General features: G+C 43.4%; 3 protein-coding genes across 3 annotated transcripts; all 3 read left to right on the top strand.

Moving 5' to 3' along the window:
* Positions 1 to 25,652: 25,652 nt before the first annotated feature.
* Positions 25,653 to 54,581, top strand: VPS26A (VPS26 retromer complex component A). Its single transcript, XM_075258037.1, has 9 exons — positions 25,653 to 25,751; positions 32,346 to 32,495; positions 33,449 to 33,524; positions 47,676 to 47,832; positions 48,784 to 48,948; positions 49,102 to 49,208; positions 50,854 to 50,922; positions 51,377 to 51,519; positions 53,993 to 54,581. Exons 1-9 carry the CDS (start codon positions 25,749 to 25,751, stop codon positions 54,101 to 54,103), a joined length of 981 nt encoding a protein of 326 aa, XP_075114138.1. The 5' UTR covers positions 25,653 to 25,748; the 3' UTR covers positions 54,104 to 54,581.
* Positions 54,582 to 61,833: 7,252 nt separating this feature from the next.
* SUPV3L1 (Suv3 like RNA helicase) lies at positions 61,834 to 89,863 on the top strand. Its single transcript, XM_075258330.1, has 15 exons — positions 61,834 to 62,257; positions 63,931 to 64,008; positions 64,753 to 64,860; positions 65,072 to 65,186; positions 65,718 to 65,886; positions 74,234 to 74,345; positions 74,430 to 74,507; positions 74,645 to 74,736; positions 75,397 to 75,577; positions 81,250 to 81,343; positions 82,617 to 82,836; positions 83,164 to 83,244; positions 88,025 to 88,201; positions 88,405 to 88,553; positions 89,452 to 89,863. The coding sequence occupies exons 1-15, from the start codon at positions 61,999 to 62,001 to the stop codon at positions 89,855 to 89,857; spliced, it is 2,319 nt and encodes a 772-aa protein (XP_075114431.1). The 5' UTR covers positions 61,834 to 61,998; the 3' UTR covers positions 89,858 to 89,863.
* A 13,059-nt stretch (positions 89,864 to 102,922) lies between these two features.
* LOC142183306 (hexokinase HKDC1-like) lies at positions 102,923 to 142,305 on the top strand. Its single transcript, XM_075258338.1, has 18 exons — positions 102,923 to 102,985; positions 107,969 to 108,131; positions 108,680 to 108,828; positions 108,958 to 109,074; positions 112,476 to 112,571; positions 113,040 to 113,139; positions 114,453 to 114,636; positions 115,776 to 115,931; positions 116,019 to 116,252; positions 118,049 to 118,353; positions 119,500 to 119,648; positions 120,710 to 120,829; positions 124,139 to 124,234; positions 128,523 to 128,622; positions 128,861 to 129,044; positions 129,547 to 129,702; positions 131,147 to 131,380; positions 141,591 to 142,305. The coding sequence occupies exons 1-18, from the start codon at positions 102,923 to 102,925 to the stop codon at positions 141,742 to 141,744; spliced, it is 2,760 nt and encodes a 919-aa protein (XP_075114439.1). The 3' UTR covers positions 141,745 to 142,305.
* The last annotated feature ends 1,874 nt before the right edge of the window (positions 142,306 to 144,179 follow it).

The following is a 144,179-nucleotide window of genomic DNA, read 5'->3' as shown; positions in this document are numbered from 1 at the left end:
AATGGCACTGTATACCAGTAGTAAAAATTGTGGGTGCACATAACCCCCATATATTCTTTGAATTCCCAGTCAGACAATGGCACTGTATACCAGTATTAAAAATTGTGGGTGCACATAACCCCCATATATTCTTTGAATTCCCAGTCAGACAATGGCACTGTATACCAGTAGTAAAAATTGTGGGTGCACATAACCCCCATATATTCTTTGAATTCCCAGTCAGACAATGGCACTGTATACCAGTATTAAAAATTGTGGGTGCACATAACCCCCATATATTCTTTGAATTCCCAGTCAGACAATGGCACTGTATACCAGTATTAAAAATTGTGGGTGCACATAACCCCCATATATTCTTTGAATTCCCAGTGAGACAAAGGAACTGTATAGCAGTATTAAAAATTGTGGGTGCACGTAACCCCCATATATTCTTTGAATTCCCAGTCAGACAATGGCACTGTATACCAGTATTAAAAATTGTGGGTGCACGTAACCCCCATATATTCTTTGAATTCCCAGTCAGACAATGGCACTATATACCAGTATTAAAAATTGTGGGTGCACATAACCCCCATATATTCTTTGAATTCCCAGTCAGACAATGGCACTGTATAGCAGTATTAAAAATTGTGGGTGCACATAACCCCCATATATTCTTTGAATTCCCAGTGAGACAATGGCACTGTATACCAGTAGCAAAAATTGTGGGTGTATATAGCCCCAATTCTATTGCTAGGGGACTTGCAGGGTATTTCTGAGGTGAAGGTGGGGGGGCACACCGTTGGAACGGGGATTTGGGGTGTATATATGGGGTATACGGGAATACACTGTCAGTGTGTTCCATTCAGGATCCTGGGAAAGCTGGGTTGCGGCGATTGAGCCCGTCAGTGCCACGTTACACTGACAAGCTTCTCCCTGGAATTGAAGTTATATGTAAGCCCAATATATTCTTTGAATTCCCAGTCAGACAATGGCACTGTATACCAGTAGTAAAAATTGTGGGTGCACATAACCCCCATATATTCTTTGAATTCCCAGTCAGACAATGGCACTGTATACCAGTATTAAAAATTGTGGGTGCACATAACCCCCATATATTCTTTGAATTCCCAGTCAGACAATGGCACTGTATACCAGTAGTAAAAATTGTGGGTGCACATAACCCCCATATATTCTTTGAATTCCCAGTCAGACAATGGCACTGTATACCAGTATTAAAAATTGTGGGTGCACATAACCCCCATATATTCTTTGAATTCCCAGTCAGACAATGGCACTGTATACCAGTATTAAAAATTGTGGGTGCACATAACCCCCATATATTCTTTGAATTCCCAGTGAGACAAAGGAACTGTATAGCAGTATTAAAAATTGTGGGTGCACGTAACCCCCATATATTCTTTGAATTCCCAGTCAGACAATGGCACTGTATACCAGTATTAAAAATTGTGGGTGCACGTAACCCCCATATATTCTTTGAATTCCCAGTCAGACAATGGCACTGTATACCAGTAGTAAAAATTGTGGGTGCACATAACCCCCATATATTCTTTGAATTCCCAGTCAGACAATGGCACTGTATACCAGTATTAAAAATTGTGGGTGCACATAACCCCCATATATTCTTTGAATTCCCAGTCAGACAATGGCACTGTATACCAGTAGTAAAAATTGTGGGTGCACATAACCCCCATATATTCTTTGAATTCCCAGTCAGACAATGGCACTGTATACCAGTATTAAAAATTGTGGGTGCACATAACCCCCATATATTCTTTGAATTCCCAGTCAGACAATGGCACTGTATACCAGTATTAAAAATTGTGGGTGCACATAACCCCCATATATTCTTTGAATTCCCAGTGAGACAAAGGAACTGTATAGCAGTATTAAAAATTGTGGGTGCACGTAACCCCCATATATTCTTTGAATTCCCAGTCAGACAATGGCACTGTATACCAGTATTAAAAATTGTGGGTGCACATAACCCCCATATATTCTTTGAATTCCCAGTCAGACAATGGCACTATATACCAGTATTAAAAATTGTGGGTGCACATAACCCCCATATATTCTTTGAATTCCCAGTCAGACAATGGCACTGTATACCAGTATTAAAAATTGTGGGTGCACATAACCCCCATATATTCTTTGAATTCCCAGTCAGACAATGGCACTGTATACCAGTATTAAAAATTGTGGGTGCACATAACCCCCATATATTCTTTGAATTCCCAGTGAGACAAAGGAACTGTATAGCAGTATTAAAAATTGTGGGTGCACGTAACCCCCATATATTCTTTGAATTCCCAGTCAGACAATGGCACTGTATACCAGTATTAAAAATTGTGGGTGCACGTAACCCCCATATATTCTTTGAATTCCCAGTCAGACAATGGCACTATATACCAGTATTAAAAATTGTGGGTGCACATAACCCCCATATATTCTTTGAATTCCCAGTCAGACAATGGCACTGTATAGCAGTATTAAAAATTGTGGGTGCACATAACCCCCATATATTCTTTGAATTCCCAGTGAGACAATGGCACTGTATACCAGTAGCAAAAATTGTGGGTGTATATAGCCCCAATTCTATTGCTAGGGGACTTGCAGGGTATTTCTGAGGTGAAGGTGGGGGGGCACACCGTTGGAACGGGGATTTGGGGTGTATATATGGGGTATACGGGAATACACTGTCAGTGTGTTCCATTCAGGATCCTGGGAAAGCTGGGTTGCGGCGATTGAGCCCGTCAGTGCCACGTTACACTGACAAGCTTCTCCCTGGAATTGAAGTTATATGTAAGCCCAATATATTCTTTGAATTCCCAGTGAGACAATGGCACTATATGGCAGTAGCAAAAATAGTGGGTGTATATAGCCCCAATTCTATTGCTAGGGGACTTGCAGGGTATTTCTGGGGTGAAGGTGGGGGGGCACACCGTTGGAACGGGTATCGGGGGTATATATCGGGTATACGGGAATACACTGACAGTGTATTCCATTCAGGATCCTGGGAAAGCTGGGTTGCGGCGATTGAGCCCGTCAGTGCCACGTTACACTGACAAGCTTCTCCCTGGAATTTAGCTCTTATAAGAGCTGTTGGTTGTCTTCTCCTTCCTATCCTAGCCTGTCCCTGCCTACCCAGAATCTAAGCCCTAGCTAGCTGGACGGAAACCTCCGTCCTCGGTGAATTGCAAGCTCAGAATGACGCGAAGCTGGGCGGCGCTGTTCTTTTAAATTAGAGGTCACATGTTTTCGGCAGCCAATGGGTTTTGCCTACTTTTTTCAACGTCACCGGTGTCGTAGTTCCTGTCCCACCTACCCTGCGCTGTTATTGGAGCAAAAAAGGCGCCAGGGAAGGTGGGAGGGGAATCGAGTAATGGCGCACTTTACCACGCGGTGTTCGATTCGATTCGAACATGCCGAACAGCCTAATATCCGATCGAACATGAGTTCGATAGAACACTGTTCGCTCATCTCTAGTGATAACGGCAGGAACCTGGTAGCGGCTCTGGAGCTTGCCAGCCTCCAACACGTTCCATGCCTGGCCCACTTCTAACTTAGTGGTGCAACGTTTTTTGAAAACATACCCCAAAGTACATAAGCTACGGTTGAAAGTGCTGCGCTTGTGCGCCCACTTTTGCAAGTGTACAGGAGCCGCTGCTTGCCTCCGAAGCCTCCAGCAACGCCTCCATCTGCCAGAACACTGGCTGATAAGTGACGTCCCCACACACTGGAACTCAATGTACCACATGTTGAGTAGAGTGTATGAGCAGCAGAGACCTTTGATGGAGTACCATGTCCAAAACCCAAGGGTTCCTCAGAGTCAGCTCCCGCAGTTTCTGCACCATGAGTTTCCATGGGTGGCAGACTTATGTGAAATCCTTTCCCATCCTTTCCACTGGACACGAAACATTAGCATGCGCTCATCACAACTCTGGATATGGCAGCTGCGTTAAGCAGGGTGCAGGGTACAACGCAGACCAGGCCCGAGCTGTGGTTATGTGCGGTTTTCAGTAAGGGAACAGTGAGCAATTGTAAGAGGAGTTGGTGGACGACGAGGCCACCGACCCGACATGAACAGGGGTGATGTCTAGGGGCGAAAGCAGTGTAGATGTGCAGACAAACAAAAAAGGTGTCTAGAAACAGAGGCATAAACTGGGGTGATGTCTAGGGGCAAAAGCAGTGTAGATGTGGAGGGAAGCTAAATCAACAAAAAGGTGGCTAGAAGCAGAGGCATAAACTGGGGTGATGTGTAGGGGCGAAAGCAGTGTAGATGTGGAGGGAAGCTAAATCAACAAAGAAGGTGGCTAGAAGCAGAGGCATAAACTGGGGTGATATCTAGGGGGCGAAAGCAGTGTAGATGTGGAGGGAAGCTAAGCAGCAAAAACGGTGGGTAGAGACAAAGGCATGCAAAACTCTACCCTGTTTCAAGACTTATTCCTAGGTCTGGGACACGTTAATGGCCCCCTGGCTAAATTACCGCCACTCAGCGGCCTATTGTCACCAGGAGGGACACGTTAATGCCCCCCCCCCCCCGGCCAAATTACCTCCACTGAGGGGCCTAGTGTAACCAGAAGGGACAAGTATAGGCACATGTTGTGGGAGTACCTGGCCGACCCCAGCTCTGTCCTCTCCAATCCCTCTGGGTCCTACACTTATTTTCTCTTCTCTTTTGCTGCAATACACAAATCTTTTGAAGTTCCTTTGGGATCTCAGAGGAGGTGGCCTCAGTGCTGAAAAACACATCTGATGCACCTTGACGATATGCATTAAGAGAACCCTCGAGCAACCAAGTGTAGTCAGCTAGCATAGCATCGAGCATGGCTAAATGAAGAGAAAAGTTGTACCACTTCCAGAGATAGTAACTTCAGTGCTGCAGTTGGCAATGGACGGTGTAACGGGATTAGCTCAGGGATCGCTGTCTTGACCACTTTTTGGCACAAAATGAAAGTTCAATCCAGCCAAGTATGGTGCAAGGATTTAACCCCCACATATCCCAAAACCTGGAGTAGCTGAATGGAGTAGAGACACCAATACTCCCTGCTCCAGCAGCCAGACCTTTACCAGAGTTTTGGTAAGACCCACCAGCCAGGAGCGCAGCTTTGCTCAGCTGCACCAAGATTGTGTATGACAGGAACCTGGGAGAAATGTATACTCCTTCTCCCACTTTTACCCTGGTCCTGTCACAACAGTCACACCAGATGTTCAGATTGTCCTTCATTAAAGTTTCCTTGTACTTTAGGAAATAAACTTGTGAGGGTGAAAGGTTGAGATATCGCATCAAACAATTGTAATGTCCCGGTCCTGCTCGTCCAGTTCCCTTTAATAGTCCTTGCAGACCGAGATGGTATGGACATTTGCATATAAGGTAAAGAATTTCCTCCCTCTTCATTCCTTCTATATATTTACCAGTGTTTCTATTTTACCAGAGCCAGCACACAGGGGGTCTATTAATGCGCCATCTTGTGGATGTTTTTGTGAACTACACCTACCTATAGTTGCCAGTGTAATTTGAGTTGCCAGTGTACAGGAATGTCCAGTATGATCAGGTGACCTTCAGGACCAATCAAGCTCCCTTGACTGGCCTGGAGGAGGAGGAGTTGGGGACCTTTTGTCTGGGTCTTTGTGTGGAGCTAGCTGTAGACACAGACATGTGGAGCTGAAAATGGCAGCCAAGTCTCAGGGCACTCCAAGCAGAGATGTCTTTTCTTCTGTACTCAAGATCCTCCTCAAAGAGTGTTTCCCTCTGAAGCTCCAAGCCTACAAGCACTAAAGTTGACGGACCTGTTTTATCCATACATCTGGGACTTCTACACGTATCTCTCTATTCAAGTAAGTCTTTGGGACAAATCTATATTTAAGAAGCCCATAGCTAGTCTGGCAGAATTTGAGGGTTTCCCGCTGCTGACAATTCTAGTTGCTCTTCTACATACGTGTACCCAGTTTTTTGAGGACTAACCCCCTGGATACAGGCCATCTATACAAGTATATACAAGTTTAACTACCCAAGCAACTACTAATTAACCACTTCAGTACCGGGCCAATTTGTGGTCCAGGACCAGACACATTTTAGGTTTATTTTGTATGTGCGGTTTTGAGGGCTGTAACATTTTTCCCGTATGTCTCAGTCAACTAATTTTTGCGTCTTTTTTCGGGGACACATAGGGCTTTATTTTTATGTTATCTTTATTTTCGAATGTGTTTTAATTTTTTTTATATCTGGGAAAATATAAACAAAATAGGAGGGAAATTGTGTCTGGTTTTCAATTTTTTTTTTTTATTTAATAACACAAAGTGTCACTGAAAAACTTTATAAAATAGTTTTTCCTCTCTGTTACGGTAATTTTTATTTTGTATGGTGTCGTCGGGGGTGGGGCTATAACCTTTAATAACAGCGTTTTATTAGCGTATTATTTATTTATTTTTTATTATTTTATTTACATTTTTTAAAAAACTTTTTTATTATATTTTTATTTTTTTTCAGATTGTGTCCCCATAAGGTAATAAGAGACCTTTGGGGACATCTGATCACTTATTTTTTTGTACTGGAGGCTGATTTCTCCTATAACTGGGGCTGCTACATTTAACCTCAGATACAGGAGGAATCCAGCCTCCTGCACACTGTATATACAGCTTACTAAGCTGATCTGAGTCCTGTAGGACCCAGCAAGGACTCTGGTAAGACTCTGTCTCACGTGTCCGCCGGGTCAGAGGGCAGCTGATCTATGGCAGCGTCCATAGCTGTGTATACAGCGCTCATTGAGCGCTGTAAACACAGCGATCGAGAAGGCAGGGGATAATAAATCTGCCCTGTCTTCTCTCTGGGAGCTCCGGATGAAGTTACAGCCGGCTCCTAGTGAAAGCAGCTACACGATCTCCGTGCAGCTGCTGTGTTCTGATGGACATACAGGTACGTCCTGTCAGAACTAGGCAATCACTTCCCGGACGTATATAGTCTATGGGCGGTCCGGAAGTGGTTAAACTATCCAAAGCATTCCTGCTCCAAACTCCATCACCTGCTTAATTGGACACTGCCTACAAAGATCGCTGTATTGTATGTGAAGAATTACTCCATATTTACATTTGTATTACTTTGTCCTGCTAGTAAAAGAGCAACGACTACCCCCGAGACCTGGTTGTCTGTTGTCATTGTCAGATATCACGTGGGGGTGGGTAGTCGGGGACATCAAAAAGGAGATTTTGTGCACATTTGGGACTCAGGGACCCCCTAAAAGCCAGCCACATCTGATATATTACCCGTGATACCAGCCCTGGCCCTCCTGAGTGTTACACAATCCTTATCTGTACTTGTGTGACTGTGAAGAATGCCAACAGTTGCCCTTGGAAATAGGTAGGCATGAGTGACCTGAGTATCAAATATATTGTTTAGTATATCACACCATATTGAGGGGAAGTGGTTCAACAGAGGGAGAAAAGGACCCGAAAAGAGATCCTGGGAGGGCGGAGAAGTAATGTCTGCAGTTGTACTACATTTATATAGCAGTTTTCAGTGTTCTAGTACCAGCTTCTGTTGCTTGTACTGCTTGAGTTATTGGTTGAAATAATGTCACAGACATAAATGAAAAATAGACCCTTAAAAATTGGATTGAGCTGATATAGCCTGAGTGAATTTCTGAGTCTCCCACTTAGCTTTAGGGGGTAGACCCTTAAAAATTGGATTGAGCTGATATCGCCTGAGTGAATTTCTGGGTCTCCCACTTAGCTTTAGGGGGTAGACCCTTAAAAATGGGATTGATCTGATATAGCCTGACTGAACTTCTGGGTCTCCCACCAAAGTTTTGGGGTTACACACCGTGAAAAACTGAAAAGAGCGGACATAGCCTGACTGAAATTCTGTCTCTCCCACCTAGGTTTTGGGGTTACACATAAAGGAGGGTCCTTTTTTGATGAATGGACAAGCTGAACACTTCCCACAGGGAAATGTCCCCATTGGCCTTTGACTTGAAAGCCATGTTAGTTTTTCTTCCTCCATAGGCAGCACACTGTGTACCATAATACAGTGTATGAGTGAAAGCATAAATCTATGTTGGCATTGATGGTACATGACCGTATAAGTGTGTAGCGTAAGCACTAAGAATGTATGCATGTGGAGCAACTCTCCGAAAGAAACATTGTATCCAGCTCGTACGATAGCAGAATTGGATGCAGAAAACACTAAGAGTATGCGCATGCGTTGACTATCTCGCATTTGGTGACACTGGCCTGCAACATCGTAAGTCCGGTGAATTGCGCATGCGTGAGGTATAGTGGAGGAGTGCCGCGCTCCGCCAATGGGTGAGAGGGGCGTGTCAAAAGAGAGACGGCTGCTCCACACGCAATGTAACCCACGTCACAGACAAGCATTGGCCAGCTGAATGAACGGGGGAGTGGCTTTGCACGTATAAGCGTGTAGTCCGGCTGGGCAACTCACCGCTGAAAGTGAGAGCGGCGGTCCTGCTGGCGGTCAGCGTATCAACCGCCCATATTATCTTTAAAACAAAGCAGTTATTACTGCTACTACTTTGAGAAATTAGTAGACCCCTGATGAGTAAAACGAAACGCGTAGGGTCAGAATCAAGTTAAGACTAGCGGTATTTCACCCTCGTATGTTGGGTCTGAACGGGGACGTAGCCAGTGACCCCCTCCCCCCTTGGTTGGCGTGGCATAAGGCCAGTAACCTCCAAGTGGTGTGGTAGCGTACACTGAGCTGTAAGCAACCAGTCCTCTGTTTAAAGACCTCTATGAGGAGTCAAGACGCATATTGGTATTAGGGAGGCAGTAACTATCAGGGTATACACAGCCATGGTAGTAAGCTCCCAATACAAATACTGGTAATTTCTCATTATTGGATTTATGTTGTATTGTCATAAACCGGGATTTTAAAAGGTTGAAATAAATGTTAATTTTTAATTTCCTATGGGAGGTGTGATCAACCTCTCTACTGTGAATATATTTAAATAGGAAATTTGATATAATTTGTTACATACAGTGAGTTTATTGTCGCTTTGGGGTTACACACCCTAGATATCTGGATTGACCGGACATAGCCTGAATGAAATTCTGTCTCTCCCACCTAGGTTTTGGGGTTACACACTGTGAACAACTGTATTGAGCGGACATAACCTGACTGAATTTCGGTGTCTCCCACCTAGGTTTTGGGGGTACACACCCTGGATATCTGGATTGAGCGTACATAGCCTGACGTAATTGCTCTGTATCCTTGTTTTGGGGTTACACAGCCTGAAAAGCTGTTTTGCATGTATATAGCAAGAAGTAACTGCAGTGGATTGCTGCAATTTTTCACGAAACAACAAAATTCAAGTATTTTTAAGCTATATGAACTTGTAAATGCAGTGGATTGCTGCTTTTTTTCAGCCCCCCAAATTCAAGGCTTTTTAAAGCTATATGAACTTGTAATTGCTGTGGATTGATGCTATGTTTCAGGCCCCCCAAAAATTCAAGGCTTTTCTAGCTCTATATGAACTAGTCACTGCTGTGGATTGATGCTATGTTTCAGCCCCCCCCAAAAAAAAAAAAAAAATTCAAGACTTTTTCCAGTTATATAAACTTGTAATTGCTGTGGATTGCTGCTATGCTTCAGGCCCCCCAAAATTCGAGGCTTTTTCCAGCTGTACATGAACTCGTCACTGCTGTGGATTGATGCTACGTTTCAGGCCCTCCAACATTCAAGGCTTTTTCCAGCTCTATACGAACTAGTCACTGCTGTGGATTGATGCTATGTTTCAGGCCCCAAAAAAATTTCAAGGCTTTTTCCAGCTATATGAACTTGGAAATGCTGTGGATTGATGCAATGTTTCAGCCCCCCCCCCCCCCCCCAAAAAAAAATAAAAAAAAAAATCAAGGCTTTTTCCAGCTATATGAACTTGTAATTGCTGTGGATTGATGCTATGTTTCAGGCCCCCCCCCCCAAAAAAAAAAAAAAAAAAAATCAAGGCTTTTTAAAGCTATATGAACTTGTAATTGCTGTGGATTGATGCTATGTTTCAGGCCCCCCAACATTCAAGGCTTTTTCCAGCTCTATATGATTAACTAGTCACTGCTGTGGATTGATGTTATGTTTCAGGCCCCCCAAAAATTCAAGGCTTTTTCCAGCTATATGAACTTGTAATTGCTGTGGATTGATGCTATGTTTCAAAAAAAAATAAAAAATTCAAGGCTTTTTAAAGCTATATGAACTTGTAATTGCTGTGGATTGATGCTATGTTTCAGGCCCCAAAAAAATTCAAGGCTCTTTCCAGCTCTATATGAGCTAGTCACTGTTGTGGATGGATGCTATGTTTCAGGCCCCCAAAAAATTCAAGGCTTTTTCCAGCTCTATTTGAACTAGTCACTGCTGTGGATTGATGCTATGTTTCAGCCCCCCCCAACCCAAAAAAAAAAAAAAAAAATCAAGGCTTTTTCCAACTATATGAACTTGTAATTGCTGTGGATTGATGCTATGTTTCAGGCCCCCCAAAAAATTCAAGGCTTTTTCCAGCTCTATGTGAACTAGTCACTGCTGTGGATTGATGCTATGTTTCAGGCCCCCCCAAAAAAAATTCAAGGCTTTTTCCAGCTATATGAACTTGTAATTGCTGTGGATTGATGCTATGTTGATGCCAAACCCACAACCACGCAGACGGGTGTTAGGGTAAGACCCAAACGTATTCCTTTTGTTCATACTTACCACCCCTTCAATTATAAAGTACACCGGATTATACGCAAACATTGGGGCACCTTAAAGAACTCCTTTCCCAATGTTGAAGAATTTCAAAACGGGTTCATGCCCTGCTATAAGCGCCCCCGCAATATACGGGATACCGTAGTGAAGGCGGACCTTGGCTCTAATCTGAAGGTTCCGAGACAGACATTCCTGGACACGCCCAGAAGAGGCACCTTTCCATGTTTAGGTTGCTTACAATGCTCAAACATTCTCAAGGGGGACAAAATGTATCACCCCCTATCTGGACGTGTTTTTCCATCACAGGGTTTCTTCACCTGTGAATCTACATATGTAGTGTATCTGATTAAGTGCCCGTGCGGTCTCGCATACGTTGGGGAGACAACCCAGCGTGTGTGGGACCGCATACGCCAGCACAAATCGAATATTCGATGCCGACTGCTACATTTGCCGATTCCGGCCCACTTTATCAACCAGAATCACAACATTGCACAGTTAAGGTTCCAGGTACTCGAACAAGTTGAGGCACCTAGGAGGGGGGGAGATAGGATTCGCCTCCTACAACGTAGAGAAGCATTCTGGATATATACCCTCCAGACAATGGAACCCCTGGGGTTAAATAGAGAATATGACATTGCTGCTTTCCTGTGAATCTGGACCTGATGTACTAATATGTGTTTCCTGTTTTCCAGAATCGCCGTTAGACACTTCAGTGACATCATCTAAGAGGTATCCTTGGTCAATTCTCTGGCAACATTGACTGTATGTTCTATCATCTTTTTGTCCCTTTTATTATTTAATTATCATTTTTTTCTTTTTCCTCTTCTCCTTATTTTCAACTCCTGGTTCTGTTTTCCTTAGTCCATCTATCTCCCCTGTCCCACCCCATATTCCACAGCTTTACATAAAGTGACTCATCAGTTCATTTAGTCATAGTTGTAGATGCAGTGCTGCTGCAATCTGATCTCTGCCCCTGGAGCCGGTCTCTGCCCTGTGGCAGAGACGTGCTGTGACTCCGACGCTGTGAGCCTATGTCACCATGGTCACGGGGAAACACCTTCCCACGTGACTGTCCAGCCGCACGGCCGCGCTCCCATAGACTTACATGGGACGTGCGCCTTGACTCACGTCATGACACACGGCGCGCATGCGCCGTGCCGACAGGGCGGGCCGGCTCAGCGCACGATAAAGCGCTGACCGCCCGCAGTCTCTACCACACCACCAATGATAGAGGACATCTCACATCGGCCTCCAGAGGTAAGGAACAACATGGGGCCCCCCCCCTATACTTCATTAGCCACTTAACTGGGCATATAGTCAACTCTTTATTTATATCCCCTAGGACACACTGCACCACCAATGCTAGCTCCTCCAGGGGGATACTGAGCCAAGCTCCACAGGTAAAATCCTTCCCCATATCAGCCATTGATTCAAATATATATGTATATATATATGTCACGGAGCGAAGGTATACGTCTTCCTCCGGATGGTCTTTTGAATCAACAGGGACGCAAGAGGTCGGGAGACAACAGCAATTTATTGTAATCCACAAAGTTAGTAGCCGGCGGCGGTCACATCAACCGTAACAATAATAAGTCCACAGAAGTCACAATCCAATGATAACTTTGGTTCCTTGGTCCTGTAACTAAATCCTGGCTCTCTACAGAGCTGTGCACAGGCCGGCTAACACATACTAACTGCTAGCTATATCTATGTACTAAACTGTTACTTCCTATATCTGGGGGTGGGAAGGGCTGAGTCACAGATCCTTCCCCCCTCACCTATACCAAGGAGAGCAGACTCCCTGTCTACTATGGACAATGCACAGTCCAACATCTTCTTGGAGACACTGATCAGATTATCTCCACCCATTGTCCTCACTAGTTAGAGGTATTTGCATACAATGTGCTAACACACTAGACCCGAATCAGCCAACTACACACTGATGTTTACAACAGGTTAGAGAATACATTCCACATGAAATATATATTACACATTGCCTATAGTATAGACTCTAACCATCCCGTGACAACCCCTCCCCCTCTCAAAACATGTGCATGATGCAATTGGCCTACACAGGTGAATTGGGGAATGCACATCAGTCTCTATAGCTCATATGTCCTCCTGCCGGGATAACCCATCTGTGTTCTGGTGTTGGTTCCCTCGGCGGTGCTGAATGGTAAAGTTGTAGGGTTGAAGGGCTGGCATCTGTCAGAAAATCCGGTGGATCCATGTTGGCATCTCTCTGAGCTTGGCTTCGGGTCACTGCTCCCACAAAGTGGCACTGTAGATTTCCAACATCGTTGCCTAACAGAACATCGGCCGGCAGCCCGCTCATCACACCAATTGTGCATCGTTTTGGTCCATAACCATAGTCGAGTTCCACGGTAGCTTTAGGAATACGTCTTTGAGTACCCCCTGCCAACTTGATAGAAATGCCAGGGCCCTCCTCTAGGGCCTCGGGTCGCACAACTCGGGGGTCCGCTACCGTTAGGAAAGCTCCCGAGTCCCAGAATCCAACAACTGTTCGGCCATCCAGTAGGACCTCCTGCAAGTGCTTCCGCTGAAGGTTTGCGGGATGTGTGGCGGAAGGCTGAATCCCATAGACCCCTGGAGGTGGAACAGATGGGTCATTCATGGAGTCATCTGGAAATGGGGCCAAACTTTCTGTCCTAGGGGTGGTTCCCAGGTAGTGAATAGGCCGGGATGCCACGGTGGCCCGTGCCCCCATGTTAGCAGGGCAACTAGCTTGCAAATGTCCAGGCCGCCCGCACCCAAAACATCTGCGCTCTAGCATTCTTCCAGTAGGTCGTTGTCTAGGGACAGGGTTGTTCATAGCTGGAGGCCGATGGGCTGGGGCAGGGGTAGAGGGGGAATTGTAATCCTGAGGCCGGGCACGAAAGGTGGGTGGCTGGCTGAAGGGTGTCTGGCGGACTGTGGTAGTTTTCCGCTCCTCTGCAAACAACCTCTTCCACTGCGGCTTGATGGTCAGGCCCTCATCTGCAAGGGAAGCAGCTTGCTCAACTGTGGCTGGGTTCCTTTCCAGCACCCACTCACGGATCTCAGCGGGGCACTGGGAAAAGAACTGTTCCTTAAGTATGACTTGGAGGATCTTATCGACTGTGACAGCCTCCTCTCCTTCTAGCCAGCGCTTGCATGCTTGCTTCAACTTGTGGGCGAACATGTGAAAGGAGCTTCCCCCATTGTAAGACAAAGAGCGGAACTGAACTCGGTAGGTCTCTGGAGTGACTGCATAATACTTCTGCACCGCTCTTTTAATGGCCTCATAGTCCCGCTGATCACTAGGGTCCATGGCTCTGAGAGCTTCCGCAGCCCCATCTCGTAGGTGCCCCACCAGATACCGGACCCAATCCTTCTCTGGGACTTCCATCAGGCGGCACTGGTGTTCGAAGTCCTGAAAATATCCATCAACATCCCCAGCCGCTTCCTCAAAGGTCTTGAAGTGTTTATGGGAGACATATGGTGGTTCTCTCACTCTTGGGCTGGGGGTCGACGTTTGATTATAATTCCGCGTAGTTATCTCAGCCATTCGCATTTCATGCGCCATTCTTTCCTTTTCATGCGCCATTCTCTGTTCCTCCTTCTCCGTTTCCTGAGCCCTCTGTAATGCTCTACTCCTTTGCTCTGCAGTTGCTTCTAGCCCCAGCACTGCCAATTCCTCCTCATACAAAACAACCCATCTGCTCTTTTGGGTCTGTACCTGCCACTCCTGTATCTCTACTGTCTCCTGGGGGCAGCCCTCCTCATGGTCGCTTTGCAGGGTCATCTCCTCCAGTGCCTCGATCAGTTGATCTTTCGTTCTTCCCTGGTAACTCAGGTTTAGTTCCCGGGCCCTTACTTGTAGACTTGCCATAGTCCAGTTCCTGTATTCTGAGGTTGTGGCTCCATTAATCGCTGGGCTGCTGTAGTCCATCTCGCTGTCCGCTGTTGATCCCACCGCTGCCACCAGTTGTCACGGAGCGAAGGTATACGTCTTCCTCCGGATGGTCTTTTGAATCAACAGGGACGCAAGAGGTCGGGAGACAACAGCAATTTATTGTAATCCACAAAGTTAGTAGCCGGCGGCGGTCACATCAACCGTAACAACAATAAGTCCACAGAAGTCACAATCCAATGATAACTTTGGTTCCTTGGTCCTGTAACTAAATCCTGGCTCTCTACAGAGCTGTGCACAGGCCGGCTAACACATACTAACTGCTAGCTATATCTATATACTAAACTGTTACTTCCTATATCTGGGGGTGGGAAGGGCTGAGTCACAGATCCTTCCCCCCTCACCTATACCAAGGAGAGCAGACTCCCTGTCTACTATGGACAATGCACAGTCCAACATCTTCTTGGAGACACTGATCAGATTATCTCCACCCATTGTCCTCACTAGTTAGAGGTATTTGCATACAATGTGCTAACACACTAGACCCGAATCAGCCAACTACACACTGATGTTTACAACAGGTTAGAGAATACATTCCACATGAAATATATATTACACATTGCCTATAGTATAGACTCTAACCATCCCGTGACAATATATATACAACTACTGGTTGAGCTTGAACATTAGTTTTTTTCCTTACTCCAGCGGACCCTGCTTCCTACACTATACAGGCATCTTTACCAGTATACCACATCCGGTCTGACAAGGGTAAGCTGCTATCCCACATTATCTCTGTCACACTAAGCATACCATGAGCTTGGATCACACTAACTATCAGCGCATTTGTTCCTTTGATAGACTGGTTGGAACCTCCACATTCCACCTATGCTATTACCTGGTGTTCCCCTTTGAAATACTATTTGAAGGGTGAGCATCTTATCCATTTGATAACACGCTATACATATACCACTTCAGGACATATTCTCATTCTAGTATATTTTTCTCTTTTTAGGCTTATACCTCTTATCTGGGCATCTCCCATTTTCTATATCTTCAACTAAACCTGAAACGGTATGTCTTATAATAGATCTGTACTGAATGACTATCGCTTTCTTCTTGTCACAGGGATGCCTTGTTATTCAAGAGATCATTTCACTCTTTCTAGTCCATAAGGGACACTAGCTTGGCTCTAATTCTCTGGCCTATACTCTCCTCATGAATGACCAAGGACCTCAACAGCTAACAATCGGCGAATTATATTCTATGTTATCTGTATGACACGGGTTAAATCTTCTGTTATATCGACTTGAACTTCTGGTTTTCTATAGTATATATGCTCAAGTGATGATCTTGTATATTTTGTACATTTTGTATATTTGGTATAGTCGGTTTATTATCAAGTCATCTCTTTGTATATTATCACATGAGATGCTTTGGTGGAATACTCACTTCTGTCTTGTCTTACACTTTGCTCATTTGTAGAGTCTGAAGAAGGCCATACCGGCCGAAAACGTTTATTTTGTTTTCACCAAGCCGTGTACAAATCTTCAAATATTAAAGCAATCACGCAAAAGATCCATTGTTTGTCGGTGGGATTCTTTATTGTACCACGTCACAGACAAGCATTGGCCAGCTGAATGAACGGGGGAGTGGCTTTGCACGTATAAGCGTGTAGTCCGGCTGGGCAACTCACCGCTGAAAGTGAGAGCGGCGGTCCTGCTGGCGGTCAGCGTATCAACCGCCCATATTATCTTTAAAACAAAGCAGTTATTACTGCTACTACTTTGAGAAATTAGTAGACCCCTGATGAGTAAAACGAAACGCATAGGGTCAGAATCAAGTTAAGACTAGCGGTATTTCACCCTCGTATGTTGGGTCTGAACGGGGACGTAGCCAGTGACCCCTCCCCCCTTGGTTGGCGTGGCATAAGGCCAGTAACCTCCAAGTGGTGTGGTAGCGTACACTGAGCTGTAAGCAACCAGTCCTCTGTTTAAAGACCTCTATGAGGAGTCAAGACCGCATATTGGTATTAGGGAGGCAGTAACTATCAGGGTATACACAGCCATGGTAGTAAGCTCCCAATACAAATACTGGTAATTTCTCATTATTGGATTTATGTTGTATTGTCATAAACCGGGATTTTAAATGGTTGAAATAAAGGTTAATTTTTAATTTCCTATGGGAGGTGTGATCAACCTCTCTACTGTGAATATATTTAAATAGGAAATTTGATATAATTTGTTACATACAGTGAGTTTATTGTCGCTTTGGGGTTACACACCCTAGATATCTGGATTGACCGGACATAGCCTGAATGAAATTCTGTCTCTCCCACCTAGGTTTTGGGGTTACACACTGTGAACAACTGTATTGAGCGGACATAACCTGACTGAATTTCGGTGTCTCCCACCTAGGTTTTGGGGGTACACACCCTGGATATCTGGATTGAGCGTACATAGCCTGACGTAATTGCTCTGTATCCTTGTTTTGGGGTTACACAGCCTGAAAAGCTGTTTTGCATGTATATAGCAAGAAGTAACTGCAGTGGATTGCTGCAATTTTTCACGAAACAACAAAATTCAAGTATTTTTAAGCTATATGAACTTGTAAATGCAGTGGATTGCTGCTTTTTTTCAGCCCCCCCAAATTCAAGGCTTTTTAAAGCTATATGAACTTGTAATTGCTGTGGATTGATGCTATGTTTCAGGCCCCCAAAAAATTCAAGGCTTTTCTAGCTCTATATGAACTAGTCACTGCTGTGGATTGATGCTATGTTTCAGCCCCCCCCCCCCCAAAAAAAAAAAAAAAAAAAAAAATTCAAGACTTTTTCCAGTTATATAAACTTGTAATTGCTGTGGATTGCTGCTATGCTTCAGGCCCCTCAAAATTCGAGGCTTTTTCCAGCTGTACATGAACTCGTCACTGCTGTGGATTGATGCTACGTTTCAGGCCCTCCAACATTCAAGGCTTTTTCCAGCTCTATACGAACTAGTCACTGCTGTGGATTGATGCTATGTTTCAGGCCCCAAAAAAATTTCAAGGCTTTTTCCAGCTATATGAACTTGGAAATGCTGTGGATTGATGCAATGTTTCAGCCCCCCCCCCCAAAAAAAAAAAAAATCAAGGCTTTTTCCAGCTATATGAACTTGTAATTGCTGTGGATTGATGCTATGTTTCAGGGCCCCCCCCCCCAAAAAAAAAAAAAAAAAAAAATCAAGGCTTTTTAAAGCTATATGAACTTGTAATTGCTGTGGATTGATGCTATGTTTCAGGCCCCCCAACATTCAAGGCTTTTTCCAGCTCTATATGATTAACTAGTCACTGCTGTGGATTGATGTTATGTTTCAGGCCCCCCAAAAATTCAAGGCTTTTTCCAGCTATATGAACTTGTAATTGCTGTGGATTGATGCTATGTTTCAAAAAAAAAATAAAAAATTCAAGGCTTTTTAAAGCTATATGAACTTGTAATTGCTGTGGATTGATGCTATGTTCCAGGCAACCCAAAAATTCAAGACTTTTTCCAGCTATATGAACTTGTAATTGCTGTGGACTGATGCTATGTTTCAGCCCCCCCCCCCCAAAAAAAAAAAAAAAAATAAATAAATAAATAAATAAAAAAATTCAAGGCTTTTTAAAGCTATATGAACTTGTAATTGCTGTGGATTGCTGCTTTTTTTCAGCCCCCCAAATTCAAGGCTTTTTAAAGCTATATGAACTTGTAATTGCTGTGGATTGATGCTATGTTTCAGGCCCCCAAAAAATTCAAGGCTTTTCTAGCTCTATATGAACTAGTCACTGCTGTGGATTGATGCTATGTTTCAGGCCTCCCAAAAAATTCAAGGCTTTGTCCAGCTCTATATGAACTAGTCACTGCTGTGGATTGATGCTATGTTTCAGCCCCCCCCCCCAAAAAAAAAAAATAAAAAAAATTCAAGACTTTTTCCAGTTATATAAACTTGTAATTGCTGTGGATTGCTGCTATGCTTCAGGCCCCTCAAAATTCGAGGCTTTTTCCAGCTGTACATGAACTCGTCACTGCTGTGGATTGATGCTACGTTTCAGGCCCTCCAACATTCAAGGCTTTTTCCAGCTCTATACGAACTAGTCACTGCTGTGGATTGATGCTATGTTTCAGGCCCCAAAAAAATTTCAAGGCTTTTTCCAGCTATATGAACTTGGAAATGCTGTGGATTGATGCAATGTTTCAGCCCCCCCCCCCCCCCCCCCCAAAAAAAAAAAAAAAAAAAAAATCAAGGCTTTTTAAAGCTATATGAACTTGTAATTGCTGTGGATTGATGCTATATTTCAGGCCCCCCAACATTCAAGGCTTTTTCCAGCTCTATATGATTAACTAGTCACTGCTGTGGATTGATGTTATGTTTCAGGACCCCAAAAAATTCAAGGCTTTTTCCAGCTATATGAACTTGTAATTGCTGCGGATTGATGCTATGTTTCAAAAAAAAATAAAAAATTCAAGGCTTTTTAAAGCTATATGAACTTGTAATTGCTGTGGATTGATGCTATGTTCCAGGCAACCCAAAAATTCAAGACTTTTTCCAGCTATATGAACTTGTAATTGCTGTGGATTGATGCTATGTTTCAGCCCCCCCCCCCCAAAAAAAAAAAAATAAAAAAAAAATTCAAGGCTTTTTAAAGCTATATGAACTTGTAATTGCTGTGGATTGATGCTATGTTTCAGGCCCCCAAAAAATTCAAGGCTCTTTCCAGCTCTATATGAGCTAGTCACTGCTGTGGATGGATGCTATGTTTCAGGCCCCCAAAAAATTCAAGGCTTTTTCCAGCTCTATTTGAACTAGTCACTGCTGTGGATTGATGCTATGTTTCAGCCACCCCCCCCCAAAAAAAAAAAAAAATCAAGGCTTTTTCCAACTATATGAACTTGTAATTGCTGTGGATTGATGCTATGTTTCAGGCCCCCCCAAAAATTCAAGGCTTTTTCCAGCTCTATGTGAACTAGTCACTGCTGTGGATTGATGCTATGTTTCAGGCCCCCCCAAAAAAAATTCAAGGCTTTTTCCAGCTATATGAACTTGTAATTGCTGTGGATTGATGCTACGTTTCAGGCCCTCCAACATTCAAGGCTTTTTCCAGCTCTATATGAACTAGTCACTACTGTGGATTGATGCTATGTTTCAGGCCCCCAAAAAATTCAAGGCTTTTTCCAGCTATATGAACTTGGAAATGCTGTGGATTGATGCAATGTTTCAGCCCCCCAACATTCAAGGCTTTTTCCAGCTCTATATGAACTAGTCACTGCTGTGGATTGAAGCTATGTTTCAGGACCCCCCAAAAATTCAAGGCTTTTTCCAGCTATATGAACTTGGAAATGCTGTGGATTGATGCAATGTGTCAGCCCCCCCCCCCCAAAAAAAAAAAAAAAAAAATATATCAAGGCTTTTTCCAGCTATATGAACTTGTAATTGCTGTGGATTGATGCTATGTTTCAGGCCCCCCAACATTCAAGGCTTTTTCCAGCTCTATATGAACTAGTCACTGCTGTGGATTGATGTTATGTTTCAGGCCCCCAAAAAATTCAAGGCTTTTTCCAGCTATATGAACTTGTAATTGCTGTGGATTGATGCTATGTTTCAGGCCCCCCAACATTCAAGGCTTTTTCCAGCTCTATATGAACTAGTCACTGCTGTGGATTGATGTTATGTTTCAGGCCCCCCAAAAATTCAAGACTTTTTCCAGCTATATGAACTTGTAATTGCTGTGGATTGATGCTATGTTTCAGGCCCCCCAACATTCAAGGCTTTTTCCAGCTCTATATGAACTAGTCACTGCTGTGGATTGATGTTATGTTTCAGGCCCCCAAAAAATTCAAGGCTTTTTCCAGCTATATGAACTTGTAATTGCTGTGGATTGATGCTATGTTTCAGGCCCCCCAACATTCAAGGCTTTTTCCAGCTCTATATGAACTAGTCACTGCTGTGGATTGATGTTATGTTTCAGGCCCCCCAAAAATTCAAGACTTTTTCCAGCTATATGAACTTGTAATTGCTGTGGATTGATGCTATGTTTCAGGCCCCCCAACATTCAAGGCTTTTTCCAGCTCTATATGAACTAGTCACTGCTGTGGATTGATGTTATGTTTCAGGCCCCCAAAAAATTCAAGGCTTTTTCCAGCTATATGAACTTGTAATTGCTGTGGATTGATGCTATGTTTCAGGCCCCCCAACATTCAAGGCTTTTTCCAGCTCTATATGAACTAGTCACTGCTGTGGATTGATGTTATGTTTCAGGCCCCCCAAAAATTCAAGACTTTTTCCAGCTATATGAACTTGTAATTGCTGTGGATTGATGCTATGTTTCAGGCCCCCCAACATTCAAGGCTTTTTCCAGCTCTATATGAACTAGTCACTGCTGTGGATTGATGTTATGTTTCAGGCCCCCAAAAAATTCAAGGCTTTTTCCAGCTATATGAACTTGTAATTGCTGTGGATTGATGCTATGTTTCAGGCCCCCCAACATTCAAGGCTTTTTCCAGCTCTATATGAACTAGTCACTGCTGTGGATTGATGTTATGTTTCAGGCCCCCCAAAAATTCAAGACTTTTTCCAGCTATATGAACTTGTAATTGCTGTGGATTGATGCTATGTTTCAGGCCCCCCAACATTCAAGGCTTTTTCCAGCTCTATATGATGAACTAGTCACTGCTGTGGATTGATGTTATGTTTCAGGCCCCCCAAAAATTCAAGGCTTTTTCCAGCTCTATATGAACTTGTAATCGCTGTGGATTGATGCTATGTTTCAGCCCCCCCCCCCCCCCCCCTCCAAATTCAAGGCTTTTTCCAGCTATATGAACTTGGAAATGCTGTGGATTGATGCAATGTTTCAGCCCCCCAACATTCAAGGCTTTTTCCAGTTCTATATGAACTAGTCACTGCTGTGGATTGAAGCTATGTTTCAGGACCCCCAAAAAATTCAAGGCTTTTTCCAGCTATATGAACTTGGAAATGCTGTGGATTGATGCAATGTGTCAGCCCCCCCCCCCCAAAAAAAAAAAAAAAAAAAAAATTCAAGGCTTTTTCCAGCTAAATGAACTTGTAATTGCTGTGGATTGATGCTATGTTTCAGGCCCCCCCAAAAATTCAAGGCTTTTTCCAGCTCTATGTGAACTAGTCACTGCTGTGGATTGATGCTATGTTTCAGGCCCCCCCAAAAAAAATTCAAGGCTTTTTCCAGCTATATGAACTTGTAATTGCTGTGGATTGATGCTATGTTTCAGCCCCCCCCCCCCCCCCAATTCAAGGCCTTTTGCAGCTATATGAACTTGTAATTGCTGTGGATTGATACTATATTTTAGCCCCCCCCCAAAAAAAAAATATATAAATAAATAAATAAATAAATTCAAGGCTTTTTCCAGCGATATGAACTTGTAATTGCTGTGGATCCTGGCTATTCTGTGTGCGGACAGCCAAAAATGAACGCTGTTTCTCTACTATATATGAAGTTGTATCTGTTGTGTATCTCTGTTTTCCACCGTCTGGGGAAAGCTGGACTGATGTCCCTACAGTGTATAGCTCTGAGAAGAGCTGTTGGTTTTCTTCTTTAGTTCTTGCCTGCCTATCTGAAGCTAATCGCTATCTAGCCCTCAGCAGATATGTTTCTCTCCCTATGTCTGACGGCCAAAATGGAGAATAGAGTGGCGGCCGTTCTTATGAATGGGAGGTCACATGTTTTTGGCAGCCAATGGGTTTTTTTCAGTGCCTCCGTTGTCGTAGTTCCCATCCCACCTCCTCTGCACAGTTATTGGTGCAAAAAACGCGGCAGGGAAGGTGGGAGGGGACACGAATTTTTCGATTGTGAACGAATACATCGAACGCCATGATATTCGATCGGATACCTATTCGATCGAACGGCGTTCGCTCATCTCTAGTTGCTACCAATCCCTCCAGTCCGTGTGAATGAGACCCTCTCAGTGCTCCAGCAACAGGAGGCAAAAGAGTTCCTGCAGAAAAATAGACGCAAGTTCTCTGATCTACCAGGACGTACACACCTGATAGAGTACCATGTAGAGACAGAACCTGGGAGGAAAGTAAACCTCAAACCCTACAGAATACCAGAGGCACGTAGGGAGGTAGTGTCAGCTGAGGTTAAACGTATGCTGGAGTTAGGTGTAATTGAGGAATCCAAAAGTGAGTGGTCTAACCCAATTGTATTGATACCAAAGCCCAATGGTACTTGTCGGTTCTGCAATGATTTTAGAAAATTGAATGAGATTTCCAAGTTTGACGCTTATCCCATGCCCAGGGTTGATGAGTTGATTGAGAAGTTGGGTAATGCCAGGTACATAACCACACTGAACCTGACAAAAGGTTACTGGCAAATACCTTTGTCTAAAGAAGCCAAGGAGAAAACTGTCATTGTTCTTCCAGAAGGTCTGTTCCAGTACAGGGTTATGCCATTTGGTTTGCATGGAGCTCCTGCTACCTTTCATGGGTTGATGGACCAGATCTTACGACCACATCGTGATTACGTAGCAGCTTACCTGGATGATGTAGTCATTCATAGCCCAGACTGGGGAAGTCACCTCTGTAAGGTGCAGGCAGTACTGGACTCCATAAGTGAGGCAGGCCTTACTATCAACCCTGAAAAATGTGCTTTAGGGCTGGAGGAAGCCAAGTACCTGGGCTATGTCATTGGCAAAGGGGTAATAAAGCCCCAAATCAATAAAATGGAGGCAATACAGAACTGACCAAGACCGCTAACCAAGAAGCAAGTCAGGGCATTTCTTGGCATTGCGGGCTACTACCAGAGGTTTGTGCCAAACTTTGCCTCTATTGCAGCTCCTCTCACTGAACTGACGAAAGGTGGGAAGTCAGTGATGATCCACTGGACACCAGAGGTAGAGGAGGTGTTCAAGAGGTTAAAGCAAGCTCTATGCCAGCAGCCAGTGCTGATAGCCCCTGACTTTAGGAAGGCGTTCCTGGTGCAGACAGATGCCTCAAATGCAGGTCTAGGAGCAGTGCTGTCTCAGGTTGTAAATGGTGAGGAGCATCCAGTAACGTACCTGAGCAGGAAGCTGTCCCCTGCTGAGAAAAACTACACCATTGTAAGGGCTAGTTCACACGTGGGCAAAGGGGAGGTTTTTGACAGCGGAATTCGCTTCAAAAACCTCTCCTTTAACATGGTGGTCTATGTAGACCACTAGCTTTTTTTTTCCTCCTAGCGTTTTCCGCCTGAAGAAGCGACATGACCTTTCTTCAGGCGGAAAACGCCTGAAGAATTGCATAGAAGTGAATGGGAGGCGAAAACCGCGCGGTAAAAAACCGCGTGTTTTTTGCACACAAAACCGCGCGGTTTTTTGCAAAAAACCGCGCGGTTTTCGCCTGCAGTTTCTATAGCACATATAGGAAAAAAAAACCCTAGCGAAAACCGCGTCAAAAACCTCGTCAAAAACCGCGTGGAATGCAAAAAACAGCGTCAAAAAAACTCCTCGAGGTTTTTTACCTCGCACAAATAAGCTAGGCGGTTTTCACGTGTGAACTGACCCTAAAGAGGGAATGTTTGGCCATTAAGTGGGTGCTGGATGCTCTGAGGTATTACCTCCTAGAGAGAAAGTTTAAATTGATCACTGACCATGCTCCTCTTACATGGATGAAAATCAATAAGGACAGAAATGCTAGGGTCACCTGACGGTTCCTGTCTCTGCAAAATTTTGTGTTTGATGTAGAACACAGGCCAGGGAAATTATTGGGAAACGCTGATGCCCTGTCAAGGGTGCATTGTATGATGGCCACAAATGCCCAGCCCTCTGGTCTGGAGAAGAGGGGGGGATATGTAAGCCGATGGCTGGTCAGATAATGGAGGGGGTGTACATCTCACCCAGACCACTCAGGTGGTTGGGATGAGAAAACTCCAGGAATATTTGTTCTCAGCAGACAACTTTCATCTGCTGAGCATTTTGGTAAATGCTCAGTACTGGGCTGGATTTTTAGGAATGACAGGTAGGTTGGTAGTGGGACCTGTCATTCCACCCCCTACAGTCCACACTTTGGGGATGTTCCGGCAGCGACTCAGCTGCAAAGAATCTCCTCGTCAAGGAGGCTTAAGAAGTTGCTCCAGCAGCAACTCTCTTCGCTCTCTTTCGCTCACATTAATAACTACTTTTCTATTATAAATATGGAGTTCCCCTTTATTAACTATAATACAGATGGATTTCCCCTTTAATAACAATTTTTTTCTACAGTAAATACAGAGTTCCCTTTTATAATCACTTTTTTTTCCTGCAATAAATATGAAGTTCCCCTTTAATAACTAGTTTTTCTACAATAAATATGGAGTATCCTTTAATTATTTTTTTTATACAATAAATATGGGGTTCCCCTTTAATAGCTTTTTTTTTAATAAATATGGAGTTCTTCTTTAATAACCACTTTTCTCTACAATAGATATAAAGTTCCCCTTTAATAACTACTTTTTATTCTATAATAAATATGGAGTTCCCTTTTAATGACTTGTTTTTTTACAATAAATGTGTAGTTCCCTTTTAATAACTCTAACAAGTACAGTATGTAGTTCCCCTTTAATAGCCACTTTCCCATAAATATAGTTAGCCTTTGATAAACACTTTTTCTACAATAAATATGGAGCTCCCATTTAATAACTATTTTTTCCACTATAAATATGGAGTTTCCTTTTAATAACTATAATATACTGTATATATACTTTTTCCTATAATACATATGGAATTCATCATTAACTATTTTTTTAATCTACAATATGGAGTTCCCCTTTAATTGCCATGTTTTTCTACAATAAATATGGAGTTCCCCTTTAATAATCACTTTTTTTCCTACAATAATGTGGCGTTCTCCTTTAATAACTATAATAAATATGGAGTAATCATTTAATGATTACTTTTTTCTACCATAAAGAGTTCTCCTTTAATAACTATAATAAATATGGAGTTCCCCTTTAATGACTACTGTTTTCTCTAAGCCCTGGCTCCCCTCTTCCGCCATCCGTCAGCCTTGGGGCTGTGTACATCACGGGTTTTTTTTTTTTCTGGTCAGCTGACCGATCACAAGGGATTCGTTGCGTCAGGCGGTGCCCGCCCCCTGAAGTCACGTGACGGCGGCAGCGGGTGGAGCTGTGCGGTCGGTGCGGAGGGTCTGGTCCGGTCGGTGGTAGAAGATGGTGAGTGCACGGAGGCGCCGGGGTCAGCGGTCTGCACCGTATACCGAGGACAGCTAGAGCCAGGGCCGCGCGCACAGCGAGAGGACGGGGATAAGCAGAGGCCTAGTGCGGGGCGGGACAGAGGCCGGAGCTGTCATCACACTCAGCTCAGAAGTCCTGCACAACTTCCCATAGACTTGTGACAAGTCCGGGTAATTCCGAGCAGTGGACTCACTACTATAGTACCGCCCCAGGGGTGCACAGTGCCCGGGGTGAGTGTGCCATCTGACGTGAGGACAGTGTCCGCTGGCAGGGTTATGGGCAGGGCCCGTGCCTGGCATTCATCACCCAGGTGCAAGATGGCAACACCCATGTGGCAGTACAGGGAGCCTACAGGCATCCTTACAGGGAGTCTGGGTGCAGACTGGAGACTCCCATTGTAATGACTTCTACTAGCTGATCTCACCACTGGAGCCCCATTGGAGTGATGGTCACCCATGTGCATTACACAGGGGAATCTGAGACCCCCATTCTTGTGGTCCTAGTGTTCAATCCCTAATCACAAATGTATCCTCTCTCCTGTAGATGGAGAATAAAGGTTTATGGAGAACCCCTATAAATATAATTGCAGGGGTGTGCTGGAGGGCACATGAGGGCCCTGCCACAGAGACATTAGGTAAGATTCATCAAAACTAGTGGCGCAGTCTCCAGTGTCACTCGTAGTTTCTCCGCCATTTAGTAGCCCACTGGAGTTTGCCCATAAAGGGATTGTCTGGTCACTACAAGTGCTAAACAAGTTGCCTCCTATTCACTGATTGTTGTGGATCCAATCATTGGACCACCATTGACCACAATAACTGGGGTATTTTGCCCCCCCCCCCCCCCCTGAACCTCACCAAATAGTTCAGGGGACCCCCATCCCAGATAATGGTGTAGGTCCCACAGGTGGTCTCTTATCTATCATATCAGATGTTTATGGCAATAGAAACACCACGTTGAAAATGAAGGCCCTTGTTCAGTAGTGCTCGGTTTTCTGCAAGCACAGGCAGTCACATGATGCAGTCCTCTACCCCCCTTCCTCTCACAGACGCTTGTGCTAAAGTATTTGTGTAGATGGATCTATGCACACGTCTGTGTATATGTACACAAGTACAGTTTGAAGATTAGGTGAGTTATGGCTGAAACTGGAAACTACAATATCCATGTCCTTAATGTCTGGGTTTTCTAAAGATACAAGGCATATAGTGGCATGGGATTGCATTATAGCTTCCCCTACCAGCTTTGTCCTGTCATTTGTTCCTATATTCCCTTATTCCTCATATAATGGCATGTCAGTATAGGGTGATGAGGAAACTAGCGTGATCCCATGAATTATAGTGCTCTATAACACTGGAAGTTGCTGTTGGTACTATATACAGTATGGGACAGTGAAGCTGTGGGCAGACAAGTACTCCTAACATCATAGACCACTATGTCACATTAATCCAGGTTTCCTGTTATGTGTGTTCTGCATTGCCCCATGTGCATGGGGCTTCAGAGTGATCTTTGAAAATAACCTGTAGCCATGTTTGGGTGCTTATGTTGGCAAAATTTGGGGTCCCCAGCCAGGTAATATCAGTCCCATCTGTCTCCTTTTTGATTTAAAGAACTTTGCAGGAGACAGACGCTTTGGACGATACATCTTGCTCTATACCATTGTAAGATCAGAGAAAGAAAACCTCTGTTGACAAACAGTTCTCTAGTTCCTTGAACCCCCATTAATATGGAAGTTAAACTGGGGTGTGAGTATGGCTCTGGGGCAACAGACAGCTGGCCTTAGATATGTTAGGCGCCTCCATGATATCACCAGAAAGCCACTGTTTACCACATGAAACCTTCAGACTGTAAACAATCAGAATGTAATGGAATACGGTTTTGTGGGTAGAAAAATTCTGGCAAACTCACACCCTCACTTATTCAGTTAGAAAACTGTGCTGAATGTGTCTTGGTGCCAAAAAGGGGGTCTCCAGGGAGGGGCTCAATACTTGCTTCTCTGGTTTATATGACGGATAAAACATGGGTTTCCTGGCTGGTTCCAACCAGCACCAGTTGTAGGATTTCACAGAAAGGAGACAAAATGTGTTCATAAAGTATAATACAAAGACAAAGATTACCAGAAAATCAAAAGTTATTGGAAAGTTTAGGCCTGCTTTAAATGCAGTCACATCAGCCAACCACTACACCGCATGGTGCCGCCCAAAATCATATAGGGAAACCTGGCTGATCATGGAATAATGCATATGGTAGTAAAACAAAGGATCAAAATGGCCTGTATAAGATTGGCTGGTTTTTGTTGCAGTGACTTTAGTATTTGTAACAGTCTGTGCTGTTTTGTTTTTGTTTTTTTTTACAAAGTAATGCCGTTTTACAGCAATTTTTAAAAAAGAATGTAGAAAAAAAACTACTACTGTGCACGTGATATACTCCCAAACAACTATGTGTATATACACCCCAACTCCAGACCTAGCCGACATTTACAGGACCAAAGGCAAAATGGCCGTGAAAAATGGACATTTGTCAAAGCCGTCTTGCATGTGATCTGTTTTCAAGGATCCCTTTATACGTTCGAGTGTATGAAGGGATCTGTGAAAATAGAACATGGCCTATATATTAACTAACGGACGCCAAACATTCAGTTATGTGAATAGCCCCTGTTCACTTGCATTGAATTTAGTGCAGATGTGTGAGGCTCGGTTCACATCTGTGCCCGGTCTCCGTACGGGGACTCCGTTCCCCTCTCTACATGAAAAATGCGGAGAGAAAAGTGCTGCAAGTAGTTCTTTTCTCTCTGCATTTTTCGTCCTTCTCAGGCAGAAACTGAACGGAAACTGTGTGGACCCCACTATGGGATCTGCGGGTTTCCTAAGGTAACTGCTTTTTCTATGCAGATTAGGTTTCTGTTCAGAAGGGTCCCCAAACAGACCCCCTGAACGGAAACCCATGTGCAGATGTGAACCAAGCCTGAGAAAAATAGCCGTCACGCCAGATATGTCATGTGAATATAGCCCAAGTTATAGAGCAGGCAGTGCAGCAAGTTTCCACCATTTTCTGAATGTTGCTTCTTGAAGTAGGTTCCAATTCTTTCTTAATACTCACATTGGGGTCAATCAGCATTGCACAATTTTTTTTTTTAATTAAATCTGCTCATATATGAAAATATCTTTGTTACTCAAAAGAAGCCATATCTTTTTCACCAGAGATTTATACCAAGGAAACAGGTGCAGATTGTTAATCTCGTACTAGCACGAAAAGTAAATACTAAGGGCAAACTAAATAGAAATGGCACAAAAAGCTTTGATAAGTGACCCTCAATATCTACAAAGTTCACTTTCTGATTCACGTGGCAGATTGTGGGTAAATGCATGTGTACATAGATGGCTGACTCTGTATGACACACTTTCCATCATCATACCATTACTTGTTTTCCATTGAATTTGCTTTCAAGAGGTTGTCTGATTTTACGTATAGAATAGGAGATCATGTACTTCTCTAATACAAAGGTTTTTATAATACCGCTTACGTACCTTTATTATATCCATGTAATATGCCAGTCTAGAAAAAACAAACGGTATAGCCTACAGATTAGTTCATATTAATGCATCCCATTGGATAACTGGACTAATCATGGCGTCATGTGGACCCTCCACACATGCCATGTGATCCTTGCCAGTCAGGTAACACTGTCCAAGGATCTATTATTGCATATATAACTCATAAGGTGGTGCCACTTAAGTGTTTAGTTCAGCATTTTAGGGCCCTTTTAACAGGTTTTTTGCTGTTTTTTTTTTTTTTTTTCAATTAAAATGTCACAGCCTGAAGTTACAGGTTAGGGAGTAATAAAATTTATGGCTGCTACTTTGGCGTTCTGAGAGTATGCAGCACCCAGTGTACTATAAATTTACTATAGCAAAAAATGCTGGAGAAACTCTGTGTACACAAAAAATACTGTAACCCCCCCAACTCTGCTATTCCAATAAAGATGAATGGAGAGCGGTTTCCCTATAGGTATAATTGAAGCAGAAAGTCGGCAGAGGAGGACTTTTCTGGCATATTGTGAAAAACTCTGCAGCCCACTACTTGGAGCCTTAGCCTAAAGGGCCTTAGCCTAAAGCCTTAGCCTGTCAGCAATAAATTGGTTATAAACCTAAGTGGCTTATAGAGGTGATTCTACAGTTTCCAAATATGTTTCTGTCGTTCAGCTTTGGAGCCCAGTTTTCATGATAATTTGATTGTATATTCATATACAAATGAGGGGGGAGTGGTATGCTTTTAAAGCTCTTTCCCCTCATCTTCATAAAAGGGCAGTTTAAGGGGAGTTTTCTGGGTAATTTTTTTTTTTAGTTTTTAAAAGGTCTGTTAGTGCTATTATTGAGGTAATACATGCCCCCAAATACCTTTTGCAGTGTTTTAAGTGATTTCTGGGAGCTCCTGTTATCTTCTGCATTTGTTTACCTTGTCCAGCTTCCTGCTATGTAACTTTCCCACTAACCTCTCTCACCTCACTCTCTACCATACACCCCATTCCTGTCTCTCTAGCTAAACCGCCCACTAGAAGCCCTTCCCAACTAACTCGGATGCTCGCACGTCTGCGCAGTAGAGGTGAATTATCACATGATCACCCCAGGGATATGGGTAAATATGTAATTTAGAAAGTAGGCGGGGGGAGGGTGTTTAGATTAGTGTTTTATCATGGACAAAGGGATCCTATCATTCACACACTTTTTTTCTAGGTACCACGTCGGAATAGCATTAAGAAAGGCTATTTGTCTCCTACCTTTGTCGTTATCTTCTGTGTGCTGCCGTTTGCCTTCAATCCTGGTTCTTGTCAGTGTGCAAATTAGCTCTCTTGCAGCACTGGGGGCGGGCCCCAGCGCTCAAACAGCACTGGGGGCGTCCCCAATGGTGCGAGACAACTCTCTCCAGCGCCACCTCCATCTTCGTCAGGAGCTTCCTCTTCAGCCTCTTCTTCCGGCGGTGGCTTGTAACTTCTAGGGCTCGTGCTTTGGGCCGAGCAGACTGCGCATGCTCACAGGCCACGAGAAAATGGCCACAGTATTGTAAGCGGCCATTTTCTCGTGGCCTGTGGGCATGCGCAGTCTGCTCTGCCCGAGGCCTAGAAGTTACAAGCCACCGCCGGAAGAAGAGGCTGAAGAGGACGCTCCTGACGAAGATGGAGGCGGCGCTGGAGAGTTCTCTTGCAGCATTGGGGACGCCCCCAGTGCTGTTCGCGAGCTAAGGCCCACCCCCAGTGCTGCGAGAGAGCTAATTTGCATACCGACAAGAACCCGGATTGTAGGCGAATGGCAGCACGGAGAAGACGACGAAAGGTAGGAGACAAATAGCCTTTCTTAGGGCTATTCCAACGTGGTACCTAGACAAAATAGTGTGTGAATGATAGTATCCCTTTAATATTAGGCCTCACACAATGAACACTAAAAATTCTGCAGTTTTCCTCAGCAAGTTGCCACTAAAAATAACACATCAAGACGTCTTATTGTCTTCAGCTTTATTTTTTCTTTTTTTGTGTGTGGTTCACTGCTACATTTCTGCCCCCTTTTGGAATGCGGTAGGAGTAGTCTTATCTATTACAGAGGTACTGTAGAACGCAGAGGATTATCCACGGGTGACATCACGGTGGCCTAACCTCTATAATAATAAACGACTTGGCTTCAGCCTGTCAGCCCTAATGTTTCTAAGAATTGCCCAATAAGTAAGAGAAGCCGCTCATCTGATGTAGTGAAGATCAGTTATGTGGCTGTTATTTCTCATGTGATTCTTCAGGCATAAGGATCTTATCTTTTATCTTGCATTTTACCAATTACATGCACAATTTCCCTCCGGTCTCCTCAGAGTCACATACAGCTGACAGATTTTCATAGTTAATATCCTTTTTATGGTTGTTCATTACACGTAATTGAATGTTTATGCGATTTGTACAAAGTTTGGATTTTTTTTATATTGTATTGCGTAGCTTGATGCACTATTGCTTGTTGAGGACTAGTAGTGTACCACACCCTCCGGCTGTATTTCTGCATGGTAGTTACAGACACAATGCGTTAAGGGCTCGTTCACACGTGAGCCCAGGGGAGGTTTTTGACAGCGGATTTTGCGTCAAAAACCTCCCCTTACAATGGTGGTCTATGCAGACCGCCAGGCTTCTTTTTTCCGCTAGCGGCGGTCTGCTGCTAGCGGAGAAAAGAAGCGACCTGCTCACCGCGTCTCTCTCGGTGTCAAAACCCACGCGGGCAGTTCACGGGTGAACTAGCCCTAACAGTTCACCTGTGTAGAGGGTTTGGCTGTTGTGTGTTTAGTTTTTTGATTCTTGTATATGATTTCATAGCACTGTGCAATACTATATTTTCTTCTAGTATCGGTGCAGGGTAAATGGAGGCCTCATGGGTGCAGTCTAAGCCAGTTTACCCTAACTTGCATATAGCCCATGGTGGCAATGTATACATATTGTGGTGGTCAGCACATACAGGCAAAATGTACATAATTTTCTCTTGAGCTTGACTTGCAGATATTTTGTCCATGACATTGGCCACCATATAACTTCTCCTTTTTTCTCCTCTGCAGAGTTTTCTGAGTGGTTTATTTGGTCCGATTTGTGAGATTGAAGTTGTTCTCAATGATGCAGAGACCAGGAAGCTTTCTGAGATTAAAACTGAAGAAGGCAAAGTTGAAAAACACTTCCTGTTCTACGATGGAGAGTCAGTAGCTGGAAAGGTAAGAACATTGGTGGATTATACAGGTGTTAGGGTGTATTCACAAGGCAGAATTTCTGCAAGCTGAAAAAATAAACTTCAGGAATTTGAAGCTGAGTGATACCGCCTGACCAAATGCCGCACCGCCAGGCAGAATTTTTCCATTCACTTCAGTTGTTAGGTGTAGATTGATTATGATGATTATGAGCAATTTGTGTACTTGAGGCAGGGCCACACCTGCTGGAGCTTTTTTTTTTTTTTTTTTTTAATAAATTTCTCCCATTCACTTGTATGGGAGTTATGAAAACTGCAGAGAGCATCACTTCTCTAGTGGTCAGGACTTGTGGCCAGTTATTGTCTTGGCAGTGATTTGCTGAGATGTCAATAACACTTTTGCCTGCAGTTTTATTCAAATGGAAACTCTTTCTGTAGTTATAGTTACTCCGGCACTGGTCTCCATTCTTCTCCAGGCTCCTGAATAATGTCAGGGTCTGCTGATGCAAAGACACAAGTGTGACCGTGTCCGTCACATGACGTTGTCATGTTTGCATCATAACGCCACGTGACCACTGAGGCCCAGTCACAGACCTCAGTGGTTTATGATGTTATTCAGGAGTCCAGAAGAATAGCTGGGCTCCAGGAGTGTTGAGCTGCGGAAAGGTAGCTGGGGTTTTTTTTTTTTTTGCAGATTTTACTGTGGATTTTCTTTGAGTCAAAGTCAGGAGTGGCTACAATATAATGGAAAATTTGTAGGAAGTTCTTATACGTCTACCTTCTGCTTAATCCACTCTTGGCTATGGTTCAAAAACCGCTGCAAAATGTGCAACAAAAAAAGCTGCATTTCCACAACATGGGGCCTAAGCCTAACACTGTTTTAATGTCTGATCACTCCCTGAACCTCTGCTATTTATGCTGTTGAATTTCTGCTGCTCTATAAAGAAAAATGGGAACTAAAAACACTTTTCTTCCATCTAGGTCAATATAGTCTTCAGGCAGCCCGGTAAAAGACTAGAGCACCAAGGAATAAGAATTGAGTTTGTTGGCCAGATTGGTAAGTTTGCATCATATCTGTTCCATGTAATCTGGATATAAAAACGCTTTATGGAAGGCAAAAACTGAAATGGCATCACAATAAGTAGGGTCCATATGAAATTTGTGGAGGAATTGTACAGATACGGCAATTTCCACTGTCTTACTTAGATCTGTACAAGTTTCTCTTAATAGAAGAATCTGTACATAACAGGACACTGGCTCATACAGCCCTATTTGTGTAATCTTCTCTCCTGAAAATGGCTGGATCACTGTATAAGCACTATAAACTAGATTGTAAGATCTCACATAAAAAGCTGTCGCTCCTATTGTGTAAATTCATTTATTACACTGTAATGTCTCAATTTTGCCTGTACTTGAACCCTATGATTCTTTAACTACCGTATATACTAGAGTATAATCCGAGTTTTTCAGCACAGTTTTTGTGCTGAAAAAGTCCGCCTCGGCTTATACTCGGGTGATTACGGTAATTCAGCAATATGATAGCTGCAGATTCGGCATCCGGACCCGGCATACAGACACCGGGACAGGTGCCGGGCCGCAGCATCGTCACGCTCATAGCAGGAGCGTAGCAATGTTGCTCATTTCAAATTGCAGAAGTACTTACGGTACTTCTGCTAGCAGGGCCGGAATACAGACCCCACCCACCCACTCCATCACATGCTGGTTGACGTGGCCACGTAAGCTCAGGCCCGCACCCGGCGTGTATCTTTGAAATGAGCAGCATCGCTACGCTCCTGCTATGAGCGTGGCGATGCTGTGGCCCGGCACCTGTCCCAGCCTCTAACTCAACTCCTCCTACCCAACAGTCTGGTCTTCCTTCCTCACAACATGCCCAATCTTCCCAGTAGAGTAATCCCACCTTTCCCACCTCCCTTTCATTGTCCCTCTCTCTGTCCCACCACTTCCCGAATCACAGGAGCTACCAGATGAGTTTGTGTCCTGATGCCCAAACACTGGAGCATCCGCCATCTCCTGTTGATGTTGTTGTTGTGGATCAGTAAGCCTCCCTCAGGGCAGCCTGTTCCCATGGGCGGTGTGCAGCAGGAGGAGCCGAGAGAGGAATTGGAATAGGAGGTGGTGGACGACGAGGACACTGTCCCAACCTGGACAGGGGGGATGTCAAGCGTGGAAAGTGGTGTCGATGTGGAGGGAAGTGCAGCACCAAAGAGGGTGGCTAGAGATAGAGGCATGTCCAGAGGCAGAGGACAGCTGCGTCACCAAAGCCAGGCCACAGCCAGCAAGGCCCAAGATGTTCCCTATTCTAGCCAGCCTAGAAAAACTCCCCCATCGAGGCCACGGTCTTCAGTGGTGTGGAGATTTTTCAATGTATGCGCGGAGGACAAATACAGTGCGGTTTGCACAATGCAACTCCAAACTGAGTAGGGGCTCTGAAAAGAGCAACCGTACGACCACTGCCATGCGCCATCATTTGCGAAAATGGACCGGACAAACCGAGGATCACTGCGCTCAATCCGTTGTTCTCTTGAAAACTCACTTTATTTAGGAAAAGTACACACAACGCGTTTCGGGCCAACCGCCCTTTTTCAAGTGTATAGACTAAACGAAAAATAAGAACAATAGCCCCAAAAGAGGGGAAAAACAGCGATAAACAAACCAATAAAACATAATAAAAAGTATATATACAAACACCTCTGTGTCTAAAAAGGCATCCAAATGTGCTTTGTCCGAAAGATGTATTACAAGGCGTATTGCTACTACAGTGTAGAGCTGACATAATATAATATAAATCTTCTACATCTGTATTAAAATCAGCATGTTGCCAAACCAAATAGTACATGTGAAGGATTCATACCAAATAAGATATTTGTGAAAGTAACTGACAGGTGCAAAGAGTCTTACAATAGCAGGCTTTAGTTAAAGTAGGTCTATATAAAATAAAGTGCCAATAGAGCAGTTACTAGAAAAACAAAGGTCTTACCTTATGACTAGTGTCGAGCTGGATGCTTGATCCAGCCGACCAAGTCCAGCCCTTTAAATCACATTGGTGGCAGTGACTGTTTCCGCGCCTTTTTCGGGCGCATGCGTGGTCAGCCGCACGTGTGAGCGGCGTCCAGCACTACAGAGAGCGCATGCGTCGGCCCAGTTTGCCGCACGCATGCGCACCCAGGCTCCGGGACATCGCGCGCCTGCTAATGTGCGCGCGAGTCACCGGCCTTGGTAGTGATGAGTGCGCACGCGCCGGTTGTTGCCGTATCGCGCCTGCGCACCCACTGTTATTGGTGACAGTGTGTGCTGCCGTAATGAAGTACGGAGTCAGCGTCTGCAGGGATTGCAGGATCGCTGACTCCATAGCATACTTAGAGGCACAGCCACCCATTTGGTGAGTGTATGGCTGTGCCAAAAACATTTGGATGGATGTGCATTAAAATGTGGAAATACAGTCAAATGAATATACATTAAAAATAGATTGTAGACTACAGTTGAATAAATATACATAAAAATGGACATAAAGATGCTTCCGATAAATAAATAAAAAATGCATAAGAATAATACAAATAAGTAAATAATCCTTTAAGGACCTAAGACAACCATGATATTCATGTCCATGTTGGAGCAGAAACATTTATTCGTGGGAAAAACTGGATACTGGAGTCACAGATAGATGAAGATAGGGCCTGAGTACTGGGGAAATCATAACGTTTTTTAACCTGAGATATCTTCCAGGGCCTCATTCAAACCCGCCGGTACTAGGGAATTCATTTTATATATCCAGTACATCTCTCTCTTTCGTAATAAACTAAATCTGTTGGCGGAGGAGATGGAGATATGATCAATCGGTACAACTGAAAAATTAGAAAAAGAGCCATCGTGTGTTGTGGCTGCGTGTCTAGACACGCTATGTTTGAGAAACCGGTTATTAACATTAAACCGGTGTTTTGTGAGCCTTTCCCTTAAAGGCCGAATCGTGCGGCCCACATATTGGAGGCCGCATGGGCATTCCAGAACATAAATAACATAATTCGAATCGCAAGATAAATGTTGTGAGATCGGAAAAGTCTCACCTGTGGTATTGCTAGTTATATATTTGGCCCCATCCTTGATGCTATGACAACACTTACATTTTTTGCTATTGCAACAATAGCTCCCTATCGGTCCCAGATTAGAGATACCCGGATGGTTACTTTTGTTTTGAGAACGTAATTTACTGGGTGCCAGGGTACTCTTGAGTGTGCGTGCTCTTCGAAATGTCAGTCTGGGTTGTTTTGGTAATAAAGGTTTGAGAAAGTCGTCTCCTTCTAAAATGAACCAGTGATCCTTTAAGATTTTCCTGATCCTGGAGTGTGCACCATTATAGGTGGTTATGAAATTGATCCCGTTTGACTCCTGGTCATCCTTAACCCTAGGTAAAAGGCAATCACGTTGAGTCGAGCTGGAGGCACGTGTTCTGGCTGCATTGACCAGGCTCCTTGGGTACTTTTTCTCCAAAAATCTGTTGGTCAAGATTTCGCTCTGGGAGTTGAAATCTATGTCATTCGTGCAGTTCCGTCTAACCCTTTTGAACTGTCCGAAGGGGACATTGTCCTTCCATTTTCTGTGGTGTAAGCTCTTGTAGTCTAATAGACTATTACAGTCCACTGTCTTAAAGAAGGTTCTTGTGGAAATCTTGTCATCTGTTCCCACTAGAGTGAGGTCCAAGTAATTAATTTCTTTCTCATTGGATTCACCGGAAAAGTGTAGGCCCCATTGGTTGTCATTAAGATAATCAGTAAAATCGTTGAATTCAAGGTTCGTACCTCTCCAAATAAAGATCATGTCGTCGATGTATCTTTTGTATAATATGATGTTGTCAGCCCATTTGGTGTTTTTAAGAATGAACTGTTCCTCGAAGCTGCCCACATACAGGTTTGCGAAACTGGGCGCGAATCGCGTCCCCATGGCTGTCCCTCTCGTCTGTAGGTAGATTTTCTCCTCAAAGCTGAAGGTGTTGTTCTTAAGAATAAATCGGATGCCGTCCAGAATAAACTTCTTCTGTGCATTCGGCATCCCATCGTCTCCTTCTAAGACTTTAGCAATATTCTCTATGCCCTGGGAGTGGGGGATATTGCTGTATAGTGCGGTAATGTCTAGCGTGGCCCATCTATAATCGTTAGCCCACTGTAGGTCTAACACAAGATCTATCAAATGTGGGGAGTCTTTCAGGTATGATTCAAGTTTCAGAACGTATGGTTGAAGTTGGATATCGATATATTGAGACAGATTCCTTGTAACTGAATTCAAGCCAGATATAATAGGTCTACCCGGGGGATTTTCCCGATTCTTATGAATCTTTGGCAGATGGTAGTAAATTGCCAAAGTCGGGTTTCTAATGGAAAGAAATTCTTTTTCTTTCTTTAATAAAATCCCATTGTCAAATGCCTCTTGGATCAGTTTGTAGTATTCTTTTAATTGCTCAGGGGTGGGGTCCTGTTCCAATGTTGCGTAATATTCTGAATCAGATAGGATCCTCTCTGCTTCAGCCAGGTATGCTTCCCTGTTCTGTATGACTATCCCTCCTCCTTTATCTGCATTGCGTATTACAATGTCCTTATTTGCTTTCAAAGTTTTCATTGCTTCCTTCTCAGGTCCAGTAAGGTTCCCAGTTAGGTGAGTATTAGTTTTGGATAGGGTACGAAACTCCTTTGCAACTAAATTATAAAAGGTCTCAATCTGACTACCTTTGTGGTGAGTCGGATTGAACAGGCTCCTCGGTTTGAGGTTTGTTGTAACTGGACATATCGGGTTGAGGGAATTGGGGGTCCCGCCGGAATTACTCGTATCCTCCTGGTCGGTCTGGTTGGACTGGACGGCCTTTTTCTTGTCCATTATTGCAAAATGCCTTGACAACGTCAATTTGCGTATATAGTTGTTAAGGTCAATGAAAAGTTGTAAGTCATCCAACTTTTGATCAGGGCAGAAAGACAGACCTTTGGATAAAAGGCTGACCTCTGCTTCAGAGAGTTGGTGATCTGATAAATTGAATATGTTAGAATTTACACTCTGTTTCTCTTGGGGCTGGGGCTTCCGTTTGCTTGTTTTATTCTTCTTTTTTCCTCCTCTGCAGCCCCTTCTTCGCCTAAAAAAGGGACCGCAGTGGTATGGTTAGACATGGTGGGTTCAGAAGTCTTCCTTTTAAGGCTCACTGGATGGTAGAAGTCTGAAATCTTCGTGTACTGATTGGTTTCCTTCGTGTGGTAGGTCACCGGTGTGATGGCTGCCGGTAATTTCGCAAATGATGTGGTGACTGGAGACTGTGGATGTGTGATGTCTAAAAGACGATTTATCTGAGTAGTTGATAGAGGGGTACCGTAGAGGGAGTCTTCAAAAATATCTGAGCCCGTAGTATTGAATGGTGTGGGAGTAGGAGAGGGGAGCATTCCTTTTTCTTCCTGATTAATGCGTATGTCATTGGGTGGTTGGTCAAGAAATTGGGGAGTGGGTGCAATGAGGATTGTACTCGGATCTGCAGAGAGGATTGTACTCGGATCTGCAGAGATATTGGAAGGTGCGGTAAGGGATGTGTAGCGAGGGTTTGTAGCTGGAACCCTCTGAATGGTGCCGAGTGGTTCAGACCTGTCCACCTTCTTGTGATCAGATGTAAGTAGAATGGCATCACCGGTCTCCAACAGGACCGCTGGTTGGGAAGTAGTGTTGCTCCGTGGGGCGACTGTCCCTATTGATGGTGGTGCCTGATCCTTGTTGGTGGTGGGGGCTTTGGCACTGGTTGATGGTAAAGATACTCCATGTGTCCTCAAAGGAGTCGGACCTGTAGGGCCTTTTATGATTGTTTTGGGCTGAATGTTCCTTGCTTTGTGCAGGAAGTTCCTATCTTTGCATATCACACCTGGGCTAGGTGAATTGGTCTTATTACTTGTATTCCAACGGCTTGAATGGAATTCCAAAGAAGTGGTGAGACCCTGCCGGTCCATTGGGTGATTTGGCTTGGAGGACGGGCCGCTGTTAAGGGTTTGGTGATGAAGAGTTTTGACTCTTAGTGAATCGTTGTTGGATCCAAGGCGTCTCTTAGTGCCCATGGTTGGATACGTGTTAGTTTTCATAGGACCAATAGTTGTGGAACCCTTCCTTGTGGGTCCATTCCTCTTATGGTGGTTGTTCATTCTAGGTTGGTCACTCTTTCGAGATTGATCGTCCGTCGACCCTGGTTCAGCGCCGGCTGGTCCTGGATTCTTATGCCAAAAATGAACGTTACCTTCGTTGTAGTCCTTACGATCCCTATTCAGTTTGTTCGTTTTAGACTCTAGGGTTTCCCTTTCAATATTGAGCGTTTTGGTCCACAGGACCCTGCTCATCCGGAGATAGTCGGGATGGTGTTGGTGTGATTCAAGGTTGTTGATCTGTTCTGTGATCCTGGTATTAAGAGTCGAAGCCAGATCCTGTCGCTTATGTGCTAATCGGTCTAAAAGACCCTGGCCACAGGTATGTAAATACCTATCCCATTCCTTAGTAAAGACATCATCGTCCGGAAAAGGTGATGTTAATCTACATCTGAGTCCTCTTGGGATGATGTCCTCTTTGAGATAAATGTTGAGGAACCTAAAGTCCAAGCTATGTCGAGTTTCTGTAGTGAGGGAGTCTTCTAACTCCCAAAATAGTTTGCTCAATTCGTCACGACTGATACTCGTGGGATGGGTGATAGGCTCATCACTACAAGCGAATGTGGTGGGTTCGCGAGTGATAATCTTGGTGTAATGGTCCACCAGATCGTCCCTTTTACGTTCACGGTCCCGAATGAGATCCATAAGGGACAAAGATGACAAAGACCTGGACGAGAGTCTTGAATCGTGTGGTCCGCTGCTCAAAGGTGCTTAGTTGCGTGGATGGTATTGCCCAGTAACAACAACCACTTCCTCATTGGCTTTTGGTCCTATTCAGTCGATGAGGTCTAAATGCAGATAGACAAAAAACAGCACCGAGCTGCACATAGTGAAGTACCGTAAAATACGCATGCGCTCTCTGTAGTGCTGGACGCCGCTCACACGTGCGGCTGACCACGCATGCGCCCGAAAAAGGCGCGGAAACAGTCACTGCCACCAATGTGATTTAAAGGGCTGGACTTGGTCGGCTGGATCAAGCATCCAGCTCGACACTAGTCATAAGGTAAGACCTTTGTTTTTCTAGTAACTGCTCTATTGGCACTTTATTTTATATAGACCTACTTTAACTAAAGCCTGCTATTGTAAGACTCTTTGCACCTGTCAGTTACTTTCACAAATATCTTATTTGGTATGAATCCTTCACATGTACTATTTGGTTTGGCAACATGCTGATTTTAATACAGATGTAGAAGATTTATATTATATTATGTCAGCTCTACACTGTAGTAGCAATACGCCTTGTAATACATCTTTCGGACAAAGCACATTTGGATGCCTTTTTAGACACAGAGGTGTTTGTATATATACTTTTTATTATGTTTTATTGGTTTGTTTATCGCTGTTTTTCCCCTCTCTTGGGGCTATTGTTCTTATTTTTCGTTTAGTCTATACACTTGAAAAAGGGCGGTTGGCCCGAAACGCGTTGTGTGTACTTTTCCTAAATAAAGTGAGTTTTCAAGAGAACAACGGATTGAGCGCAGTGATCCTCGGTTTGTCCGGTCCATTTTCGCCATTACCTACCCCTAGGGTGACGTGGATTCTGCTGGCTCTCCTCCAGGGGTACAAGACCTCCCCTCCCCAAGTGGTCTATATACTGCTAAAAAGGTTGTGATCACAACCTTTCAAGGTGAGGAGTATTCTTGTCATATTAACCTCCGTATTTTACGGTACTTCACTATGTGCAGCTCGGTGCTGTTTTTTGTCTATATGCGCCATCATTTGGAATGCAAGCACTGGGCTCAGTGGCAGAGAGCAAACGCAGGACAGTCGTCGTCCGGCGTTGCCACCACTGCTTCTCCCACTGTTGCCAGTGCTGGCGCTGCAGTCCAGACCACAAGCCAGGACACCTCCACATCTGCCTCCACCACTTTGAGGACTTCTCCCTCATCCTCCCCTTTTCCTGCCTCAGATCCTTCTCCTGCACCATCATGCACCTCTTTCCAGCAACCCACCATCTCCCAGACGTTTGGGCGCAGGCAAAAGTACAGCGCTACCCACCCACATGAACAAGCCTTAAACGGGCACATCTCCAAGCTCCTGGCCCAGGAGATGTTGCCGTTTCGGCTTGTGGAAAATCAGGCCTTCCGTGACCTGATGGCAAGCGTGGCACCTCGCTATGCCGTTCCTAGCCGTCACTACTTCTCTCGGTGTGCCGTCCCTGCCTTGTATCCGCACGTGTCACGCAACATCAGGCGGGCCCTAAGTTCTGCACTTTGCACAAAGGTACACTTGACCACCGACGCGTGGACAAGTGCATGCGGACAGGGACGCTACATTTCACTGATGGCACACTGGGTGAATGTAGTTGAGGCTGGGGCCGGGTCACAAACTGGGGCTGTCTACCTCATTTCCCCGCCCAACATTCCTGGCAGGGGCTCTGAACCACCACCCTCAACTGCCTCCTCCATCACATCGACCCCAGCTACTTGCTGGAAACACTGCAGCACTGGCATGGGGAGACGTCAGCAGGCTATGCTGAAGCTCATCAGCTTGGGGGACAGACAGCACACTGCCTCTGAGGTGAGGGATGCCCTCCTCGATGAGACGTCAACATGGTTTTCGCCGCTGCACCTGGGCCCAGGCATGGTCGTGTGTGGTATCGGCCGGAACCTGGTAGCGGCTCTGGAGCTTGCCAACCTCCAACACGTTCCATGCCTGGCCCACGTTTTCAATTTAGTGGTGCAACGGTTTTTAAAAATGTACCCCAACGATAGTGCGGTGCTTGTGCGCCCACTTTCGCAATTCTACAGTAGTCGCTGCTAGCCTTAAATCACTCCAGCAACGCCTCCATCTGCCAGAACACCAGCTGCGACGTCCCCACACGCTGGAGCTCAACATACCACATGTTGAGCAGAGTGTGTGAGCAGCAGAGACCCTTGATGGAGTACCATCTCCAAAACCCAAGGGTTCCTCAGAGTCAGCTCCTGCAGTTTCTGCACCATGAGAGGCCATGGATGACAGACTTATGCAAGATCTTTGAGGAGTCCACCAAGAGGGTCAGCAGGGACGACGCACTCGTGAGTGTAACAATCCCGCTCCTGCGTGTGATGCGAGAATCCTTCAATGCCATCAGGGATAACGCATTGTATGCTGAGTCGTCGGGCATAGGAGCAGAACCATCCCAGAAGGATAGTCAGTGCACACTCCTGTCCACTTCACAGCGTATATTGACGGAGGAAGAGGAGGATGACGTAGTGGCAGATGATCTCATTGTCACACAGGAGGCTAGCGGGGAAGTTCAGTCCGTCCCATTGCTGCAGCGCCGATGGGGCGAAATGGAGAGTGACCATTCCGGTGGGGGCAGAGAAGTCATGCCAAGTAACACTCTGGCACACATGGCTGAATACATGTTGTGGTGCTTTCAAGTGACAAACGCATTGTCAAATTCCTGCAGAGCAACCACTACTGGATTTTTGCAATCCTCAACCCCCAGTATAAAAATAATATCTCGACTTTTATTCCGGTAGAGGGGAGGGCCAGTCGCGTTAATGATTGCCACAAGCAACTGGTGCAGAATATGATGGAGATGTTTCCATCAAGTCTCGTTGGTGGCAGAGAGGAGAGTTCCTCCAAGAGGCTAACAACTGCCATCCGGTCCACACCCACCAGGGGCACACTCCAAGGTCTGGGACACGTTAATGGCACCCCCTCGCCATACCTGGCCGAATACAGCCCTGTCCTCTCCGATCCCTCTGCGCCCTACACTTATTGGGTCTCCAAGTTGGATTTGTGGCTAGAACTTGCGCTGTACGCAAGATCCTGCCCTGCCGCCAGCGTGCTATCGGAAAGGGTCTTCAGCGCAGACACACACCACATACGACAATGACAGTTCAGGGTGGGTACTGTTGGATTTCCCATTGCCTATTCCATCTGTGGTTGTCACGAGCAACGTGATTTAAAGGGATGCATGTTAAAGTTTCATTAGAGTAAAATTTGGGTTTCAGTCCATACAATTGGGGAGGAAAGAAGGTTTCCAGGTATTTTTCCACTTTCCATACAGGTGTTTTTGAGTGTAGAAAGTGTGTAGTTGATAGACTGTGATAGTGGGGTAATACTGTGACTTGGGCGTGTTAGATGCCCCCAGGCATGCTTCCCCTACTGTCCCAGTTGCATTCCAGAGGTGTTGTCATCATTTGCTAAGGTGTCATAGAGGACTTGGTCGAATATTATTTTTATTCTTATGAAATGCTTAAAGGGTTAAAACATCCCAAATGCTGTTTTGAATAATTTGAGGGGTGTAGTTTTGAAAATGGGGTGATTTCTAGGGGTTTCTATTATACAGGCCTTTATAATTCCATTCAGAACTAAAGTGGTCCCTAAAAAAAAAATTAGTTTGGGGAATTTTCTTGTAAATCTGGAAAATCGCTGTTACACTTGTAAGCCTTGTAACATCCAAAATAAATTAAAATATAATCAAAAGATTGTGCCAATATAAAGCAGAGATATGGGAGATAATATTTATTCATGTATTTGGGTGCTATAACTATCTGCCTGAAAAGCAAAAAAATTCACATTTTGAAAATTACAATTTTTTCCAAATTTCCATCAAATTTCCTATTTTTTTTTATAAATACAAAAAATATTGATTAGTGTTTACAACTAACATGAAGTATAATGTGTTACGAGAAAACAGTCTCAAAATCACTTGTGTCAGTTAAAGCTAGTTAAAGTTATTGCCATTTAAAATGGCACGTCAGTTTTGAAAAAAGAGGCCTTAACACACTTTTGGGCTGTGTCTCTAAGGAGTTAAAGGCTTGGTTCACACTGCATTTTTCTTGCATTTGACATTGTCAATTCACAATGTGTTTCATCGATTAATCCTATTAATATTATAAGTGAACATTTGTGGGTTTGTGTGTTTGGATGTTTGTTCCTCAATCACGCAAAACCCACTCGACTGATTTGGCTGCTTTTCGTCACAATAGCACACATACGTTTGTGCCAGGACCCCCACAAAACCCAAACTCACACCACCATCTCTGCAATCTCACACACTTTGGACCATAGCAAGCCACAAAATTCCTATTGCCCTCTACAGCCTCGCCCCTAACCCCACACTATCACATATACATATACCTTACCACTTTGCCCTTCACCTTAACGATACTCCAGGAGGCTCTCTTTAACGCTCAGGAGCAGCCATGTTTGCCGACCCCCACCACTCTGACAATCCGCGACACCGCCCACCCATGTCAATACCCCTAGGCGGTCTAATAAATGCAAAAACAAAAAAAAATAAAATAAAAAATAAAAAGTATTACAAATTCAAATCCCCCCCATTTCCCTAGAACACATATAAAAGTAGTTAAATACTGTGAAACACATACATGTTAGGTATCCCTGTGTCCGAAATCGCCCGCTCTACAAAGCTATACAAATATTTTGCCTGGACGCTTAACGCCGTAGCGGCAAACATACTGAAAAGACCTAAACCGCTGTTTCTTCACTATTTTCATTATCATACAAATATCAATCAAAAGTGATCAAACCATTAGCATTTTCCGAAAATGTAACAACTAAAAACTACATCCGGCCCCGCAAAAAAAAAGACATCCGCCGACACAGACAAATAAAAAAGTGACTACTGTCAGAATATGGCGAGTTTTAAAAACAAAAAAATGTCAACACACTACTGGCAGAAAATAACAAAGTATACAAGGTCGTATATCGAGGTATATTAACCTGAAATACCTCTGTCCCAAAGTCACTATGTACAGTTTCTCACAACACCGTATAGCAGCTCAAATACAAATTAACTTCAACACAAAAGTCTCACGTATTCTCAGAATTATAGCAAAAACAAGATACAAAGTTACATTTCATATCCCATACCATATACACAGTACTAAAACCTTACTCGCGCCTGTATTTACCCACTGCTACAATCACCGCAGACGAAGTCGCGGGTACCAGCTAGTAAAGCATATGTTGTCTGTTTTATTTTTTCTATTCACATATTTAATATATAGTCTTTTGGATGCATTTTTCCTGCATTTCAACACAAGAAAAGGCACAGTGTGAACCCAGCCTCATTCACCTATCTATTCACAATGCAGAAATCTTTTTGTTTTATTCCTCCAGCTCATGACACTCTTGTGCAGGTGACTTGGATGCTATGACCTTAAAGGGTTGGCCACTGTCAGACCAATATTGAGAGACAAATGTTATGGTGTGTATAATAAAAAGTTGGACAGTTTACAGTCCATGGTCATGTGATGAGTACACAGGTGCCGCTCGTTATAGTCACAGCACAGAAATCGGACATCTGCCTGGTAATCAGCTGTGCGCCTGTGTGCTCATCACATGACCATGGACCATAAATCACATGACCATGATCAGACTTTTATGTACTAGAGGTAACAGAATGACTGACAGCAGGCAGAGATCTAGAAAACTGAAGAATTGATGCAGAAAGTATATTGGAAAATTGTATATCTTTTTATTGTACAAACAATAACATTTGTTTCTCAATATTGGTCTGAAAGTGGCCAACCCCTTTAAGGGAAAGATGCCAAGTTAAAGGCCTATTCACACATCTAAGTTTTGCAGACGTTTGATGAACATGTAATAAATAACCGCACACAATTCTGTTTTATTTTTGAGTTGTGTTCGGTCTACAATGGATCTATTTATTTATTTTCCAATACTTTGCAATGTCTCTGGGTTGGTGAAAGATGAACAGCAGAAGGATGGCGTCTGTGTGTTGCCTGTGATTTATATGGAACCAAACACTAGAATGGGGCTGTGAAACAGACCAAATTAGAGCATGTCTCCATCTGCATGCAGCCATTAACATGAATGGTTGTGCATGCAGTATGTCATCTCACATCTACAAAATGTGAATACACCTTTACCACCATATAGGAAAGGAAAATCTTAATAAGCAGATTGTTTTATTAACTTGAAGTTGTTGCTTTTGTTCAGACTATGACCGTATTCACATATTAAGACTGTGAAATACAGATGGATGGATATCATATTTTCTGGAAGAACACTAAGCTGGGGCTCAGACTACGTGTATCCTATTATATGACATCATAGTATCTATGACTATGGGATTACTGCACTGTACTATATCCATGTTTTCAGTACATGGTAGTGAAGCTGCAGAGGGTGACTCCTAACATTATAGATGACTATGATGCTTGGATTCCAGGTCCAAAATGCCCAAGATCCAATGTTTCTTGCAGACTGTGTGAAGCTGTGCAAAAGGAAAGGACTTCTTTTTTTTTTTTTTTTTTTTTGTACTTAAAATTCAACCTCTCATGCCCATGTGTTGCATCTCAGCACTATTCAATCAATTCAGATCCTTTTATTTTTTCCTATGTACCCATTGGAGTGTATCTCACTAGTACAGTCATATACTGTATATTATAAAATAGACATTGCAATGGCATAATCCTTTATAGAGCTGCTATCTGGCTTAATTATTTTGTGGTATGTCTACACCAGGGCTGTGGAGTTAGCCTGACTCAGACTTATAAATGGCTGACAGTCAGAAAAAAAATGCTACTGATCGAATTCCTATGAAAATATGCAACAAAATAAATTGGCCTTGATACTGACTCCACAGCCCTGGACACCACACGTTCTTTGGTAAACTGAAAGTGGATTCAGTAGTGTAGATTAGGTGTATCACTGTAATGTATAGAGATCCACTGTAAAAAAATGGTATAATAAAACCTGTGATTTATGGACCTGTCCCCCCACCACTGCTTGTTTGCAAAGCTGCATCAAGACTTGTCATCTGAGCATGGTTGCCAATTACTGTTGTGGGTTGTGATGTCTGTAAGAGTAAGATCTCACCATTGCGGTATAACTGTTTTTGTAACTGAAGACAATTGGTTAAGAAAAAAATTGGGATCTGTTATATGGTTTTTGACTCAAACGTTTGTTATTTTATAAAGTTTAGGATCTTCTTGTATCCCATAGAGAGACACGTTTCTGACTTTACTATTTTCACTACTGCCGACCATTGATATATTTCCTGTATTTGTGAAGTCAGTAACTAAATCTACTATTTTTTCATGTTGCAGAACTGTTCAATGATAAAAGCAATACACATGAGTTCGTTAACCTTGTCAAAGAGTTGGCCCTGCCTGGGGAGCTGACACAAAGCAGAAGTTATGACTTCGAATTCATGCAAGTTGAGAAGCCATATGAGTCCTACATAGGTTCAAATGTAAGGTTAAGGTATGTATTGTAGTTCTCAAAATGGTAATATATGCAAAGTTATACTTGCATTCATGTTCATGCATGCCAGTCAGCCATGACATAAAAAAAACACTGATAAAAGTGAAGTACGGCTAGGTTCACACCTGCGCCTGCTCTCCACAGAATCTGTTTCCCACTCCGCTTTAAAAATGCGAAGAAAAAAGTTCTACAAGCAGCCCTATTCTTTCCCCATTTTTCTCCCTTTTTGGGCGGAAACCCAGCAGACCCCACTATAGTCTATCGGGTCCACGGGTAACCACTTTTATAGCGGATCAGGTTTCTGGTATAACTCATTCCAGTTTTCTAGCCTAGTAAATCTGTTGCTGGTACAAAATCTTCAAAAATATGTTGTAACTTCTAAGCACCATAAATGTTGGCGTAAAAATAGACAGAAATGTGTCAGACTTCTATTGATAAATGTGCCCCACTGTCTACATGAGCGTCTACATGAGCGTCTACATGAGCGTCTACATGAGCGTCTACTGTCTACATGAGCGTCAGAACTGGATCATGAAGCAATCTCAGGTCAGGTGCCTAACTGGGAAAGAAGGAGCACTTGGATGTGATATGGGGAAAAAAGCAAGCCAACCAAGGCATTGTAAGACGATATTAACATGACCGTGCAAAACCTTGGTGTGACATCCATTTTTTAATGGTCATCGCAGTGTCATTTCTAAAAATAGTCCCTCAAAAGTGCTGACATCCTTTATTTTATCCTTTTTGACAGCCATATAGACTCAGAAGTGATTGTGTCTTTAATATGCGTCACTTGGAGGATGATCTGTTTTTGGTTTCTGCGACTGTACTGCAGCTTGCAGTAATCCATGCGCATGCAGCATAAACAACCCCATTCAGATGCAGAATTCGTTGCTTTATAACCATTGTTGTGTATGATATCCTAAGTCATTAGTAAATTTGGTTGCTTTCCAGGTATTTCTTAAAGGTGACTATAGTGAGACGTCTGACAGACTTGGTGAAGGAATATGACTTAATTGTTCACCAGCTTGCCACATATCCAGATGTCAACAACTCTATCAAGATGGAAGTTGGCATAGAGGACTGCTTGCATATAGAATTTGAATACAATAAATCTAAGTGAGTGCTCTACTTATCATATATGGAAAGTAAAATATGTAAAACTTTTCTCCTACCAACATCAATTTACTTTTAGTTTTCTGCTTTGTCACCAATGCAGTGTGATCTTCACCCTCTGGTTTATTAAGATCACTCTCCTGTTTTGCTTCAAAGGTACCACTTAAAAGATGTCATTGTTGGAAAGATTTACTTCTTACTGGTCAGAATAAAAATTCAGCACATGGAACTGCAGCTCATTAAAAAGGAGATTACCGGAATAGGTAAAATGTATTTCCTTGTATTTCTCAACCTGCTTTATACGGGGCATTAATAATCTCTCTATAGCGTTCGGACAGACAGCGTAGATACAGGTTAGTGGAACTGCTGGGGGAATGGCTGGTAGCAGTTCCACAAAGAACGCTAAGCACTGACTCCTTGTACAATGTAGAAATAAAGTGCATTAGTAAACTTAAAAAACAGCTACAACCGATACAACATTAAAAGGACCCTTACTGCACCGTACAGAGGAATGGGAGTGGAGTCTAAATATATCTGAATCAATGGTCAATCATTTTTTTTCATAGTGATGCCCTAAGTCCCACACCCAGTCCCCACACAGATCAGCTGTTCTAGCAGTCTTTGAGTGCCGGAATCTTCTAGTGGATGGGGAGTGCATGTGGTGCGACAATTCTCCAAAGTATTGGGCTGATAGAATAGCTGATCTGTGTGAGGCTCCTTGGTACTGGATCACAACAGACCACACTGTTGAAATATCTGGTTTGGAGCTTGTAAACCATTTTAGTGCCAATGGCTGCAACTACAAGCGGGCCCCTTAAAGTGCAGTTCCTGGGGTTCTCTGCACTGAAGGCTCTCTAGCTCCTCCCCTCTAATCTAAGTGACAGATTTTATGTGTTGCCATTAGTCTTCAGAGTATCACTTAGAGGGGAGGGACGGGGGAGCATTCGGCTCAGAGATCCTTGAGCACTGCATAGAAAGTTGGCTACCTCCTAGATATTTTGTAATTGTGGTGCTGGGAGCATTAAACTATGGATTTCTTGTTCATGGATGTCCATCGCTCCAGGTATATTTACACTGCTCTCCCCATGCTCTAAGGGTCCATTCACGGAGGAAAATGGTGAGGAATTTGGTATGGAATTTCAGCGCTGAAAAAAAAAAAAACTCCCATTGACTTCTGCTAGCAGAAAAAGGAACCCATTGAAGTCAATGGGAGGCTTTTTTTCAGCACTGAAATTCCTCACCATTTTCCTCCATGTGAATGGCCCCTAATACTGCCAGCAGTTTTTAAGATTTAAAGAGGACCTTTCATGTTGTCATGAATGTGTACTTTTATATACCGCTAGAATTCAGTGCATTGTTGGCTTTCCTGGTAATTGCCCCAGTGATGGAGAGATCAGTGCAGTTAATTTCTGCACTGATATATTTCCACTGTTAGAAGGGCATTTCTCATAGCCTAGCATCATCGCTGTGAGGAACGCCCTCACTAACTGTACTGTAAAATAGCCCTGTATTGTCCTAGAGGAATGCCCAACGATGATGCTGAACTGTGAGGAACACCCCCCCAAGAACAAGTTTATGGATGTTCCTCACAGCATTGATGCTAAGCTGTAAGGCCCGCCCTTCCAACAGTGGGAAAATTATTGGTGCCAAAATTAACGGCACCAATTTTTCCAGTAATAGGAAAGCCGACCGTGCACCGATTTCAGCACACTGTCAACTTTCTAGTACTATATTATACCGCACATTCATAAGGACATGAAAGGTCCTCTTTAAAACTTGATAGACTCCAGGTAAGTCTCTTGTTAGAAACTGTTTTTCATGTTAACTTAGGATTAAATGTAGATTTGTGCATGATACTACATGCCGATTCAGTAGTATGCATCATAAGTGTCTTCTCTTGTATCCTAGGACCCAGTACTACAACTGAAACAGAGACTGTCGCAAAGTATGAAATTATGGATGGAGCTCCGGTAAAAGGTAATCTTCATAATTCATATTAGTTTTTCATTATGACTTTGATTTTTTTTTTTCTTCTTCTCATTGACCATATGACTTTGTGGAAAGCACATGAACCATACTGGGCATACTGGAGCTGCTAAATAACTTCATGATGCCCAGAGCTTTGTGCATGGATCTGTCTGTAATTTTTAGCTCATCAGGTCCAGCATCACCCCAATATCAAATGGGGCGGGAGAACTTAATTCTAAAGATCATTCAAGCAATTAATGTGTTCCTTGTTGCATTAGTTTGTACATTGGGGACCCTACTACATTTTAGTTTTACTACTCTAATCCTATATGTCATGTGTGGTCAGTGAATACTGTGTGCTCTTGACACTCAGATGTAGCATTACATTTCAGTAATAGTTCAGATGTTACAATGCACCACCTATCACCTGGATCGGTCAACTAATTTTTTTGTAACTTTACAGGAGAGTCCATTCCCATCCGGCTGTTCCTTGCAGGCTACGATCCCACACCTACAATGAGAGATGTCAATAAAAAGTTTTCTGTGAGGTATTTCTTGAACTTAGTCCTTGTCGATGAGGAAGACAGAAGATATTTCAAGCAACAGGTAGCCTTTTGTATACTCTCACTTTATGTAAGGTCTCCAATGGGTATTAATTAGAATCTGTAGATTAAACTTTTCTGCTACTCTTAAAGGGGTCTGTCAGCAGAACACAGCACATCAACCCACCCCTGTAAGGGCTCGTTCACATCTGCGCCCGGTCTCCGTTCTGCAGGTTTCCATTTCCTGCACAAAACAGAGGCAGGAGACGGAAACCTGCAGGACTCTTTCTCAACCATTAATTTTAATGGGTGAGAAAGCTGTTCGGCCGTAAGCGGCAGTGAGCGTTTTATGCTCTCCGCTGCGAAACCGTTTTTTTAAATCCGGACACAGAGTCGGAGATGCAGTACTCTGTGTCCGGATTTTAAAAAAACGGTTTCGCGGCGGAGAGCATAAAACGCTCACGGCCGGACCTGGTCTGTGGTTTCTGTCTTCTTGTATGCAGAAGACGGAAATCACAGAACGGAGACCCGAACGCAGGTGTGAACCTAGCGTAAATGAGATCTTTGGAGCATCAAGGGTGTTGCTGTTGATCCAAAAAAAGGTAAGCTGCAATGCCCTTCTTCCTCCAAACAACAGCTCATTGGCATATTAACAAAAAATATCTGCAACGGAGGCAGCGATTCACATGGAGAAAACCCCATCTGATGCAGGTGATCCTAACCTAGCTATAGGACTGGGGTTGATATGTTGGGTTCTGGTGGCAGACTCCATTTAATTTTGCTTCACATACATCATGTCATATTTACCTTTTAATACTGCAGCCAGGAAATGTTAACATTTACATGGCAATGCAAACATTACATTATTTGCAAGGAATGTTGGAGACATTCAAAAACCTATAAGTGTGATAGATGTGGGCCTTGGCTCTGACTAATAGAAGGCAACTCTACTTTTTATTTATTTTTTATCTTAACTATTTAATAGAATTTTATTTTTTCCAGGCTTGTGTCTGTGTTCTGTAGCAAGTGAGGATTTTAAGAGGCTTTGCTTAATTTGTAAACTCCATTTTTGTACATATTATTGCACTCAAATGGTCACAGTCTTATTTATGTCCACATGCCACACAAGCTTGTTTTAAGTGGTTGGCCTGTATTAGAAAAATGGATCTGCTTCTTTCCAGAATCACAATGAATCTCCGCTACAGAGGCTTGAATTGAATAGGGAACAGTTGCAAAACGAGACATATCACATGAACAGCAGTGATGCTGTTTCTTATGCAGGAGAGGACAGGCCTTTTTTTTTTTTTTTTCTTTAATCTATACTCTAGACAACTTCTTTTATCATCAATATATATATAAAGTACCTCGCTGGGCACACACTTCTGCGTTGTTTAGGCGTTACAGTTACTGAGGCGACCATGTTACCCAGTGAGTATCCATATCCCATTCATTAAACTTGGAGTTGCACATGGACCTGATTGACCCCCTCTCTCTCGAACTCAGACCCTTTGACTATTTCAGTGCTACTTTGTGCTTGCCTAGGTCAGAATAGTTTCACTATTAGCGCATTTCTTGCTTACTATGTTCGGGGCTCTGCAGGTTTCCGTCCCTAACTGCCTTTGAGAGGTTGTGTCGTGCAGGCATCTCCACTAAAGGTCTGATTTCGGACATTTATCGTTTATTATCCTCTCCAGAGGGACACCCCTCCTCCACCGACAAATATGACTTTTTGGTCTTTCGCTTTGGCAAGGCAGATTTCACCGGCTCAATGGCAGATCATTTGATCCCGTGCTGCTAAGTCCTCTATTGCATAACCTTCTGTGTTACTCCAGATAAGATTTTAATACACTGGTACCATACATCGGCTCTCCTCCACATTCTAAATCCCAGTATTCCCTCCTGGACCCTTTAGTTTATTTCCTCAACACCCCCCCCCCCCCCCCCAGACCCCTGAGTAAAAAGTCCTCTAAGCTATTTTTATATGTTTGCACTGCAGCTAAGACCCTTATAGCCCTACACTGGAGGAGTACTCAGCCCCCCACAGGCCCCTCCCTATTGGCTCGAGTTAAGTATGTAAAGTGCCTCTTTCCAACCTGTTTATGTCTGGATTATTGGCTTATTGCTGACACTATTTTACTATTCTATTGCTTGTTTTGACTATTTGCTATTGTTTTTGTAAATACACACACACACACACACACACACACACACACACATATATATATATATATATATATATATATATAGTAATATTTTAATAATTAAAAATTACAGTTTAAAAAAAATATATATATAAAAACTAGGACTTGCACATATTTGCTAGGCCTTTTGCCGTCACCATTGCAAATGTATTGCCAGTGTGCTGTTGTCTCTTCATGGCAAATGTTAGATCAGGCAGAGGAGCATACCTGTAAGAACACTAAGATTTTACAAGATTGTGATTTTAGACTCTTATTTTAAGAGATGTATAGTATGTAGATGGGCTTAAAATCTAAATCTAACATCTTTATATGTTATTTTGCTAAAAATCTGAACAGGAGATCATTTTGTGGAGAAAAGCCCCTGAAAAGATAAGGAAAAGAACTAATTTTCATCAACGATATGAAGGCCCTGATCCTCAACCTTCAGCTGAACAGCCTGAGATTTAGAAGTGTGTACCCCCACTACAGATGAAGGACAGAACCAGACAGGAAAAGGCCAAACCTCCGTCAGATTGTCTTCCTTCATCTGACACTGTTCATTGTACCACACTAAACATTCTGCGGGTCTGTATGTAATTCCACTTGTACATATATAAATACCAAGTGCTTTTGCCGAAACACTGGACCTTTCTCAGACTAGCATTTTATATAAGTCATTTAATTTTTAATTTTGGGATTCTGCATATGGAACATGCATCCAGCTTAATCAGATGTCTCACTGTATTCTCATGCATGTAGGCTGGTGAACATTGAAACCAGGGCCTTATTCTGTGTGTCTCTTCATAAGCACTTATTGCATTGTTCATCTCGCTGCCAATCCATTTCTATTTGTTTTGAAAAGGCAGGTATCAAATTACTGTGAATCATCCCAAAATTCGTAGGATTCACTTTAGAAATGAAGGCTTTATTAAACATTTTGAAGACATTTACTGTGTATGCGTCAATTTTATTTAGTGCTTCTTGTCAAAGTCCCATGTGCCATATCTGTTCTGTCTTTCACCTGTGCCCACATATTATTTTGTTCTTTATGTTGGTTCCGTTGCTAAAAAAATAAAATAAAATTGGAATTTAGAAGGTTTTTTTTTATTTTTAGACAAAATAACATAATATTCCTTCCATTCATAGTCCTTTTGAGATATATGGGCAAGTTTTTGTTTTGTTTTTCTGTGTGTAACCAGCCACAGCCCAAAGTGTATTTTGCCAAGGGTCCCTATATTCATAGAAAAGGCAAAGCTATGCACACATCAGAACATTTCTTATATCAGCTAGGTAAAAACTTCCTATTGAGCATATTTGGGTTCTAGAAATGAAAAAAACCCACTGAAGTTCTGAACGCTGGGACTGATCACTAGAACAGAGGGTCCTGTGTTTCTTATTTGAATGGACCAGATTTGGTGCTTGTGTGCTACCACTTTGTCCAAATTCTATGGATTTCTGTACTACTATATCCTTTTGGTCAGACCCCTTAACTATTAAAGAAGTTTCACCACCTCCAGACTGAACTTTTTTGCATCCTTAATAGGTATCACTCCACTTATTCTGGTGCAGCTGGATTTTGTTCTCTAACCCCCATTATTCCTGAGCAGTCAGTTTTGGTGTTTGATATGCTACTTATGCTCTGTGGTGGGTCTGTGGGTGGTCTTGGGTAGAAGCAAACAAGGTGTTGTGCTTCAGAGCTCTAGTCAGAGGTCAGAATCGCTTCCTGTTCCTGCCTGACACCATCCACCTAACAGTACAGAGCCTAAATAGCATGTCAGGCACCAAAACTGACTGCTTGTTGGGAGCTAGATAAATTCCAACTGCACTGAAACCCTTTACGAGAGCAAGTACAAAGGATCCCCCCCCCCCTTCCCTAGTCAGGGCTGCCATATAATATTGGTCAATAACCTTACATTTGTAAGGTTGTACAGGTAACTATTAGGATTATTACGCATTTTTGTTTTTCACAAGAGGTATCTTGATCAATGTTGAGTCCTTATTTCTCAAGTCACATTGTATAAACAGTAGTTGTAAAGTCAGAATGACATGATCCTTAAGAGGGTGCAACTAAAAGCTCAAGGAAAGATCTAGATCTGCTGCATACTGATGCCATAGAGATATCTTGAAGCTGTCTGATTTGTGGTACCTGAACATTTAAAGGTGTTATCTGCTTTGGCCAAGAACAATCCGCTGTAATCCGTGGGGGATTTCCCAGGGAAAATAAAGTATTACACAGTAATGTGTTACTTAAAACAGGTTTGAGTGCGGTTTAGTATAATACAGCGCTATAGATGTGTTTAGTTCAGTGATTTTCTGTAGTCACGGTCTGCACTAGCTAAGTACCTGTAAAATTCACAGGGATGAAAGCAAATAAAATATTTCCTTGACTAGTAAAATAGGTCTGTATTGAAAAAGGAATCCATTCCTCATTTTTCAATCCTTTTTGATATATCTACCTAACAAAGTTTTGCCCCTGTGATGCTTCTGCAGGACAGGGACATCTAAACCAGCCTTACTGCAAGGCCCTTTAATCGTCAGCAGATTTTTGGATATCTTTGAGAGGAGGATAGACTGCAGAAAGATAGTGGTTTGACATGGCCACCAGACACTAGCAGGACATGTCTACTGACCCCATGAGAAACTCATGGCTAGAATTGTATGGGAAAAGTGGCTACAATGATCAATAGATATGTAAGGCTGGCCGTGAGTTTCTATGTGTCAGCCAAGCATGTGCATGTGTGTTAGCTGAGCATTCACGTGTAATAAGGACAGGGTAGTATGCCGCTGCCTCCAAAAGAACAAAATGATTGGGCTAGTTAAAATTGAACATGCCCAGTCCTTCTACCCCAAGACATATGCCATGGGAGCGCTCGACCTCCATCTGATGTGTAAGGCTAACTCATAGCGTTTACAGCACTCGTTTCCTATTTTTTTGGTGAAAGGGAGGAATTTGCTAATCGGGTTTGATAATCTTCCTTTAACTGCACTCTAATCTGCATTTTTAGTTTATTTATAGTGAACGATGGCTAGGCCTTACTCATTATTAAGCCGTTCCATGTTATGATATAATTCTGTTGGATTCTGGGTTAATCTATAGGGAAGAAATTCTGACTTTAGTTAATGTATAAAATTCTCTATTATTCTTAATCATCTAGACATAATAATTGTAATCGTCTATTTCATTATATGATTATGATTACATTGGAAATGACGTGTCTTCTCATTGTTTTCATGCATTCATCATTTGGTTTTGCTGTTTGGCATACAACAGGCATAGCACTTGCATCTTCTGTGTCCTTAATATTGCTAATAAATTATAATCCATTCTATAAGAGTACCCTTAAGATTACTGTCACAGCTATACAGGGAATAGAAGCCAGTGTACAGATTACTGCAGCAAGCGTGCGATAACCAAAATTACTTTCTAATACACAGTTGTTACGGGTTACAGCATCTTTCACGCGGTTATCTATGCACATACACAGGGTCTCCCATAACACAAGTATCTCCGCTTACATCTGTATGTTCCCTGTAATATAACCTCATGACTAAAACCATTGTATATTGCTAGAATCTTGTTTTTCGTTATCAGGCATAATGTCACTATATGTAGGTCTGTATTTTCTTTTCTATTAATGGTAAAAGTCTCAATATACTTTTCACATTCACAGTGTATATAAACTGCTTTATTATATTGTTAAAGTATTTTATATCTACATGTTTTGGGGAAAATACTCCTTAAATAAACTATCTTATAAACCCCATGATGTCCTTTTAATGTCATTTGTAAATGATTTTAGAGTTCCAGGTTACACACTGAGAAAGATAAGTTCTTATAATGATCATCTAGGTGATCATTGTCAGAAATTTATTCCACATTGCACAGTTTTTCGTTTTCTTTTTAGATTTCCATGTAAGGGCTTTCCTTTAGCAGGTCTTAGTTTGTTTTTTTTTGGAGGGGGGGGGTTGTACCATTTTGGAGAATATATGCAGATTTGATCAATCACCTTTTTATTAATTCTGTTTTTGGAGGTCAAGCTATGGAAAAAAAAAAAGTTCTTGATTTTTTTTTTTCTGCTATGTAACTCACAGTATGGGATTATTTTTATAACGTGGGCATTTTTGTACATTGGGAGGTGTCATTGTTTAATTTTTGGCTTTTTGTGTATGTATACTAGGGGAAGGGGTGTGGTTTAACATTTTTATATTTTTATTTATTTATACTTTTGGTCTTGAACCCTAGAGGCTCCTCTCGCTCATACAATATATTGCAATATATGGTAATTTCCCTTCACTTGTACATAGAACCCCAGTAAGATAAGGTAATAACGGGCATTGGAGTCTTCAACACGCTTCCAGCTGTCATAGCAACCAGTTGTAATTGTCAAGGCATCGATTGCAGCTATTAGTAGAAGATGCTTGATATATAATATACCTAGCACCCATTAGGTGTGAGGAAGGCGCAGCTCTTAGGTTTTTTGTTTGTTTTTTTTATGTAGATTGTGAGCCCCACATAGAGCTCACAATGTACATTTTTTCCCTATCAGTATGTCTTTGGAATATGGGATGGAAAACCATGCAAACACGGGGAGAACATATAAACTCCTTGCAGATGGTTTTCTGCCTTGGCGGGATTTTAACACCAGGACTCCAGCGCTGCAAGGCTGCAGTGCTAACCACTGAGCCACCGTGTGGCCCCATAGCGCAGCTCTTAGGTTCTCTCTACACCACCTAACAACACAATGACATAATGGTATATTATATTGTTATATATAATAGTACATTATGTGTTATATATCATAAGGTATACTTTCATGAAGCATTTTTACTGATGCGAGTGGCAGCTTTTCATTGCTGCTTGTCATTTCGTCTTCTGGAGCTGATCTCTATTAGCAGAGATTAGGACAGGGACGTGTTTTATTTGCAGGGTGGTTAGTGACTGATCACATGAGCCAAACAGACTCGTGACTTGCCAAAGCTTACGTTGGTCTGGTAGCTCTCCCATTTGTTCAGAAGACTGATAATTTTAGCAAGTATGGTTTATACTGGTCCTGCCAGATGCTCCACATCTGTTGGTGAGACATAGCTGAGCTAATCTGATGTGTTGTGCGTTATAGCTATATTAATTGACCATGTGCTACCAAAATATCTTGCCCTATTTCTGCTGCTTGTGATAACCCATTGTTCACAATTTTTATTTTTACTTCTTACCTTGTATAAAACTAAACACAAGACATGACTAAGACTTAAGACTAAAAGTACTATTAAGCAGCCCTATGTGTCCAAAAAAAAAAAAAAAAAAAGGAAATTTATTCTAAAATGCTACTGGAAGTATGAAAACGCAGTAGAAGTGCAAAGACAATTTAGGAGGGAGTTTAACAAAGAACCACCTACATGAGTTACCATCACTCAAATTAGAGATAAGTTTGAGGCTAATGGAAATGTTCAGGACATCCATAAGAAGCGTTCCGGAAGACCACGAACCTCGACAAGCCCCATAAAAGAAGAAAGATTACTGGAAACGTTTCAACGAAGTCCAAGAAAGTCTTTGCAGCAAGCTAGTCGTGAGGTAGGGATTTCAAAATCATCAGTCCATCGCATCATGAAAGTTGTCAGTGGAGAAGTTACATTCCAAGATTAGTCCATGCTCTTAATGACAATGATCCAGACCGAAGAGTACAGTATTGCGAGTGGTACTTGGAACAATGTAACGAAGATGCACACTTTCCCACAAAGATTGTGTGGAGTGATGAGGCCACATTCAAATTAAATGGTTAGACTAACAGACACAATTGCACCTACTGGGGACCTGAGAATAACACATGGTAGTGTGGAGGTGCCCCATCTTTCTTCTTTTATGGGGCTTGTCGAGGTACGTGGTCTTCCGGAACGCTTCTTATGGATGTCCTGAACATTTCCATCAGCTTCAAACTTATCTCTAATTCGAGTGATGGTAACTCGTGTAGGTGGTTCTTTGTTAAACTCCCTCCTAAATTGTCTTTGCATTTCTACTGCGTTTTCATACTTCCAGTAGCATTTTAGAATAAATTTCCTTTCTTCAAAGTCAAGTCTGTATGCCATCACTCGGTTTAATGGGTTCAGTCTGTAAAGAAAGAGTAAATAAATGAGTTATCAGCTGCTAAAATGTGTATACGTTTTTTTGGGACACAGAGCTTTACTGATTTCAGGGCAGTTGCGATTTTCCTAAGCAAACAATGGGCAAGGGGTTGTGATTCTGAGCTCTGACAATATCCTCTTTTGGTTGCATAGTATCAGTTATGCCCCTTGTCTGCTCTGGTGACCACTCACTTCATAGAGTCTAATTTGGAAATCTAGCACTGAAACTAATAGCTCTGACTGCACAGGAAAGATGGGGCTAGAGAAGACAATCCAACTGTTAAAATCCATGGAGCAGAGCCTATCAAAGGATGAAAAAGACTGGAGGTGGTGCTGATGACAAAAGGTCCTCAAAATATCAAGTGTGCAAAACAAGAGGTTTAAAGTGGGGCTGTCAACAGAACTCAGCTGGGTGGTAAGGAACGCCCCCTCTGACAGTATAGCGCTACGGACGGTGAAGAGCTATCTATAATTGCACTGATATCTCTTCCCCCGGGGCACATAACGGGAAAGACGACAGTACGCTGAATTCAGTGTGCGCACCGCATGTGCCCGATTACATAAAAGGTTTTCTTTAAAGGGGTTGGCCACTTTCAGACCAATATTGATAAACAGATGTTATTTAGACATGAGCGAGTACTATTCAAAACGGTAGTTTCGAATAGCACGCTCCCATAGGAATGATTGGGAGTGTACTATTTGAAACGGTAGTTTTGAATAGCACCCTCCCATAGCATACCTCCGAACCATCCCGATTTCCGCAGGACATTCACGATTTCGGTGTCCTGTCCCACGGTCCCGGTCGGCGGGAGGTATGTCCCGATTTCAACTCAGCTCCTTGCTTTTCCGCTGCGCTCCAACTAGTGGCTGTGTAAGCGCAATGTGATGACGTCACATTGCGCTTACAACTCTGTGAGTGAAACTGCGGAGAGAGCAGCGGGGGAGCGAGGAAAAGGTGAGTATAAGTGTTTTTTTGTGTTAAACATTGAGGTGGAACATAATGAAGGGGGTCCATAAAACTGGGGGCAGATGAAGGGGGGGAACGGCATGAATCTGGGGGCAGAGATGGGGGAGACATGAATCTGGGGGTAGAGATGGGGGGGACATGAATCTGGAGGTAGAGATGGGAGGGACCTAAACCTGGGGTCAGAGATGGGGGGGACATGATTCTGGGGGCAGAGATGGAGGGGGGCATGAAACTGGGGGAGAGATGGAGGGGGGACATATCATTTACGGGTGACTGTAGGAGGATTATACTGTGTGGGGGCACATGAAAAATGAATGAGAATGGGTGGAGTCAACATAAAAGTGGGCGGGGCTAAATTTGCCACGGCGCGTAGCGCGCCAGACACTTTGTCCCTCTTTCAATTCTTAAAAAGTTGGGAGGTATGCCATAAGAATGAATGGGAGCGCCCAGCGCGAAGGGGGTTAAGCGGCAGGATGCTGGCCCCGGCTGCATCCATTCATTCCTATGGGAGCATGCTATTCGAAACTACTCGCTCATCTCTAATGTTATTGTTTTGTATAATAAAATATTCTACAATTTCCAATATACTTTCTGTATTAATTCCTAACAGTTTTCTAGATCTCTGCTTGCTGACATTCATTTATTAATAATCAGTCCATGGTCATGTGATGGACACACAGCTGCACGGCTCGTTACAGTCACAGCACAGTAATTAGACGTCTGTCTGGTAACGAGCTGGGCACCTGTGTGCTTCACATGACCATTTATCCATTGGTAGTAAGCAGACTGAATAACAGCAAGTAGAGATTTAAAAAACTGTGAGGAATTCATACCGAAAATATATTGGGAAAATGTATAACTTTTCACTCTACAAACAATAACATTTATCTCTCAATATTGGTCTGAAAGCGGCCAACGCCTTTAACTAAGATGTTGTTCTTTAGCTTTGTATTATCAGTAATTTCTATCCGCCGACCCGACCTGTCAATGTCATGCGGGCATATTCTAAGTCACCTAAGTGTTGGGTCCTTTCGTGTGACGTCACCATTCCGCGCCAAAGTTTGTTTGGGCAGCGCTTGTCTGGCTACTCGGACTTTTCCCTCATTATGTCATCAGGTCGCGTCGCTCGTGTTGTCATGCCGTTCTCTAGTACTTGCTGGGTCGTGTACGTCATCAGACTGCGCCGCTGGTTGTCATGCTGCTCTCCCTGGCTGGAATGTGAGAGAGTGCATGCAGTGTCCGGCGGGATATACAACCTTGTCTATGCAGCCTCCCCGCTATGTACATGAAGAGAGTGTCTTCTTTGGCTAGATGCTGCTGGCAGGCATCTACACGGAGCCTGCAGTTTCCTTCACACCGCAGGAATGGTGTCCTTAGCTCGGTGACACGGTGGCCGAGGACGCGGTGCTTGTACAGGACCTTTTCAAGTGATAACGGCAAGGGCCTGGATACGTCATTATTCATCCCCGTGGAGCTTAAAAATACCGAAAACTTGGATTCAGACATTGGGGCTGAACTGACCCAACCTCTTAATAAGAGTAAGTCTGGGGTGCACCTGGGCACAGGCTCTGAGATGTGAAGGGCATGAGTTCAGCATGCTGCTCCATAGTGAAGAATGCCCCTTAGCCTGCATTCATGTGACTGAGCTCCATGAATCTTGGTCTGTGTGTTGGCCAGATTTACTGGCCTGAGCAGTATGCTGGGAGAGGGGCTCCTAATAGTATAGTGACATACCGTCCCATTATATGTCCGATTATATTTTATAATGACAATATGTTTCTGGGAGAGGGGCTCCTAGTAGTATAGTTATCTATGATACTAGGAGACCCTACCACCCAGTGACATACTGTCCCATACTGATTATATTTTATAATGACAAAATGTTGCTGGGAGACAGGGGCGCGCTGTAGTCTAGATGGCTATACTGCTAGGAGTCCTTCTCCCGGCATACTGTTCATGGCCAGAACTATGTTGTGTGAATGTGTATTTAGTCTGCTATCGGACCTGAGCTGTACCTGGTGGTGTTCAGTGCTTTACAAAAAGAAAAAGTGTGAATCTTCCATAAATCAGCATCTTTCTGATAACCGCACTCAATTACCCACATTGAAAGGGTTAATGAGTTTGCTGTTTATTTCTAGAATAAGTGTCACCCTTGTTCATAGGCTGTGTTCTTTATTGTATTTCAATCCAATTTACTTGAGCTGCTTGTTGGACACAGCCTATGGACAATAAAAGTAATTTTACCTTTCCAGTACAATGTCTTGATTTGATGGATGTCACTTCTGTCAGCAAAAGTATATGGATGGGTGGGCTTAGTAAATATTGTTTTACTGAAGCTGCATCTGGAAAGTCCTGTACTTAAACTGACAAATCTTCCCCCACTGTCACATTATACAATATCGCTAATAATACCTTTTTGCTTAGTTAATTAGAATGACATCTCTGTGTGATTGTGGGGTACCTGACCTCTGGGACCTTCACCGATCATTAGATAAGGCCACTCGCACATACAATCCAGGAAATCCAGACCATATATTGTCCACATTTCCTGGATTGAAAGTGGTCCGATGAGCAGTTCTCCTTGTGTCATAGTGATCTATGATGCCAAGAATCCCTACCTCCATGTCATTTCACTGTACAGTACCCAGGTGTTGGACCCCCACCAATCACATATTGTTGACCTATCCTAGGTCATCAGTATGTAAGTCCTGAGCAACCCCTTTAAATATGGATATGGACTATAGCTATAAAGATCCAAGTTTAAGTCCACAGCTGTAGACAAGTGTGTGTGTGTGTCTCTCTCTGAGTGATCATGGACCCACCATCTGTGGGATCAGATGATTGAAATGGACATGGCTCCCAAGTGAGCACTATGTTCTCTTCTTCGGCTTGTAATGTTTCATTTATAAGTGACATGGCCTGTTTTGCAACTTAGTCCCATTTAAGTGAATTACAATGCTGACACAGCCACTATATGGCACTTTCTGTCTGGTATTCAGTAAGAATAGCTGCTGTGTGTTGAACTAACCTTTGATATAATATTGATAACCTATCCTGAGGTTAGACCATCAGTCTTGGCCTCCTTGGTTGCTCTGCCCCTCCCTCATTTCCTGATTAATTACCTGTGCTATGGGGGCTTGCTGACTATAGTAAAGCCAGCCTCCATAGCACAAGGTAATTTAAGTCTCTGTGACATGTCCTTGTTTTCTAGGTGAAGTACTGAACATACTAAACAAGTTTTACAGAAGAAAAGAAATACAGAAACTAGCAGCAGAGAACGGGTTGGATGGTAAGAAATTATTGTATAACTATTTTCATATGAATAGGAATATAAATAACAGTACTGTGTACTACTCAACAGGTGAGGCCATATACCCCAGCAGCCTTGTAGCTAAAGGTTGTTTTGTTTTGTGAGCCAAATCTAAAAGTGGATTTAACAGAATCAAAAAAATATTAGTGCTTCCTTTATATTTTCCATTACTTTTCAAGCCATTCTAAACTTTGGCACAAAAAAATGCATCAAAATCAGCCTAAAACTGAAAGATTACTTGTTGACTAGGATCCTATAGAAATGTGTTTCCCCTACAGATTTTCTCAGCCATTTACCTGATATATAGAGTAGCCAGTTTTATTTATTAGTTCAGCTCCCTTCATTGTTATTGCTGAATTCTGCCGTGTTTTCTCTGCAGTTTTGTATTTCCATCACTGAGGTCCGTTAGGCTCCATTTGGGATTGTCTTATAGTGGATTCAGCACAACACCTGTGTGGACAAAAAGACCTAAGTTAACATACACTAGTATGAACTATAAAATGTATTACAATCCAAGTGCAGAATTTTTCTGGCTACTTGGTTGCTCTGGGCACACATCTTCTGGATCACTTGTCTGTAAAGAATCTGTGCTACTTTTTGGGTGTTATCTGTCTCCCATGACAAAGATAATTCAAGGTGCACTTCCAAATGAAATTGTTGTAAAGACATAAGTTGCATACAACCGTTCACACTAACTGGATTTTTTTTTTGGCTTGCTTACAGCTCGTCTTTTTCATCAAGCGTTTATAAGCTTCAGAAGATACATTATGGAAAGTGACCCTCTGCAAGTGGATCTACACATCGTCTTGAATGATATTTGCTGTGGTGTTGGTATGTGATTTACTTTTTATAAAAGAACTTATGATTGTGTTAGCTACCCACCATGTGAACGTATTGAAGTGGGTCAGAAGTTTTCAAAATGCCCCTGCAAACCTTTAGGGCAATGTGACAATTGACCTCCATGCTGTGTCATTTCAATTTTCTGAATTGCTCTTCTTGAATAACAATTTTGACTTTAGTAATGGCTTCTGTTTTTATTTAGGCCACATGGATGATATCTTCCCATTCTTCATGAGACACTCTAAACAGGTGTTCCCTATGCTGGATTGTATGGATGATCTTCGGAAAATAAGTGACTTGAGGTTACCTCCTAATTGGTACGGTTGTTTTATTTCCATTTGAGTGCCACATTATAAATACTTTGTTGTATGGCCTGGACAAGGGGTAGGCAGAGGCAGGTGGACGACTAGGAAACTGCCTGGCAGCAAGCATAAAGGGGCACAATTATCCTTCCTCTCGTCTCTTGCTGATCACAGTGTTTCGGCGGCTACTCCTGTTACTAATATGCTTTTGCAGCAATTTAGGCACCCAGCATGGGGATGTGAACTAATAAATGAATAAACCAATTGTAAAATAAGAATACATTCACACATTTGTCAGTTTTGTCATGATTTTAACAAAATAGGCATACAAAATTATGGCAAAACAATGACATGTGAATTTACCGTAAAAAAAGAGTAATTAAAGTAAGATGCTTTTTGATTTTGGGGATAGGAGTGCGATTTGCCCTTTCTGCCTATGGCACCTGTATACTTTGTCCTGGCCCTACTCTGAACATATTGTCGTAACCTATGTATGAAGGGACACCTGATTCTGTCTGCTGATACAATGCTCTGATTTTGGTTTAGGTATCCTGAAGCAAGAGCCATTCAACGCAAGATTATTTTTCACGCTGGACCTACCAACAGTGGTAAAACATACCACGCGATCCAGAGATACTTGGGTGCCAAGTCTGGGATATATTGTGGCCCATTGAAACTGCTTGCACATGAGATCTATAAGAACAGCAATGATGCGGTGAGAATTGACACTGTGATTGCATATTATCACCTTCTTTTATAAGCATTATATACACAAACCAGTGAGAACATGCTTTTATTAGTTCAGCTAGAATGAATGGCTGGGTGGTTTTGCCTATAAAAAGAAAAACAAAACTAGATTTTTTTATTTTAAGCTTTAGATATACTTTTCTTTGTCAAAAAAGTAAAGAAAAAAAATCAGTGAATTGGGTCTGGGAGAAGTAGTTTCATATATTATATGCAGACTTCTTTGTCTTACCACCCAACTATTGACCACATTGTAGAAAATGTGGATAGTAGCTGATGGTGGAAGGAAATCGAATATCAAACTCCAGGTGCTGAGGCACTGAACTGAGCATTGGCACTCTAGATCAGGGGTGCTCACACTTTTTCAGCATGTGAGCTACTTTATAAACTGACCAAGGCAAAAGATCTACTACCCACTTCTTGTGGGCGGGCCCGTGGGTGGGGCGTATCTGTGGGCGGGGTCGGGCTGAGCGTGAGAGCAGGAGACAGCGGCATTTCGTGGCCGCCCAGGGATCCCCGGTGTCTGCTTGTTCATAGCGCAGGCTGAGAGTTATCTCTGGACACTGGCTGGTTGGGGCTGCAGCAGCCCCGCCTGCCAGTGTCAAGAGATGACTCTCAGCCTGCGCTGTGAACAAGCAGCACCCTGGCTCCCTCCATCCCTAGAGCGGGGAGCACGTCATCACCCGGAGCTGCTGCTGCCCGGCCTGCAAGTGTCCGGAGTGCTTGTTCACAGCGCAGGCTGAGAGTCGACTCTCAGCCTGCACTGTGAACAAGTAGACACCGGGGATCCCTGGCTGCATCCCGCGATCGACCCATACGTCCTTTACGATCGACGTATTGGGCACCCCTGCCCTAGATGTTTTCACTGTCACATGGCAGCACATTTCATTGTCCCATAAAGCTTTTCTGCTGTGACCCTGATGTAGAGGTTTCCCTCATCATGGACATCACTGACAAAGTGATGGTAAGGCCCTTTTTCTGGCGCAGAGACTTGACAGTCCAGCTATGAACTTCATACAGTGAGAGAAGTATGTAGGTGCTCAGACTCTGCACCTTCCAACTTGGCTGTTACCATGGAACACATAACACCCAATAGCCTTATCCCATTGCTTAACATCAAAGGCCCCAGGTGAACCATCCAGATACATTTTAGTGACTTCTAGTTTTGATGTTTCGGATTACTCAGACTTTCAGCATGGCCATTACCATGACACACACACAAAGATTTATCCCAATGCCAAGCATTAGAAGCCCCTGATGTGCCATCCTGATACACTCTAGAGACATAAAGCCCTTAGAGACTACTCTGGTCCCAGGAGTGCCAGGGTGTAGTGATGTAACCCACATGTATAACTGATTTCTTTATATTATTGGGGGACACAGTAAGATGAGTTTATTTCCAGCCACTAGGAGGCTGATGCTAGGAAATAAGAAAGTGTTGGCTCTGCCCAAGTGGGCTATAGCCTCTCCACAGACAGGAAGATAATCCGCTTTACCCAGTGTCCATAGAAGGCAGACATAATTGGCTAGCAGGTCTTCTTTTTATTATCTTAGTTTTATTTATTTCTTCCTGAGGGCCCTGACTTAGTATCATAGGACATTTGTGGGTCTAAGCTGATTCTTAATTTTATTATGTGAATCCCTGCATCCTAGTGGGCTCCTCTTTTTTCGGGCAACCATTATTGCAGCTGGTGGCTATCCATTGTTGCTGTTTTCTGGGCTGGCATCGGTATCCTCACTAGGTCCTGCCAGTCCAGAATAGGTTTTAGATTGATCCACCTCTTGAGCTATTATTTGGCTGCAGGGCATTAATGAGAAAATTAGATTTTTGTTCTTAAAATCTCTTTCTTGCCGTATTCATTGGGGGACAGAAATCTTGCCCTTTGCTTATTTTGTTCTTGACTATTATTCTTGGGTTCTCTTCTTGGGCTCAGGACATATAGGTACTTACTCTGCGCTTTGTCTTCTCCTACTGCTGTTGGTACAGAATAAATTGACTTCCTGTCTGTGGAGATGGTATACAGTCATGGCCAAAAGTTTTGAGAATGACACAAATATTATATTTTCACATGATCTGCTGCCCTCTGGTTTTTATGTGTGTTTGTCAGATGTTTTTATCACATACAGAAATATAATTGCAATCATATTATGAGTAACAAAAGCTTATATTGACAGAATGAGTTAATGCAGCAAGTCAATATTTGCAGTGTTGACCCTTCTTCTTCAGGACCTCTGCAATTCTCCCTGGCATGCTCTCAATCAACTTCTGGACCAAATCCTGACTGATAACAGTCCATTCTTGCACAATCAATGCTTGCATTTTGTCAGAATTTGTAGGTTTTTGTTTGTCCACCCGTCTCTTGATGATTGACCACAAGTTCTCAATGGGATTAAGATCTGGGGAGTTTCTAGGCCATGGACCCAAAATCTCTATGTTTTGTTCCCTGAGCCATTTAGTTATCACCTTTGCTTTATGGCAAGGTGCTCCATCATGCTGGAAAAGGCATTGTTGATCGCCAAACTGCTCTTGGACGGTTGGGAGAATTTGATCTTGGAGGACATTCTGGTACCATTCTTTATTCATGGCTGTGTTTTTAGGCAAGACTGTGAGAGAGCCGATTCCCTTGGCTGAGAAGCAACCCCACACATGAATGGTTTCAGGATGCTTTACAGTTGGCATGAGACAAGACTGTTGGTAGCGCTCACCTCGTCTTCTCTGAATAAGCTGTTTTCCAGATGTCCCAAACAATCGAAAAGGGAATTCATCAGAGAAAATGACTTTACCCCAGTCCTCAGCAGTCCACTCCCTGTACCTTTTGCAGAATATCAGTCTGTCCCTGATGTTTTTCTGGAGAAAAGTGGTTTCTTTGCTGCCCTCCTTGAGACTAGGCCTTGCTCCAAGAGTCTCCGCCTCACAGTGCGTGCAGATGCACTCACACCTGCCTGCTGCCATTCCTGAGCAAGCTCTACACTGCTGGTAGCCTGATCCCGCAGCTGAAACACTTTTAAGAGACGGTACTGGCGCTTGCTGGTCTTTCTTGAGCGCCCTGGAGCCTTTTTGCCAACAATGGAACCTCTCTCCTTGAAGTTCTTGATGATGCGATAGATTGTTGACTGAGGTGCAATCTTTCTAGCTGCGGTACTCTTCCCTGTTAGGCCATTTTTGTGCAGTGCAATGATGACTGCATGTGTTTCTTTAGAGATAACCATGGTTAACAGTAGAGAAACAATGATGCCAAGCACCAGCCTCCGTTAAAGTGTCCAGTGGTGTCATTCTTACTTAATCATGACAGATTGATCTCCAGTCCTGTCCTCATCAACACCCACACCTGTGTTAATGGAGCAATCACTGAAACGATGTTAGCTGGTCTTTTTAAGGCAGGGCTTCAATGATGTTAAAATGTGTTTTGAGGGATAAAGTTCATTTTCTAGGCAAATATTGACACTGCAAGTAATTGCTGTTAAGCTGATCACTCTTTATAACATTCTGGAGTATATGCAAATTCCCATTAGGAAAACTGAAGCACTAAACTTTGTAAAAATTAATATTTGTATCATTCTCAAAACTTTTGGCCATATGACTATAGAACACTTGGGCGGAACCAACGCTTTCTTATTTTCCTAGTATCAGCCTCCTAATGGCTGGGCCTATACCCATGGTAGCTTGTCCCACAGTAAGTACAAAGAGAAAGGGATTTTATGGTAAATATAAAAATCCAATTTTCCTGCTTAGTACCTGGATGAGAGGATAGTGGAGCAGTGGTTCTACATAGCTTGTTAACCATGATCAACCTCCAGGGCCAGATTCCTTTAGTGGAGTGTAGCAATCCTGACAACCCCTACTTTTCCATTATATTGTAGTCTCTATAAGCTGCAAATGGCAATCTAGAGCAGAGATATGCTGGCCGTGCAGACAGTGGGAGTTGAATGAAGAACTCCTGCGTTGCTCAGGAACTCTTGTTCTTCATTCAGCTCCCACTGTTATTACATCTTTATTTCATACCTTATGATCCCATCAGTTTCTATAATTCGTTGAAGTGTGTGTGGCCAGCAATGCTGTAACATGAGGCAATGTCAGCAGCCTTTAGTTTCTAATCCTGCATCATATCACTTCCCCAGCCTACATAGAAAGTAGTCCTACTGATTTTGATCCCTCTTGCTGGCCTTCGCAGTATCTTCTTCCCTTGGTTCAGAGACTTGCTTGTTTGTAGAAAAGTCAAAATAGCTTTTAGCATACACTTTATATTTGTATGGGCCCTTTACATGTCCTGTCCTTGTAGACCTGTGCCTTTAGCCAGTTTTTTTTTTCTTCTTCTTCCTGCTCCCTATTGTGTAATTGTTTTCCTGCTTATGTGGTCATCGGAACTGGAGAGTCCGTGCTTTTTGGAGGTGTCAGGGTTCTGGGTGCAGCAGTAGGACAAGCTTCTATTTAGTGGTGGCTTCTTTGCAAAATGGAGGCTGAGCAGGTCTGTTGCCCTGCACGAAAGCCAATGGCAGACCCACCCGGTGTCCAATCTGCTAGAGTAGGACACCTAGAAGGAGCATAACAATATAATCTACACTGGAGAATGCTTTGACCTTCCTACATGCTCTCTGGAGTAGGTATCCCTATAAATGGCCACCTCAGAAAGTTTATGATGAGGATGCAGTATAGGTGAGAATACAGAAATAGTAGGTGGATTAAAAATTGCATACCGTATATACTCGAGTATAATCTGACCTTTTAAGCACAGTTTTTATGCTAAAAAAGCCCACCTCGGCTTATACTCGAGTCAGGCTTCACAGAGCACAGAGACATGCAAAGACCTGAAACAAGGGAAAGGGTCCTTTAGTGCTACTGCTCTGTGATTGGCTTGTCATGTAGGTTACGTGATTTTGATGTCATCAAAAGGTCCTGTAGCCGCCAGAATGTAACATCTGCTGATAAGTCAGTGGCCATTATGTGCAGGATTCATTGTGTCTTATAGAAGATGTCTGTCATATCAAGGAGAGGAAGCTACAGTAAAGTGAAAGTAAAACACACAGGTACATATTGCAGTTACTATTCCTAGTAATGTCAGGCATTTTGGGTGATTAATTTAGTTTCAGTAACTCCATGAGTCTCACATTAGTAGCAGTTAACCCCATCATGTCCCTCATATTAACCCCTGTGTGCCCCATATAAGGGTTACTAATATGTGAGACACAAGGGGGTACTAATAAAGGACCTTAATTATGAAGATACCTAATTATTACCCCCCATATGTCCCACATATCAGTAACTCTTAAGTGTGGCACACAGGGGGTTAATGTGAGGGACATGATGGGGTTAACTGCTTATGGAGTTACTAAGCTGTAATACACATGACCAGACTTATCTATACTCGAGTCAATAAGTTTTCCCAGTTTTTTGTGGTAAAATTAGGGGCTTCGGCTTATACTCGAGTATATACGGTAAGTTGTATTTTTAGGGATAGAAATATTTTTTTAACCACTTCCGGACCGCCCATAGACTATATACGTCCAGGAAGTGGTTGCCTTGTTCTGACAGGACGTACCTGTACGTCCAAGTCAGAACACAGCAGCTGCACAGAGATCGTGTAGCTGCTTTCACTAGGAGCCGGCTGTAACTTCAGCCGGAGCTCCCAGAGAGATAGCAGGGAAGATTTATTACCTCCTCTGCTATCTCGATCACTGTGTATACAGCACTCAATGAGCGCTGTATACACGGCTATGGACGCTGCCATAAATCAGCCGCCCTCTGACCCGGCAGACACGTGAGTCTTACAAGAGCTGCTGGGTCCTACAGGACCCCAGATCAGCTCTGTATACTGTGTATACAGTGTGCAGGAGTCTGTATTTCTCCTGTAACTGAGGTTAAATGTACCAGCCCCAGTTATAGGAGAAATCCGCCTCAAGTACAAAAAAAAAAAAGTGATCAGATGTCCCCAAAGGTCTCTTATCACCTTATGGGGACACAATCTGGGAAAAAAATAAAATAAAAAATATAATAAAAAAGTTAAAAAAAAAATGTAAATAAAATAATAATAAAAAATAAATAAATAATAAGCTAATTACACACCGTTATTAAAGGTTATAGCCCCACCCCCGACGACACCGTACAAAATAAAAATTACCGTAACAGAGAGGAAAAACTATATTATAAAGTTTTTCGGTGACACTTTGTGTTATTAAATAAAATAAAAAATTATAAATTGAAAACCAGACACAATTTCCCTTCTATTTTGTTTATATTTTCCTGGATATAAAAAAAATTAAAACACATTTGAAAATAAAAATAACATAAAAATAAAGCCCTATGTGTCCCCGAAAAAAAACGCAAAAATTAGTTGACTAAGACATACGAGAAAAATTTTACAGACCTCAAAACCGCACATCCTATTAATATTATAAATGTGAAATGTTTGTGGGTTTGTGACTTTGGATGTTCGGATGTTTGGCGGTCAATCACGCAAAACCCGCTCCACCGATTTGGCTGACATTTTCCACATAGTCACTACACTCGATTGCGCAATAGGCTACTTTTCGTCACAATAGCGCACATACGTTTTTCACAGGACCCCCACAAAACCCAAACTCACATCACTATCTCTGCAATCTCACACACTTTGGACCATAGCAAGCCACAAAATTCATATTACCCCCTACAGCAGAGGTCAGCAACCCCTGGCACACATGCCAAGAGCCATATTTCACTGGCATGCCAGCAGCACAGGACCTGCAAGAGTTAAATGAAGTCTCTGGTAGAGCTGAGGCATAAGGACACTCCCCTTTGAGAGGGGTGCAGGAAACCCAGGGGGTGGAGCTTAATTGCTCAAGTCTCTGCCTGCCTGCTATAGTGATAGCTCCTGCCATCTGCATCCTGCAAACCTTCCCCGAGGAGGAGAGGAAGCTGCTAGCAAACTGAAAATAAGAAACACACAGCTACCTTCCTTTAGTTCCTATTCTCATTAATGTCAGGCATTTGGGGTTATTAGTTTAGTGTTAGTAACTCCATGTGCCTCACATTAATAGGAATAAACCCCATCATGTCCCTCATATTAACCCCTGTGTGCCCCATATAAAGGTTACTAATATGTGAGACATATGGAGGTATTAATAAAAGACCTCAATAATGAAGATACTTAATTATTACCTCCAAGTCTCTCACATATCGGTAACTAGAGATGAGCGAGTACTGTTCGGATCAGCCGATCCGAACAGCACGCTCCATAGAAATGAATGGATGCACCTGGTACTTCCGCTTGGACGTAGCCGGCGTGCTTAACCCCCACGTGTCGGCTACGTCCATTCATTTCTATGCAAGCGTGCTGTTCGGATTGGCTGATCCGAACAGTACTCGCTCATCTCTATCAGTAACTCTTACACAGGGGTTAATGTGAGGGACATGATGGGGTTAATTGCTATTAATAAGAGGCGCATGGAGTTACTAAACTGTCATGCACAGGGCCAGACTTTATGTTGCTTGCTCAAGAGCATCTTGTGCCCAAAACTTACATGTACTGGCGGAAAATAACAAATCCTACAATGTCGTATATCCAAGTATATTAACCTGAAATACCTCTGTCCCAAAGACACTATGTACAGTTTCACAGAACATCGTATAGCAGCTGAACTACAAATTACGTTCAACACAAAAGTCTCATGTATTCTCAGAATTACAGCAAAAACAAGATACAAAGTTACATTTTATACTCCATACCTTATACACAGTACTAAAACCTTACCCGCGCCTGTATATACCCACTTCTACAATCACCGCAGACGAAGTCGCGGATACCAGCTAGTACATAATAAACCTAAAATGTGTCTAGTCCTGGACCACAAATTGGCCCGGTACTGAAGTGGTTAATGAACACATAGGGACTGATTTATCATGAGAGGCATTTTCCATGCTTGATAATCCATGATTCATTGCATTTTGCACCCAGTTTTGACAAGATGCACTTCTCATCCGAAATTAGTCACATCCTACAGGGTCCATTCGCCTAAGCAGGTGTCTATGCCAGTTGTTTCCTGGCATTCATTACGATCATCATTTACACCAGAAAACTGCCATGAATAAAGATAATACTGACTATGCCTCTCCACCACTCCTTCTGTGGGGGAAAGTGGCATGTAGGGTGGAAAATTGAAAAGTTGCAATTTATGTGCAATAAAATGTTGCAATTTTTTAATGTCATGCCATTTTTCTGGTATATACCAGGATACCAGGATATATCAGCCCTTTTATTCTTTGTGGCCTAATCCCTTTAATTGAAACACTATAAATGTATTTTATAGAATAATACTACAGTACATTTTCTCTTTTTCTGTAGGGTGTTCCTTGTGATTTAATCACAGGAGAGGAGCTGATATATGTTGATCCTGAAGGAAAGCCATCAACACATGCAGCATGCACAGTAGAGATGTGCAGTGTGAACACACCCTGTAAGTTATGTACAATGAACAGACCAAATCCTTATTGTCTAGTTATTATGGTACCAATCTTATCTTTTGTTTTTCCTGTTAAAGATGAGGTAGCTGTGATAGATGAAATTCAGATGATAAGAGATCCTGGTAGAGGTTGGGCTTGGACAAGAGCACTCCTAGGTAACAATATTTTATTTTATTTTTCATTTTCACGTTCTCATTCTTTTTTTTATTCTTCCATGTTCTGTGCCTCCTTACACCTTTTATTCAATCTTTACCTATCTTCATCTCTAAAGCTATTGAAATTTCTATTTCAGGGCTTTGTGCACAAGAAATCCATGTATGTGGGGAGGCGGCTGCTATAAATTTAGTGACAGAGCTGATGTACACAACTGGTGAAGAAGTAGAGGTATGTCTATTATGTTTTTATAGTGGTTCACTTTGGTGATTCAGCAATATGAATAGCTTCCGTTCTCTACAAGTGTATTAATGGGTGACTTCCCTGTAGTCATGCATTATGGCTAAAGCTGCACTACACAACATTACATGGATTATTCAAGTCCTTCAGAGCCAGGATTGACTACTTAGAGGATGGCTGGTAGACTCTCTATTTTGGGGTGAACGCTCTACCTCCTTTGCAACATAAAAATACATTTAGTAAAGGAGATGACAATAAAACCTACAGGTATTGGCTACATTAGCTGTACATTTTAGACATGTTGTGACAAATTTGTGCCTAGAATTTAGTCTGGTCTTTAGACATGAGCTGATACAGATTATAGTTAGGCCATATCATGGTTCATGCAATGTTGTAGATTACCACCATAACTAGGCATTCAATGCAGTTTGTGTTCCTTGCAAAATTCTTCAAAAAGTGTGTGTAGAATCTAAGGCACATAAGGGTGCAGAAATTGTTGATAGATTTCTTTATGACACATGCAATGCAGATCCTGAATGATTTGCTTAAGGTTTCTAGTAAATAAAAAGGCAAATAAGAGGATCAAAACTGATTACATTTTAACATATTATATATAAAGTGTTTTGGGGTTTGTTTGTTTTTCTTCTTGAGGTTCGGACTTATGGAAGACTGACTTCTCTGACGATTTTAGATCATGCACTTCAGTCATTGAATAATCTCAGACCTGGTGACTGTATAGTTTGTTTCAATAAGAACGACATCTTCTCTGTCAGTCGGCAGATTGAGGCACGGGGTGTAGAATGTGCTGTCATTTATGGCAGCCTCCCTCCAGGTGAGTTATTCCATCCTTGAAAATAAGATTCCTTTTCTATAATATGGCAGCTTACAAGCATGTAGAAAATACCCAAGTATAGTTAGAGTAACCACTGGTGTTTAGGATGCTGGCCTAGTCTGTAAAAAAGAAAAAAAAAATGTGGACAGCAATTAGATCCTTTTATTTATTTTAAATTCAATGTGTTAATGTGTTAGGGAGTCGTTGTGGGATCAGGCTGGAGCTGGGGAGTGGAGGACGTCTTCCTTGATTCCATATAGGAGGACCAGAGAGACCATTTGGAGCGGAAGCTGGGGGAGGTATGGTTCCCATTAGCCAGCATACTCTCCAAAGTGAAGGCTAGGTCGACATGGTGAATTAGTTCGCTAATGGTCAGACACAGCGCGGATTTTCACTGACAAGCAATCATTGACTGAGCCGCTAGCACTATCTGACCCAACACAACCTGTGTGCCTGAGGGGAAAAGACCAGTATCCAAGAAACAGAGAGCTAGACCAGGGAAGGGGCATATAGTAAGACCAGCTATGGAGGACATAAAGTTAAATACAGCCACCCAAAAGGCTAAGACCGGAGGGCACTCCCACCATAAATGTATAAAAGACCCTACGTGACCGCATCCCCTCCAGTAGAGTTTCGAAAAAGAGGGGTCTATGTGCGCCAGTTGGCGCAACATTATTTTCAAGGCCGTCTCCCAGTGCAACGCTCCCCTAGAGACACGTTTGACAAACCCACTGGCCTCAGAGGAATAGGTCTGGCAAGATCGGATTCCCATCGAAGCAGATGAAAAGGTTGACCCGCTCAGAGGGAACAGAAAGAAAGCTGTAAAATGTGGAAGTCCCACCTTTAACAGGTGAGGTTTGGTTCCACAATTTTAGAGCAAGTCTGGGAAAGACTAATTTCAAAGGTTCATGGGTCTGAAAAAGGTGATGCAATTGTAGGAATTTGAAAATATCAGTTTTGGGGAGATTAAATTCATCTTGTAGCATAGAGAATGATTTAAATCCCTCTTCAGAAAACTGATGGCCAATCTTATAGAGGCCTCTAGACACCAGCTACGAAGTCTCAACTGGGAAAGGAATGTGATCACATACAGCAACGGCAGTTTGGACAAAGGAGCCAGGTGTTCCAAAGAAGCAGTGGACAAGAGATATCGCCATGCAACTGAACTGTAGAGGTCTTGATGCTCAACAAATGAAGATGTACAGTAGTGGGGCCCAGATCTTTAGGGCGTAAAATACTCAAAAGAGGGGCATCCAACAAACTGTCCTCAATCTTCACCCAGCGCCACTTAGAGGTCTCGTCCCAGCCAACCTTAAGCTGCTCAAGGATAGACGCCATGTAGTACTTCCTAACGTCCGGGACACCTGCCGCCGCACTGGTTCAAGGTCTGGTCATCACTTTAAATCGGACTCTAGATTTCTTACCCTCCCATATGAAGTTAGAAAGTATATTTTGAAGTTTGGGGAAGTATTAGTCAGGGACGGGGATAACTACAGTACGGAACACGTATAAAATTAGGGGTAACGCCATCATCATCACGATGGCAATTCTACTCGCCCAGGTCAGCATAGGTTGGGAAAAGGTGAAGAGGAGAGAGGAAACCCTAGTCAGGAGAGGAACATAATTGGCAGAAAATAAGTCAGAGCTCGAAGCCGTCAGAGAGATGTCAAGGTAAGTAATAAGAGAGTCATTCCATTGATAGGGGAATTTGAGACTGAGATCTCGTTTCATAGAAGGCGGGATTACAGTAGGTAAGATTTGGGACTTGGAAGGGTTAGCTCTATAATAGGAGATCCTGCCAAAATTCTCAAGAGCAGCAGTAACCGCACTCAAGGAAGAGCTAGGGGAGGTCAAAGCCAGTATAACGTCATCAGCATATAGACCAATTTTGTGTTGCTGATGGCCCACGGTAATTCCTCCAATATTCCCGTCTGTTCGAATGGACTCCGCCAGGGGTACCATTACCAAAGCAAATATAATGGGAGACAAAGGACAGCCCTGGCGGGTCCCAATCGGAATCTGGAAGGCATCTGACAAGAAGCCCGAGGAAAGCACACGGGCCGAAGGATGGGAATAAAGAGCTAATATAGCAGACTTAAAGACAGGGCCCACACCAAATTTATCCAGAGACTATCAAGGTAACTCCTGTGAACCCTGTCGAATGCCTTCTCGGCATCCAGGGCCAAGAGCAAGGAAGGTGCACTGGCCTTTTCAGCTTTCTGGATGAACCTCCGTGTGCCATCTGGGGCCTGCCTGCCAAACACAAATCCCTCCTGGTCAGGCTTGATCAACTGGGGAAGGAGGTTTTCAGCGAGGATTTTAGCATACAATTTAACATCAATATTCAAGAGCGAGATAAGCCTAAAATTAGCCGGAATGGTGGACGGCTTACCCGGTTTCGGGAGAGTTACTATGGTAGCGGACCACATCTCATCCGGAAAGCGTTGTTCCTCCACCGCCCTCCTGAAAACCCCCAGAAGATGAGGGGACAGAACCTCTACGAACTTTTTATAGTAAATCCCTGAAAAACCTTCAGGGCCGGGGGATTTTAACGGCTTCAACGAGGCTATGGCCTCCTTAACCTCTAGTAAAGTAATAGGAGTGGCCAAAGATTTAGACTGGTCAGGAGAGAGGCGGGGAAGGGACACAGAGTCCAAAAATCTATCAATTTCATCTTTAGTGGGCTGGTATGTCTGACAATCCTCCTTAAGGTTGTATAAAGACTTATAGTACAAGCGGACGGGGGTCAACAATCTTATTATTCTGATCGTCTACAAGGTAGGCAATTCGGGATTTGGGATTGCTTCATTTTCCTGGCTAAAAAGGCACTAGCCCTACTGTTGTGGACATAAGCCTGACCCTGAAAGCCAAATCCTGCTGACAGGCCAGAAGTCCCTGCAAATGGGGCCACACGTTGGCTCAGTGGTTAGCACTGCAGCCTTGCAGCGCTGGAGTCCTGGTGTTCAAATCCCACCAAGGGCAAAAAAAGCATCTGCAAGGAGTTCTCCCCGTGTTTGCATGGATTTCCATCCCAGATTCCAAAAAAAAAGACATGCTGATAGGGGAAAAAAATGTACATTGTGAGCTCTATGTGGGGCTCACATTCTACATTTATTAAAAAAAAAAAAAAAGTCCCTGCAAACGGAGTTGACACTGTCTAATCTCCGCGGAGACAGAAGGGGTGGGATTAAGCTTATTGATTGCGGAGAAAGAGGATAAGGAGCGAAGCACTGCGTCAATATCCCTAGACCGCTTTATTTTCGCTCTTGCGTAGGCCTGGATGAGAATCCCTCGCATATAAGCTTTATGAGCGTTCCAAAGAACATGAGGGTCTGACATAGTGGGGACACTAAGGGAAAAGTACTTCACCAGAGCTGCACGGTGGCGCTCACTATAGGAAGGGTGGTTCAGTATATATTCATTTAGGCTCCATTGAGAGGGCAGAGCTGTGGGCAACTTTTCGTGTAAGGATAGGGACACCGGGTGATCAGCCCGATATTAGTCGATTCCGCGTGCATCAGAATTAATTTATCAGTGAGAAAAAAATCAATACGAGAGTAGGACGAGGATGAGAAGAAACTGTAGTCTCTCTCACTACCGTGTTGACATCGCCAGATATCATACAGGCCTTGGTCAGACAAAGAAGTGGTCAAAATTGGGGAGCGCCTCCTGGGATTAGAGGAGTCTAGAGAATTATCTAATAGGCAATTGAAATCACCACCGATGATCAACATTCCGAAAGAAACAGTCAGAAGCACTCAGTAAGAATGTGTATCAAAAAGGTATACAGGTCGCCCTAGAATAACAAGAACACGTATTGCAAGGTACCACCAAGCAGTCCATTAAAGTAGGCAGGCGAGTTATTTAGGACCACCCACCACAAACCACTTCTTGGAAACGTGAGAAGGTCGGGCTGAAGTCTCTGAATCAGCAGAAGGAGGGTCGCCGGAAACCAATTTCCACTTACGCAGAAGGGACATTCTTGCTTCCATATCAGGGACCGAGTGGAACACCCCATTGCGAGGTATTAGCAGCATAGTAGGAAAGCCCCAGCGGTATCGGATGCCCCGTTCGCTGAGAATCCAGGTAATGGGCGCCAAATTACGCCTCGTCTGCATAGTGGCCGCTGATAGATTAGGGAATAGAGAAATGGACGTAAAAGGAGCAGAAAGAGTACCGCATTTCCTGGTTTCTGCAAGGATCAAGTCTTTGATGTGATAGAAGTGGACCCACGTTAAGACATCTCTCGGGGCATCTGCTGGAGCGGAATTTGCCTTAGAAATACGATGGGCTCTATCCAAGTCCATCTCAGTGAGGTGCGGCAGGATTTTATTAAATAAACGCGATCCTCAGCATTTGCAGCCTTAAGTTTAAGCCAGTGAACTTCCGCTTCGAGGGTATTATGAGCATCCCAGAGGCGGGTAAAACAGCAGGATTATTCCTCTTACATGCCGGTCCTTTAATAGACTGGGATCTCTGAGGGGAAACTTCCAGGCCTCTCTTACCTCCGTCAGCCGGCGGACAATGTTGAGCAGCAGAAGGACTATCCATCTCAGCTAGTGAGGCCACCAAACCAGACAGCAGGGGAGATTTCGTTGGGGAGTGGGGACTCCCTGACTGGGGAGACAATTGCTTTAAAGTGTTACTTTAGAAAAAGTCCAGAAGTTTTCTGGGACTTTGGAGGAGGATAATTTCTTCCTAGTCATCACAGCAGCGGTGAGGAGCTTTGGTGACGCTGCACAGGATGGTGAGGCAGGGAAGCAGAAAAATGCAGTAAACACGAGACTGCAGCAGAAAACAGTAGATCAAATTGTAGCAGGGTCATAGGGGCAGTATAGCAGGGTGCCCAGCAATCAGCTGTGAGCTGCCATAGGCGACACTGTTGGTGATTTATTTAAGCATCGTCAGAGGACAGGGACGGGTATGCAGGGTCGTACAAAAGGGACTGACAGTAGTAGTATGAAGCCAAATACAGTTTCACGGGAACCAGATGTGAGGAGCCCCCCTGATTGTGGAGTAGGGGCTCTGCACTCACAAAAGGCTCAACCAGCAGGGTCTGGACTTGATACTATGCAATGTCCCGACTGGGGGGTGAGGTGAGGAGTCCCCTCTGATGGTGGTGTAGGGGCTCGGCACTCCCTCAACCTCCTCAGACCAGCTGCCAGGAAGAGTTGTCAAAGGAGCATGAGGGCATCAAATATAGCAGACAGAGGAAGGAATTAAAAGCTCCAAATAGGCAGACAGTCACTTACAAAAAACGCAGGGAGGAAGTTTAGCAGCACCAAGCAGCTAGAGGACACTCATCAGGCCCCATAAGGAGATTGAGAAGTCCCACCACGAAGTGTTCTGTTAGGTCTCAAGATGACAGCTGCGGTTCCAGGAGCCAATGAAGCTTTGGCACAGTGGCATGGGCAGCAGGACTTCCTCAGCAGATGAGTCGGGTCAGGAGCAGGGATATCACAGGGTCAGAGATTCAGGGCACCCAGCAGCAGGCAATCGGAACCTTTTAACAGAGCCACCAAATTCTAGTTATTGGGTTGAACTGAGAATTTACTGTACCTATTCTAGTTTTCAGTATCCCATAGATGCCCGTTTCTCACATGCCATTGTCATATGACATAGAAACACCTTCTTTACTGTATCTAATGATTCACTTTTATTTATTTTCTTAGGGACAAAAATAGCTCAGGCTAACAAATTTAATGACCCAGATGATCCTTGCAAAATTCTGGTGGCCACAGATGCCATTGGAATGGGACTGAACTTGTAAGTAAATTTTTGCATTAATTTATTCATATATGCATGCAATTTATAGCTAACTAATATTAATGTGAACTGATACGTATCTGACTAAAGCTTGTGCTGCATGATGGCATAAAACCTTGCAAACTTTTTTTTTTTTTAACTGGTTTTATTGTAAAGTTAATCCTTGACACACACACACATCTATAGAACAAGGTTTGTCATTTATGTCATAGTAACTCATATTATTAAATTTACACAATAGATAATGAAAGAGAAAAAGAACCTGAAATATTGTAGCTAGATTAACCCAAATTTTTTATAGTAAGGGAAAAAAATTTGGTCAAATTTATTATTACTGAAACTATAACATCGCCTATCACTTATATTCAATGAACCATCAAGTGTCTGCAAGATATTGTGAAACCATTTTAACTGCAAGGACATAACATAAAGGTATAGAAATGCACTACTAGTCATGGAAAGCCAGGTCCCAAGATGGGTGACAGAGGGCTGTATGTATGAATTTATGTCTGAGATGAGTTTTAGCTAAATAGGTGTATATTAATAAAAGATACTAACAAATCGGCCACAATGTTATACTGTGCCTCTGGTATAGTCAAATTGCATAAGCCAGAGCTCAGAACTCGATAATATAACATGTCCCTAAATTACAAGGTCACTTCCTGCATGGGGGGGACAACCCAACCCTTCGGGTAGCTTTTTTTTATTTATTTATTTTTTTTAACATTCATATTTATGTAAACAATGCTTCTTGCATCACAATGTCTCATTATCATAAACTGTCTGGGCTCACTTCCATCTTTGGATGTAATATACTGTGCAGGATTTGTCAGCAGCAGAACAAAGTGTATAACACCTGGGAATTAACCTTTACCCTAAAGCACTACTTCATGCCAGCCATGTCAGCCTTTACCTTACAATGACTTCTGTGATAAGATTTCTTACTATCTGGCCAAACATTGCATTATGGAATTCTATTGTAAAAGCAGATACAATATCAAGTGACCCATGCCCGAATATGTATGTGACTAAATCTAACTAGTTATGAACAAGTCAATGCTGGTGATACAGTAGATGTGTAGAACCATGGGTTGTACACATCTACTGTATCACCAGCATTGACTTGTTCATAACTAGTTATCTGGCCTGTACTAGCCCATTATGGCTAGTACAGGCTTATGCAATAAATGTCGCTGTTGCTTAAAGATTAACAGGCTGTATTTTTGGTAAAATATTATGAATGACTTTCCGGTTTCCTATATTCTGTTATTAGGAGCATAAAGCGAATCATTTTCAATTCTCTGGTAAAACCTTCAATCAATGAGAAAGGGGAGAAGGAGATTGATACGATCACCACTTCCCAGGCTCTGCAGATAGCTGGTAGAGCCGGCAGGTTCAGCTCCTTGTTTAAGGATGGTGAAGTTACCACCATGGCTCAGGAAGATCTACCTCTGTTGAAGGAAATTCTGAACAAACCAGTCCATGACATACAGGTAAAGTAGTACAATAAGAGTGGTGCTTTATGAGCCAAGCAAACATGGAAACAGTAGCTTATCTCCTCTCTTAATATACTCCTCTCTTACAATACTGGAGAGTGTGCTAAATTCTGACCAGTGGAGGTGCAACCTGCTCCGCACTGAATGAATAGAGCAACAGTCACACATGCACGCTGTCACTCCTTTCATATCTATGGCACTGTTAATGATAGAGATATCAATAAGGCTGGTTCTTATAGTGATACTATAAACATTCTGAAAGGAGTATTTGCTTTTATTTAGTTTCATTGATTGTAAATGTAATTTGTTTCTTCTTTTTATTAGGCGGCAGGGTTACATCCCACGGCAGAGCAGATTGAAATGTTTGCTTACCATTTGCCTGATGCTACTCTCGCTAACCTCATAGTAAGTATGGGATATTAACCACTTCAGTACCGGGCCAATTTGTGGTCCAGGACCAGACACATTTTAGGTTTATTATGTACAGTCCTATGAAAAAGTTTGGGCACCCCTATTAATCTTAACCCCTTAGCGACCCTTGACGTAACTGTACGTCATGGGTCGCATGGGGATGTATGGAGCGAGCTCACACGCTGAGCTCGCTCCATACACGGCAGATGCCGGCTGTATAATACAGCCAGGACCTGCCACTAACAGCAGCGGTCGGTGCCCGAGCCGATCGCTGCTGTTAACCCTTTACACACTGCGGTCAAACGTGACCGCAGTGTGTAAACGGCGCTGGCGGCATGGGCGCCGCCATGTTTTGCCGATCGCCGCCCTCCTGAACGTCACATGAGGGCGGTGATCGGTTGCTATGACAGCCGGAAGCCTATTGAAGGCTTCCAGGCTTGTCTCTGCATGAGATCTATTAGACGATGCCAGAGGCATTGTCTAATAGAAGTGCTGCGATTTTCCTATTCACTGCAATACTGTAGTATTGCAGTGAATAGTATGAGCGATCAGACTCCCTAGGTTTCAAGGTACCTAAGGGGTCTGATCATAAATGTAACAGAAGAAAAAAAAAAGTTTTTAAAAGTATTAAAAAAATAAAAAAAATATAAAAGTTCAAATCACCCCCCTTTCCCTAGATCAACTATAAAAGTAATTAAAGAACATTAAACATAAACATATTAGGTATCCCTGCGCTCCAAAATGCCTGAACTATTAGAATATTAAAACATTTATCCCGTACTGCGAACGGCGTAGCGGCAAAAAAAATAAAAACAGCCAAAAAGCGTTTTTTTCAACACTTTGCCTCCTATAAAAAATTTAATAAAAAGTGATCAAACCATCAGATCTTTCCCCAAATGGTATCAATAGAAACGTCATCTTGTCCCGCATAAAAAGACACCACAACCAGCTCCATACATGGAAATATGAAAAAGTTACAGGTGTTAGAACATGATGACACAAATTTTTTTTTCTATTTTGCAAAGTTTATCATTTTTTTCAAAGTATCAAAAAATTTCAAATACTATATAAATTTGGTATCACCGCGTTTGTACTGACACGTAGAACACAGGTAACATGTCATTTGTACCAAACAGTGAATGCTGTAAAAATTAAACCCATAAGAAAATGGCGCAAATGCATTTTTTCTCCAATTGCGCCTCATTCTGAATTTTTTTCCAGCTTCCCAGTACATTGCACAGCATATTGAATGGTGCCATTACAAATTACAATTTGTCCCGCAAACAATAAGCTATCATGTGACTCTGTGAACTGAAAAATGAAAAAGTTATGGCTCTTGAAATGTGAGGAGGGAAAAACGAAAATGCGAAACCAAAAAATGGCCTGGTCCTTAAGGGGTTAATCATTTTTTGTTCTAAATATTTTGGTGTTTGCAACAGCCATTTCAGTTTGATATATCTAATAACTGATGGACACAGTAATATTTCAGGATTGAAATGAGGTTTATTGTACTAACAAAAAATGTGCAATATGCATTAAACCAAAATTTGACCGGTGCAAAAGTATGAGCACCCTTATCATTTTATTGATTTGAATTCCCCTAACTACTTTTTACTGACTTACTGAAGCACAAAATTGGTTTTGTAACCTCAGTGAGCTTTGAACTTCATAGCCAGATATATCCAATCATAAGAAAAGGTATTTAAGGTGGCCAATTGCAAGTTGATCTCCTATTTGAATCTCCTCTGAAGAGTGGCATCATGGGCTACTCAAAACAACTCTCAAATGATCTGAAAACAAAGATTGTTCAACATAGTTGTTCAGGGGAAGGATACAAAAAGTTGTCTCAGAGATTTAACCTGTCAGTTTCCACTGTGAGGAACATAGTAAGGAAATGGAAGACCACAGGGACAGTTCTTGTTAAGCCCAGAAGTGGCAGGCCAAGAAAAATATCAGAAAGGCAGAGAAGAAGAATGGTGAGAACAGTCAAGGACAATCCACAGACCACCTCCAAAGAGCTGCAGCATCATCTTGCTGGAGATGGTGTCACTGTGCATCGGTCAACTATACAGCGCACTTTGCACAAATAGAATCTGTATGGGAGAGTGATGAGAAAGAAGCCGTTTCTGCACGTACGCCACAAATAGAGTTGCCTGAGGTATGAAAAAGCACATTTGGACAAGGCAGCTTCATTTTGGAAACAAAAATTGAGTTGTTTGGTTATAAAAAAAAGGCGTTATGCATGGCGTCCAAAAAGAAACAGCATTCCAAGAAAAACACATGCTACCCACTGTAAAATTTGGTGGAGGTTCCATCATGCTTTGGGGCTGTGTGGCCAATGCCGGCATCGGGAATCTTGTTAAAGTTGAGAGTCGCATGGATTCCACTCAGTATCAGCAGATTCTTGAGAATAATGTTCAAGAATCAGTGACGAAGTTGAAGTTACGCCGGGGATGGATATTTCAGCAAGACAATGATCCAAAACACCGCTCCAAATCCTCAGGCATTCATGCAGAGGAACAATTACAATGTTCTGGAATGGCCATCCCAGTCCCCAGACCTGAATATCATTAAACATCTGTGGGATGATTTGAAGCGGGCTGTCCATGCTCGGCGACCATCTAATTTAACTGAACTTGAATTGTTTGTCCAAAATACCTTTATCCAGGATCCAGGAACTGATTAAAAGCTACAGGAAGCGACTAGAGGCTGTTATCTTTGCAAAAGGAGGATCTACTAAATATTAATGTCACTTTTCTGTTGAGGTGCCCATACTTTTGCACCGGTCACATTTTGGTTTAATGCATATTGCACATTTTCTGTTAGTACAATAAACCTCATTTCAATCCTGAAATATTACTGTGTCCATCAGTTATTAGATATATCAAACTGAAATGGCTGTTATAAACACCAAAATATTTAGAACTAAAAATGATTAAGATTAATAGGGGTGCCCAAACTTTTTCATAGGACTGTATGTGCGATTTTGAGGTCTGTAAAATTTTTCCCGTATGTCTGTCAATTAATTTTTGCGTCTGTTTTCGGGGACACATAGGGCTTTATTTTTATGTTATTTTTATTTTCAAATGTGTTTTAATTTTTTTTTATATCCAGGAAAATATAAACAAAATTGGAGGGAAATTGTGTCTGGTTTTCAATTTATAATTTTTTTTTTTTTATTTAATAACACAAAGTGTCACTGAAAAACTTTATAATATAGTTTTTCCTCTCCTTTAAGGTAATTTTTATTTTGTATGGCGTCGTCGGTCGGGGGTGGGGCTATAACCTTTAATAACAGCGTTTTATTAGCGTATTATTTATTTATTTTTTATTTTATTTACATTTTTTAAAAACTTTTTTTTTTATTTTATTTTATTTTTTTCCAGATTGTGTCCCCATAAGGTGATAAGAGACCTTTTGGGGGACATCTGATCACTTTTTTTTTTTTGTACTTGAGGCTGATTTCTCCTATAACTGGGGCTGGTACATTTAACCTCAGTTGCAGGAGAAAGCCAGCCTCCTGCACACTGTATATACAGCTTACTGAGCTGATCTGGGGTCCTGAAGGACCCAGCAGCTCTGGCAGGGCACTGCTCCCAGCAGATCAGTGTCTGCCGGGTCAGAGGGCAGCTGAATTATGGCAGCGTCCATAGCTGTGTATACAGCGCTCATTGAGCGCTGTATACACAGCAATCGAGATAGCAGAGGAGGTAATAAATCTTCCCTGCTATCTCTCTGGGAGCTGCGGCTGAAGTTACAGCCGGCTCCTAGTGAAAGCAGCTACACGATCTCCGTGCAGCTGCTGTGTTCTGACTGGACGTACAGGTACGTCCTGTCAGAACTAGGCAACCATTTCCCGGACGTATATAGTCTATGGGCGGTCCGGAAGTGGTTAAATTGTATGGTTTGGTTGTTTATTTTTCATAACTCGGATATCCTACATTAGAGCATTTTGCCCTTTCATGGGTATTTGTACTGACAAGTTATGTCAAACCCTGTGTCCTCCTCAATGACCAAAACCTTCTATACTCAGCAGTCATAATGAATGTCACATTCGTGCACCTGCATCACATGTAACATGTGCACATGTTAAACCTCCACTCATCAAAAACCAGTTACTACATTAAACAGCATTGTGACTTTAGTCACTGTTTACTAACAATACCAGAAAGTACAGTTGGGTGAATCTGATTGCAACACCTCACCGGATGGGCATGGCTGCCCCCAGTCTTCTCACAGAATAGGAGCCAGTTCTGCATGAAAACACTTCCACTGACTCCCCCTGAGAAATCATACACCCTCCTAACCAACCTTCATAGTTGCCTGAGCCCATCTGAATCGGGGACTGGTTATGTAATTTGTGATTCCTCCCCCCTCTCCCAGAAGAGAAACTCTTCTGTCAAGCTTTTTGCCTTACACATACCACCTCCATGTTTGTGAAGTGCCACAGTCCTGCATAATACACAGCTTTACAACAAAGGGTATAATAAGGGATAGTTGGTGGGTCTTTGGAGCCATGTTGCCAACTCCATTTTGCACATAGCAAACCCTATGCTAATCTAACTATCTCAGTCTCCGCACTACGTGGCATTTCTCCCTTGGGGTTACATGACTCTCCTATGGTTCCTTACAGCCATTTTTCCATTCATGATTCTTTACACCTGAAGCTTTATATTTAGAATGTGCTATAGACTTGTATTGTGTTTTATTGTGATACATGCAGCATTTAGTAATATACCACTTACCTTTTTATTTACTTTTCTCCAACTTTTAGGACATATTTGTCAGTCTCTCTCAAGTGGACGGACATTACTTTGTGTGCAATATTGATGATTTTAAATTTGTGGCTGACATGATCCAGCACATACCGCTAAATTTAAGAGCGCGCTATGTCTTTTGCACTGCTCCCATAAACCGCAATTTGCCATTTGTTTGTACTTCACTACTGAGGGTGAGTATGACTTGCTTGCATCAGAAATGTTTAACTCCTGTACCTGTTTGATTGACTTTTATAACTATTCTAATAAGCAACTGACACCTAAATATAGTGATTTTTTTTTTTTTTTTTTTTTATCAGTTCTAAAACCTGTATTCAGGTTTTTCAGCTATTTTCAGTAACTCTTATATGCTCTTCTAATAACCTTTTGTCTTTAGTTTGCCCGTCAGTTCAGCAGAAATGAGCCTCTTACCTTCCAGTGGATTTGTAAGCATGTGAGCTGGCCCGTTTCTCCCCCGAAAACCATCAAAGATCTAATGCATCTAGAAGCTGTACATGACATCCTTGATCTTTATCTCTGGTTAAGGTGAGATCACACACTTCTATTTTCTTATCAGGAACAGATATTGGGAAAGATGGGCCTCTCTCACTTTAGAGGAAACAAGGGGATAGCTACTACTCTTTGTTTATACGACAGAGGGAGCAAAGGAACAGGTAGATTTAACTCCAACTCCATTATATTTCTGCTGCTGGCAAGAAAGATGTTTAAGGGACCCTCCAACAGGCACCATACACATGGGATCAAAGGAGTTATCCCACTTATAAGACTTACCCATATTCTGTGAATTGGAAATAAGTGTTTGACCAATGAGACCTCTGGTGGTCATAAGACCCAAGTGACTAAAGCAGTGCTGTGCATACATGGTCATCTCTGCTTTCACTTTAGTAAATGAAGTAGTGGTCACACATGCATATCATTGCTTTATTCGTGAAACACTTGGGCCCCTGTTCTCGTGACGGCTGTTTAACCCCAGTTGACACTTGTCCTCTAGCGTTTGGAACTATGCCAAATTTAATAGTGACTAATTTATCCCCCCCCGCCCGCCCGCCCGCCTTTCAAGCATGCGGTGGCTTACATTGACAGCATGAAGCACCATTTCTTTGGAGAGGAGCGGTGTCATAGGGGAAGGATCACACTTTAGAGTATTCTATTCCCTTGGAAAGTTGCAGAAGTTTTAGACACTAGGCATGTGGGCTAGGACCTACTGTGACTATATAGAAGAAGAGAGTTATATTGACACTGAGTTTTTGCTGCTATAACTACTGGGGAAGTGAGTTGGAGGCTGCTCATATTAGGAAAGGGGACAATGGGACAGTTTGCTTTTATGCTTTCCAGCCTTCCAAAGTTTACATCTTTCTATACATTTAAGTATTATACTTAACAGTTGGTTGTATTAAGTACTTCATCTTAAATTTGTTACCAGTTACCGCTTCATGGATATGTTTCCGGATGCTGCACTTGTGAGGGCTATTCAGCGAGAGCTGGACTCCATCATTCAGACAGGCGTTCACAGCATCACCAAACTTATAAGGGCCTCAGAAAATAGGACTGCGCTTCAAATTGTCAATGAGGCTTCTAAAGACTCAGAAAGCATTCTGGATGACACTCAGAAACCTGGACCTAGGAGAATCAGGGGAAATAAGCCACTTCCTGCAAATTCTGAACACCAGAAAGGATCTCTCACAAGTAGACTGGTTCAAGATGGACTCCTTACACCAGACATGTTAAAACAGCTGGAGAAAGAATGGATGTCACGCCAGCACAGTCGGGGAAACCAGACCAGAATAACTGAACTGGACATTTTAAAAAAGAGCAGAAAGAAGAAATAGGACATTAAATTAAACACTTTTATATTTTATTATTGTAAAATAAAAACACTGTATAAAAAACGATTGAGGTTGATTAATTTTATAATGGGTGACAATGCATTATCAGGAAATGTGTATTGGGCATGATCGGTCTTCAGAGCTTGGGAGTCTGAATCGAGGCCGATTTTGTGTGGAGTTGGGAAAAGTTACCAATCCCGACTTCAAAATAAATTGTTTTGATAAATACATTTTCAATTATTGATATTGTATTATTAATTAGTTTGTTGCATATTTACTTCTAAATGAAATCAATCAGTAGGTTTTTAGTTAGAGGATATTTACTGCGTCAGTCACTGGTTTGGTCTACCAACTCCACAGTCCTGTCTACCCCTTGATCCAAGAATCAACCAGTCTCTCTGTGGTTTTTTTTTTTATTGTGTGTGTTTTCTATTTTATTTTATTTATTTTTAATACTAATCTGGCTCCTGATTGGCCGGTTTAGTTTTTACTGTTGACGGTGGGAAGTTTTTTGTTTTTTTTTGTTTTGTTTTTTTATGAACAATTACATCATTGATTGGACAACTACATCTCAGCCATCCAAAATGTCATGTGTATAGCCAGCCTTAGTTAAGCACCATGCCTTTAGGGGATCTTTACTGGAGACAACCTTTTCATTCTATTGCTGTGTTCCTTTATATGAAGGATATATCAGTAAATTAATCCAAAAAGTAGTGTAGCTGCCCCTGAGCAAATGAAATGTCAATAAAGCCCCCAGCCCTGATGACTTTTATCCACAGATCTTGTTAAATGACAGACCACTGTATCTTATCTTCTTAGACTCTCTTATAGACTCAGTGCTACAAGGTTGGAGGATGACTGATGTGGTACCAATATTTAAGAAGGATAAAACGGTGAAAGTATGCGACTACTGTCTGGTAAGTTTAACTTCTGTGATGTGTAAAATATTTGAAGGAATTCTAAGAGATGAACTACAAGGATTTACAGCAGCAAATAGTATGATAACCAGCACGGATTCATGCCTTACTAACATGCTTGGTTTCTATGCGGAGGTAAGGACAAATCTGGAAATTTGTTATGCAACTGGACTTTGCAATATGTTCACATATATGCAGAATTGGTTAGGAGACAGAAACTCTACATACACAAAATAAGCAGCAGTTCGGATGACAAGGATTTGGTTTTAGGTCCAATTTTCCTTAAATCTATTAATAACCTTGTGGACGGGATAGCAAGTAAAGTGTCCAGTGTTTTGTTTTTTTTTGTTGTTTAAACTGTTACATTTTGTTACACTGTTAAAAAAAAAAAAAAAATGTCATAACATATGGCCAGCAACGTCAACAAGAAAAAAACAACCACGTAAAACATGAAAATATGAAGTGTCATTTTTTACAGGGATTCTACCATTAAAATCTATTTTTTTTGTTGATGACACGTAGTAATAGCCTTAAGAAAGACTGGAGCCTGGATGCCTTGTTACCTAGGTGTCTAGGAGGGAGGTTCAGGAGATAGACAAGGGTGGACCCCCTGTAGGAAAAGGGGCATCCGTCAGAGTCCTGACCTCCCTACAGAAGCCCAGGATAAGGGAACATGTCCAGAAAATATGGTTGAGGGGATATCATCACTCCATAGGGAGAGCTACCATTTAGGTGTGTGGAGTCTTATTAAGCCATGAGCGCTCCACTGTGCAAAGGAACATGGGATTTTACCAGGTAAAATCCAACATCATTGCAAACAAAGGCCTCTGAGAAGGTCAGCATGATGTTAAAAGGAGCGCCCTATATTGGTTTACTTGACTGAGACTCTGTCTTCTTAATTACATCATGGAAGATAGACTTGCACATTCTCAGTGAGCGCCCTCTATTGGTGTGCATTCTTGAGGCACTGGCTTCCTAATTACATCATGGAAGTCAGATTTGCATATTCTTCCCATGCAGAAAATATGGTACAGAGTGCACTCTGCAGTACCAGTACCCCGAGGAAATTGCCGGATTTAAGTCATGAAGAAGGGCAAGGGTGTGATACCAGTGCATCAACAGTTTATACTGAGCCTCCCTAAAAGTTACACACTCAAAGGACTTCTGAGCCTGAGACAACACAATCTGCCACTGTAACTGGAAAATAGGTCCACTCACCACCTCCTCCCATCTGGACATATAACATATAACGAGTAAGGTCTTACACATGCAAATGAGCAGAGACCCACAGATCTGAAGAAGGGGCATGTTATTGTTAGCAATCTATACAGTGGGGCAAAAAAGTATTTAGTCAGTCACCAATAGTGCAAGTTCCACCACTTAAAAAGATGAGAGGCGACTGTAATTTACATCATAGGTAGACCTCAACTATGAGAGACAAAATGAGAAAACAAATCCAGAAAATCACATTGTCTGATTTTGTAAGAATTTATTTGCAAATTATGGTGGAAAATAAGTATTTGGTCAGTAACAAAATTTCATCTCAATACTTTGTTATATATCCTTTGTTGGCAATGACAGAGGTCAAACATTTTCTGTAAGTCTTCCCAAGGTTGGCACACACTGTTGTTGGTATGTTGGCCCATTCCTCCATGCAGATCTCCTCTAGAGCAGTGATGTTTTTGGGCTGTCGCTTAGCAACACAGACTTTCAACTCCCTCCAAAGGTTTTCTATAGGGTTGAGATCTGGAGACTGTCTAGGCCACTCCAGGACCTTGAAATGCTTCTTACAAAGCCACTCCTTCGTTGCCCTGGCGGTGTGCTTTGGATCATTGTCATGTTGAAAGACCCAGCCACGTTTCATCTTCAATGCCCTTGCTGATGGAAGGAGGTTTGCACTCAAAATCTCTCGATACATGGCCCCATTCATTCTTTCATGTACCCGGATCAGTCGTCCTGGCCCCTTTGCAGAGAAACAGCCCCAAAGCATGATGTTTCCACCATCATGCTTTACAGTAGGTATGGTGTTTGATGGATGCAACTCTGTATTCTTTTTCCTCCAAACACGAAAAGTTGTGTTTCTACCAAACAGTTCCAGTTTGGTTTCATCAGACCATAGGACATTCTCCCAATACTCTTCTGGATCATCCAAATGCTCTCTAGCAAACTTCAGACGGGCCCGGACATGTACTGGCTTAAGCAGTGGGACACGTCTGGCACTGCAGGATCTGAGTTCCTGGCGGCGTAGTGTGTTACTGATGGTAGGCTTTGTAACATTGGTCCCAGCTCTCTGCAGTTCATTCACTAGGTCCCCCCGCGTGGTTCTGGGATTTTTGCTCACCGTTCTTGTGATCATTTTGACCCCACGGGGTGAGATTTTGCGTGGAGCCCCAGATCGAGGGAGATTATCAGTGGTCTTGTATGTCTTCCATTTTCTAATTATTGCTCCCACAGTTGATTTCTTCAATCCAAGCTGGTTGCCTATTGCAGATTGTCTTCCCAGCCTGGTGCAGGGCTACAATTTTGTTTCTGGTGTCCTTTGACAGCTCTTTGGTCTTCACCATAGTGGAGTTTGGGGTCTGACTGTTTGAGGGTGTGCACAGGTGTCTTTTTATATTGATAAGTTTAAACAGGTGCCATTACTACAGGTAATGAGTGGAGGAAAGAGGAGACTCTTAAAGAAGAAGTTACAGGTCTGTGAGAGCCAGAAATCTTGATTGTTTGTAGGTGACCAAATACTTATTTTCCACCATAATTTGCAAATAAATTCTTACAAAATCAGACAATGTGATTTTCTGGATTTGTTTTCTCATTTTGTCTCTCATAGTAGAGGTCTACCTACAATGTAAATTACAGACTCCTCTCATCTTTTTAAGTGGTGGAACTTGCACTATTGGTGACTGACTAAATACTTTTTTGCCCCACTGTACCCCAAAACACGTTATCGTGAATAAAGCTGTTTTGTACTTCTAATGGTGAACCCAGTGTTTCTGTGAGGAGCGCGATTCCCGGTCCTATTCATTGGAACTCTCAGTAGTTCCGTACGTTCTGCTGAATACCTGCGGTTTTGGTCTCTTATGACCAGCCGGACACCGATTGATTGCGATCCACTATCTGGCAATCTTCCCGTCATCCCCAATACTATTCGACTTAATGGTCGTACTTGAGGGAGCTGGAGATTTCTGTGGATTTTCCAAGTGTAATCATTGGCTCCAGGCACGCGACTGTTCTGTGTTTTTACCATCATAATTATATCTATAGCGAAAATGCAGCTAAGGTAAAAGTAACTTGCAGCGTGTGGTTGATATTAAATAAAATCTGTATAAAAATGCTGCATTTTTTTCTGTAACATGTAATCTTATACACTTTGTGTGAAAGGTGGGAATCTCATTGTTGCATTGTTTTATGGCAGAAATTTCTACTTGTGCCAGCCCCATTCAGATTACCGGAATCGCAGACCTTCCTGCAATAAAATCTGCTGCTCGTGAAGACATTCTTAGATATTGCTCTGGACTTTGTTCTTTGAAGGCTTGCATATATGTAAGACAAGCATTACCCGTGACTTCTTCAAGCCGCCCTTAATCCCTACCTAAGATGTATGTGTTTCACAGTATGTAATGAGTTTTTGAGTGTTTTTTTTTTATTATTATTTTATTGAGGTTTTTATTTTTGGTCATTTTTTTTGTAAATTTTGTTTCTGCATTTAGCATAATAGCAGCACTTCTATTGCAGGCTACATAGCATAGGCTGCAGTAGGAGCGAAAGACCGACAGGCCGGGGACCCTGTGCAAGGCTCCCAGCTTCCATAGCAACGTGACGCCGGCCCCGGGGCTTGGTCCGTGTGCCGGCGCAGAGAAGGAACATCGCAGCGGAGGACATGGCGCCTCGGTCATCTGTGACTGAGGCGCCGTTAGGGTTAATGGGGACAATCGTTGCGGACACCCACACCCTGCTGGACTCTCCTTGTGCATGCTGTCTAAGCCGCAACATCTGCCGGTATGAGCAGTCCTGTGTAGCCAGCCGGCATGCCGACAGTGTGTAAGCGGCCTGGGATGGCACCGGCGGCTGGAACATGCGGGCTGCCTCCATGTTGACTACCGTCTCGCCCCGCCCACACTTCGCCAGCAACGTATGGTGCCGCAGCGCTGGCTCCATAGCCCGCCCACACCCTGCCATGCACCAATAGGAGGTGCGTGGAAAGACCTGGGCTGGTGTAATGCCAGCTCCTACAGCAGAGCCGGAGTGAACTTTTGAGGGTCGCGGTGGTGATTTGGGGTGAGTGACCCACATTGAGAGAAGCCTATCCTTCCTTCCTGGGCAATATGTCGGTGTGTGTGAAATTTCAACAAAATCCATTCAGCTGTTTGGCTGTGATTGAGGAACAAACAACCAAACCCACAAACATCCGAACACACAAACTTTCACCTTTATAATATTAGTAGGATAAGACTTTAGCAGTAGAATATTATATATGAGCACAAGGTTATGTTGTTGAAGGTGCATGCTAGTCCAGTGATAGTCCTTAAACTTTCGGACAACTTTTGATTTTCTGGCATCATTTGTGTCATTTATAAAATGTTGTAATGATCAGAGATGAGCAAACAGCGTTCGATCGAGTACATGTTTGATCGGATATCAGGCTGTTCGAGATGTTCGATTCGAGTCGAACACCAGGTGGCAAACTCACTAAAAATTCGATTCCCCTCCCACCTTCCCTGGTGCTTTTTTTGCACCAATAACTGCGCAGGGGAGGTGAGACAGGAATTATGACAACGGAGGCATTGCAAAAAAAATCGGAAAAAGTAATTGGCTGGCTAATTCAGGTGACCTCCAATTTATACGAACAGTGGATTTAATATCCGGTTCATATGAGACTGTGAACTATGTGACTGTGAGACACGGCTAGATGTACTGGCAGGGTTAGCTAGGGGTTACCTTTATTTAGGTGGGAATGTCACTCACCCAGCTCTTTGGGGCTCTATCTGGTCGGGATCCCTGTCAGCTTGCGATATGCGCTAGCTGACGTTTTCCCATAGGAATGCATTGACCAGCGTTGATTGGCCGAATGCCATACAGAGAACAGCATTCGGCCAATCAACGCTGGTTCTGCCGGTCCCTCGTCTGTGAGGAGGCAGAGTCTAAGATCAGACCAGAATGGAGACTGCGGTGGACCGATCTTTCCTTGTATACAGAGTATGTCCTTTTGTGATATGGAAAGAAAATGAAGGTAAGGCAGGGTCAATTTAAACTGTTCTATGCGGGCATCATAAAATGTACAAACTTGCTTTTGATATTGTTTGAAGAGTCTTTCATCTGACACTATGGTTGCAGATCTATCAGATAGATCATTGGTTGAAAACACAGTTGGGATTAGGATAGTTAGATATATAAATACTGTATACAACATTATGCAGACATTATGATACGTAGAAACTTGCTTTTGGGATCATATGTAAGAGGAGAGTGTAATCTACACTATGGTTGCAGATCTACCTGTATAATTTCCTAATGGATCAATGGTTTACAACATACCTGGGATTGGAATATTTATTATACAGCTGCATACAGTATTAGGATATCTACCATGTTTATACGTTTTATAATATCCAAGATGATAGTGAAAAAGGCAAGATTTTACAGAAGAGAGCCCAAATTTGTTAAAGTATATTTCAAAATTTATCAAGGACACAAATACTGCCTGAAATTAGTTACCAGAAAGTGGTATTCGGCACTCTACCCAGCTCAGAAAAAATGTTCCCACTATGCATCAAAGCCATGACATTAGCACATTGTTAGAGCAGTTTAATACAACTATAAGTTGGTATTGCCCTCGGGGTATTTCATTTAGTGATACAATGGACTGCTGCATACAGAGACCTCTACTAGGTTACGCCATCTAGAAAAGTTCAAATTCATTCAGTCGCTGGCCTGTTTCTCTGCATCTCCCCCCCCCCCCCCCTCCCCGTGTTCAATATTTTACTTATTTTAATCCCATCGACTACTCACCACGGGTTAGTTGCCAGCGGTTTCCAGGTTCTGTTCAGGTTTTGTTTTGTTTTTTAACTGTAATTTTTATTGAAATTTTCCAAATAAACAAACAATAAATAGTGAAGAATTTCACCAAAACCAGAAAAGATGAGCAAAACATACAGTAAGGCGACAAAACCATATCTGCAGTATAAGGCACAAACAGTAGCTATAATAACCACACAAAAAAAACATCAGAAATAAGGGACAGACAGACAAAAACAGGAAAACACATGGAGGGAAAAAGGGATGGAGAGTGAGGGGAATCAGAGACCACGGGTGGCACAGTGCGAGACCCAAAGTGCCCAGACAGCCCGAAAATTTTCAACCATATTGTTTAGGGTAGCCGTAAGTTACTCCAAGCATTGAACATCTTTAATACGGGCCCAAAGAAAAGGTAGTGAAGGCGGATGGGTGGACTTCCACTGTCGGGCTATTAGGGATTTAACAGCAGTGCATATAAATAAAGAGTACGAATGAATGTTTACTCAGGGAGCGAGGAGGGAGATTAAGGAGATATACCATAAGATCTAGAGGAACAACAAGGGAAAAAACATCCGTCATCATAGTCTGGATCTCCAACCAAAATGGGCGAATCAAAGCACAATCCCAAAAAATGTGGAATAGTGTCAAACAGCGATGGGGGCATCCCTAAGACAGGCTGGTGCAGGCATGGTTGCCTGGCTGCAGTTGAGGTCCTAGCCTCTCTCTGGGCCGTGCTCTCAGGCGCGCGTTCTGTGCCACACTCTCTTCAGCCTGGCCTCTGTTGCAGCCTGAGTGTTGGTTGCGAGGCCTGGTCCACTCCTCTCCGCCCCTTGCCACGCCTCTTGGGCGTGTTTTGTCGGGGGGGGGGGTTCGCCTCAGTTTGCGGTTTTCTACTGGCTGGCAACCTGAGGAGATTCTGGGGTTCCCATTTTTCTTTGTGGCCCCTCTAAAGTCAAATATATTTATTTTTCCTCCAGCCTTCTGCTGTCTGGAAAAGGGCCGGCACTGACTGTGATCCTTGCATTGGCGTTCAGATAGGTCTGCTTATTTGGTCTTGTAGTGTTACCTATGGTCTAGTACTGACTGCACCTTCCCCGTAGAGTTGAGTGGTCTAGTGGTAGGATGTCTTCTACTACTACTACCCCTCCTCCGGTAGACCATAGAAGGCGGAAGACCTACTCTAAATGGAGGCATTTGGCCTGCGCCTCATGTGAAACTCCCCTTCCTGATGGTAGGAGATCTCTTTTCTTACAAAAAAAAAAGGAAAACATTTTTTCTGTTTAATCCTGAGTTTTTTGTGCAGGCTATGATTGGTCCCGTTGCCACTCTTGCAGAGGCCCTCCTCCCGAGGATTTATCCTCCTTTGACATGATGGCATGGATGAAGGATTTAATGGTGAGTTTTTTTCTGTTCACCGTCTCGGTGTACGGTCCTAGAATAATGGGTCCTTTCTTCTCTTGAAGGAAGACTCCCTCAAAGGCATCTGAGATTCTGTATCTCACATTTCTAAGAGACCACGCTCTGATGTGCGCTCTCTTTCGTTACCGTCGCTTGAAAAGCTGACGATGGATAACCAGAAGAAGTAATTCCCAGCAGACCTATATTTCTCATGGACAAGATGGGGAAACTGCTGAAGTTCATCCGGTCAGGCGACCAGAATGTTGATGGGGAAGCCTCCCCGTCTACCTCTGGGGGCGGAGGGCCTTCCAAATGGACGCAGCCCTGGCCAGGCTGATGGAGGTAGAATGGAAACATCCTGAAAGAGCACTCTTAACCTCCAGAGTCTTCAGAACCTTATACCTCATAGCCTCCTCTCAATCGGATCGCTTGGGCCCTCCTCCCAAGGTGGACATGACTGTGGCTAAGCTGTCTCGCCGTACGGTGGTTCAGTTGGAGGATGGATCAAACCTACAGGACCTTCTGGACCGCTAGGTGGATGGGACCCTCACGAAGTGCTACTCCGTGGCCTCTGCCCGGACCTTCATAGCAATAGCTTCTACGGCTGTGGCGGATAGCCTGCGTTCCCATCTTCACCAGCTAGAACGGGACATTGACTCCGGGGTTCCCAGGGATGATATCCTTTCCTCCATGTCCTCCCTGTTTACTACTGCCGATTACCTGGGCGAAGCCTTCCGCCAGCAACAGTTGAAGAATGCCTCCAAAGGTATGGCGTTGTCCACGGCAGCAAGAAGACCCCTTTGGCTGAGGCCCTGGAGGGCAGACACAGCTTCAAAGTTTGCCCTTTTGCGCTCTCCCGTTTGAGCCTGGAAGACTCTTCAGTCATGGTCTGGACGATCTTATGGAGGGTCTTGCTGACACCAAGGGGAAGTCGTTACCCCAGGCCTCTAGGGGTAGGCGGGAGGCCTCCGGTAGAGGACATGGTTTTCCTCGCTCAAGATCCCAATCGAGGAGACACATAAGATATCAGCCAAGAGTTTCGGGTCATGGACGTCCTAGAGATGACTCCAAGAAGAAGCCAAACTTCATTCAATATCCTTGGGTACTTAAGGTCATCGTTTCAACTCTCCCTCTGCCTGTCAGTCGACAGCATATTCCGGAAGATTTGATTCTAGAGTATATTCAGAGGGGCGCCTTGGAAAAGGTCCTTTCTTTGGAGGAAGGAGTCGGAGTCTATTCTCCAGTGTTTCTGGTGCCAAAGGCGTCAGGAGCCTGGAGGATGATCATTGATTTAAGGTACCTCAATCGATTCATAAAGAAGAAGCGTTTCAGGATGGAGTCGGACGACTCCGTAACCGCTTTTCTTCAACATGGGGAAGTGATAGTCACTCTGGCTCTCAAAGATGCGTATCTGCATATACCCATCTTTCCACCACACAGAAAGTATCTCAGGATTGCCATTCAGATTTCCGGACACAGAGAGCATTACCAATTTGCTGCCTTACCCTTTGGCATTTCCTCTGCTCCTCACACTTTCACCAAGGTGGTGGCGCCGCCGCCCTCAGGCTACAAGGTCTGTTTGTGGTTCCCTACCTGGACGACTGGCTAATAAAGGCTCAGTCATTCCCAGTCCTCCAATGTCATCTGCAGATACCTTCTTCCTTCAGAGGTTAGGGTGGCTGATCAATTGGGAGAAATCCGAAGTGATACCGTCTACCCAGAGGAAGTTTCTAGGATTTCTTCTGGACTCTGAGTCCTTGCAGATCTCTCTGTCTATACCAAGGAGACTAAGAATAGTGGCTGCAACGCGGTTCCTCTTAAGAACTCGGTGGGTATCAATCAGAGCTGCCATGAGGGTCCTTGGCCTGATGTCATCCTCGGCCAGGTGGTCCCTTGGGCTTTATGGCATTTGCGTCCCCTTCAGATGGATGTATTGAGCGTGTGGAACGGTTCTCCACGGGGATTGCACAAGAAGATCTGCCTTTCTCACAGTACCCATCTCTCCCTCAGATGGTGGATACGTCTGAAAGGCAGAAGATCCGTAGTCCAACTAGTTTGGACTCTGTTGACAATGAATGCATCCCAGTCGGGATGGGAAGCCCATTTGGATGAGAGGACTGTTCAAGGACAATGGAGCAGCATGGAAGTTTGCTTTTCCAATCTTAGGGAACTCAGGGCAATATACCTTGCTTTACTTCACTTCGCCCCGCTACTCAGTGGGAAGGCTGTCAAGGTACGGACAGACAACATGACTTCTTTGTTGTACCTGAGCAAACATGGAGGAACCAGGTCCTCCTGTATTGCAGAACTCTCCTGCAAGTGACAAATCTAATTTTCTCCTGGGCAGACGTGAATCTGACCCAGTTATCCACTGTTCATATCGAGGGCTCTCTGAACATAGTAGCGGATCGGTTGAGTCAAGGTATTTCCGTATCAAGAGAATGGTCTCTCAATCCAGAGGTGTTCCCAATCAGATTGTCCAGAGGTGGGGTCTTCCAGAGGTAGACCTCATGGCAACCCGACTCAACGCCAAGATAGAGAAGTTCTGCTCTCTGTACCAGGAGGACAATCCCTTGGCAGTGGATGCCCTGTCCATCCCTTGGCGGTTCAGGCTGGTATACATATTCCCTCCAATTCCCATCATACCCAGGGCATTGATGAAGATAAGACAGGACCAAGTCCAGGCGATTGTAATAATCCCATTCTGGCCAAGGAGGACTTTGTTTTCCCAGCTCATACAGATGAGTCAAGGCGTGTATTGGAGGCTTCCACCTGCCCCAGACCTGGTCACTCAAGGAGGTCTACGGTGCCAGGATCTGGTGAGACTCAACCTGAAAGCCTGGAGCTGGACTGCAACTTTTGTTGTGGCATCCCACTATACCCAGTATATTGTATATGTACATCGTTTCTCAGACATTGTCCTATTTCTTGTATGTTGTAAATTATGAATAAATATTTTTGAGATTTTTTTTACCAGTATATTGCATGTACTTTGTTGTGATATACACACATTAGATGTCATACTTACCTTTTCTGTGTTTGCTATCTGAAAGCCTGGAGGTTGACCAGTCCCTATTACTGAATAGTGGACTGTCAGAGACCGTCTTGAGGACTCTCGCCCATGCCAGGGAAGAATCTGCCAACAGGAACTATCTCAGGATCTGAGAAATCTTCAAGTCTTGGTGCCTTGGTCGTGAGGTGAATTTGTCGGACCCCACAGTGGGGTCGGTTTTGGACTTCTTACAGGATGGCCTCGATAGAGGGCTTGCCCCCTCCACACTGAAGGTTCATGCAGCAGCCCTCTCCGCCTATCTGGGGAGGTGTTTAACTCAACATCCTTTGGTCAGTAATTTCCTAAAGGGTGCAACGAGGATTAGACCTGCAGTGTCAGCTCCCGTGCAGCAGTGAGACTTTGGGTTAGTCCTGTCCGAACTTTGTGATGCTCCCTTTTAGCCTCTGGAGCAAGTGGACTTTAGGTTTTTGGCCTACAAGCTGACCTTCCTTCTGGCCATTACTTCGACCAAAAGGGTGGGAGCACTTCAGGCCCTGTCTTCTGAAGAGCCCTACAACTCCTTCTTTGAGGATAGGGTACAACTTTGTTTTTTACTGGAATTTAGGTCTCCGGCAAATCTGAACCAAATGGTTTACTTACCAGCTTTTTTTTCCAGCTCCCTCCTCTCTTGAGGTTAGACTCCATTCCCTTGATTTAGTTAGATGCCTGCCTCATATCTGGATCGTATGGGTTCTTTTAGAAGGTCTGAGAATCTTCTGGTTAATTTTGCTGGAAGCTTTAGAGGCCAAAAATCCTCCAAGGCATCTATTTCCCATTGGGTCAGGGAGGCTATCAAGTTGGCTTTCTCCTCTCAGGGAGTTTCTCCTCCAGCGTGCCTAAGTGCACACTCTACGAGGGCAGTCTCAACATCGTGGATGGAGAAGAGGTCCATTCCATTGGAATAGATATGCGCTGTAGCTTCTTGGTCCTCTTCCAACACCTTTGTGAGGCACTACAGGCTGAGCTCTCGTGCTTCGGAGGCAAGCGCCTTCAGGCGTTCAGTCTTAAACTCCGTAAGTCGAGGAAACCCTCCCTAAGGGGATTACTTGATATCTCCCCACATTGTACTGACGGTATGACGACAGAGAATGGTGGATTATGTAGATAATCTGTTTTCCCTTAGTCTTAACATCAGCACAAGGCTTCCCTCCCTATTATTGTTTCATCTTACACTCTTGTATTAACACGCAGGGGGGAGGTCTCTGTGCCCTCTTATAGGGCCTAGTAATGCACATTTAATTGATTGCTGATTAAATATTCCGCCTGTGTTACCAGCACACGGGCAGAAATACCCCATATTGTGCTGCTGTTATGACTAAGGGAAAACAGATTATCTACATAATCCACCATTTTTGTTTTTTATTTGGATTCACAGCAGGCAGACACAAGACGCAGACGTGAACATAACATCCAAATTGGCACTCCATGCATGTGTATGTTGTGTATAGCCCATAAGACTGTGCCGGTGACTCATTCCCCACAGCTTAATCAATATCTAGTCCCAGCAATAAACCCAATGTTAATGATTGATCCAGCCAAGTGAATCACGGCAGACCTTGTCTTCACACTTCCTCAGTCCTCTGTAGTGCTTGGATGTGGACCCTTACGCTCCTTGAACTCCATTCAAACATTTTTTTAAAGATTATTAATTTTATTGTTTTATATCATTTTTATATACTTTGGTCTAAAATGTTTGCTGTACATTTAGTGTCATTTTGGTTCACAAAACTAAAAGAAGATCAGATAAAGAAGGTAAGTAGTGATCTTCCTTTTCTGCGTGTCAACTTATTGATCAGTTAATAAGGTGGCTGGAATTAGTGAATACCTGTTTGTTCATAGAGCAAAGATAACACACTTTTATGTCAGATTTATAGATTGTGATAATTTAATAAGGGGCCTCTATCCAGAACAGGCTCTGAACAGCCCTTATATACCATCAGTCAGGACCTCAGGGGTCTAGTCTTCTTGTCCACTAACTGCATCTTTTGTGGCTAGTTTGGGGGATAGGTGGATGGTTGTGGCAAAGTTTGCTGTAGGGTTATGAGTTATTGATTTGTTGAGAGCTGTTCTTTTATTAGGTTCTTTATGAAAATTCAATACACAATAAACCTACAAATTAATTTTTGTAGGTTTAAAGATATAATCAATATAAATTTACTGAGTTATGTTTATTGGTAATATATATAATATATTTGTTGTCAGCCTTATCTTAGGTTCCATCCTTTGTTAATGGGGTATTCCAATAATCTGAAGTTATTCCCTATCTGCTGGATAGAGGATAAGTACTAGATTGTGGGGGTCGAAATCCTGGGACATCCACTAACTGAGAATGGGGAGCCCTTGCGCACCCTGTATGGATGGAGCAACTGGTTGTACATTTCCAGCCATTCCATTCACATCCATCTCTGGCATTCTCATAGAAAATGAATGGAGCAGTAGCATGCATCCTCTAACTTTCACTCCACACAGAATGGGACCCACATTCTTGTGCTGGGTTGAACAGCAGTTGAACAGCCACAGATCAGATATTTATTATCCAGCGTTTTATAGAGGATTGATTGGAAAGTTTTGCATTGATCCTGCATTTTATAGCTGGAGAGTGAAATAAGAGATAAGATAATCCTTTAATAGTCCCACCATGGGGAAATTCAGCATGTTACAGCAGCATAGATAATACAATAATAATACAAAAGATCTATGGTAGAGGCATTACAGTGACAGTCGGTACAGATAAAAGATAAAGGTAAAAAATAGTAGAAGGGAGATCACAACTTAAGGAACTTTCAGTTCTCGGTATGGAACGATCTCCGCTTAGCTTGGTATTGGTTGTACAGCCAGGGAGGAAAGACTTCCGATAGCGCTCCTTCTCACACTTAGGGTGTAGGGTCAGTAACTTACAGTGCTGCCCAGTGCTATCACGGTCTCATGCATGAGATAGGATTTATTCTCCAGCATGGAGCTCGGACCACGGACAGTATTCTTCTATCACCAACCATCTGCTCTGAGTCCAGGGGGCTCCCTAGGACAGAACTAACTGGCATTCATATATTGCATTCAACATTTTTTTTTGGTCCAATATAGTTAGATATTTGACATTACAATTGAGGCAGACACAAAATTATTCCCATAGAATACTGCGAAAACTGTTTTCTCCAGCATTTTTGTACTTCATATATTTGAAGGATTCATTGGAGGAAGATCAGACATACTGTATACGCATATTATATAGTAATTCAATGCTTAAAATCCATCTACATCTGTTTGAGTACATATAATACATGAAATATTCATCTTGGATTATAAAAACCAAAGGCCAAAACCACTCATTGTGAAAAAACTGAATTTCTTATTGCAGATGTTGCTTTTATTTTGTGAGCCAAAGCCAACAGTGGATTTATTAGAGGGGAGATATATAGGTGTCGGATATTTATTTCTCATTCCTTCTGATAACTTTGGGTGAAAAAATTGCAGCAAAGTCTGGAACAATAAAATGTAGATTTTTCACTGTGTGACCTCAGCCTAATACTACTTTGTAGTCAACAAGAAGAAAAAAAATGAAATCTTTGCACGGTTAAACTGGTAGAACAAGCTCCAGATTTATCAGTATATTTTATTGTCCTCCTCTTAGTAAATAGAAAGCAGAAATTGTCAAGTCAGGTAAATGTGGTTAAGATGTGGTAGTGAATGAATAAGATTTGTTTAAGGTATATACAGTCCTATGAAAAAGTTTGGGCACCCCTATTAATCTTAATCATTTTTAGTTCTAAATATTTTGGTGTTTATAACAGCCATTTCAGTTTGATATATCTAATAACTGATGGACACAGTAATATTTCAGGATTGAAATGAGGTTTATTGTACTAACAGAAAATGTGCAATATGCATTAAACCAAAGTTTGACCAGTGCAAAAGTATGGGCACCTCAACAGAAAAGTGACATTAATATTTAGTAGATCCTCCTTTTGCAAAGATAACAGCCTCTAGTCGCTTCCTGTAGCTTTTAATCAGTTCCTGGATAAAGGTATTTTGGACAAACAATTCAAGTTCAGTTAAGTTAGATGGTCGCCGAGCATGGACAGCCCGCTTCAAATCATCCCACAGATGTTCAATGATATTCAGGTCTGGGGACTGGGATGGCCATTCCAGAACATTGTAATTGTTCCTCTGCATGAATGCCTGAGTTGATTTGGAGCAGTGTTTTGGATCATTGTCTTGCCGAAATATCCATCCCCGGCGTAACTTCAACTTCGTCACTGATTTTTGAACATTATTCTCAAGAATCTGCTGATACTGAGTGGAATCCATGCGACCCTCAACTTTAACAAGATTCCCGATGCCGGCATTGGCCACACAGCCCCAAAGCATGATGGAACCTCCACCAAATTTTACAGTGGGTAGCATGTGTTTTTCTTGGAATGCTGTTTCTTTTTGGACGCCATGCATAACGCCTTTTTTTATAACCAAACAACTCAATTTTTGTTTCCAAAATGAAGCTGCCTTGTCCAAATGTGCTTTTTCATACCTCAGGCAACTCTATTTGTGGCGTACGTGCAGAAACGGCTTCTTTCTCATCACTCTCCCATACAGCTTCTATTTGTGCAAAGTGCGCTGTATAGTTGACCGATGCACAGTGACACCATCTGCAGCAAGATGATGCTGCAGCTCTTTGGAGGTGGTCTGTGGATTGTCCTTGACTGTTCTCACCATTCTTCTTCTCTGCCTTTCTGATATTTTTCTTGGCCTGCCACTTCTGGGCTTAACAAGAACTGTCCCTGTGGTCTTCCATTTCCTTACTATGTTCCTCACAGTGGAAACTGACAGGTTAAATCTCTGAGACAACGTTTTGTATCCTTCCCCTGAACAACTATGTTGAACAATCTTTGTTTTCAGATCATTTGAGAGTTGTTTTGAGTAGCCCATGATGCCACTCTTCAGAGGAGATTCAAATAGGAGATCAACTTGCAATTGGCCACCTTAAATACCTTTTCTTATGATTGGATACATCTGGCTATGAAGTTCAAAGCTCACTGAGGTTACAAAACCAATTTTGTGCTTCAGTAAGTCAGTAAAAAGTAGTTAGGGGAATTCAAATCAATAAAATGATAAGGGTGCCCATACTTTTGCACCGGTCAAATTTTGGTTTAATGCATATTGCACATTTTCTGTTAGTACAATAAACCTCATTTCAATCCTGAAATATTACTGTGTCCATCAGTTATTAGATATATCAAACTGAAATGGCTGTTGCAAACACCAAAATATTTAGAACAAAAAATGATTAAGATTAATAGGGGTGCCCAAACTTTTTCATAGGACTGTATATTCCACTAGCCTCTGCCCAAGACTTTTTCTGCATGTTGTTGGTGTTGATGAGCCGCCAATATTCACCGAATTGCTGCCGTCCATGATCCGCCTGCTCCGGCGTTTCGGAAGCTCCCAAGCTGTCCTGCTGCTGAACTTGTTCCTGATTCTGTGATTGTTCCGGCATCTCAGCAGCTCGCTGGGACGCCATATAATGAGCGTGTAGTTAGAGCCTGCTCCATTGTTTCAGCAGCTGTATAACGGGCCTACCGCTGAACTCATTCCTCACGCGGTGATTGTTCCCAGTATCTCATCACCTCACTGGGATGCCATATAACGAGCGTGTTGTTGGCTTCGATGATCCACTTGCTCTGGTATTTCGGCAGCTCTCAAATTGGCCTGCTGCTGAACATGTTCCTCACACCGTGCCTGTGATTGTTCCAGCATCTCAGCAGCTCACTGAGATGCCATATAATGAGTGTGTTGTTGGCGTTGATGATCCGCCTGCTCCAGCATTTCGGATGCTCTAAGAGTTGCTTGACGCCTAGCTTGCTCAATACTCCTTAGCTCCGCTTGAGAAGAAATCTGTTGACTTCTGACTACCTTCATAGTTCTCATGGTTTTAGAATTTTGTGAGAAATTAGATTTTCTTTTTCCTGGCATGTTTAAAATTGGGAAACTGACAATTTAAATTAAAGGGGTTTTCCCATGTCAGTGTCTCAGCACTGGAGCAGATCAGATAATATGCCATTGCTTGTACATAATGGACTCAGTGTTATCTGTGTGTTTACATAAAGAGATAACAGACCAGGCTTTATCCGCAAACTCCAATTAGCAGAGATACTGCATGTTCCGCATGCTACACAGGACCGCTCATGCCGGCAGATGTTGCGGCCTAGACAGCATGCACAAGGTGGGGGTGTCCACAACAATTGTCCCCATTGACCCTAACGGCGCCTCAGTCACAGCTGACCGAGGCGCCATGTCCTCCGCGGCACGTGGGCGCTGCGATGTTCTTTCTCTATGTTCCTTCTCCGCACCGGCACCCGGACCAAGTTCGGCCGGCGTCACGTTGCTATGGCAGCCAAGAGCCTTGTGCAGGGTCCCCAGCCTGTTGGTCTTTCGCTCCTACTGCAGCCTATGCTACGTAGCCTGCAATAGAAGCGCTGCTATTATGCTAAATGCAGAAACAAAATTTACAAAAAAATGACCAAAAATAAAAACCTCAAAAAAACAAAAACAAAAAAAAACACTTTCCCTACAACACATTAAAAACTCATTACATACTGTGAAACACATACATCTTAGGTAGGGACTAAGGGCGGTGCGGATGAAGTCGCGGATACTGCTAGTATTTATATATATGTATGATATAGCTTACAAAATCAACTATTATTAATGTGAACAATTGTATTTTCAACTGGGCACATACAGGTTGACCGATTCTTATACCATATGCGTCTGTCAGATGAAACTTTGATAGATCTTATGGCACGTTTCCATGCAGAGATGGAGAAAGGCCTGAAGAAGGATACAAATCCAACTGCCTCAGTCAAAATGTTACCAACATATGTCAGGTCAACTCCTGACGGATCTGGTAAGTGGACTGCTATACCATATCCAGTATAAGTTACACTTTATCGCAATCTTAAAGGGGTGCTTTGAGTTCCCTAGCATTTAACATGCCGGTGAGCTATCCACAGGACAGGTAATCAGAATCTGAAAAGTAGGGGTCTGAAACCAAGACTCCAAATCGATTGGGTCACTTGATCAGTGCAGGATTTGGTTGTCAGACCTTCACTGATCAGTTACTGATAACCAATCCTGTGGACTGCTCATGAGTATGAAAAATACTGGAGGGCTTGGAGAAACCCCTTTAAGAAAGTTAGGGGTCTATAGTTTTTTTGATACATTGGCCTTGGCCTTGCTCTTGATGGAGAATGCAACATTTTTATGCAGTTTGTATGTTCTGTCTATGGATGTAGGAGTCTCACACTAGTAGACTGATATGGCCCCACTGGGGTCAGGGACTGTTGTATATACACTACCAGAATACTTGTCTGTTATATTGACCTTAAATATTGATCAATCATGACCAAGCTCGTATCTATATTTAGTAGTAATCTATCATCCTTTGCTATACAGAAAAGGGGGACTTCCTTGCCCTCGATCTTGGTGGATCGAAATTCAAAGTACTTAGGGTAAAAGTATCTGAAGACGGAAAGCAAAATGTACAGATGGACAGTCAGTTTTATCCAACTCCTAGTGAAATAATAAATGGAAACAAGGCTGAAGTAAGTCTGACTACATGTACTGTTACATATATGTGATTTACAAAGTGCAATGTATGTCTTGGACACATGTATCTATACTTCTAGGAGCAAGTCCAATTCATATTAATGACCATTTCATGGCATTTTCAGCTCTTCAATTATGTTGTGGACTGCCTGGGCGATTTCATGAAGAAAAGACAGATAACCGAAAAACTTCCACTTGGTTTTACCTTCTCGTTTCCTTGCAAGCAGACCAAACTGGATGAGGTAAGATACCTACCATATTGAGTCGTAAACTAGACTTTACTTCAATGGATTAACCAATACTAGTTACAAGATGTTTGAGTAACCAGAACACAGTCCAGTTCCTGGTGTCGCCATTAGTTCAGGCATTCCAGACTTTTAGTCTTTTTTTTTTACATGTTTTCTTGGATTCCAGACTGATACATTGCAAAATACTAGAGAGAGTAGTGCAGCTGCTGCTGCTGTGTTCAGCTCACAGAGCATTGCCAGTTGTATCCCATTCTCATCTGAGAACAGGACTATGTATTTAGGCATTTGCTCTTTATAATTTAGTGTACTGTCAGTCACCAAACATCTTAAAAGTGGTGAGGAATTGAAACAAAAGGGGAAGATTTAGCACTAGAGTTGAGCGAGTAGTACTCGATCGAGTAGGTATTCAATCGAATACTACGGTATTCGAAATACTCGTACTCGATCGAGTACTACTAGCTGTTCGAAGTTAAGATTCAATGCAGAACCAGCGTTGATTGGCAGAATGCTATACATTGCCAATCAACGCTGGTTCTTCTCTTACCTTTAGAAGTCTTCTCCCTGCGCAGCTTCTCTGCGGCGTCTTCCCGCTCTGAATTCACTCTGCCAGGCATCGGGCCTGGGCAGAGCCGACTGCACATGTCCGCTTGTAGTGTGGGCATGCGTAGTCGGCTCTGTCCAGGCCCGATGTCTAGCAGAGTGAATTCAAGACCGGAAGAGGACGCGGGGACAATGCGCAGGGAGAAGAATCCAGCCCGACCCTCACTCATGGACTTGGTAAGTAGAATTTGATCGAATGTTGTGTACCCCTGTAATGAGCATTTTCCCCCATAGACTATAATGGGGTTCGAAACCCGTTCGAACAGTTGTACAGTGTGCGGCTGTTCGAATCGGATTTCGAACATTTTAGTGTTCGCTCATCTCTATTTAGCACCATTTTACGCCACTTTTGTGATATAAAGAAAAAAGTCACAAACTTAAGAGTTGCGACTTTTCAACAGCACTAGCAACAAACATTGTCAAAAGGTGCTGTTTTTACGTTACCCTCACTACTTTCTGTGGATTCTGGTCATTGGCCCCACCACATTCATCTTCATTTACGCCAGTTTAATTGGGTAAATGATGCCTGAAATCTATACCAGCTCATATAGTTAGAGTGGGCACACAGCTCACCGAGGGATCCGTCTGACCTATGATGAGGCTTGTGTCTTGTCATAAATCAGGCGAATCCTCTACTGACACTGGTCTTCAAAAATTTCCTCTAGCGTATATTACAAAGCTGCATAACTTGGATATAGGGTGTTTTTGGACTTTCACATCTGTGAAAATGAAATCTAATGAAAAGAATGGTAAAAAAAAAAAAAAAAGTGATGAAAAACTGCAAAAAATAGCGAGAATGCCAAAAAAGGGAAGACTTACACAGTCATACTGGCAAAAGAGCTGAATTTTTGTGGGTGTTTTGCTGCCTTTTTTTTGCTAAAAAAAAACTACAGACGGAGGTTACATGAAAGAGAACATCAAACACTACACATACATACACTCAGGGCCGGCGTCAGTGCACGGCATAGTCGGGCAAGTGCCGGGGCCCACAGAGCCTCTGGGGGCCCCCCGGCACTTGCCTGTCACAATTTCAGCTCATCGGCGTCCGTCCGCCGATGAGCTGAAATACATACGCGATGCAGGAGCTGTGAGATCAGCTCCTGCTTTAAAGCTCTGGCCCCGGCTTGCGTGTGTAGGCGCGATGACGTCATCGCATCACGCCTACACACGCAAGCCGGTCCGGAGCTAAGCAGGAGCTGATCTCACAGCTCCTGCATCGCGTATGTGATTGGAGGGAGAGAGAGAGGAGCGTCGGGGGAACGAGGGAAGGTGAGTGATAGAAGGTGAGTGTAAGTGTTTGTTTTGTATTACATATTAAGGTGAAACATAATGAAGGGGGCCCATGAAACTGGGGGGCAAATGAAGGGGAGGGGGGGAACGGCATGACACTGGAGAAGATGAAGGGGGTGGGGAGAGAACGGCATGAAACTGGGGACAGAGATGGAGGGGGCCCAAAGAAACTGGGGGGCAAATGAAGGGGAGGGGGGAACAGCATGACACTGGGGCAGATGGAGGGGGGGAGAACAGCATGACACTGGGGCAGATGGAGGGGGGGAGAACAGCATGGAACTGGGGACAGAGATGGAGGGGGCCCAATGAAACTGAGGGGGCAAATGAAGGGGGGGGGAACGGCATGACCCTGGGGAAGGGGGTGGGGAGAGAACGGCATGAAACTGGGGACAGAGATGGAGGGGGCCCAATGAAACTGAAGGGGCAAATGAAGGGGAGGGGGGGGAACGGCATGACACTGGGGCAGAGACGGGGGACATTAAACTGTGGGCAGATGAAGGGGGAGAATGTGATGAAACTGGGGACAGAGATGGAGGGGGGGACATGAAACTGGGGGCAGAGGAAGGGTGTATATGAAACTGGGGGAGAGATGGAGGGGGGCATATAATTTACGGGTGACTGTAGGAGGATTATACTGTGTGGGAGCACATAATAAATGAATGAGAATGGGTGGAATCAACATAAAAGTGGGTGGAGCTAAATTTGCCACGGCGCGCAAAGCGCGCCGCACATTTTGCCCCTCTTTCTACTCTTTCAAAGATTGGGAGGTATGGCGTTGGTGACGCCACACTCCTGCATGACGTCACTCGCTTCATCTGCGACGCACAGTGTCTCGACTCCCCCACCTCCTTTACAAGAAGGCCCACTGAGGCTCTGTCGCCCAAGGGCCCATAAAAACCTGGAGCCGGCCCTGCATACACTGGTTTTTTGTATAACCTTTTTTTTTCACTTTTCTGACTTTTTTTTATTTGACTATTTGTTTTTAGGCAGAATTTTTTCAAACATTTCACTATAGACTTTCCTATAGAGAGTGGCTGAAAAAAATGTCAAAAATGTATTGAAAAAGAGGCTTTTAAACCTGACATTTAGAGCCCCATATTTCCCTATATTACACCTGTCTGCTTAGTTCATTGGATTCCTCTCTAATGTTGCCCAAAAATCCAATGAGTCTTCATTTTAGCACTGCGACAGGAGCAGGTTTTGTTTTTGTTTTTTTGATTTTTTTGGAACCATAGAAAGAAAAATGTCTCACTATAGTAATAGTTTGGATATTGTTAGTGGTTTAATGAAGAGAACAAGTTCCCATTAAGGATTTTGTCTTGCTCGTTAGAATATATGTCAGTCTGTATGAGCAGGATATATAGAATGCAGAAATGCTATAGGCATTGTTTAATTGAAAATATACTTGATGTCCATCCATACATTCCTAAAAGATTATATTCAGTGTGCAAAGTGGGTACAATGGAGAAAGATTTAATAGATTTCATCCTTAATGTTTTTTGTAGGGAGTCTTAATATCATGGACAAAAGAATATAAAGTAAGAGGCGTTCACCAAACTGATGTGGTAAATACATTGAGAAAAACACTGAAGAAAAAAAAGGTATGTCCCAAATGTATAGTGTTAGTCTAAAGGCCCTTGCACATGACCTTGACTAACCAGGACCATGTGCATAAGTGTCGCTGGTAATATAGTCAATTATGACACAGTGAGCTCCCAAAGAGTCCGATCACTACTGTAATGACTGATAGAACGCTATCCATTCATCGGGCCGTACAGAAGCTCACTGTATCATAACTGACTATGGTGCAGTGACTCCTATGCACAAGGCCCAGGTCAGTCCGGGTCCTACCACCCACAGATGGGACTAGGTCATGCACAAGGGCTCTAATAAACTAGATGATCCAATACCAAATTCTATAGACTCTTATAAGAACCTTTTAGGTTACTTATAATATTGTTATCCTATAGAACAAATTAGACATCAGATCATATTATATGGTCTTACATTTTTATTCATTGTTCAGTTAACTCTTGCTTTATATATGTGATTTTTTTTTTTCTTGTTAGTATACAAATGTGGATGTCCTGGCCCTGGTTAATGACACAGTGGGCACCATGATGACCTGTGGATATGATGACCAACTGTGTGAGGTTGGCGTTATTATAGGTAAAAGAATCTAACCGATATTATAAGTGAGGACTATAGGGGATAAAATATTACTGACAATCCTTGTGTAAGTAAGCAGTGCTGGATGGAGTCGACTAAAGAAAATAGGTGCACCAGCAGATATGACCATGCCCCATAATGATAAAATGTAGATTTCTCTAAAATAATAGATGTCTGGGAAATAAAGTTGTGTCTGGAAAGCTTATACAGGTCCATAACAAAACAGCACGGACTGCATGTCGATGTGTCTGTGTGCCATTCATTCCATCAACAGACCCATACATTTCAGGGTTGCTGACCCCCACCCCCCGCCTTCTCCAAAATGGACGATTGTGTGTATGGGGGCCATAATGGAGAAATGGGTATGTGTGTGCGATATTGTTCAAAAACATGGATAGCACACAGAGAAAGCATATGGTCATGTTCATGTAACATAAATTTCTGCTCCTAGGATCATGCGGACAATCCCAATTGTCCGCTCTCTGTGTGCACAGTCATACAGGAAAGATTGTCTATTACTGAATAGGACCCCCACTGGACAGCTAGTATAGAAGGAGCAGGTAGATAAAGGAGGGAAGGTGAAACCAAAAAAAAAAAAATGAATAAATCATATTCACCTGTCCCCTGTGCTCCAGTGTCCTCTACCGCTGTCTGATCCAGCATGCATGGGAACTTGTGTTGGCACAAGTCCTTGCCGCATGTGACCGCTGAGGCCAATCAGTGACTTCACTGGTTACAGAAATGGAACCAGTCACATCACTCACATGCGGGGACAAGTATGTATGACTTGCTGCCACTTCCTTCTAGAGATTAGTAGGGGCTGCAATGGTTGTACCCCTCCAGATCTTAAACTTATGGTGTATATCCTGACAATATGCTTCCGGTGTCTAATGTAGAGGCAAATGTCAAGGAAATGCTTTGGTCAGGTACATTTGTATTTAAGTATGAATATACATAAGCATGTAATATGGACCAACAGGGACCTTGTACGCCACTATACAGGAGCCGTGCATATTTAATTGCTTTAATTTGTTTGCATGATCCTTAATAGAGGAGAAGATGGAAATGCATCAGTTTACTGTGACTAGATTTTCCAGCACCCTCAGCGGAATACAGGTTCCATTTATAGCTGCTGTATTCTGTAAATGGAGAGTAAATAGACAATATATTTTATGCATACTGTGTTGCTGGTCAGTTTCATAATTTCACGCTAGCAGTTCTCTTCTAAAACATGAATTGCTGTGAAAAATGTGATGAAAAATAAATATCAATAACTCACATAGTAGTAACATCTATGTTTTCCTGCTGTGTAGGGACTGGTACAAATGCCTGTTACATGGAGAACCTGAGTAATATTGACCTAGTGGAAGGTGATGAGGGGCGGATGTGCATTAATACGGAGTGGGGAGCGTTTGGAGACGATGGCGCCTTAGATGACATCAGAACAGATTTTGATAATGAAATAGATTTAGGATCAGTGAACCCTGGCAAACAACTGTAAGTATTGTTATATGTATTTGTGATATGGACACAAGGAAACTTGAGGTTATAAATCACAATTCGCTAAACACAACTGGTAATAAAATTAATAAAACACATGTACACGACTTGGTGTTATTGATGTTATTCACCAATGACTTCCCATTACCTGACCCTAGCAATGACCACCACATAGGTCACAGATGATACCCAATCAGGAAACATTGCCAAGGAAGCCAAAATCTACCTCCACAAAGCTGGGAAAAAAACTCTGAGGTAATCCTAAAATTATATGGATACCTCCATGTGTGACTGCCGGATCCTTCAATAATAAATACATAATACATGCGCAAATGCACAATGTCCCCATAGGCAAGATGGCTTGCCACCGTCAAAGAAAAATACATCCTACTGTTTATTATTCTTGTTGATGTCCACTTTTTTGAGTGTCCACTTTCTCAGGCCAAAATGGCTACTGCCGGGCATCCATAAATAGAACCAGAGAGCACATATTTATATGATGTAATGACGTCTTCATCCAGGGTGCAAAAACAGTGTAAAGCAAATATAACATGCTGCGTTTTCCAAAAACATACTATAAGTTTTTGGGTTTTTTTCTGGAAAGTTTGGATGACATTAAGCGCAGCATTTTTTTCCGCTGCATCCCTGCAACATGTTGCCTTAGTGTTATGGTCAGTTAAAACTAGCGTAGCCTTTCCGTTGTTCTGGTCCATCAGAGGATGAGAGCAATGGAGAGACAGAGTGCTCAAATAGCAATAACACATGAAAGGCCCCATTGACTATTATGGGGGCTTGTTGAGTGGTTTTGGTTTTTAAAACTGAAACCAGCAGAAGGGAATGTCCTCTGTGCAGGGCTTTTTCCTCTACCGATTTTCAGGAGGACATTGAAGGGGTTCTTGGTAGCAGGATCACCACCAAGATTATAAAAGTAAAAATTCCAGTACAGAGTGCTGTAAGTACAAAGAAATGCATGTGCAAAATAATTTTCACACTGTAATATTGCAGCATTTACTGTATATGTTGCTGTATGCTATAATGTGCAGTCTGTAGCTCGGGGCCTCAAATATGTAATCTGTGATATTTTGAAAAATGTTGTATTTAAAAAAAATTCCTTTGTGTCCTATTTTTTATGATAGATTTGAGAAGATGATCAGCGGTTTGTACATGGGAGAACTTATCAGACTCATTCTACTAAAGATGACCAAAGCAGGTCTTTTGTTTGGTGGAAAGATCTCTAATGCCCTCCGTACCAAGGGAACAATAGAAACCAGTCATGTGGCAGCTATGGAAAAGTATGGACGTCTATATATGCATTTAGCAACTGCGTGGTAAAGAGGACTACACATTTTTGTCTATATTTTATTGGCTTTCTCTTGCAGATATAATGAAGGTCTGTATAACACTAGACAGATATTACTTGACCTAGGACTGGAACTATCAGAAGATGACTGCATTGCTGTTCAGCATGTTGCCACTATTGTATCGTTCCGATCAGCCAACCTGTGTGCTGCTGCTCTTGCTGCCATCCTGACAAGACTTCGTGAAAACAAGAAGTTGGATAGGATGAGAACAACAGTTGGAATGGATGGCACAGTATATAGAACACATCCCCAGTAAGTACTGTAATGACCAGTGGCGTAACTATCATGGTTGCAGTGAGTGCAGTGAAATGGCCGGGGATTCCAGACCATCATGACAGTGGTCAGAGAAAAGCCTTGTTCCCGGACTGCTATACATATTGTTAATGGAAAGGGGCCGCTTTCCATTAAATGCCAGCCGAGGGGAGGTGTATAGGAATAAAAAATACTTACACTCACCTATCCTGGGCTGAGCATACACTCCGGGGCTCTTTCTGCTGTAGATGCTAATTCTTAGTGGGCTAAAGGACCTTTGATGATGTCATGACCATGTTGGTCAGACTCTTGTGTGGGCGAAGCTATTCTGGATTGTACAGAACAGTGTGGAAGCTGCTGAGAACAGAGTCTGATGGAAGGTAAGGAGGAGTGAAGAGAACATCTGACGCGGGGTTGCAGGCTGTGTGCGAGAAAGAGGGGTATATGGGGGTGTAGGTTGTGTGTGAGCAAGAGGGGGAAAATGGGGGGTTCAGGCTCTGGGGGGCACTGTGAGCACATAATACTGTGTGGGGGCCACTGGGGAGCGCGTAATACTGTTTGGGGGCAACTGTGGTGCACGTAATACTGTACCAGTATTGTTGACATGCCAGGTGCTGCACTGCTCACTCAATGTATTCTTAATAACTGCAGTTGTGGGTACTTAAAGGGATTCTACCATTAAACTACTTTTTTTTTTCTAATTACCATGTCGGAATAGCCTTAAGAAAGGCTATTCGTCTCCTACCTTTAGACGTGGTCTCCGCCGGCCATTTTGGGGTGGCCTCTCTATGCTCATGTATAGAACTACAAGAGCAAGAGAAGCCAGAAGAGGCGGAGTTGCTGCAGAAGAAGGAGGCGGCGCAGGAAAGAGCTCTTGGGCAGCGCTTGGGGATGCGCTCATTGGCCTTTCAGCGCTGGCGCCCGCCCTCATTGCTGCGGAGAGCTCATTTGCATACCGGTTAAAACTGGTATTTCTACGGAACGGCGCGTCGGAGACCACGTCTAAAGGTAGGAGACGAATATCCTTTCTTAAGGCTATTCCGACGTGTTCATTAGAAAAAAAGGTAGTTTAATGGTAGAATCCCTTTAAGCTGTACCCCTTTCAAGTATCTGAGATATCGCTTCAGTGCCTGTAACCACCACTATCAAGAATTCGCTCTAGGAAGTAAGTAGGGGGCCCTGGACAAAAGTTTGCATCCGGGCCCACAAGACTTTAGTTTACGCCACTGGTAACTACTCATATGTGGAATAGAAGTCCTGCACATTCCAGACCATTGAATAGAAGTGTTTAGTTTAGTACTGTATACAAGGTAAAAACATGGGCATAACTATAACAGCAGTAGCACTTGCACATTGGCACTGGTGTTTAAGACAACTCAAATACTGTAAATATCAGATGATCGGTCCCTCCAGATTATACCCACACATAGAGAGAGCAGTGGTCGGGCCATTGCATGCACTGCTCTATCCATTTCAAAAGGGAGCCCTGTTTTGCGGATGTCTCTGGCACTGCCATTGAAATGAATGGAGAAGTGCGTGCTCCAGCTTGACCACCGATTTGTTCAAAACAGGGGACAAAACTTCACTATTCTCATCAGTGGAGGTCTGGCCATAAATCAGCAGTTTATACCCTATTCTGTGTATAATAGATAACTTCTTACGATTGGAATACAATAAATTTACATTTTTAAAAGTATAAGGTTCATCTGTATGATATTCACATCTCTTTAGATATTCATTACATACATAATAAGGTCATACCATGTAGAATAATCCCAGAATTATTTCTCTTTCAGATACGCTAAACGACTACACAAGGTTGTAAGGAGACTGGTTCCCAATTGTGATGTGCGCTTCCTTCTCTCAGAGAGTGGCAGTGGTAAAGGAGCCGCAATGGTTACAGCAGTGGCCTGCAGGTTGCTCTCACAACACAAGCAGATTGATGAAGTTCTAGATCTTCTACATGTATCAGATGAGAGACTTGCAGATATTAAATTAAGGATGATCACAGAGTTAAAAAATGGACTTATGAAAGAAACGCATGACTCTGCAACGGTGAAAATGTTACCGACTTATGTTTATGGAACACCAGATGGATCAGGTAATTTCTGGAGTTTTTCTTAATATGGGACTAATCCACTGGTGCCCCATTTATCAAAACTTTTGCTATATAATTTATTGGGTTACATTGTGACATAATTCCAACTGTATTTGTCCCATTTAAAAAACCTGTCACGTATGCCATGCCACTTTTTCTATGCCAGGGTCTGTGTTTTTTTGAAGATTCAGAAATCGTAAATGTGGTTAACCGGTTAACTCCTGGTCAAGCACTAATGCATGTTCACACTTCACTCCCCTTTTCTGACACAAATGGTTAAAGAGGTTGTCCAGGATAAACCATTTTTGGCAAGGAGAACAGGTGAAAAAAAAACAAATACCATACTCGCCTGTCCATGCCCCTCTTGTGTCTCCCACTGCGAACTGTTCCAGTGGCACCTCAGTTCTTCTTCCACCGGAAGTCCTCGTCTCACGTCACTGTAACTACTGTATGTAACTATGTCACAGCTGAGGCCAATCATTTGCCTAAGGAAAGAAACCAGGACGTCACTCGTATACGTCACCTGTGGCGTCCCATTTCCTTTCCCTAGGTTGCTGATTGGGCTCAGTGGTCACGTGAGATGAGGACTTCCACCGGAACAAGACCCCAGGTGCAGCATAACTGGACTGAGGTGGGACACACTGGATCACAGGGAAGAAGAGTATGGAGGGTTTATTTTGATGTTTTTTGTTTTGTTTTTCACCTTCCCCCAACCTTCCCCCAGCCTCCTTGCCAAAAATGGTTTATCCTGGACAACCCCTTCAATATAGCTTCTAATCTGACAAGTATTAGTAAAATGTACCAAAAAGGCAGAAATACATTCATAAATGTGGACAGTAAGCAGAATAAATAACAGCAAGCAGAGATCTAGTCAACTGTGAGGAATTGATATAGAAAGTATAATTGTACAAACAATAGCGTTTGTGTCTCAATATTGTTCTTAAAGTGGACAACCCCTTTAACTATCCCACAGGTGCAGGGTAGTGGCTGGGAGCAGATTACAGGACATGATACCCTGTGGGCAGAGAGTAGAGTACAGCACCCATACCCTGAAGCCAGGCATAGACCAGACGGCACTACAGAAAAGTATAATGTACAGTTCTATGGATGATATAAGCTAATCATTTAAAATGTCCATCTATATTATAGAGCAAGGAAACTATCTAGCTCTGGACCTAGGAGGAACAAACTTTCGGGTTTTGCTAGTCAAAATCAGAAATAGGAGAAGACGTTATGTAAGGATGTACAACAAGATCTTTGCTATACCATTAGAAATAATGCAAGGTACTGGAGAAGAGGTAAGTGTGCAGATAACACACACACACACACACATATATGTCTCTAATGAATGTGTTCCCTCATACTGTCCTCAAAAATCATCGCAAGAGTATGTAAAAACCCAAGCAAATAAAAGGGAAAAAGAAGTGAGTATATTTTTTAGGTTTTCTGTGAAAGACAAACAAAAAACCCCACTCAGATGCAAATCACATATTCTGTTCAGGCAGCTAAATTGGGTGTGCACAATCACATGACAGAACTACCACCCTAAAATATTACCTTTAGTACGTCTACCAAATAGTATGTTGTGGTACATACAGGGAATGATGGGATGGGCACAACAATCCTTTTCTTTCCCTTGTTAAAGCTACATGGCTTCTTGGGCCACAACTCCCAACCTAGGACCAACCACCGGACAGAGCTAGAGTCGAGAGAAAAATTCCAACTATGCCAGAATCAACCAAGCTTTGGAAAGACTTCAAAGTGTTGGCCTTGGTGCAGATGGTGAAAAGTCCTCTAAAAGCTGCATGACAACTGATTAAATGACACCCTATAAACCAGGGAATGAAGTTTCATTCAGGGGTGTAACTACTGTGGTAGCGGCTGCCACAAGGCCCGTGACATTAGGTGGCCCAGCTGCAGCCGCTACAGCTGCAGATTTTTAATTTTTTTTAATAGGCAGTTACCTGCTGTAACTGAGTAACTCCTGCAGGTAACAGATCCTGGCTCCTGCTCATGGCCGCCGGCGCTTCACCTTCTGCGGATGCAGCTGTGATCAGCAGCCGGGACCAGTTAAGTAAGGCTGCGGGCCCACGAACCCCACAAACACTATAATTATACTGGGGGGGGGGATCAAAAGTTCGCCACGGGGCCCCGCCATTCTTAGTTACACTACTGGTTTCATCCTGTGTAGTTGCTTTTCCTTTGTTCTGTGTGGGAGTTGGGTGCAATCTCCAGAAGCCCAGGTCATCTTATATAGAGATGTCATCTGATATGAAGTGTGCCCTGTGCAACTGTGACAATGTAACAGAAACCTTACTATGTCTTACTATTAACCGCAGACCATTTTATTGTATTCTAGCTGTTTGATCACATTGTGGAATGTATCGCAGAATTCTTAGACTACATGGGTATTAAAGGTGCGCCATTGCCCTTGGGATTTACATTTTCCTTCCCATGTAAACAAGATCGTATTGACAAGGTACGGTTATCTTACATGCTCTATTGTATGAGAATTTCTACAACTGCAACTTGTTAATAGGTTTCTGTTAAATGTGGATTTAGTTACAGAATGTGCAATGGATTTCATCCTGTGCTCTCTGATATATGCACTAAAGTGAAAATCTGCAACAATTCTGCAGTAGAGTGAGCATGCTGGAGATATAACAATCTGCACAGTACATGGATTGCCTTGTGAATGTATAACAGGCTGTAATAGATGTTTAGTACGGAATCCACACAAATTACGCAGCTTCTGAACATGGCCTTACAATTTTTGTTCAAGGTTTCAAAAAAGTTACTTCCAGAATCTCTTTCTTTAGCAAATCCAAAACAAAAAATGGCTATTAAAATTCTAATCTTTATTTGTTTCTCTTTAAAAATATTTAACCTGGGTACAAGAAGTATTCATAATAAACGATATTTTATTTCTTTTACTGCACCTTCAATTCCTAACCACCAAGGGATCTTATATGTGAATGAAAAGTCTCTACACACATTCCCTGGACAATGGGTGCTTATCAGGAAACCTGCAGTCTTAGCTTATGAGTCATGCAGCTACCATCTCAATATTACACATGCTGCAAAGTAGGTGCTAGCTCCAATCCTCCTCCTAACTGGACAAGGATTCAGTTGCACATAATAACCCAAACTGATTAACTGCTGAGTTTAAAATCATATCATAAACTCAGCAGTTAATTAGTTTGGGTTATTATGTACAACTGAATCCTTGGATTGGAGCTAGCACCTACTTTGCAGCATGTGTAATATTGAGATGGTAACTGCATGACTCATAAGCTAAGACTGCAGGTTTCCTGATAAGCACCCATTGTCCAGGGAATGTGTGTAGAGACTTTTCATTCACATATAAGATCCCTTGGTGGTTAGGAATTGAAGGTTACATAGTTACATAGTAGATGAGGTTGGATAAAGACATGAGTCCATCAAGTCCAACCTATAACCCTACAATCCCCTACAGTGTTGATCCAGGGGAAGGCAAAAAACCCCATGAGGCTCATGCCAATTGCCCTATTTCAGGGGAAAAAATTCCTTCCCGACTCAAAATATGGCAGTCAGTATAAAACCCTGGATCAACGTGTCCTTAAAATCTAGAGACCATAACCCATTATATTTTTCTCTTCAAGAAAGGCATCGAGGCCCACTTTGAACTTGTTCAGTGAATCCGCCATCACCACTTCCTGGGGCAGAGAGTTCCAGAGCCTCGTTGTTCTTACTGTGAAGAATCCCCTTCTATGTTTCTGGTGAAACCTTCTCTCCTCCAGACGTAGAGGATGTCCTCTTGTCACTGTCACTGGCCTAGGAGTAAAAATATCCTTAGAAAGTTCTTTGTATTGTCCCTTCATGTATTTGTACATTGTAATTAGATCTCCCCGTAGACGTCTTTTCTCTAAACTGAATAACCCCAAGGTGCAGTAAAAGAAATAAAATATCGTTTATTATGAATAGTTCTTGTACCCAGGTTAAATATTTTTAAAGAGAAACAAATAAAGATTAGAATTTTAATAGCCATTTTTTGTTTTGGATTTGCTAAGGTTTCAAAAAATGAGTAAGTGATAATGGAAACCCAAGTGAAAAATGTCATAAAACTCATCATTGAGTAAGACAGAGACTGAGATACATGACTTCTGTTTGTAGCCATATAGTACAATTGTATGCCGCTTGCTTATTTACCATAATATGTGTAGACCAGCATTCCACATACAGTGGCATATTTGGCATTAAGCCCTCTCATGTGTGGCTCCCCAGTTACTATTTCTTGGTGCTATATTGTGCACTGCTGGCATCTGGAAGGCCATAGTATTACTACAACTTTATACTAGGATCAAAATAATATCACTGGCAATAGCACTAGGAGGATATGAGTCAATTCACTAGCCCATATATGTAATAGGCTGCATCCCTTTCTACAAGGAATGTAGCTCATCACTACCTGTCATATTTGATAGTGATGTGCAACCTTCAAAAACTTAGAGACCCATAGTATATACTGACCCTCACAATCTATAGGTTATTGGGTGGTCCATTTTATATTGTCCAAGGTCAGTCATGCAAATCTCCAATATGTCTGTACGTAGTTTGCAAAAGGAATAATTGTGTCAGTGGAGAAGAATAAGCCAGCAGCCCAAGTCATCACGTGTTCTTGCAAGGTACCCTCTGAGTCTATAAGACGAAACTTGGTTTCTAAGTATAGCACTTCTAATCTTATATTAATATTAGGATGTCCCATTGACTAGATTATGTTCTAAATACAAGCAGTCTGGTGTAAGTAGTATTTGCAAGCTGTGTTTGTGCAAAGGAAAGTGAGCACATGTTTCCAAAACAGTTGTATTTGTGTGCACTCACAAAAACAGTGATGGTGCTCGCCACACCTGGAACATCCCAGATCGGTCACCCCTCCTATGAAGAATCTACGTTGTGCTGTAATATATCCTCTGTGGGTAGTTTTTAGTTTTCTCCCAATAGGAGACTGCAGGTATATATTTAAAGGATTTATGTAACGTAGATAAGATGAGATCTGTCGTTAGGTCCACGTCATTACATGTCCAATTAATGATTCCCGAAATCATAGATTATAGATTTAGTTGTGAATGCAGAAACAAGTAGTGATTGGAAGTCCGTCATTCAAGGTTAATAGTTTTTGGTCTCCCATTCAGTCTCCCCCATGACCTTGAGGACCGCAATGGAATAGGTGACTGGATGAAGGGCCATCAATTGGGTGCGCCAGGTTTTTTCTCTCAATTGAGATCTGTTGTATGATTGGGGGTACTCACTTAGAACTTTTTTTTTTCTATTTTTTTTTTTTTACGAGCAGGGAAGGGGGGGGGGTAATTGGCTTAAAATGGTTGAGACTCACTGATACAAAGTCATCATCAGTTTACCACTATCTAGTACTTCACACCTCTGGTTCTGACTAATGCACATGGACATGAGGGGCATCTTCAGCAGTCTTCAGACATCAGACACATAGAGGATAAGGCACCCTTCAGCACTCATAGTAAATTTCTTAACTATTTTAATTTCATGCAATCGTTATGTGTGGGCAGGGTATTTAGGACTCTCACATTCTCTCCAAGGAGATATACTTTATATGCTTTATATGGAGTTGTCCAGCTCCAAATCATATAAACGTATATTTATTTCTCAGAACCTAGCTTTTATCCCTCTATAGTATCACGCTCTGATAGGACAGGATAAATATTCTAACAGGTTCACTTTCAGAGACAGTCCTTGTACTCACCCAAACCTAATGTGTCTTCCTTTTACTGTGTAGGGGACATTGGTTGGATGGACAAAAGGCTTCAAAGCCACGGACTGTGAAGGACAAGATGTAGTAGACATGCTGAGAGAAGCCATCAAGAGAAGGAATGTAAGTATGCATCAAAATACCAAGGTATCTACCACAAGGTCATGTGCTTTTTTTCTTGGCTATACAGGATTAGTGAGGAATCATCTTTAAGGACACCAATACCTTCCTAATATGAACTGAATTGTAAAATTGTGTTATAAATAACTTTAGATATTATCTTTACTGTCTTTACAGCTTAAAGCTGTCTGTGTAGGCCACAGTTCACACGAGCGCGGCCTACACTGACAGCAGTGTGTGACCTCTGCCCCAACCAGATTCCCCATTAGTGAGTGATCCCGGTGATTACACGCGTTCCAGCATAGAGGGCTCATGTGCCCTCTCTGACACGCGTGCCTAGGTTCACCATCATGGGTCTAGGCTCTTACCTGACTCCTCAGTCTATGGGCAGGTATATTAACAAGTCCCTGTGCAAGGACAGGGGACCCTCACTCTAAAATATAACCCTCTAGCGATCCATCGATGATTTGTAAGCTGTAAAATTCTTTAGCTCAATCCTTTTTTCTATAAAATAATAAATTGTAGGTTGCTAGTAGCTGATTTTAAGGTGGCAATGCCCGTCAAATACCCAGTGGGTATTATGTATGTGCAAAGCTTGGTTCACATCTGCGGTCAGTATTCTGTTTGGGGAGTCCATTTGGGGACCCCCTGAACGGAATACCGAACATATTAAAAAGCGGTGAGCACACGGACCCCATAGACTATAGTGGGATCTATGTATTTTTGGCACGGTGTATACACAAGTCATGTGTAGAGAATAGTAGTTCATGAACTACTTTTCTCTCTGCATGATTTATGCGGAAAACACACAGACACCCTTATAGTCTATGTCAGGGGTGCTCACACTTTTTCAGCGTGTGAGCTACTTTGTTAGCTGACCAAGGCAAAAGATCTACTAGGGCCTGGGCGGGCCTGTGGGTGGGCGTATGGGCGGGACCGGGCGGGCTGGGCATATCTGTGGGCAGGGCCGGGCCTGTGGGCAGGGCCGGGCCTGTGGGCTTGGCCGAACGGATCGCGAGAGCAGGAGACAGCAGCGTTCTGTGGCCGTCCAGGGATTCCCGGTGTCTTTCTGTTCACAGCACAGACTGAGAGTTATCTCTGGACACTGGCAGGCTGGGGCTGCGGCAGCCCGGCCTGCCAGTGTCAGGAGATGACTCTCAGCCTGCACTGTGAGCAAGCAGACACCGGGGATCCCTTCATCCTGCGATCGACCCATACGTCTTTTGCGATCTACCAGTAGATCGCGATCGACGTATTGGGCACCCCTGGTCTATGGGGTCTGTGTGCTTTCATTGCTCACCTCTTTTTAATGTGTTGGGGATTCCGTGCAGGGGTCCCAAAGCAGACTCCCTGAACAGAATACCACATGCAGATGTGAACCAGGCCTTACAGATATGGGATGGGATGGGGGATCTAAATCGGATCCTGTCTGTATCCCATGTTTGTATTTTTTTGTTTTTAACATGAAGTGTCCATTTTTATGTGTTGAATATAAAATAATCTTATACTTTTATCTGACATTAGCTATTTTACCCTTTTTTATACACCTCTTTTCTTCCTCTGTATTTTAGCTCTAGAAGGCTGATACTTGAGAAATAATTGGTTATGAGTTTCTATATAATAATTGATTTACCTTTCTATATAGACATGACCTTTTTAGAAGCTGATGTGTCGATCAGTGGATCACTTGGGGGTTGACTTCTTTTCCCAACCCATTAACCCCTTGCTTTACTCAGCAGGCAGCTGATTTTGTTGAAGAAAGTCACTGTCTATACAATTCCCCTACATTTATAATGTAATTTATAATACTTTTGGGCAATACTGTATCTAATCCTCTGGCGTGTGATACTGTGTGCTGACTTGTGTATCTAATCCTCCAGCATGTGTTATTGTGTGCTGACTTGTGTATCTAATCCTCCAGCATGTGTTATTGTGTGCAGACACGCGTATCTAATCCTCCAGTGAGTAGTACTGTCCGCAGACACGCATATCAAATCCCTTGGCGTCTGGTACTGTGTGCAGACGCATGTATCTAACCTTCCCTGTGTGGTATTGTGCACAATAGCTTGTATCTAATCCTTTGGTGTGTGGTATTGTGTGCAGTGGCGCGTATCTAATCTTCCATTGTGTGGTATTGTGTAAAGACGTATGTATCTAATCCTCCGGCGTGTGGAAGTGTGCACAGACGTGTGTTTCTAATCCTGCGGCATGTGTAACTGTGTATAGACGAAAGTATCTAAACCTCCGGCATGTGATGCTGTGTGCTGACATGCGTATCTAATCATCTGGCACATAGTACTGTGTGCAGACACTTGTATCTAACTCTCCCCGTGTTGTATTGTGTGCAGTAGTGCATATCTAATCCTCCACCGTGTGGTATTGTTTTCAGTGGCGCGTATCTAATCCTCAATTGTGTGGTATTGTGTAAAGACGTGCGTATCTAATCCTGTGTCATTTGGAACTGTGTGCAGACATGTATCAAATCCTGCAGCATGTGGTATTGTGTAAAGACGTGCGTATCTAATCCTGCGGCATGTATAACTGTTTATAGACATACGTATCTAATCCTCCGGCATGTAAAACTGTTTGAAGATGCACGTAATCTAATCCTCTGGCATGTGGTACAACGTGTTGAGGTGCGTATCTAATCCTCTGGCATGTAAAACTGTGTGCAGACTCACGTATCTAATCCTCCGGCATGTGGAATTGTGTGTAGATGCGTGTATCTAATCCTGTGGCGTGTGGAACTGTGTGCATTGGCGCGTATCCAATCCTCTGGCGTGTGGTATTGTGTGCAGTAGCGCATATCTAATCCTGTGGTGTGTGGAACTGTGTGCAGATGTGCGTATCTAATCCTCCTGCATGTGGTATTGTGTGCAGTGGTGCATATCTAATCCTCTGGCATGTGGTATTGTGTAAAGACATGCGTATCTAATTCTCCAGCGTGTGGTGCTGTGTGCAGACGTACACATCTAATTCTCTGGTCAGCATGTGGTACTGTGTGCAGACGTGTGTATCTAATTCTCCAGCATGTGGTATTGTGTGCACTGGCACGTATCTAATACTCTGGCGTGTGGTATTGTGTGCAGATGCGTGTATATAATCCTCCGGCCGGCGTGTGGTACTGTGTGAAGATACGCATATCTAATACTCCGGTGTGTGTGATACTATTTGCTGACTTGTGTATCTAATCCTCTGGCGTGTGGTTCTTTGTGCAGACACATGTATCTAATCCTTTGGCATGTGGAACTCTGGCATGTGGAACTCTGGCATGTGATACTGGGTGCTGACCTGTGTATCTAATCTTCCAGCGTGTGGTACTTTGTGCAGACGCGCGTATCTAATCCTCTGGCATGTGTAACTTTGTGTAGACGCGCGTATCTAATCTTTTGGCGCATGGTACTTTGTGCAGACACTTGTATCTAATCCTCTGGCATGTGTAATTGTGTGCAGACGTGCGTATCTAATCCGCTGACATATGATATTGTGTGCTGACCTGTGTATCTAATCCTCTGATGCGTGTATCTCAGCTTGGTGATCAGTGTTGGATTGTACATGTGCAGTGACTGTGTGTATTGCAGTTGGAATATGAGTGAAAGACTTGCAGGTTTGTTTTGGCTAATGGGAGGACAGGGTCTTGGGAAAGCTGTATCTCCAGAACGGTACGTCCGAGTGAGTTGGCTTCTCATCTTAAACCTTCTCGGACACCTGAAGTATCTGAGTGCCAAATTTGGTGAAGATCGGTCCAGTCGTTTGGTCGCGCATAAAGAACAGACAGACAGACAGACAGACAAAAATTCATTTTTATAAGATAGAGAAATTAATGCCTGAAGTCTATCTGTGTGCCACCTGCTATTTCTTAGCTGCTCTCAGCTATATCTAGTAGAAAGGTATAATAAGACACAGACGAGGGCTATTATTTGCGAATCATCATCATTAGACTAAGGCGCTGCTTTTTTTTCCCCACAGCGCTTTTCACAGAATTAGCCAGAATCCCATCCACTTTGCAGGCACTGTAATACACACCATTTTTTCCACAACAAACTTGCAATGTGGAGCCCATACTTAAGGCGAAATTTAGTAAAAATGACTTGCCACACAACACCCTAGGTAAAATAAATTTGATAGAAGTTTGCTTAGAATGTGATTCACTTGGCTCATTTTTCCGTGTTTTACATTATTTAGTCATAACATAGTTTGTATAGTAGTTACTGTAATAATACATGTTCCCTATGTAGGCTTATAGCATATCATTTGTTATGTACACCAATTTCTGTATTCGGTTTTGAAGGAGTTTGACTTGGACATTGTGGCAATTGTCAATGACACAGTGGGAACCATGATGACCTGTGGATATGAAGCTCCAGACTGTGAGATCGGGCTCATTGCAGGTAATACTAGAATAGAATATCTATGTAATTGACCATCAGAACCAAACCTTACTTCAGTGGCGTCTTTGCCTGTAAAAATAAGTTGCGTAGTACTGTAACATTTTGCTACCATCCATATGTAAATAAGTTCTACTTGGTGGAAAAAAAGAACACTGTATCTCATACCACCCTATGGAAGTTATCTCAAGATAGATCAATATTTATTAATACAATCTATATGCATGTCTTTCTTCCCCAGGTACTGGGAGCAATGTGTGTTATATGGAAGAAATGAAGAACATTGAAATAATAGATGGCGATGAAGGAAAAATGTGTATCAACACAGAATGGGGAGGATTTGGGGATAATGGCTGTCTCTCTGACATTCAGACACAATATGATATCCATGTGGATAAATACTCATTAAATCCTGGAAAACAAAGGTAAAAAAAATGTATTGAAAATAAATAGTGTATACTGGTTGGTAGGACATCTACTCCTTGTACTACCTTGCACAGATCTGCCCATGTTTTGTTTGAACCAACTCCTAACTTCAGCCTAAGAGGGGGTGGTCCAGTCTACACAGATCGTCTACAACCATCTTATTCCTTGCAATTTTTTTGGTTTTGCCTCTTTCAAGATCCGTTTAGCAAATATTTCTGTAGCAAATCTACCAATAGCTATCTGATCAGTGCGTAATCCCTGAAACAATCAGGATTCAATATGTGAACCTGAGTAATAGGGCTTGATAGAAGTTTAGAGGGAAGTGTACTCTTATTGATCTCTTTACATCTAAATACTTAAGACGACAAGAATCAAAGTATAAAAAGCCAGAAAATGGTTTTATGCAAATAGTAAAAAAAAAAAAAACACATACTATATAATTTGAATTTACTTGTGCTGTGGCTTGCACATGACTAATCTATCTGTACATGTTTCATATAGTTATGAAAAGATGACAAGCGGAATGTACCTTGGAGAAATCGTCAGACAGATTCTTATTGATTTAACCAAACGTGGTCTGTTATTCCGAGGACAAATTTCTGAACGACTGAGGACAAAAGGAATATTTGAAACTAAATTTCTGTCTCAAATAGAAAGGTGATTATTTTTCTGACATTCTGTACATCAATATTCCCAACCAGTTATTCAGGAGCCACATGTCCCCCTGCTTTTGACTCTGGTGCAGATATTTTAATTCACTAGAGACAACATCTCTCAGCATGTGGCCTCCAGACCTGCTCCTAGCACCAGGGCTGGCTCCAGGTTTGTGTTGGCCATTAAGTATCCGAGCCTCATTGACCCTTTTGTGGCGCAACTCATGCAGCAGCAGGGTGTTCCTCTAAAAGGCGTCAAAGCAAAAAAGCATCTGAAATTTGATCCGGGGATCTATGAGCAGTAAGTGAGAGTGAAGTCTGCACTTTTCGCGCTGCTCTGTAATGATGGAAGCGCTCATTGCTGAACCCAAGCGGGCCCTTCCTGGCACTCTGGGCCCCCAGCACTTGAATGACACTTCCAGCAAGCAGCTTAAAGGGGCTCTATCATTGGGAAAAGTCATTTTTAACTAATCACATCCTTGCATAGGCTTTAGAAAGGCTATTCCACACCTACCTTTAGTATGTAAATTGCCTCAGTGGTTTTTGAATAAGTCTGTTTTTATTCATATGTTAATTAGACTGGGTGCACTATGCATTCTGCACCCTCTTTGCTATTGTTTCCTAAGGGTGTATACAGCACAGGCTGCTGATTATGATGACTGATGTGTATGTTTGCACACACACATAGGAGATAATAGCAGGGGCGACTGCTGGGAACTTCCTGTGCGGGCTGGAAGCTCATTAGCATATGAATAAAAACGAGCTCATTTAGAAACCACCGAGGCAATTTACATACTAAAGGTAGGTGTGGAATAGTCATTCTAAAGGCTATTCAAGGATGTGATTAGTTAAAAATGACTTTTCCCAATGATAGAGCCCCTTTAATAGAAAAAATGGACAAGATGTTACCTTATGACAAGGCCACATGACCTCATCATATCTTCAAGTAAATGGTTTTCCTTTTTCATCTCTAATTATACATTAGGTGTATCCTACAGGGTCCGCCGTGCACCTAGTCTGAGATCTATGCCAGTTTGTTGCTGGCAGGGGCGTAACCAGGAGACCCCAGGCCCACAAGACATTTGTTACACCACTGGTTGCTGGCATAGATTTTCAGTCACTATTTATGCCAGAAAACTGTTGTAAATGACCATCTGCAAAAAAATTATGAATGTCTCCTGTCCTCCTGATCAGTGGGGAGGGAGGTTTGAGCAGTTGGACCCCACAATCTTCAAGTTATCCTCGTCGTATGTTCTCCTTAAATAAATGGTTGCAGGAGGCTATCTGCTTGCCTTCAGAGGTTCTTCAATAATTGAGTTGTGTGCCTTGAGGTGTAGTGTAACCCCTACTGTGACTGTCACAGCATACTGCCTCAGCTTATCTGCCTTTTAAGAGAGTGACATTTTTGTATAGATTTATAACTGGTCACTACTTTTTTCTTTTCACAGTGATCGTCTAGCTCTTCTTCAGGTCCGGAAGATCCTCCAACAACTAGGTTTAGATAGTACCTGTGATGACAGTATCATTGTAAAGGAAGTTTGTGGTGCGGTGTCTACAAGAGCAGCAACGTTATGTGGAGCCGGCTTGGCTGCAATTGTAGACAAAATCAGAGAAAATCGTGGTCTTGACCAACTGAAAACTACAGTTGGTGTTGATGGAACCTTGTATAAGCTTCACCCACAGTAAGTTATAGGTGTATTATTACATAATAAGCAATAAAGGGATAGAAATCAGGAAATTTCTCACACCACACTAGGTGGATTTGCAAAAATGTTCTTCATACAGATATAGAACAAGTTAATTAAAAAAACACAAAAATAGAAGAAAAAGATAAACAAATTTGGCAACCACTATGGGTTGTAAATGGGTAGGAGCAATATTGTATTCTTATTGTTGTAGTAGAAAGACTGTCAGCATGTACTGAGAAAGGCTCCACATAATGGTGGCCAATTTTATTATTATTAATTATTATTATTATTGTTTATTTATATAGCACCATTAATTCCATGGTGCTTCACATTTGGGGGTTTATATACAATACACAAAATATACAGGTAGATATAATACTAACAATGACTGCCCACGAGGGCTTACAATCTATGAGGGAAGGGGGATAGAGACAGAAGGAGAGGGGGAGACAGTTCAGATGGCGGTGTGGTGATAGTGTTATTGGAGGTTGTAGGCCTTCTTGAATAGGTGAATCTTCATGGCCTTCTTGAAGCCTGTGATTGTGTGGGTCAGTCTTATGTGTCTTGTTAAGGAGTTCCAGAGTATGGGGGATGCACGGAATAAATCTTGGAGACGGTTGTGTGAGGAGCGAATGAGAGCAGAGCGGAGTAGGAGGTCATTGGAGGATCTGAGCTTATGTGTGGGCAAGTAGCGGGAGATTAGTTCGGAGATATATGGAGGGGAAAGGTTGTGGATCGCTTTGAATGTTAACGTTAGTAGCTTGAACTCAATTCGCTAGGCTATGGGTAGCCAGTGGAGGGACTGGCATAGGGGAGCAGTCAATGAAGATCGGGGGGTGAGGTGAATTAAACGAGCAGTGCAGTTTAAGGTTGACTGGAGGGGGACGAGAGTGTTAGCTGGGAGTCCATGGAGAAGGGTGTTGCAGTAATCTAAGCGGAAGATTATGAGGGCCTGGATGAGCATCTTAGTGGTTTCAGGGGTGAGGAAGGAGCGGATTTGATGGATGTTCTTGAGTTGGAGGCGGCAGGAAGCGCTGAGGGTTTGAATGTGTGACTTGAAGGATAGGTCGGAGTCCAGGGTTACCCCAAGGCAACGGGCTCGTGGTACAGGGGTAATTGTGGTTCCGTTAACTTTGATAGATGGGTCAGGTGGAGGGGCCATACGGGGTGGGGTGAAGATGATGAACTCCGTTTTCTTCATGTTGAGTTTGAGAAAGCGGGAAGAGAGGAAGGAGGCTACAGCTGCTAAACAGTCTGGAACTCTGACCAGCAGAGAGGTAATGTCTGGTCCAGAGATGTATATTTGGGTGTCATCGGCATAGCAATGGTACTGGAAACCATGAGATTCTATGAGTTGGCCCAGGCCAAGGTTATAGATGGAGAACAGGAGGGGTCCAAGGACGGAGCCTTGGTGGACACCTACAGAGAGAGGGCGTGGTGAGGGGTGGTGTGCGAGTGGGAGACGTTAAATGTGCGGTCGGTGAGGTATGAGGAGATCCAGGAAAGGGCCAGGTCTGAGATAGCAAGGAATGAGAGAATTTCTAACAGGAGGGAGTGGTCAACTGTGTCAAAGACAGAGGAGAGGTAAAGGAGGAAGAGGACAGAGTAATGGCGCTTGGCTTTGGCGGTTAGAAGGTCATTAGTAACTTTTGTTAGGGCAGTTTCAGTGGACGGGGTCTGAAGCCTGACTGTAGTCTGTCAAAGAGCAAGTTGGACGAGGATAGGAGGCGAGTTCTGAGTGGACGTGTTACTTAAGCAGTTTTGAGGCGTACGGGAGCAGTGAGATGGGATGATAGTTGGCTGGAGAGGACGGGTCAAGGGACGGCTTCTTAAGTATAGTTGTGACTGTGGCGTGTTTGAAGGAAGAGGGGAAGGATCCATTGGCTAGAGATAGGTTGAAGAGATGGGTTAGGGCCGGAGTAATGACTTCAGTGAGTTTGGGGATGAGATGTGACTGGCTCGGGTCAAGCGCGCAGGAGGTGAGGTGGGATTTGGAGATTAGGGAGGAGAGTTTTTCATCAGTGATGGTGGAGAAACAGATAAAGGATGATGAGCAGTGAGCAGTTGGGTGGAGTGGTTGTCGGGGGATTAGGGTGAGACTGTCTCTGATGGTGTCAATTTTAGTTTTGAAGTAAAAGGCAAAGTCATCAGCTATGATAAGTGATGTCGGAGGGGGCGCAGGAGGACAGAGTTGAAGGTGGTGAATAGCTGTTTGGGATTGCGAGAGAGTGTAGATATGAGTGTGGTGAAGTAGACCTGCTTTGCAGAGGTGAGTGTGTTCTTAAATGTGAGAACTGCCTCTTTGTAACTGAGGAAGTCTTCCTGGGAGTGGCTTTTCTTCCAGAGGCGCTCTGCAACCCACGAGGCACGTCTCAGTTTTTTTGTCAGGTCGGTGTGCCAGGGTTGCCTATTGATCGGTCGGGCTCTGGTGTTTTCGTAGGGGGGTACAGATTCAAGGGCTGAGGTAATGGTGGAGTTATAGAAGGCAGCAGCGGCATCTGTGTCCTGAAGTGAGGATATGTCAGCAAGTGGTAGGAGTGATTCTGAGAGAGTGCAAGTGTCAAGGCGGTTGTGGTTCCTGCGGGGACGTGTTGGTTTAGAGGTTGGGGTGTCAATTAGAGAGGAGAGGGCAGAGAATGTCAGCAGGTTGTGGTCAGAGAGCGTATATGGAGAGTTAGAGAGGCTGCATATGGAGCAGAGGGGTGGCAGAGGAGGACCATTGGGAGTGACCAAAGGAGGCGGTGAGGGACAAGAGACTAGAAGCGGGGGGGGGGGGGGTGTTCTGTGTTAATGGGGATGTTGAAATCACCCATGATGATGGTGGGGGTGTCTTTGGATAGGAAGTGTGTGAGCCAGGTGGTGAAGTGGTTGATGAAGGCAGCAGTAGGTCCCGGCGGTCAATATGACGGTCAGTTGGAGGGTGAGTAGATACGAACAGAGTGCATTTCAAAGGAGGGGAGGGTGAGGGAAGGTAGCGCTTGGATAGGGGCGAATGAGCAATTGTCTGACAGGAGGACACCTACACCTCCACCAGGTTTATTGTTGGGGTGGGGAGTATTTGAGAATTGCAGACCTCCATAGAAGAGGGCGGCGGGGAGGCGGTGTCTGAGGGTGTCAGTCATGTTTCTGTGAGACTGAGAAATGAAAATTCATTAAGAATGAAAAGGTCGTGGATGTAGTCTAGTTTATTACGTACGGAGTGGGTATTCCATAGTGCACCGGAGAGGACAGGGTGAGATTGGTTTGAGATTTCGGGGGTTCCGTGAGCTAACGCCAGGTTTGGGGAAAAGGTCGACAGTGGAGATTTGCTGGGGAGGTCCAGGATTAGGAGATATGTTACAGAACGAAAGATTATGAAGATAATCTGTTTTCCCTTAGCCCAAACAGCGGACAACATGGGGTTTTCCTGCCCCTGTGTACTGTTTAGGACAGGTGGAATAAGTTTACTTAACTAACAAAACAACCTCCCCCTCCCCTATATTAGGTCAGAGAGACCTCTCCCCCTCCGTGTTAGTCACAAGAATAATTCATCTTTCTTACAGACAGTAAATCTGCATAAAGGGAGGGAGACTTGTGCCGCTGTTTGGGCTAAGGGAAAACAGATTATCTTCATAATCTTTTGTTCCCCCTACGCCAAACAGCGGCACAACATGGGGATCTAGCAAGAAAATATCCCATTAGGGAGGGAAACTCTGAGAGGCTGAAGCTAAAATGGTACGCCCAAAGGCCACTGCATTGGAGGTGCGCCAGTCAAGCCTATAATGCTTAGCAAACGTCAGGTGCGAGCTCCAGGAAGCTGCACTACATATTTGGTCCACCGAGAGGGACTGCCTTTCTGCGCAGGAGGCAGATATGGCCCTGGTAGTGTGGGCCCGCAGACACTCTGGAACAGGCAGGTCTTGGGTTTATAAGGACCCAATGATGGCTTCCTTTATCCACTTTGACAGGGTGACTTTGGAGGCCTTGTTACCCTTATTGTGACCAAATACGTTTATGAGTAAATTCTCTGACTTACGAAAGGGGTTTGTCTGCTCCAAGTATATACGCAAGGCCCTCACCAGGTCGAAGCTATGCAACTTCTTCTCCTGTTCTGAAGTAGGGGAAGGAAAGAAGGAGGGTAGGGATATCACCTGGTTGATGTTCTCAGGGGTGGGAACCTTGGGTAGGAACCCACGGACAAACCGCAGTTGCACCCTGTCAGGAAAAAATTGAATATAAGGCTCAGAAGCTGATAGAGCCTGTAATTCTCCAACCCTTTTGGCGGATGTTATAGCCAATAAAAATGTTACCTTAAGTGTGAGGTATCTTAAGTCTACCTCAGACAAGGGTTCGAAGGGTGGTTCACACAGTCCTTGAAGCACCGAAGCTAAGTCCCACTGCGGGACTGGCGGTTGCACTGGAGGGCGGAGCCTAGAGGCCCCTTTCAGAAACTGTTTGACCAGAGGATTTTGAGACAACCGAGCCCCTAAGTGAGCAGACAGTGCCGAGACATGCACCTTTAGGGTGGCCGGAGTTAATCCTTTGTCCAGGCCACCCTGCAGAAATTCCAGGATTGTTTCAACAGCCGAATTGTCGGCCTGACTCTCTGTGCACCATTCCTGATAAATCCGTGCAATTCTCTGGTAGCTGCGGTTAGTAGAGTCTGCTCTTGAACTTGCCAGTGTTCTCAGGACGGCCTGGGATAATCCTCTGTCTCCACAAACGGTGCGGTTAACCTCCAGGCAGTGAGGTTGAACCTGTCCAGGTCCTGGCAGAGCTGACCATTTAGAGTTACCAGGTTGTGGACTCGTGGAAGCCTCCAGTAGGTCCCTCGACTCATTGACATGAGGTGGGTAAACCATGCCCTTTTTGGCCAGAATGGCATGATCACTATTGCCGATGTCTGGACCTGCCTGAGCTTCGCCAATACCTTCGGAATCATTGGAATTGGAGGAAAAACGTAAACTAGTTTGAACCTCCATGGTATTGACAGGGCATCTATTGCCAAGGGATTATCCTCCTGGTAGAGGGAACAAAATACCTCTACTTTAGCATTGTATTGGGTGGCCATCAGGTCCACCTCGGGGAGACCCCATTTCCGTGTAAGATGATGAAATATGCCTGGATCCAGCGACCATTCGCCTCTCGTCGCTATGCCTCTGCTCAGCTGATCCGCTAGGACGTTGAGTTGTCCTCTGATGTGTACCGCCGACAATTGGGATATGTTGTCTTCTGCCCAGGTGAAAATGCGGTCTGTCACCTCCATGAGTGAGAGGGATCTGGTTCCCCCTTGTTTGTTGACATAATGAACCGCTGTCAGGTTGTCTGATCTTACTCTCACCGCTGCTCCCTTTAGATAAGGGGAAAAGGCCAGGAGGGCGCGGTATATTGCCATCAGCTCGCGCCAGTTGGAGGAGCGGGTCTTCTCCAGTTGGCTCCAGGTACCTTGGGCTAGGGTCTCCCCCAGATGCGCTCCCCAGCCCGAAAGGGAGGCATCTGTGGTCAACAGGGTCCAGGAAGTCTGGGCCGTGGACCTCCCGTCTTTGAGCTGGGACCACCATTTTAGTGATCGACGGGCCCTGATGGTTAACTGGATAGGCTTCTGCAGTCCTCTGGGACTGTGGTTCCATTCTCTCAGGATCTCGGCTTGAAGAGGGCGCATATGCCATAACGCCCAGGGAACTGCCTCGACAGTCGCGGACATTAGCCCCAGGACCTTCATTGCTGTCCTTATCATAACCTTCCGGGTGCGGGAAAGGTGTAGTACCGCCAGACCAATCTTCTCCTTGCGCGGAGAGGGCAGGGAGATCATCATACTGAGAGAATCCAGATTGCAACCCAGGAATTGCACCCAGGTGGAAGGAACCAGTACTGACTTCTGCCAGTTCACCAGCCAGCCCAGCTCGGTTAGGAAAGCCACGGTGATACTCAACTGTGTGGCGAGAGTCTCCTTTGACTGGGCTTTCAGGAGCCAGTCGTCCAGATAAGGGACAATGAATATCCCTTGGAGACGCAGGGCGGCTATGACCGGGGCCACCACCTTGGTGAAGGTGTGGGGGGCCGATGATATACCGAATGGGAGAGCTTTGAACTGGAAATGACAAAGTTTCCCGCCTAGGCGGACGGCAATCCTTAGGTACCTTCTGTGTGGGGAAAATATAGGTACATGGAGATAAGCGTCCCTTAGATCTAGGGTGACGAATAAATCTCCTGGCTGCAGAAAGGGAAGGACCGACTTGATGGTCTCCATACGGAACCGGACTCTGCAGATATACCGATTTAGGTATCTGAGATCTATGATCATGCGCCAACCTCCGGATGCTTTTGGGACTAGAAACACTGGGGAGTAGACTCCCAGCCCCCGTTCTTCCATAGGTACCGGTTCCAATGCAGCCTTGTCCACATACTCTTGTATGGACTCCAGATGAAGTTGTTTGGTGCCCTGAAGAGGGCGGGTCCTGACGTACTTGTCTGGAGGTGGAGAAGCGAAGCTGATCTTGTAGCCGTTGTGTATAATGTCGAGGACCCATGGGTCCCTGATATGTCGGGACCACTCTGAGGCGAAAGCGGAAAGGCGACCCCCTACTGTCGCGGAAGCGTGGTGGGGAGGGCCGAGATAGTCATATGCCTCTCTTCGCCTCCTGGGAGGCGCCCCGACCTCCTCCTCTGGGTTGACCTGAGCGCCTTTGAAAGCGACCTCTCGATGTTCCCCTTGAAGGGCGGTAGGTCCGAAAGGAGCGCTGGCCCCTTCCGCCAGACTGGGGGAGGCACTTGCCCTTGGAGTCCGCCAACCCCTCCATTATTCTGTCCAGCTCTCTTCCAAACAATCTTCCGGCCTCAAAGGGGAGACTGCAGAGGGTAAACTTAGAGGCGTTGTCCGCCCGCCATGGTTTAAGCCATAAAGGCCGTCTCGCGGCCGTAGATAATGCCATGGCTCTAGAGGCCAATTTAGACTGATAGAAGACGGCCTCGGCAAGATAATCCACCATAAGATTGATGTCTGCTATGGACTCCAGCAGCTCGTCCCTGTGGGTTCCTGCATCTGTCTCCCTTTGCAGGTTAGCCAAATCGGACTGGAGCTTGGTCACCACTTCTCCTGCCGCGATGCTCACGGAGGCCTGAGCCGAAGAGGCGGCATAGATTCTCCTCAGGGATCCCTCCGTCCTCCGGTCCATGGGGTCCTGGAGATTAGACCCGTCCTCCGCAGGAAGAACCGTACGCTTAGACAGTTTGGCGACCGCCATGTCTACCTTAGGTGGAGGTCCCCAAGAGCTCAGCTGGTCTTCAGCAATAGGAAATGGCCTCTAAATCTCCTGGAGGCATTGAATGCCCTCTCAGGCTTCTTCCATTCAGCCTCCATCCTTTTTATCACCTCCGGGGACGCCTTGAAGGATCTAAGAGATCCGGAAGGGCCCTCGCCCGATTCAGCATCTGGGTCCTTGGCCCTGACCACTTTCAGGAGCTTGGGAATCTTCTCCAGTGGGAAAGAAGCCTTTATCGGTTCTTCAGGATCCTCCCCAGAGGACACCTGATCCACTATCTGCAAGCCCTCCAGGGACGGAAGGGACAGCTGCAGAGATTCCAGTCGTGGTCTCTTGCCTAACTGGGAAATGGAGGTCTCCAGTTTCTTCATAGACTCTCCGACAAACTCCTTCACCCATCCTACGACATCACGCAGTGAGGTCTCCTCCGAAGGGGAGCCTCTGCACCCACGGCAGCACTGATAGGCATACCCATCGGGCAGCGGAATACTACATTTTAAGCATGCCAGGTGCCGGCGCTTCGACGTGGACTTTCTCGGCGGGATATCTCGGGTTGAGGAGGAAGAAGACATCTAGCAAGGCAAGAGACAAAGGGTTAAAACATGTGCTGGAAACTCACCCTCCCTACCCCCCCCCCCCTGCCTGCCCCAGACCTTCAAGTAGTAGGGAACTGACTCCTAGTATCCTACACAAAGATACAGCGTGTTCCAGCTTGAGTGCGAGCAGTCAAGCACTCCGCAGCAGGACAAAGGGGCTTTTAAAGGCAGGAGGGCGGGAAGGAGGAGAGACAGGAGGGGGAAGGGGCGGACACAACTACAGGTCCCACCCACCCCCCTCAAAGAATGCCGAAACTGCCCCAAAACCCCTAAAAAAAAGGCGGAAGATAGTGGCTTCTCTAGAAGGAGGGGGGAGACTCCCACTCCTTAAAACATAATAGAGCCGCAAATGCCGGCTCCCCCTAACCAAAGGCTGGGCCGCGGCGCGAGGAACCTCTGCGCAAGCGCGGCGGCCCGGCCGAGTGCGCGCTTAATCCGACTGCCGGGAACTCCCCGGCGACAGGAAGTTCCGCTGGCCGGAAGGCCCTAGGCGCCGATGCTGCAGCGCTGCCGCAGCCGGCACCCGACGGACGCCCGCGGCTAGACAGAGGATGGGAACCGAGGTCCCCACCTGCAAGAAAAAAAGAACCAGAAAAAAGGTATTTACACAGGGGAGGGAGAGAGCTCTCTTTCCCCCCCCAAGCCCCCCCCCCCCCCCCCCCCCCCCCGACCAAATATGTAGTGCAGCTTCCTGGAGCTCGCACCTGACGTTTGCTAAGCATTATAGGCTTGACTGGCGCACCTCCAATGCAGTGGCCTTTGGGCGTACCATTTTAGCTTCAGCCTCTCAGAGTTTCCCTCCCTAATGGGATATTTTCTTGCTAGATCCCCATGTTGTGCCGCTGTTTGGCGTAGGGGGAACAAAAGATTATGAAGATAATCTGTTTTCCCTTAGCCCAAACAGCGGCACAAGTCTCCCTCCCTTTATGCAGATTTACTGTCTGTAAGAAAGATGAATTATTCTTGTGACTAACACGGAGGGGGAGAGGTCTCTCTGACCTAATATAGGGGAGGGGGAGGTTGTTTTGTTAGTTAAGTAAACTTATTCCACCTGTCCTAAACAGTACACAGGGGCAGGAAAACCCCATGTTGTGCCGCTGTTTGGCGTAGGGGGAAGCAAGGAGTAGCAGGGAGAGGGACAGCAGGTGTAGGTAGGAGAGGGTGCGGAGAGAGATGTGTGTGTCTGGGGCGGATAGCCTGCAGGTTTGTGAGCAGCTGTGCAGAGAAAGTTATATGGTGAGGTAGGAGAGAGGGAGAGATGAGGATTTCTTTACTGACAAGGCTGGTTTGGGGTGGAAAAGTGGTTTTTACAAGGATTGGGAGAACAATAGTGATGAAAGTGAGAAGCATTTCAGTTAGACAAGTAATCAGTTTGTAGCAGTTGGTTTGTGTTCCCTTCTGGCCCCATTCTGGCCTAATTCTGATAACCACACTTAGATTTCACACGTGGATTGCACAAATGACCTAGGCCAAATGACCTAAGCTCTTACATTTATACCACCCGAGGTTTGTAAGATGCCCATCAGGTGTGAATGGGGGTGTGGATATATGCAAACAGATTCAAGACAGAATCAAAGACAAGGAAGTGGGAGGAGGGGGGGGGCACAGCAGGGTGTAGACACAGAGGTATCACAACTAATATAATTGCTACAAAGTGGTTATAGACATACCAACAGAAAGACTGATAATAACAGGCAGGAATACAGTTATGTTGGAAGCAGGAGTGAGGTTGAAGTGGCAGAATTGATTGTAGCAGGAGTTAGATTTGTTCACTCTTAAGATAGCTTAGATGTGCTGCTAAGCAAAGCTCTTTATAAGGCCTAGCAGGCCATAGCGAAAAAAGCACTGCAAAAAAGATTTCTACAAAAGCGCAGACTTTGTGTTTCTCTTATATCTATACAGAGAACGCAAGTATTTCCATAGGTATAATAGACATGCTGCGATTTTCATAAACGTGGCTGTTTTTGAAATCACATTATGTCCACGACAGATATTTTTCTGCAATGTGTGGATGGGATTAGCCAGAATACCATCCACTTTGCAGTTACTGTAAAACATTCACACCACGAGGAGCCCGGGTTAAATAGTTCATAAACTGAATACCATTGGATTGAGGAGTCTCGGGTGTCTTCAAACAGCTGATCAGCAGGGGGCTTGGTGTGTCAGATTTCTGTCAATGTCCAATAAGGATAGGTCATCAATTGATAAGCTTTAAAAAAATAAATAAAAAAAACTTCAAGGACTGGGTAACTTTTTAAGAGATACACACAAATACAGAATACGAATAACAATTTGACTACAGTATGTTAAACAGGTTCCGTATCAGTCAACACTTCAAGATAAGTTCATTATTTTTTTATTTTCTAGTTTCTCTAAAATCTTACAAGAAACTGTGAAGAAGTTGTCACCACAATGTGATGTGACATTCATCCTCTCTGAAGATGGCAGTGGGAAAGGAGCTGCGCTTATCACAGCGGTCGCCAAGCGGTTTCACAGTCAGGAGGAAGAGGACAAGAGTTAGGTTGCCAAAAAAAGATTTTCTTGTATTTCTACAAAACCATCAGGAGTCAACAATGCTTATCAGCATGGAGTTATAAAAATAAAAATAGAAGCATCTCAGGTATTCAACTTGGTGTGAAGTATGCGCACATTGTATAGGATAACAATATGTTACCAGCTATTCGGTGATCGGGAAAAGGGCGGATTTATTTACTGGTCTTCTGTGCACCACTCGCCCATTCATTCACCCATTAGTGCTGACTGCACCTGAATTATTAAGAAGCTTCAGCCTCATAACATTTTAGGTGCACTCCTGTGGGCCAGAACTGAAATCTACACCAGTCATGTAATTTGGGTATAACCCTCACCAGCGTTCTAGCATGAGTTATAGTAAATTTGTTGGGCTGAGACATCCTACTCCCACCCACCTTGGTCTCTGCCCCATTTCACCCACTTTTTATGAAAGTGGTGATTGGGGCGTAGGAGGAACAATGTGGTATATCTTTGGTCGTGTGCCAAAAAAACACCACCTATACACTATCTATGCCAGAAAGGTGGTGTAGATGAGTTAGTAAATTCTTAATGGAGCACTAGCCATGCCCAATCCTCCTGGTGCAAGAGTCCATTTGTATTCATCTGTGAAATACCTTCTTCAATTGTTTCTTTACTTAAAAATAAAATAACTCTGCTTGATTTATGTAATAATCTTCGACTCTTTCATTTAAAGGGAGTCTGCCACCACAACTCGAGGTTGCTCAGGTATTGCTATTTTTGTCAATATGCAAATTAGCAGTTTGGAGCAATGAGGATGTTTCTGCTTCCTAGATTGATTCCGGAGACACTAACCTAACAGTGTCTTCCTCTTGTAAATCCATGCCTCAGTTGTTTTTGTCAATGGACAGGATGCAGAGTGCCAAAATGACACTGTGTGTTCTTTTTTTTAATGTTGCCCACTATAACTGTGACAATTTATTGAAAACTTAATCTGTATTCAAATGAAAGTGTGAAACTCTCCATTTTCCTCAGAAATGCATGAAAACAAGCAAAAATGGAACAAGTTCACAAAGTCCATTGGCCCCATAGACACTGTATTGACCATGCCCATGTAACTTGATCTTTAAGTTAAGGTCACATCTTTCAGAAAAAAAAATACTGCATTTTACAGTACTAGCAAAGCAAATATTATATTTACCAGTAATCTCATCCACACAGTTCAGAAAAAACTTCTACAGAAAAGCTGCATTTGCAAATAGACATGCTGTGTTTTTCCCATAAATTTATATGGGTTGGAGAAGGCAAGACTATAACATAGTGGAAAGGATAGGATAGGAATAAAGATAGGATTAAAGAGCTATGTATCTTGTCTTTTAGTCTTCGTAGATGCGGCGACTGACTTTGAGTGTATTATTTCAATCTGTTAGAAGGTTAGTTGGCGTCAGGGTTCCCTGGATGCAAAATAGGCTAATGTATCTGTATTAACTCAGAGTATTCTCTTTATAGATTTATACTGAAATGCAGCAGAAAAAAACATGTTTGTTTAAAGAGGACCTTTCACCACTTCCCTCATTTCTAGTTCTTAGCACCTGTTAATGGGTGTTGATCTATGGATTCCAGCACAGTTGCAATTTTTTCTCTAGCCCTCACCATTCCGAGTAATCAATGCTGTTAGTTTTGGTGTCTGATATACTATTTAAAGAGGACCTTTCATGTCCTTGGGCACATGTGGTTTTATGTACCACCAGAAAGCTGACAGTGCGCTGAATTCAGCAAACTGTCAGCTTTTCCTCTGACTTCATAGCACTACGGACAGACTGTCAGGAGAAGCGTTCCTGGGCCGTAAATGCACCTATATCTCTTCCCCCAGGGCACATAACAGGAACTCCAACAGTGCACTGAATTCAATGCACTGTCAGCTTTCTAGTGATATACAAAACCACATGTGCCTGACGAATTAAAAGGTCCTCTTTAAGGTCTTCCTTGAATTGCTACTGCAATAATAAAGGCATGTAGTGATTCAGTGGTATTATCTCTGACTGCATCATAGTTTACAAGGGTTTTCCATATTATCCTAATAACCATATTGTAAGGTTAGGTCATCAGTATCAGATAGGTGGGGCCTGACAGACCCTGCACCCCAACTGATCAGATGTTCTCAGCAGTTGATAAACAGAGAATGGAGCAGGAAGCAGACAGCACTGTAATCTGTGTAGTGGCCAAATTGAGTTTTTGTAGTGCCTGGTTTGACTACTATAGAGAGAACGCTGCTGCCAGCTTCATGCATCATTCTCAGACCCACCAATCTCATACTGATGACTTATCCTTAGTACCTGCTCAGGTAACAGGGCAAAAAAGTAGCTTATTCTTATTCTTATGGTAGAGTTGGAAGGGACCTCAAGGGCCATCGAGTCCAACCCCCTGCGAGTGCAGGTTTTCCTAAATCATCCCAGCTATATGTTT

The sequence above is a fragment of the Leptodactylus fuscus genome, chromosome 10 (assembly GCF_031893055.1).
Source record: "Leptodactylus fuscus isolate aLepFus1 chromosome 10, aLepFus1.hap2, whole genome shotgun sequence".
Taxonomy (NCBI): Eukaryota; Metazoa; Chordata; class Amphibia; order Anura; family Leptodactylidae; genus Leptodactylus; species Leptodactylus fuscus.
This window is presented reverse-complemented; position numbering and strand designations above follow the sequence as displayed.

Coding starts and splice junctions, on each gene's coding strand:
- VPS26A (XM_075258037.1), top strand. Junction 47,833..48,783: donor GGTTCAAATGTAAGGTTAAG/GTATGTATTGTA, acceptor GTTGCTTTCCAG/GTATTTCTTAAAGGTGACTA. Junction 51,520..53,992: donor GAAGATATTTCAAGCAACAG/GTAGCCTTTTGT, acceptor AAATCTGAACAG/GAGATCATTTTGTGGAGAAA.
- LOC142183306 (XM_075258338.1), top strand. CDS start 102,923: ATGTTTGCTGTACATTTAGTGTCATTTTGGTTCACAAAACTAAAAGAA. Junction 108,829..108,957: donor TAAATGGAAACAAGGCTGAA/GTAAGTCTGACT, acceptor TGGCATTTTCAG/CTCTTCAATTATGTTGTGGA. Junction 129,703..131,146: donor TTTCTGTCTCAAATAGAAAG/GTGATTATTTTT, acceptor TTCTTTTCACAG/TGATCGTCTAGCTCTTCTTC.
- SUPV3L1 (XM_075258330.1), top strand. CDS start 61,999: ATGTACATGAAGAGAGTGTCTTCTTTGGCTAGATGCTGCTGGCAGGCA. Junction 62,258..63,930: donor GACCCAACCTCTTAATAAGA/GTAAGTCTGGGG, acceptor CTTGTTTTCTAG/GTGAAGTACTGAACATACTA. Junction 64,861..65,071: donor TGATATTTGCTGTGGTGTTG/GTATGTGATTTA, acceptor GTTTTTATTTAG/GCCACATGGATGATATCTTC.